General features: G+C 41.7%; 1 protein-coding gene and 1 long non-coding RNA gene across 3 annotated transcripts; one reads left to right on the top strand and one right to left on the bottom strand.

Moving 5' to 3' along the window:
* Positions 1–746: 746 nt before the first annotated feature.
* LOC131203695 (G protein-coupled receptor kinase 5-like) lies at positions 747–88,453 on the top strand. 2 transcript variants are annotated; one of them, XM_058194159.1, is made up of 17 exons: positions 749–1,612; positions 16,344–16,486; positions 47,170–47,265; positions 50,131–50,243; positions 63,641–63,718; positions 64,685–64,785; positions 68,067–68,159; positions 68,273–68,336; positions 71,509–71,649; positions 72,295–72,485; positions 75,611–75,648; positions 75,915–76,004; positions 77,537–77,745; positions 78,712–78,849; positions 79,884–80,021; positions 80,310–80,441; positions 81,306–88,453. In XM_058194159.1, the coding sequence occupies exons 5-17, from the start codon at positions 63,680–63,682 to the stop codon at positions 81,393–81,395; spliced, it is 1,464 nt and encodes a 487-aa protein (XP_058050142.1). In that variant the 5' UTR covers positions 749–1,612; positions 16,344–16,486; positions 47,170–47,265; positions 50,131–50,243; positions 63,641–63,679; the 3' UTR covers positions 81,396–88,453. The 2 variants fall into 2 exon arrangements, with proteins under 2 accessions (XP_058050141.1, XP_058050142.1); XM_058194158.1 differs by lacking the exon at positions 16,344–16,486 and having other exon boundaries at positions 747–1,612.
* LOC131203697 (uncharacterized) lies at positions 25,271–37,617 on the bottom strand. Its single transcript, XR_009156454.1, has 3 exons — positions 36,660–37,617; positions 31,121–31,272; positions 25,271–28,100 (listed from the first exon to the last, which is right to left on the bottom strand). It is a non-coding gene; the product is annotated as an uncharacterized LOC131203697 (long non-coding RNA).
* Positions 88,454–113,352: the final 24,899 nt, after the last annotated feature.

Here is a 113,352-nt window from a genome sequence, read left to right as displayed (position 1 = left end):
ACAGGAACGCTGTTATCCAATTGTGGAGGGGTCCGGAGATGCCATAGGATTTTAGTTTTAGGAGAAGTTTGTCATGTACCACTGAGTCAAAAGCTTGACAGAAGTCTATGTAAATTGCATCTATTGTTTTGCCTTGATCAAGATTTGTAGTCCCTATGTTTTTGCAGTGAAGAAGTTGTAAGTTACATGATAATTTTTTTTCTGAAACCAAATTGTTTATTAGAGAGTAGATTGTTTGTTTCTAGGTGGAGGATAATGGATTGGTTGATGATAGATTCCATAACTTTCTGAGCAGTTTGGCAAACTGGTTGTTGGAAGAAATCATTAGGGCAGAGAACGGGTTGTTAAATTACTTGAATCCCACCAGTGTCTCCAACCTTGGTCACTTTAAGACTGGTGGACTTCAACTCCACCAGCAAAGCTGGCTGAGGAATTCTGGGAGTTGAAGTCCACCAGTCTTAAAGTGACCAAGGTTGGAGTTCCTTGCATTGGAGAGCCAACCTTTGCTTGGCCAAACTTTCAAGCGCTTTCCTGCCAAACTACCTTTCCCAGCATGCACTCGAAGAGAGACACAGAGAGGGGTAGGACCGAGGCGATTACATAACTCTTCCGAACGTTGACACATCGGAGCCCTGCCCCCCCCTCCCCGTGGGTGGCGACGTCACCAACTCGGAGCCCCGCCCTCTTGGAACGTTGTGTAGTCAGTTTGCTCGCTACGGGGCTCTTTCGAGTATCTCTGCTATTTCCTGCTGGGACAGAAAGATTCCAGAGGTCTCGCCTTCGCTTCCCCCCCCCCCCCCGCTCCCCCTCCTCGCCTCGCTCTCCCTCTCTCCGCTCTGCGTCGGCGGGAAGAATTTCCTTTTTAACTCGCTTTCCCCTTTTGGAAGGAGCCCTGATCGGCATTGCTTGGGCGGGTGGGGGGCGAGAAAGAAGGATCGCGCCCCTCCATTCCGCCTGCACATCTCCCGGAGCTGAGCTTCAGATTCCTTTTTTCCCCCTTTGCCCCCATGCTTTGCTGGGCAGGAGGGTAAGGGGGGCTTTCTCTCTCTCTCTCTCTCTCTCTCTCTCAGCGCTGCTGACCCCCTCCGCCCGCCCCAGGCGAAGAGCTTCACCGGCGCCGGAAAGCCGTGGGTACGCTGGCGGAGGGGGGGTGGGGTGGGGGACGACGACGAAGGAACGCGGGTAAGAGGATTTCTGTCTTGTCTGGATTGCATTGCGGCTGTTGTTCCACCAAAGGTGGGGGAGAGGATCCTGCTTCCCCTCCACCCTCCTCTCACACCCTGCCGGATCTTACTTCGAACCTCTTGCGAGCAACCGAGAGCCAGCGCTGGGCTGGAAAGGATGGTGATACCTTGAGGTCTAGGATGCTGGCGGCCTCTTTTTAAAAAAAAAAAAGCCGGAGAGAACACCAACCTTTCCAAGACGACGGCGAGGAAGCAGCCGGTTCTCCCCTCCAGGACCTTGATTTTCGTGCCCGGTTTGCCCCCCGTTCCCTCCTCGCCCTTCTGGTTTTGCCTTCGGGATTGTGCCGCACCGCAGCATCTTCCAAGCTGGAGCACCATGGAGCTGGAGAACATTGTAGCCAATACAGTTTTACTGAAAGCCAGAGAAGGTAAGAGAGTCGGGCAGCCGAGGCGAGGCAGCGGCATAGGAGTTGTTGGGGGTGGGGGGTGGGAGGGAGGGAGGGAGGGAGCCGGGGGTGGTTTCCGAAGAGCATCGCGCAATTTGAGTAGGGGAAAAAGTTGAGCCAGCGCACCGACTTCTGGCCGGCAGAGTCTCTGAATGGAGCTGCGTCCTGCAACTGTGTTAAGGGAAATGAATAATTTATGGAATATTTGCATTTAAAAAAAAGAAAGCTTTGTGTGGCTGCCCTGGAATTTCTCACAACTCTTCAGTCATCTGAGTTTTATTTACACAACGCTCCTGCAGGGTCGGCTGTTCTTAGGGGGTAGAGACTGATGACTTGCATAGACATTTCAACCATTATTCTCACCCTACATCTCTGCAATCGTAAAAGGGCAGCCAAAGGAATAGATCCAGAGATCTATTCCTTTGGCTGGTGGAGGGGTACTGTAGGTTTAGAACTGGGAGCAAAGAGGAATTGATTGACTTCAATGGGTTCTGATCGACCTCATCTTAATCTTAATCATGGATACCTTATAAAGTTACTTTGAGAATTAAATCCAATATGTGAAGTGCATATTTTTGAAAATTCCAAATGGAAGAACAGTATGTTAAAAATCTTAAAGGTAGTTGCTATGTTCTATAGGTGTTCTATAAGTGAGATTTTAACTGACTAACAGGCTCTTAAACATATGCACATCCTCTTTAGATTTTGTCAGAAATGCCCTGGCAAGATAACTACAAAAAAGTCGCTGTGTGTAGAGATGGCAACAATACAATAAAATAAAAAAATGTGACTTTAATGATAGCAGCGATGATGCTGTAGCCTTTTTATGGACCGTAAAATCAAAGAGCAAGACTTCTACTCCTAGAGTCCTTCCTTCGTTATTTTTTTAAAACTGTTTTAAATTAAGAACGTTGGATAAAATGTTGGATTTGCCCCTGGGTCTAAATCCCAGTTCATTCATTTATGCACAAAATGCTTAACCTTTATTTTACCAATGGGAAGGTGAATTGCCTTTTTGGAATGGTGTCAAAAAGATCAGCAAATTAAAGGCTAGAAAATTAATTGTTCCAACAGGAGAGAATATATGTGGCTCAGGGTTGACCTGTGGAGTCCTTGGTATTCTCTGAGCTATTTTCTTGCAGATATTTCATTACACAACTTGCTAAAATCATCAGTACGCTGATGTTACCTAGTCAGATAATGAAGAATCTGCAAGCAAACCACCAGGCTCGCAGAGCACCACAAAATAGTTAGTGTTCTAAAATGTATTTTTTCAGTATAAATATGTATTTTATGCTGTTGTCTCGGTTAAGTAGATAAGAATAAAGAAGCCTACAGTATCTTGTCCAGAGCTGAATTCAGTTCCTGTGTGTGGCCAAGATTGAGATGTCACATGTGTTACATTTCCATGGTGTGTTGAGATATCTCTGCTTTACGCAGATCGGTAGAGTCATGTTCAACTCTTTCTCAGCGAGTCTGAAAATGCCAAATAAACAGCGGCACGCTTCAGTTCAGTATAGACAAAAATACTCTGTGTGTATCTTCAACGGTGGTTGTTAGGGGTGGGAATCTCAGATGCCATTACGTGTCAAGACTGCATTGCCGTTTATGTGAATGAGTAAATCACAGGGTGGCCTTTAGAAGGGAAAGCCCAGGCCTGTATCTTCAAGGCTCCTGCAGTTGTTTTTCAGCAACTTCTTGAAACCAGGGCAAGGAGAGCAGGCCTTTATTGATGGGGGCAGAAAAAGCAGAGAGACCACGGAAAAATATGTGGTATAGGGCAGTTTTTTGGCAACTTTAAGACCTGCGGACTTCAACTCCCAGAATTCCTTATGCTGGCTGGGGAATTCTGGAAGTTGAAGTCCGCAGGTCTTAAAGTTGCCAAATAGGGCTTATCATTTATCATTATCAAGCTGTAATTCAGAGGTGTGCTGGCAAGATGCTACAAAGGCAGATATGCAGGTAGTCCTCAACTTAATGATCACAATTGAGCCCAAAATTTATTTTGCTAAGTGAGACAGTTAAATGAGTTTTGCCGCATTTTACGATCTTTCTTGTCATAGTTGTTAAATGAATCACTGCCGTTAAGTTAGTAACATGGTTGTTAAGTGACCATTGTTAAGTGACCAAAGTCACCATTGACTTTGCTTGTCAGAAGGTCGCAAAAGGTGATCACATGACCCCCAGGACACCGCAACCGTCATAAATATGAACCAGTTGTAAGTATAAAAAACTGTCATAAGTCACTTTTTTCAGTGCCATTTGAAAAGACAGTAAATAAATAGTTGTAAGTTGAGGAGTACCGATATTGGGAGCTGCTCTGCTATAATTTGCTATAAACGTTACCCTACTGGATGAGTGGATGGGGCAGTTAGGCCTTCTCAAGAGAAATTAGGAACTCCTAAGCTCAATTTCTGGTCCTACAAGAGGATAAGAAACTATTTCTTGAGAGGTTTGAGTGAACAGCACAGGAAGACACAATTCAGTGACGAAAAGCTGTTGTCCTTACATGCCCTTTTCTTTTGTTAAAAAAAGTGCACATACACAGTTGCTGAATTCCTAAGCCCTTTGTAATTGTATAAATGTTGTAAGTCAGCCTGGGAATGATGAGTTTTGTTGAGTGGTTGCAGCCCTTCAGAACTAGAGATGTTTTTCCCACTCCTTTCATTAGAAAGTCAAAATGTCATCCATATGTTGATCAGAATCAGAATATAGCTGGAAGGGATCTTGGAGGTCTTCTAGTCTAGCCCCCTCCTCAAGCAGGAGATTGTATACCATTTCAGACAAGTAACTGACCAGTCTTTTCTAAAAAACCCTCCTGTAATGAAGCACCCACAATTTCTGAAGGCAAGCTGTTCCATTGGTTAATTGTCCTCACTGCTAGGAAGTTTCTCCTTAATTCCAGATTGCTTCTCTCCTTGATTAGTTTCCATCCATTGGAATCTTGCCTTCTGGTGCTTTGGAAAATAAATTGACCCCCTCCTCTTTGTGGCAACCTCTCAAATACTGGAATACTTCTATCATATCCCCTCTAGTCCTTCTTTTCTCTAGACTAGCCAAACCCAAATCCTGCAACCATTCTTCATATGTTTTAGTCTCCCGGCCTTTGATAATCTTAGTTGCTCTTCTTTGCACTTTTTCCTAAGTCTCAACATCTTTTTCATAATGTAGTGACCAAAACTGGATGCAGTATTTCAGGTGTGGTCTTACTAAGGCTTTATAAAGTGGCACTAATACTTCAGGTGATTCTGATTCTACACCTCTGTTTAGAAAGATAGAAGAAAGTAACAATTCTAGCCGACCTCAGAATTTAAGGCTCCAGAGGGGAAAAGTTTGCTTTTTTAACCCTCTTGTAACTAGCCTGTATACAGGTAGTCCTATGGCCACAACTGAAACCAGAATTCCTGTTGCTAAGCAAGGCAATTTTTCAGTGAGTCACACCTGACTTTACAATTTTTTTTTCTAATGGTTATTAAGTGAATCACTGCCATTGTGAACTGAATCCAGCTTCCCCCGTTGACTTAGTTTGTCACAAGTCTGAATAGTCTGCAAATGGCGATCATATGAACTTAGGATGCTGCAATTGTTATAAATAGGCTGCCTTTGCCAATCAGCCAAATTTTGATGACTTGAATGTGGGCATGCCACGACGATTGTAAATGGAGAGATCGGGTACACATCACTTTCTTCACAACTTTTGTTAGCGTCACTAAACAAATGGTCGCAAGTCGAGGACTACCTGTCATTCTATTTCCAAAAGATGACTGAAAAGTGAAACTACATCAAAGCAATTTACCAGAAAAAAACAAGGTATTGTTAGAAAAGCACATTTCCTCTGTTTTAGTTCAGTGGTGAACAACTTTGATTCCAGCGTCATGAGCAACATTTGGGACAGACAAGTGATGCTGTGCAGATTTGATTGTTTGTTTAACTCCCACCCCCCTTGGACTTTGTGGCTGTTCTTCTTAAATATGTTAAGCTTCTTTGAGGAATATTTGCGTGATTCTTGCTTCCAAATAGAAGAATCCTTGGAGGCATATTTGATCTTGGGTTTCAGGTTGCTTACCTCTTTTCTTCTTCAGCCCTGGCAGATTTTCAGGTGTAAATTGCCTTCCATTTAGAATTTAAATCTGAAGTTTTCTTCGTATAAGTGATGTAAGTGGTTCTTTTTGAACACGTGTTTCATTTTGTGGCACTAACGTGTGTTCCAGAATCTTGATCCATGTTCCTTAATCAGACAACTGGATTCTGTTGTTTTGTAGATGTTTCAAGGCTTAGTGGGGTTTTTTTTAAGCAGAAATATCTGTGCTTAAAACAGCATTCGCACTACATGTCTGCAGGATGCATGCTCTTTCCAGCATGTCTGTTAGCATTTAAAACAATGAGGCTGTTTGTCTGAATATACATTAGCTGAGAGCACACTGTGTACACTTTAAAATGTCTCAGAATAAAATGGATGAAGAGAACAAAGATTACAAAATGTGCAATTCCATAACTTGAAGTCCTAGCTGGTTACAATCATCCTCAATTTCCCCCAGCAATTTTTAGACAGGCTAAAAAGGAAGACTCTCTATTATACTTACTAGATATACATGGGGAGAAAGTCAGAATTATTTAGTTTGTTGAACAAGCCAAATTAGCAATGTTTTGGGATTATTGTGGATTGGTTTGCCATCTATTTTTAGCCGCTATTATGCACTTCTATAAATTTGCAGGGGCTTCGGCAGAACACAGAAGCAAATTGCAAACCATAATTTCTAATACAGCTGTATGAATAGGCCAGGCTTAATCAAGCCATGATCCATAGGTTTAAATTGTGGCTTGTGGCCTAAAAGTTTCAGTGAACCCTAATTAAACGAAACAAACCCTAGTTTAGTGTTATGTTCATGAAAGACATGATTAGCTTTGTCTGGTTGAAACTAGCCCCCTCAAAGAGACAAGAAAAGTTAGAATAAGTTGGGGAGTCTAAGCTGTTGTTTCTGATAGCCATTGTTGACTAGCGAATTCTACAAGTTGAAGTCAAGATATCTGGAGATATGTTGGTCTAGACCAAAGTTCTCCAGTGTGATGTCTTCTAGATTTTCAGATTAGGATTTCCACTAGCTCCAAACAACATGATCATTAGCAATAAAAGTTATAATAACTCAGGTCATCAGGGAGAGGGGAAAGAAAAGATTTTTGCTGTGTGTAGACTTTTCCTAATGTACTGCCATGTTCTTAAGCCAAGTTTATGTTGCCTCAGGAATGTTAGTTCCATCTGATTTGGTCCTAGCTTTTTTTTTTTTTAATTTGCATTTATATCCCGCCCTTCTCCGAAGACTCAGGGCGGCTTACACTATGTTAGCAATAGTCTTCATCCGTTTGTATATTATATACAAAGTCAACTTATTGCCCCCAACAATCTGGCTCCTCATTTTACCTACCTTATAAAGGATGGAAGGCTGAGTCAACCTTGGGCCTGGTGGGACTTGAACCTGCAGTAATTGCAAGCAGCTGCTGTTACTAACAGTCTGCATTAGTCTGTTGAGCCACCAGAGGCCCTGGTCTTGACTTTTGATTACCCCAATGCAGTGGCCCTCAACCTTTTGGGCACCAGGAACTGGTTCCGTGGAGAGAGGTTTTTCCACGGACCAGAGGGAGTGGGGTTTCGTGTGCTGCCTGTATCCCGTGGATGGGGCTTGGGCCTGGTGGGACTTGAATCTGCAGTAATTGCAAGCAGCTGCTATTAATAACAGACTGTCTTAGCAGTCTGAGCCACTCAAGGACCCTAAGCTTAAGTTCAGATGTGTGTAATTTAAGGAAGCTGTTGTAGTTAGTCGATAATGTTGGACTTTGTCCAGGGAAAATCAAATTCAGATTCCAGAGCAGGCTCCAATCTGGGCCAGTCACCAGGACCAGAGGTATTTTTGTTTTCCAAGCTTTCAGATTCGTGCTGGAGCTCATCCTCAGGGAACGTCTCTCTGTGACACAGAGAGTTCCCTGAGGATGGGCTCCAGCACCAATCCAAAATCTCGGAAGACAAAAAAACCTCTGGTCCCAGTAACCTACCCAGATTGGATGCTGCACTGCATCATTATCCTAGGACACATATATTCGCCTTCATTCATCAGATTACCACTGAATAATGACTATCTCTGGGGGACATTAAGCCAGTGATGGCCATCACATGCCAAAAGCGGGAGAAGCGTGGAGGGTCGTGTGTGTGCGTACCCACACCCATAATTCAATGTACCTCTCTCCCCCATGCATGTGTGCATGACCCCCTCCTTTGTTACCCCCGTTTTTGGCACGTGATGGCACAGTGGGCCCGTTTATCGCTCTCCCCAGGCTCCAGAGGCTTTCTTGGAGCCTGGGGAGGGCGGAAACGACCACCCCCACACCAGAGGTCTTCCGGAGGTTGGAAACGGCCCGTTTCCTGTCTTCTGGTGGGCCTGGAAGGCCCAAAAATCAGCTGGCTGGCGCACTGGAGCTGAGCTAGGGCAACGCTTGTGTGCCCACAGATATGGCTCTGCGTGCCACCCGTGGCATGCGTGCCATAGGTTCACCATCACGTCACTAAACTATCTCTCAAGTTATCTTGCTTCAGAGGCATCTTGCAAGGATAATTGAGGAGGGCAGATATACCAGACCTTGTATAAATTCCTAATCACCTAAGTGGTAGAGGGAAATACGAAAATAAATGCCTATGATTGTAGATGCAGTCAAATACTTTGGGGGGAAAAACCCAAAGACAGCATTTCTTGACATAGTGAAAACTGCCTAAGCAACTGAAAACTAACTTTTTTACAAAAAAAATCAAGAAGGTATAAACATTCCTAATGAGAACCATGCACTGCTGGAACTGAACATGGAATTCTTTGAAAGCTTTTTCTGGATAGGTTTTAAAACTATTGGGGAATTTAGTGAATTGTTTTAGGTTGAAGTTTCTATTATAATTCTAAGCACAAAAGGCATTTCTTTCTTAATCTTTTCAATTTCCAGCAAATTTTCTTCTCTCACAAAAAAAGCTTCGGTTTTTCTACCTCAATCTGAAGAATCTCCTGAAATGTGTCTTCTCTGTGATTCTTTCCAGCCTCTTTGCATTTTCCTCCGTTGCTTCTCTTTTGTCTCTTATGCATACCAAAGATCTTTTGAGCAACTAAAATCCAAAGCAGCCCTACAATCTGGGGCGTTTTAGAGCTTGTTGGCTGTATCCTAAAAAAAATTGCATTTCGTTTGCTTGATTCAAAACAGCGCATAGTACATTTATTAAGTTAGATTATAAGTAATAAATAAATAAAATAAAATAAATAAGTATTATAAGTATTTACAGACCCCTCGCATCCTGGACATAAACTGTTTCAACTCCTACCCTCAAAACGACACTATAGAGCACTGCACACCAGAACAACTAGACACAAGAACAGTTTTTTCCCGAAGGCCATCACTCTGCTAAACAAATAATTCCCCCAACACTGTCAAACTATTTACTAAATCTACACTACTATTAATCTTCTCATCGTTTTCATCAATCTCTTTCCACTTATGACTGTATGACTGTAACCTTGTTGCTGGCAATCCTTATGATTTATATTGATATATTGACCATCAATTGTGTTGTAAATGTTGTACCTTGATGAACGTATCTTTTCTTTTATGTACACTGAGAGCATATGCACCAAGACAAATTCCTTGTGTGTCCAATCACACTTGGCCAATAAAAAATTCTATTCTATTCTATTCTATTCTATTCTATTCTATTCTATTCTATTCTATTCTATTCTATTCTATTCTATTCTATTCTAAAAAGAAACAAAAGTTAGAAAACTGAGAGAAAGAATGAGAAAAGTGTAAAGAAAATGGGGGGGCAAGGACCTCTGGTTTTTTTCAGTGCAGTGAAATACAAAAAAAAATGCAACCTCAACCTTTTGCTTTATGTTTCATAGCATTTTAATCACTTCTATAACAGAATCATTTGAATCATCAAAATCTAAAAACATTTTCATTTTTTTCAGTTTCAAGCAAAAAGTCCAGACGTTTCCAGGTAGAAACAAAACTAGATAAATTATTTAATTGATCTCTGCTAATTCCATCATTTTTATCATCCATTGTAGGAAAGAATGTGTCTTTCCATCTTTGTGTATTTAACAATCTCACCGCTGTCAACATATATAGTAACTAAGATCCAAATTTTCTTTCAAGCTTTTGCCAGTGTGATCCTTTTTTCTAAGGCAGTTTTTCAGATTTGCTATTTGATTGTTGCACCAATGTAGCCTGGATTGTCATCTTGCAATGCTCCAATCAGTTAATTGGTCAGTTAATTGATCAGAGGCCTTTATGCAGAAATAAAAAAACAGTAATAAAATGAATATAGTTTTCCTGACTGGAGGTGATTTTAACGAGTGATGTTTCTTTTAATGAAATGTAAAACGTGCAGCTGGGATGCCCATTTTAAAACTCCAATCTCTCTATTTCCTTATTTGGGGAAAACTGTGCAAGAGGCTAAATATCCAGATTAATAAAAAGTGGGGATAATTTTGCCATGTAACACGAAGGTAAAGATGTCATCAGTTCTTGGTTAACTCTTGGTAACTGCATCCGTCTGAGTTGTAGAAGTGATTTGCCATACTCTTTTTCAAGATTTTTTTTTCAGTCCCTTTACCTAGCTAACATCCCTAAAATTCTTAGTTTATCTCTCAGTATTATCCAACCCTGACTGAACTAATCCTGCTTAGTAGATCAAGATCAGTCAAGATGGGCTAGCTGCTGCTAAAACAACAGAAACATCAAAAGATCTGTCTAAAAACCAAATTATAGATCAGTAAACTAAAGTTCGTTCACTTCGAAAGTGAAGGATTTAGAAATCCATTTACAGAGCCATAGCTACACTACGGTAGAGAAATTGTGTTTTTCACTAAAACCAGGAAGTCCACCAACTAGGCCTGGCAACAAATTTCAGGTAGTCCTTGACTTACAACCATTCGCTTAGTGACCATTCAGAATTACAATGGCACTGAAAAAGGTAACTTACAGCTGGTCTTGGCCCTTCCAACTCTTGCAGTATCTCCACAGACACATGATCAGAACTTAGATGCTTGGCCACTGTGTTTATGATGGTTGCTGTGTCCAAGGATCACGGGACTGCCATATTCAACCTTCCCAGCCAGCTATTGACAAGCAAAGTCAATGGGGATTTCCTTAATGATCACATGGTTCACTTAACAAATGGAGTGATTCGTTTAACAACAATGGCAAAAAGGTGGTAAATGAAGATGTAAGTAACTTAACAACCGGCTTTGCTTAGCAACGGAAATTTTGGTTCTAATTGTGATCATAAACAAAAGACTACCAGCTTGGCAGCTTTAAGACTTGTGGACTTCAACTCCCAGAATTCTCCAGCCAGCTATGCTGGCTATTCTGGCTGGAGAATTCTGGGAGTTGAAGTCCACAAGTCTCAAAGCTGCCAAGTTTGAAGACCTCTCCTATAGTACCTCGAGTAGGCAGATTTAAAATTACTGACCAGTAATTCTGCCCTTGTATGTTCAATATTTTGCTTCTCTTTTTTTTTCTCACAAGCTTTCTTAAAAGAAGCAAAAAATTGTTCTCGAACCACGGAACGTCAGAAACTCTGACCCATCTGCCTTAGAATATTCTGGCTCCTTCCATGAAGATGCTGATTTAGCATCTGTCCATCTGTAATCAGGTCATCTTCAGCTTTTTCTGACCCCAAAACCCTATTTAATTTCAAATTGCGAACTGGTATCAGAGAGATTCCCCATGTACGCTTGCTTTTCGTTCTTTCTAGATTGACCAATGACAAAAGAAAAAAAGTGTGCTTATTTTATTCTTAATGCCAAGGGAAGAATTAGACTTGTCTGCAAAGTATATTTTTGATAGGCAGAAAGGGGACGACCTGGTTTCTCAGAATAACTTCTTCAATAAAATTAATATAAATACATTTGTTGCCAGATTAAGGTTTAAAAAAGTCCCACAGGAAAAGTTCATCATGTGTCTTCTATGGAATTTAACTGATGTCAGGAAAAGTGAACAGAGATAATAGCACATACGCTTCCTCAGTTCACAGACTCCTTACTCTTGGGTGAAATAATAGAATTGTTTTCCTTCCTTCCTTCCTTCCTTCCTTCCTTCCTTCCTTCCTTCCTTCCTTCCTTCCTTCCTTCCTTCCTTCCTTCTTTCCTTCCTTCCTTTTCTTTTCTTTTACCTGCCATCCCTGATGTTTCTTCCCTTAATTTCATGTTCATGGAATCAGTGAAGATAAAATGAATGATCAGCATGAGTAAATCCTAAAGTTTGAATGGGTCTTTCTACTCCTCGGTCTGCATCCAGCCTAGACATAAATCTAGCCTCAATTCAGAATAATTTCTACAAAAAGTTAAGGCAACATTCAAAGGTTTTTCTGCAGTAGTTGGTTGAAACAAGTCTTCTACAAAACATAGTTTATATGGTTGGTTCATTTTAGCTACATGGAATTATGGTGACTCACAGAATAGGGTTCAAACATAAAGATCTATATATCAGCCTTCCCTTCAGATGTGCAGGTATCAAGTTCTAGATTTTGGAGTCAGTCCAGACATTGCTAAGAATTCTGGGAATTGAACTCAATAGAAGTAGCAACACTTAAATTGCAGAAGTTGATATATACAGTATGTCAAGGATCTCAATTGTACATGTGGACATCTCTAGGTATGGGACTAAACAAAGACTCCTCGGAGCCTTCGGGATTTTATTTATGTATTTAATTTCTATGACCACCCATCTCAGTCAAATGACTCTCAGCAGTTTACAGGTCTAAAACGATAAAACAGTTCAAACCAATTTCCTTTCCATTCATCTTTTCTGCACATCAAAGTTTTCTAGTCCAAATGATTTACTGTAATTATACAGTTTGTTAAGTGAGAGAGATTGTGTATCAACTTCCTGCTTGGATCTTTCACAACTCTGATGTTTTGTAAGTCAAGCTTCATGACTTTGAGAGAATAAAGATTTTTATATTTGCCTGAAAAATCTCTTGTCCCTCTCTCCTATTTTTTTAAAGGCTCTAAACTTAATGATGTTAAAATGAGAAGATGGATTAGTCTGTCTAACGGACACAATTTCCTTTTGTGAATCTTCCTATCAGTTATGGACTGGACTACATGTTCTCTTAAAAATATGTCTATGCACTATGGGATTATCAGCATTGTGTGAAAAAGAAGATTTGTGTTTCCTGCTGTGAAGCTGATTAAAAAAAAACAAAACCAAATCATGTCCACAAAGATGCTTTTCCCCCCACAAGAAGGAAGCTTCTGTTGGTGTGAATATCACATGGGAGAGAATTAAACTGAATCTGTCTGTGTAACGTAGCCTGAGCTCTTCAAGGCAGCAATTTTTAAAATAATAACAGACAGAGTTGGAAGTGACCTCAGAGGTCTTCTAGTCCAATGTTCTGCTCAAGTAGGAAACCCTGTAACATTTCAGACAAATGATTGTGCAATCTCTTCTTAAAAACCTCCAGTGTTGGAGCATCCACAACTTCTGGAGGCAAGTTGTTCCATTGATTAATTGCTCTAGCTTCAGGAAATTTCTCTTTAGTTCTAGGTTGGTTCAAATAATAACGATACATTACAAACAAGCAGGGTTTAAGACAGGGGTGTCAAACTCAGGGTGTCACAGTGTCATCACGTGATGTATTGTGACTTTTCCCCCTTAGTTAAAGCGGTCGAGTTTGACACCCCTGGTTTAAGACAAAGCTATTTAAGCTACATCTGGAGTACATGTGTAAATATAAAATGATCATTGCTCATATTTTCTTCCTGACTTGGAGGCCTAAAAAGATATATTAGCCCTTTAGCCCACTCCCAGTCCTTCCAATTCCTATCAGTTATTTGGATATGAGTATCATCAATGCTCATTGATATGATATCATCAATAATACCCTGTGTGGCCCCCACAGGCTTTATATTTTTAAAGCATGCCATTGTCTGCAAACTACTGCTCATTCCTGGTTTAAAAAGTTGACCTTATTCAGACATGATGCTAAACCAGAAGTAAGAATCTAGCATCTCTCAGATATTTGGGGCAACTCCATTGACCAGCATTTCCAGTTACTGTCTATTTGAGTGAATCAGTGGGACTTGTGATCTGAAACATATGGAGGAATGACTGCAATATATGGTCTAGTGTTGTATAAAGCTAATCTGGGCAGGTTAATATTCTTCTCCTCCTTCCTGTCGTTTGGTTGCAAGAACGAAACTGAGAAATTTGGTTTCTGTCAGAATGCGGTGGTTGACTGAAGTTGGCAACGTAGGCTGCAACTTGGGGAAGAGCAAGTTCTCAAGGCCATTGAACAGTTTTATAATCTAGTTCACACTCTGCATAAAGCCATGGCTTGTTGATTAAGCCAGAATTGATTGAGTATGAGTTATATGCACAGCCAGTGTGGAGGAGTTACCTTGAGAACCAAACTTTCTCAGGACAGTCAGGTAAGTTGTGTCAACAAACAACCGTTGAACAGCTTTGAGGCTGAGAAAGTCCAGGGCAAAGAGTCCATTAAACCCTGGAAAGGTGGGAGGAAAAAGTCAATTTATAATGCAGCAAATACAAACAAGGAATTGTTCCTTCATGTTGACAGAAGGCTGTCAATTGTTTGAAGAAAAAAATAAGTGTGTTACCTAGCTATGTACAATATGCAGACAACCTCAAATCACAAAGTCATGCTGGGTATTTAGGAAATTCTGCCAAGCTCTTTTCAGCAAGCCTGATAAGGCCAGGCAACCTGTGGTGCTCAGATGTTGCTGAACAACAATTTCCAGGCTCTCATTAGTAATCCTGATTTCTTGGAAGCTGGAAGTTGCAATTCAGCAACATCTGGAAAAGTACAGGTTGCCTGTCTACTCCATGCTGAACTAAAATACTCCCTACAAACTACAGGAACTAGCTTTGCACAGAATGCTGAGGCTTAATGTAATGACTGCAACACAGGTAGTCCTTGATTTACAACCACAATTGAACCCAAAATTTATGTTGCTAAATGAGGAATTTGTTAACTGAATTTCCCCCATTTTTGGCCTTTCTTGCCACGTTTGTTAAGTCAATCAGTGCAGTTGTTAAATTAGTAACACCGTTGTTAAATGAATCTGGCTTCCTCATTGACTTTGCTTGTCAGAAGGTCGCAAAAGGAGGATCACGTGATCCCCGGAACACTGCAACCGTCATAAATATCAACCAACTGTCAAGCATCCGAATGTAAATCACAATGCTGCAGTGGTTGTAAGTGTGAAAAATGGTCATAAGTCACCTTTTTCAGTGCTGTTGTAAATTTGAACGGTCACTAAATGAACTGTTGTAAATCGAGGACTCCCTGTACTAATCATAAACTATTGAAATGTTTAAATCTATTGAGTCATCAGTTGCTAGAATCCCTAAGCCACTTAATCTAGTTGCCCTTCAGCTCTGATAAAAATCGCACCCCCATTTTAAATATAACATTTTCACTCTTGAGAAGTTACTCGGCTTATTTTAGTTGGTTCATCTCAGAAAATCAATGTTTCCTCCGTTCCCCAAGCAGATGCTGTCTGAAACCACTCTGCCAGTCCTGGAAAGGTCACACCTATTTACTTTTTTTTTAAAAAAAATGGTTTTCCTTCCCCACAACCAAGTTATCTTGAGCTGAGGCTGCTTCCCTGGAATTAAATAGATTAAATTAATCGAACTGGGTCCAAAAATTGAGGTGGAGAGTGGGAACTTTTTGGCGTATTTCTAAGCTATAAAAGAACATGGTAGAAGCAATAGTGTAATCATGGCTTGGAGAACACTTTCTGTATAATCATGAAAATAATTATATCACTCAGCCTTTGTATTATTTCTTGGGTACGGACTTATATTTTTAAATCCTGACTTCCAGAGTAGCTGATGGAGCCCCATCTCTCATTCTCTCTTCTTGGAGTGGGGGGCGGCTTTCAGTGGGAAAGTCTCCACATGTTATGAACCTGGTGCTCCTTACAGCTTAATCAGAATGCTTCCTTCTTCATCCTGTATGTTCTCATTTCCTGAACCTTTGCTAGTCCTCCCCCTTCCTCCATCTAGTCAAACCTGCTGCTTTACCTGCAGGGCAGAGCATAGAGGTAATGAGGATGGCTGAGTGCCAGAGCAGAGCAGGAATGTGGTGCTTAGTACAGGTTGACACAGGAAAATGAGATGAGTTCTGGAGTAGGGAGGAACAGCTGACAAAGCCCACAAGTACTACCGAGTTTCCTGGGAAATGGGGTTCATTCCTAGAACATCCAGAGAATGCACCCATCAACAGATAGGAGGAAACTATGGCTCAAACGTGAAACCTCTGCTTTGGAAGCCAAACTTCGCAGTTCAGTTAGGATGTCAATTGTTTCCCACTTCTATGAATGGGAAGAATTAAGCAATAGCATTTAGACTTATATACCGCTTCACAGTGCTTTTACAGCCCTCTCTAAGTAGTTTACAGAGTCAGCATCTTGCCCCCAATAATCTGGCTCCTCATTTTACTGACCTGGGAAGGATGAAAGGCTGAGTCAACCTTAAGCCAGTGAGACTCGAACTGCAGGCAGCCAGCAGTCGTAGCCTGCACTACTACATTCTAACCCACTGCGCCACCGCAGCTCTTGGGCTTTTTATCTTGTTATTCAAGCACTCTGAATGCTGAGCGCTGGTTGGAGATACTTGGAGTTGTAGCTCAGTAACATGTTCCTTATCTCTATAGATGCATCCTACAGTAGCTGTTAGACAGAACTTTGCCTGAGCTTCTAGAAAGCTGCTTCTGTTTGACTGATCCAGATAAGCAAATAAACAGACCTGCAACAAGGAATCTAACCCCGTAAAATTAATCTGCAAAGATAATTGGAAGTAAGTGTCCTCTGTTCCTAATGTCTTCTTACTACATCTTCTTGAGTGATTATGTGCTGTCAAGTTGTTTTGGATTCCTGCTAACAACTCATAGATTTTCTTCATGAGGCTCCATCCCTAATCTGATTTTTATTCCACATATCCTGCCTTCTCCATTCTCCCACCTGTCATCAACAGTGAGATGCTACTCAAGTCAGCATGAAGAATTTGTATTCTTTCAATTAAAGGGAAAGGATTCTCTCTGATGTTCCAGATTTAATTTTGTTAGTTAATTAGCACTGTCATTTTATTTGTCTTCATAAACGTATTGTGCCTGCAGGAGTATCTTTGGCTACTCTCTTCTGACGGCCTGTGAAAATCTGTGTGATGCATGTAGCTCAATTGAGCGTGTGTGTCTGTTTTCAATGAACAGAGAAGGAACACTGTCCTGGCACAATGCCACCCAAAATTATGTGAGATCAGAACATTTGGAAAGAATTGATCAGGAGATTGTGTGTCAACAGATTGTAAGAACTATATTTCATTGAGTATTTATTGAGTATTTCTGTACATAGACTGTTCTCATGTGACCTACCACCTATAGCTGGGTGTCTGATTGGGAATGTAGAACAACGGTGTTGTGTTCAACATTTGTGACAGCTTGACACTATACAACAATCTTGTTTAAAAGTAATTGTGCATGATAGAATCTGATACAGGTTAGCAGTGCTTCTGCATTTGCTAGCAATCATAGGGGTGATATTGGGTAGCATGGGGTAGAAGAGGGGAAGTCAACATGATATGAGATGAAAAGACGCTATTGTGAAAATGGATTGTAAAACCAGGATGAAACAAGAAAGACGTCAAAAATACAAAATCCAAATCACTTCTGGCTTGGATCTCAACTGGGCCACTAATTTAGGAGTCCATTTTAGAAACGCAGCCCTTACCATCTTTTCACTATCTCCATGTAGGTGCCTAAACCAGGGGTCTCCAACCTTGGTCCCTTTAAGACTTGTGGACTTCAACTCCCAGAGTTCCTCAGCCAGCTTTGCTGGCTGAGGGACTCTGGGAGTTGAAGTCCACAAGTCTTAAAGGGACCAAGGTTGGAGACCCCTAGCCTAGACTATGGCTGGGTTCAAACAAACATTCCAAACCTTAAACCTGAGTCAACCAAGTAACAAAGAACCAAACATTGACAACCCTAACGATGATTATATGTAATTGCATGTTATATATAAATCAACCAAACAAACAGAATTGGTGAATTTTATTTAGAAGTTTTGTTATCAGTCTCAACCCTACAATATGTTGAATCACAATGCTGCCAACTCCATTTTAGCTCGATAATGCATCATACAGGCCTCTGAGAATAATAACGTTTTACATGGTGGTTTTATGTAGATTTCTCCGATCTGGGCTTGCCAAGCATGTAGGATTGTACAGTAATTCAGTGTTCCTCCTCCTTTTGTATGCTTATTTTACACTCATAACTAATCTGAAGGGCTGCTTAAAAAATTAGCTCCCAGTCACTGAGGGTTATGTTGGAATTTGAACTTAGGTTAACCAAATTTCATGTCTCCTCCTCATTAGTGATTTATTTGAATATGATTTATTTCCATAAGTTGGTGATGCTCCATCGCTGGAAATTATTAAAGAGACTGGACAGCCATTTGTCCAGAATGGCAGAGGGTCACTTGCTTGAGCAGAGAGTTGGACTAGAAGACCTCCAAAATCCCTTCCAACTCTGCTATTCTATATTCTGTATGCTATAGTGCCGTAATGGTGAACCTATGGCACGCGTGCCACATATCTGTGGGCATGCGAGCGTTGCCCTAGTTCAGCTCCAGCACACATCCTCATGCTGTCCAGCTGATTTTCGGGCTTTCTGAGCCCACCAGAAGTCGGGAAACAAGCTACTTCCAGCCTCCGGAGGGCCTCCGGGGCGGGGGAGACCTTTTTTGCCCTCACCAGGCTCCTAAAAAGGCTCTGGAGCCTGGGGAGGGCAAAAAATGGGCCCATCATGCCATCACGTGTCAAAAGCGGGAGGAGCGCAGAGGCGCAAGCATGCATGGAGGGGCAGGGCACATTAAATTATGGGTACTGTATGGGAACACATGTGCATGACCCCCTCACGGTCCCCAAGGTTTTGGCACGCGATGGCAGAAAGGTTAGCCATCACTGCTGTAGTGTCTCTCAGTAACTCTTGTGACAATATAAGCCTGCCTGATACCTCAGCCAGCCAAGTACTGTTTATAAATCCTTAATGAGTGAATGGCTCTAGTTTGATTTTCTAGTCATTGTATTACCTCACTTTAAGAGAAGGACAAGTACATCAGACAAAACTATTCTCCATGTTAATGTGACCCAATTGTCTGGAGTTACACAAGATGCTGAACTATAAACTATAATGCAGACTAGGTCAGAAGAACTCAATAATGTATGTAAAATATGGGCAACAACTTTGTGTTTCAATGTGCCGGGCAACATAGCCATGGAAGGTCATTTTATCTTGCTTGGATCTTAGCCCTTGGATTGCATAAATAATAGAATGAGATGGTAGACTTTTGAGATGGTGAAATAGATAGTTTTACTAGGGGCCAAACAATGATGTATCACTTAAAATATATTCCTTTATGTTAAAAAGAAAGAAAGAGACTGGGAGATATCAATCTATCTTAACTCTGGTTTTCTGTCGATCAAAGATTGAACCTAAACACAGACTAGCACGGCCAATATAGCATTCTCTCCATATCTCCCTCTCCCTCTCTTCCTCCGCCCCCCCCCAATTCTCTGTCTCCCAGTTCAAAGTCCAGTTCTGTCTCCTTTCCCATCTGCATTTGGATTATGTACTTCCCCAAGAGGAAGTAACATCCTTTAGCACATAGACAGATATCCTCCTTTCTTTTTCTTTTGAAAACTAAAGTTTACTTACCTGGGAACAGTCTTAGAAACCCTGCTCTGTGGTTGTTTAAGTGATGATGTGCAGTCTGGAATGGCCTCATTGGGTTTTTAACCTGAGTTTTCTGTCAATTCTTGCTTGAAGATTTAGGTTTTGGGGGGTTTTTTGTTTTTGTTTTTAAAAAAGGACAATTCAAACTGTTCATTTATCAGAGTTGTACAAAAACATCCCAGGAAGATTGAAAGCAGCAGGATTTTTTTTAAAAATATATTTTTACTACTTCTCATTCCTCTTATAGCTGATCTGCTTCCAAGCCATTTTAATCAACTTATTTTTTTTAAACGTAAATAGAAGAAAGGAAAACAGAAACTGCTTTGAAGGGATTTTAGGAAAGGGAGCTCATTCATGAGACCAGGATCTGCTCCAAATTATAGATCCTGTTTATTCATTGTTTGAATATGGCTTATTGATTATAGCAAGGTATGTGATTTTATGCATCACCGTTACTTTTTACGATTTTGAAACAAAAAGGGCAGGATAAGGTTGCACTAAATTTAAGTGGGGGATGTTTCCAGATTATTATGAAATGTTTCTTACATTAAACTTGTATCTTACATTAGACTTGCTGTCTTTTCCTATTCCCACACCAACCCTGGGGTTTCTTCCCCTGTCAATGAAATTAATGACGATTCTCAGTCATCCAAGTAGAATTGTCTGGAAGTTTAGTCATGGCAACCGGACTTGAAACAGTTGAAACATTTTGCTGCTTATTATCACCATATTATAAAAAAGATGCATAGACTCTGAAAAGAGTGAAGAAAAGAGCAACAAAGAGGATAAGAGGGATGGAGGCTAAAATATATGAAGAACGGTTGCAGGAATTGGGTTTGCCTAGTCTAGAGAAAAGAAGGACTAGGGGTGACACAATAGCAGTGTTCCAATATTTGAAGGTCTGCTACAAAGAAGATGAGCTCAACCTATTTTCCAAAGCACCAGAAGGCAGGAATAAGAAACAATGGATGGAAACTAAACAAGGAGAGAAACAACCTACATCTAAGGGGAAATAGAAAAATTAATCAGTGGAAGGGCTTGTCTTCAGAAGTTGTGGGTCCTCCAACACTGGAAGATTTTTGAAAGAGACTGGACAACCACTTGTCTGAAATGGTATAGGGTCTCCTGTGTATGTAGGAGGTTAGACTAGAAAACCTCCAAGGTCCCTTCCAACTTTGTTATTCTCTTATGTTTATATTCTTTAGTATTATACCAGACATTTTTTATGTTTCATGCATGCAAATGGTAGGAGACCTTCCCCTTGTATTTATTTATTTATTTTATTTATTTATTTTATTAGATTTATAAACCGCCCTTCTCCCGAAGGACTCAGGGCGGTGTACAGCCAAGGTAAAAAAGAAACAATGTACAGTTAAAAGTAAATTAAAAAACTTATTATACAGTGTGGCCAAAATTAAAATAGTTAGAAATCTAAAAGACCCCAAATTAAAACTAAAAGAAATTTAAAATTTAAAATCTAGACAATTTAAGAAAGCCCCGCACAAACAAACAGATATGTTTTCAGTTCGCGGCGAAAGGTCCGAAGGTCAGGTATTTGACGTAAACCAGGGGGAAGTTCATTCCAAAGAGTAGGGGCCCCCACAGAGAAGGATCTTCCCCTGGGGGTCTTGGTATTTGACCAAGAATAGTCAAGAGAGATTCATGGGTTAGAAAAACAGGGTTCATTGGCTGCATACAACTCCTAGGTTTCGTATGGCCTACCCTGACATTAAACAATCCAGCTTTTAGGGTCAAGCGTCCTTCTTGCAGGCAATCACTCCTTGATTATCCTGAAAGACCAGAGAAATACATGAAAAGACTGATGCTCATTCTCAAGACATAGGACAGCTTCTCTTCAGACAGCATGGAAACCATCACTCAATAATGGGCAATGTTCAAATATTACAGACTGCCATTCTCAGAGGGACTGAACAGGGAAGAGTTCTCAATTTATTAAACTAGGGTTTGTTTTTCCCAATTAGAAGGTTCTAATCTTTAAAGAAAGCATATGGCAGCATGGACCACAACCAGTGCCAAGAGGATGCTCCTTTCTCTTTCCAGCCATCCCCCCATGAATCCAGTTCCTCTAGCCAAAATGGCTTCTACCTATATTTGGGAGAAGGGCTGCCTGTTGTACTCTGAAACATTTGACATATCTTCCAAGAGTTACACCATAGGGATTGAACGCTTGGGGCTTGGGTGGAGGGGTGTGAGAACGGGAAGATGGCAATGCAGGAAGGGTTTGTCTTCCTGTAGCATTTCCTGCTTTCTGGACATTTTCACCCAAGCCAGTCCTGAATATACAGATGTGCTGTGCTCTGCGCAAGCAGATAGTTCTCCTTCTGCTGGTAAGACGTTTTGAAATTGAAACAAATAAAAGAAGGCTTAGGTCTTGCCATTTGGTACATCGGAGTTAGGTTGGTCTTGCTCTACCTTCCTGCAGGGAAGAGTTTTAGTTTGCATTCAGCAGTCTGTCTGCTTTCATGAGTCACCTGTGGTGGAAAGAAATGGATGTAATGCATTCCTCCTCCTCCTCCTCCTTTCAAGAAAGCTGTTTAAATGATGCAGAGACTCGAGCAATGAGCTGGCACACAGAGGGCGGGTCATGACTGAACAGCTCCTGCTGCTTTTTATGATGGCGTAGAAGGTGCAACCAAGCTCCTTGTAGCCTTTCCTTGTCTATGTCATTGACATGATAATTGTTCCTGCCCCAAAACCTTCCTCTATTTTTTTCCTCCAGGAATATCTTAATTGGTTGAAACTAAATGTGGTTAATTTGCAAGATTATTGGAGAACATTCTCTGTACTTGAAGAACAAAAGGCAAAGAGTGAAGCGGGGTCTGATGGATGCAAGAATGGTTAACAAGAAAGGAAAAGTACATAGTGAACAGTGCTGTTGATGAGAAGTAGTTTAAGCTAGGTTTCCTTTTCTTCTTACTATATCGTGCCTTTAATCTTTTTTGCTCACTCTTACCTTACTCTTCCATAACGATGTTAACTCCCCACAATATTTATTCATTGGCTTTATATCTTGTCTTTCCTCTTGGAGATGTGCCAACCAATTTAGTATTGTGATCTGCCACTGACAACAACATTGTGAGATGGGTTGGATTGAGAACAAGCGACTGATCCTAGAACACCCAACAGGTTTTAGGGTACAGATGAACCTGAACCTGGTTCTGCTGGTCCTAGTCTACAGCTCTTTATCCACTACATCAGGGGACTCCAACCTCGGCAACTTTAAGACTTGTGGACTTCAACTCCCAGAATTCCTCAGCCTGGCTGAGGAATTCTGGAAATTGAAGTCCACAAGTCTTAAAGTTGCCAAGGTTGGAGACCCCTGCACTACATCACTCTATTTCATATGATAACATTCTATTTCATATGATAACATTCTCAGGGGTGTCCTGCCTCCCACTGCACCATTCTCTAATGGTCTGTAACAACGCCAGCTTTCCATGCTTCAGTTAAATCTCAAAAGAAAACTTCAGGGGGGCAAAAGGTATATCCCAAAGTGAAACCTTGTAGGGGAATTCTTTCAATGGGGCTTTTTTTGAATCAGGAAGTATGGTCAGCCAGGGAGGCTGTAGATTGTTAGAGAGATGTGTAACAGGAAATAACAGTAATACTGGTGTCCTCCACCCTTTAACAATAAGGAAAGCTGAACAACTCTGAAGTAGTTTGAAAGCACCCTGAGATTGACAAACAGACATCTTTCACAGGTTAAAATCCCTTTCTAGAAACTGAAGGACTAGAGTTTTGACTGTATATAAGTCATAACTCTTAGAAATTAGAGCAACTGAATGACTGGTTTAAAAGAACACTGCTCCAGCAAAGTGACAGATGAAGGAAGATGGTTTCCATCTGCTCCTTTGATGCAAACATGGCCAACTGCCTGCCCGACATTCCTCTTTAATTTACTTTAATTATTGGAGCAACCAGTTGGGTTGTGGGAATTGAAGAAAGGATTGGCTAGTTGAGTCCTCTCTTCCTTTTGAGCTGTCAATTGTATGTTTTGACAAGAGGCTGGCAATCACAGGCCTGGGAGATGTTTGTACCAGGTGAGGGTGGCTTAAAGTTATAGAAAAGATAAAAAGATGTATTATCATGTGATTTATGTTACATGAAGGATGAATAACTTGACCCATAACCCTTTACAACAGCTTTGTCTTTATGCTGAGGTCAAAGGTAAAGCAAAGAATATGTTTGACAGTGTTGTCAATTGGCAACTGGGCTATAGCCTCACTAACCGTTCATAGTTTTATCACATTGTGTGACTTTATATATATTTGCCCCAGATTTAAACTTCAATATTCCTTCAATCCTTAATCCTCAATGAAACAGATATTTTGTATTTAATGAGAGTTATTTACATCTACCCTTTTAATTATTGGGACATCAGCCAGCTTTCTTTGTATGGTATATCCAGCGTAGCACCTTTTTCTCTGTCATTCTTATAGCCTATCATTTTTAAAAAACCAAATTTGAGTCAGTTCCAGTCTTGTCTTGTTAAACTTGTTCTATACCATCTTTTAAGCCCAATCTATCTTTAATAGAAGACACTCTTAAAATTAACTGCTGGGTCCATTGTTCACAAACATCCCTCAATACAACCAATGTTAAAGTATTTTGCTCAATTCTATATTAGTAAACATTATCTTTTAATTGTAATATTTAGTGCCTTATGGTTCTCTCTAGTATCCAACCTTCAAAATCCTATCATTTTCTAAAAATATTCAAAACAAAAGCATTTTCCTATGAGAAAGATTCTTATAATTTTTTTAAAAAATCTTAATTCAAGTCCATCAGGCCCCTTAGTTAAACTTTCATGTAAAGCTTCTTTCACTAAGGATTGAAGGAGCCTTACCCAGTATTCTAAAACTTGCCATTGTGAAGTTTTCAGAAACTAAAAAAAGTTTCTGAAAAAGATTATAAATGAGGTTTGATGAACCTTATGCCCATAAAAACTACATTGCAGCTGTGAGCTTGGTTGGAATCCGTCAACTTCCAGCTGCTCGATTCGTTGACCACAAACACCTTAGTTCCTGCAGATTATTTATGAGAAGCCGCTCTCCGGAATACAAATGGCAATCTCACAATCTCCTTTTTCTAGAGAGGTTTCATTGCCCAGAATTCATTGTGTGGCTGCTCATCTCATCACAATGCTTTTGGAAATATCTAGTTTACCACAAATTGTCACTGATGGTCAGAGCTAGATTTTTAAACCAATTCAAAATATTGATTAATTTGGACTTTTGAATCAATTTGGACCATCAGTTTGATACGGATTTTTTAAAAATTCAATCAATTTGGACTTATGAATCCATTCAACAAAAAATGTGTCTGCATGTGCACAGAACCCATCAGAGCATGGAAGCAAGTCTAGATATTCTAGATAGATTTATGGCTATCATTCAATTCAGCTTATTTATTTGACATGCTATTCTGATGACACATATTGAGGATGTTGGGAAATAGAGGAGCAATGAATGGCCCTAGTCATCATGGCTATTGGTGAAAGATCAAGAGACTTTTTTTCCAATTTTACATGAAGGGCTACATGTCGCGAACCTCTGGGTTAATAGCTGAAATAGAAGTTTGAAAATGGAAGAGGAAACAACTAGATCACACAGCTCTTTGAGACAGTTTACTTAAACCGTGTGCAAAACAACCTGCATACAATATAGACTTAAATTGGCAGGAAACCAAGTTGTGAGATTTTCACCCTCCCTCTTTTAAAGACTTGGCATGGTTGCCCCCCCGTTCTTGATAAGGTTGCTTCTTTATTTTGTCCATTATCTTCACTCAGAATGTGTCCTTGCTGTTGGAGTAGAAACTTGGTCTGGCACAAGAGGGAGAAAGAGCATTCAGATGTGGCCATAGGATCATGCAAACATTCCACTGGTTAGATGGATGGTCATATCTATATCATATTTATTTGTTTAATAAAATAACATATATATAAATGAGTAGTAAAATTCTGCCCATGGCTGGGAAATTTCAGATGTGAGAGCAGAATGAGAAAAGGAGCAAATATCACAAATACCATTCAGTCGTTCCTGACTGTGCGGACCATCCATTTTTAAGAAGGTCCATTTTAAAAGCCCACTGCCTGGCAGGATAGTCTGAACGCCTTTTCTGAAACTTATCAGTTGTGGCAGCTTGGAAGCCTGGCATAGGTGCCAGCTGCACTGCCTTATCATGGTCTCCAGCTGGCAAGGCTTCCGATCTTCACTCTAGAAGAGCATCATACCATTCCCCACTCCTGGGTGGCCCTATATTTTTTCAAGAATGACTAAAGAATTTCCAATAACAATAGAATATGCTACTTAGAAGTAGCCATATGAAGTTATTCCTGATAAACTATTGGTCCATCTACTACAGTGGTAGACAAAGGACACATTCAACATTTAGAAGAGAGGGTCCCATGGATGAGACTCTAAGGCTAAATTGGTAGGACTTGTCACATAATCTGGGAAGGGGCAATGACTAGGAGAACATATTCAACCACAAAGTTAGATTTTCAGTATCATTTTGCTCCCATCTAACGATCATCCAGATTTTTATATCTCAGAAATGCAGGACCTGAATTCCTCTGCCATGGACCAGGAACATAAAAAATATCAACAGGTCAGACTATTTGCTCAGTAAACTGAATATTGGCTGGGCTCCATATAATAAAATATAATGGATTCAGCTTGTTTTCATTTTAGTGTTTTATGTGAATTCAGCCAGTGAAATTTCTAAAGCATGTTTAATCGCTCAGTATGATGCATCAGTCCAACATACTGTATTTATCTAAGAAAGAGAAATTCAACAAAACATTAGTTAGGGCGATACATGGACCCAGATTTAGAAGTTCCACAGACAGGCAAGGCAACACCCCCTTGGTATTTTGGGCTCCAACTACCATTAGCCACAGCCAACATAGACAGAGTCAAGAGCTTGTGGCTGTTTACACTCACAGGAAGGTGTGTCAACAACCTGTATAGGACAATATTTTCCTTTTACACAATTCAGAGAGAATGATAAAGAGGGGGAAAGGATTTTCCTTGACTAAGTGATTGAAGAATATCAATTTCATAGGATGTCTGAGAGAATACATGAAGAAATAACCAAGTGCTTAGAAGGATGTTCCTCCAGAGAAATACTTTTAGGTGGCACCATTTTATGGTTACCTACCTCAGAAGACTTTTGGATCAATGGGGTTTCTGCCTGCTGTCCTTCTACCACCCTATGTGAGATAGTGAAATTGATCTCTGAAAGATTAATAGCTGATTGGCATCTTAGAATGCAAACTAGCTCCCTTCCCCTCTATCTCGCGCTCTCTCTGTGTTCATGCCATATTAGGCAAGTTCCCTATCACTCTATGGCGCAAATCAAGGGTGTCAAACTCAAGGCCCCATAGGGTGCTTAGATCTGGCCCGCAGGGCTGCCCTGGACACAGTGAAGGACCATCCTGTGGTGCCTCTGCCAGCGAAAGCGGAGCTTGGGAGGACTGCCGCAACCCTCCCAAGCTCCATTTTCACTGGCAGAAGGTTGCAGAAGGTAATTGCAGCCGAAAACAGAGTTCGGCAGCTCATTTTCACTGGCAGAGCACTTGGGCCGCCCCGACACAAGTGACATCGAGCTGGTCACATAAACCCTGGGCCCCACCCCCAGGTTAAACATAACCCTGATACAGTCCTCAATAAAATGTTGGATAACCATCTGACTGAGATGGTGTAGGGTTTCCTGCCTGGGCAGGGGGTTGGACTAGAAGGCCTCCAAGGTCCCTTCCAACTCTGATGTTATGTTATGTTATGTTATGTTAAAATCGAGTTTGCCACCCCTGACTCAAATGAAGCAAAAAACTGACAAGCAGATGGGTCTTTCCTGGTAGAAAGTCAAAATGATTGGAGAAATGTGATTATGTGGCAAAGACAGGAAATAGCTTAGGGTCATTTCCTTGGGTGTTCCATATAACTAACAATGCAGCTCTTTCTACAAGGCCAGCACAACAGGTTTGAATTCACTTGAATGCTGCGATGCAATGGTCATTCAAATCCTAGATGTTTAACATACTCCATTCCATTGGGTGTATTTTTAAAAAAAAATTAAATCCACCTGGCTGACTTTTTCAACCACAAGAAAATTCTCAAAATGACTAGTATACTCCAAGAATCATACAGTAGTTTTTGTTTTTTGTTGTTGTTGTTGTTGTTTTATTTATTTGAATTTATATCCCGCCCTTCTCCGCAGACTCAGGACGGCTTACACTATGTTAAGCAATAGTCTTCATCCATTTGTATATTATATACAAAGTCAACTTTTATTGCCCCCAACAATCTGGGTCCTCATTTTACCTACCTTATAAAGGATGGAAGGCTGAGTCAACCTTGGGCCTGGTGGGACTTGAACTTGCAGTAATTGCAAGCAGCTGTGTTAATAACGGACAGACTTAGTCTGCTGAGCCACCAGAGGCCCTTGATAAAATTGTAGTTGTGCTCATACCTTGTGCGAAGACATGGTGAATTCAAGCACGTTTTGTGGAATAAAACCTAGTGCCTTAGGTGTAACATGATAGCAATCTTCCAATATTTGAGGGACTGTCCCAAAGTAGAGAGGGTCAACCCATTCTCCAAAACACCTGAGGACAGGACAAGAAGTAGCGGCTGGAAGATCATTAAAGAGAGAGCCAACCTAGAACGAAGAAGAAAAAACAATTAATTTGTGGAATGGCAAATGGCAGAAGTTGTGGATGTTTTGTCAACTAGAGGTTTTCAAGAAGAGTTTGGACAACTATTTTTCCAAAATGATATAGGTGTCCTGTTCAAACCGGGGGGGGGGGGAGGGTTGAAGTAGAAGAACTCCAAGGTCCTGCCAACTCTGTTATTCTATAGACGATGTTGGGTTTGCACAATATAGAGTTCTTAAGGTAGAAACAGGTTTCCTATTCATTTTCAAATATTATTTGAGCACTTTAAAAGATGTGGTGAAGCCAGATCTACAGTGGGAAGCAGAGAGATAGGGACACATAGACACTTTTTTCTTGTTGTTGTTTTTTTCTTCTAGAGTAACAACTCAAATTCAACATAGGAAAAGCAAGAGAATTGTAAACTGGAGACATGGTTAAATAGTAGCACTAGGTGATTTTTTTAAACATGTTCTATAGGCTTACAGCTCATTATTACTAATACTGAGGCTCATTACTACTAATGTAATGGATTTATTTTATTTGTTCTAATTGTGCAAATAATACACTTGTAAAAAAATCTATGAAGCTGCTATTGAAGTGTCTATTCAGGAAAGATTTAAAGATTAATCCTTAAACCAAAGGGCAGAAATGGAACGTACAGCAGGTACTTCTCTAGAAGAGACCCATTGATCACTGTTGAATCATAGAAAATTCAAGCTGTGTTCTTGAATGTTGAGGATGATTTCTCCTGTGCTTTGAGATGATGGGGTTGGAACAGCATGGAAATAATCATATGAAACTTGGTCACAGAGGTGCAGGCTATACAGGACAAACATATTTAATCTTTCTTCCCTTTCAGTAGTTTATAACTTGCGTTCTTTCCCTTTAATTAATGACCAGTGATAAAGATACATCTATTAACCTTTCTGTTTGAGTATCCTGCTATGTTACAAATACTTAATTCAGTGTGTTCCTGTTTTGAGCTCTGGATAGATGCATTGCGGAAAGATGTAATGTGGGGTTGAACCATCATGATTTGTAAGTACTGTTTTATAGCACAGCATGATAAGAGTACTGAGATAATAGTTCAGCAAGGGAATGCCAAGCAGACTTGAATGCATTGTGGGAACACAGCCATGAATAAATGGTCCAAGAGCCTATTGAAATTTGAATTATTTCTTGGCTTACCCAATAGGTTCTTTTCTTAAGATCTTTTCTCTCTCCACCCCCCCTCCTTCCCTCCCTCCCTCCCTCCCTCCCTCCCTCCCTCTCTCTCAATTGCATTTAACTCTTGATCCTCAGCATGGCACCTGAGGGTGACAGTTTGCCCTTTGACACAATTCTTGGCATCTGCCAAAACCTTTGCCCAATATTTTTATTTAGTCTCGTTCAGTTTAGAAAAATGAATGGTATCCTGAGACAGTTCAACTAGCCAAATGGGCATTATTTGAAAATAAAATGGTGGTGATGAAGCCCATTGCTTCGTTCACTACCACATGAGCCTTTTTTAATTAGCCACATCCTCCATGGCAACCACTTTAGGAGAGTGCCAACCACAGTCTTTTAAAATTCCAAATGAGCTTATAAACCCATAAAGGTAGGTGTGGTTTATTGAACAAGTCTCGTGGCTGAGTTTACATTCAACACAGCATAATAAACATGAATATGCCCAATACATTGACAAATGAATATTCTGGACTAGAGCAATACTGACTACAGAATGGATCAAACTCAATCTGGCCAATTTTGGCAAGCATGACTGGCTGGGGAATTCTGGGAGTTGAAGCCCATACCTCTTAAAGTTGACCAGGTTTTGCAACATTGGTTTAAACTTAAACTCTACATAGGATCCTTTGCAGGTATGAAAATATGACTATATCTCTGTAATGGAGCCTTTTCAAGGAAAATCCAAAGAATTTTTTTTCCCCAAAAGCAACTGTTGCTTTGTTTTTCCTTGAAGACATTTTTCTTCTCATCCAAGAAGCTTCTTCAGTTTCTCCAGAGTTGTCTTTTTTTGGGGGGGGGGGGAAGCACCTTTGAGACAACAATGACTGAGAATCTCCATAGACATTTTCAAGGAAAATTGTTGGGTGTGATGCTGAACTGGTTTCAGAAATAGAACCAAGAAAGCTTAAAAATAGCACACATTTTGCGTATAAGACATTCCCTGTCACCTCATGTTAAATGGAACAGGAACACTAGATGGGCAAAATCGTTTCTTCAACAGTCCAGAAAGCCTCTTCTAATCAAACCAGATTAATCTAACTTAATCTAATCTAATCCAAATCTAGTTTCCTTCAGATATAATATGATATTATTTCAAGATATTTCAAGCAGCTTGGGCCAAGCATATCTTGAGGGCAACAGCTTAGAAAAAAAAATGTTTGATTTGTAAAATGTAACTCTATAGTGATCTGTTTGTGATCTTGACAATGAATTAGCTTGCACAGAATGGTGGACAATGAAGGAGAGCTATGTTTAACTGATATGGATATATATTAATACAATGGTATCAAGTCATCCGGGCCTTTGATCCCAAAGTTTCCTTTGGTAAGTTTGTACTTTTAAAACAGAAGGAAACTTTAAAACCTGACATGCAATGAAATGTTGATTCCACAATTTCCAACCCTCATGTATTGTTGCTCTGGACCAAAACATATGTGCATGCGTACCTTTGGGATGAATCCAAGCAGAAAGCCTGCTGGAAACACCTTCTCAGCCACTGCATTTCTCAGGCTGATGACCCCTTGCCCTTCCCATCCCAAATCTCCTTTTCAGAATTGAGATCTGTAGAGTAATCCTCCCTTCTGCCTTCATTTTTTTTTTCTGTGACCGCTTTTTGTCCTGAAAGGGAAAGCTCATGATCGTGCTAGAAAACAGCTCCCGCTCTTCCTTCCTGAATGGGTTCACATGGAACTACGAAAAAGAAAAAAAGCCACAGAGAGAGAGAGAGAGAGAGAGAGAGAGAGAGAGAGAGAGAGAAAGAAATGGATTATACACTTGGTTGGCTGGAGAGCTGACTCACCCTCAAAGGAGTTTGTCAGGGCAGCTTTGAGAGATGTGCGTGGCGAGCGCAGGCCTTGTTCTTTTGCTGCTGTTCACCTCGGAGCTGCCATCTGTGGAGCCCACTCCTGAACTTCTTGGCATCCCAGAGAGGGAGAGTAATAGCAAGGGGACCTGAGTGGGAGGGAAATGAGTAATGTAGCCTTTGTGGTTCGTTCTCTCTGGGTTTTGACTTTAGCCTCCTCGTAGGCAGGAGATATTGGCGGCACTTGGAAGTAGGAATGTACAATCCCTGTTCTTCCCAATCTGAAAGCTTTCACATCAACAAGGTTGGGAGATAAAGATCTTAAATTTAAGAATTAAAATAAAATAAAAATTAAGCAGGATGTAGCTGGAGGGAGTAAAGCTCACACAGGGAGGAAGTGGGGTGTTTGCTATTCCATTAGTCACCTCCAATGTGCCACATCACCATTGGGCTAGTTAACAAAGCCATGTCTTCAAGGAAGGCCAAAAGGCTGGCAGCAGTCCAGCCTTTTATTTCTTCCAACTTAATGAAATATTAGGAGGAAATTTCTATATAGTAGTTCTGCTTTTCCATTTGTTTGGGCAGCCCTAGCTCAAAAGGTGAGTGGAAATCCTTCTTCTCCTCCCTCCCTCCCTCCCTTGAGTTTGCCAAATTAACTGCAGCATTGATCACTGATAATGCTGCTTTATCACTGGTAAGGGAGCCAAAGAACTTCCTTGTGCCAAGAAGTAAATGTGGGTGTTAGCATTGACGTGCCCAGCAGGCCATAGACACAGACCATTAACCTGCTTTGCTCCAAGGCATGGGGAGAGACGTAAAGAGTCATACACGGATCCCTTTTGCTTGTTATCATTCCATTTTTAACTTCCTTGTCAGAAAGAACAACAGTGCTGTAAAGTTGGCTGTTGAACAGCTTGAAGTTTGTGGCTGTTTACCAAGCATTCTGTTGTTATTACTCTAACCTATGTAACACTGTAGGACATCAATGTCCATGGAGATTCTCAATGGTGTAGGACAGGAGTCTCCAACCTTGGCAACTTTAAGACTTGTGGACTTCAACTCCCAGAGTTGAGGACTCTGGGAGTTGAAGTCCACAAGTCTTAAAGTTGCCAAGTTTGGAGACCTCTGGTGTAGGACATCTGTGGTTGGTGTACCCTGGCATTGCTCATGTTCACCCTTTCTGCAGTTGGTCAAGCAGGAACTTCAAGCTTCGCAGGAAATAATATAGTGGTAAATGAAGAATTGATGTAGAAGAAGAAACGGGAGTTAAAATTATCTGCAGTGGTCTACATGAGCGCCTCTTCATCAATTGGATTTAATTGTTACATTAATCATAACTAATAGAGGCCTTTGCTTCTGTTAGCTGCTTTTGACAGTTTGAGTAGAGATAAGAAAGTTAATCTTCAGTATTAGTTATAGACAACAGTGCGAAACCTAAGGACCACCCTCTCTCAAAAGTGATCTCCCAACTTTAATGGGTTAAAACCCAGATTAGTCTACCATATTTGAATTCTCAATCTGGTAGAGGTAATCTTCCATTTTCAATAGTTCATTTAATGATTGTTTGAAATTACAACAGCACTGAAAAGAGTGACTTATGGTCATTTTTCACTTTTATAACTGTTACAGGATCCCCATGATCAAAATTCATATGCTTGGCAACTGATTCATATTTACGATTGAATAATCAGTTACCAAGCATATGAATTTTGATCATGGGGATCCTATAACAGTTACTTTTGTGACCTTCTGAAAAGCAAATCCAGATTCACTTAACAATCACATTACTAACTTAACTGCAATGTCTCACTTAACAACTGTGGCAAGAAAGGTAATAAAATAGGGCAGAATTCACTTAACAAAATCCGTTTAGCAACAGTTATTTGGTACTCGATTGTGGTCATAAGTCAAGGACTGCCCGTTTTAGGCCCTCTGGTTGATCTCAGTTTCCAGCCTCTCAAACCAAGGAAGTCTTTTTCATCAGTTGCTTCCCAATCCTATTACCCCAAGATAGAAAAAGTCGAATGATATACCAGGCAGCTTGATCATATTTTTGGGGTGCTTAAAGCAAAGCAACAGATTTCCCCACTACCTTTCTTATAATTCTGTATTATAATTATAATTCTGTAGCCAAGGACATTGAAAGTGTGTACAACTACACATCAGGAAGGTGTAAAATGGGGAAAAAATGCAACGCACTATAGGTGAAAAACTGTATTATCATCAAATCATAGTGACAGAAAGAATGCTTCCTACTAGAGCAGGAGTCTGCAAACTTGGCTCTTTTAAGACTTGTGGACTTCAACTCCCAGAGTTCCTCAGCCAGGTGGCCAGGTGGCTGAGGAACTCTGGGAGTTGAAGTCCACAAGTCTTAAAAGAGACTTGTGGACAAAAGAGAGTGCAGAGAAGAGCAACAAAGATGATTAGGGGACTGGAGGCTAAAACATATGAAGAACGGTTGCAGGAACTGGGTATGTCTAGTTTAATAAAAAGAAGGACTAGGGGAGACATGATAGTAGTGTTCCAATATCTCAGGGGCTGCCACAAAGAAGAGGGAGTCGGGCTGTTCTCCAAAGCACCTGAGGGTAGAACAAGAAGCAATGGGTGGAAACTGATCAAGGAAAGAAGCAACTTAGAACTAAGGAGAAATTTCCTGACAATTAGAACAATTAATAAGTGGAACGACTTGCCTGCAGAAGTTGTGAATGCTCCAACACTGGAAATTTTTAAGAAAATGTTGGATAACCATCTGACTGAGATGGTGTAGGGTTTCCTGCCTGGGCAGGGGGTTGGACTAGAAGGCCTCCAAGGTCCCTTCCAACTCTGTTGTTATGTTATGTTATGTAAAAGAGCCAAGTTTGCAGACTCCTGTACTAGAGATATTGGAAAAGATTCAATTTGCAGTAGGCAGGACTGAGTGGATGTACAGATATTCTGACTTGGTACAGTTCACTTACGTGACCAGTCAAAGTTATAACGGCACTGAAAGTCTGGTGGCTCAGACTGCTAAGACAGTCTGTTATTAACACAGCTGCTTGCAATTACTGCAGGTTCAAGTCCCACCAGGCCCAAGGTTGACTCAGCCTTCCATCCTTTATAAAGTAGGTAAAATGAGGACCCAGATTGTTGGGGGCAATAAAAGTTGACTTTGTATATAATATACAAATGGATGAAGACTATTGCTTAACATAGTGTAAGACGCCCTGAGTCTTCAGAGAAGGGCGGGATATAAATTCAAATAAAAAAATGTGATTTATGTCTGTTTTTCACACTTATGACCACTACAGTATCCCCATGATCATATAATCAAAATTCAAATGCTTGACAATTGACTCATATTTAGTCGTTTGCTGTGTTCCGGGATCATATAATTCCCTTTTCTGACCTTCTGACAAGCAAAGACAATGGGGAAGCCAGATTCAGTTAAACAGCTGTGTTAGTAACTTAACAACTGCACTGATTCACTTAACAACTGTGGCAAGAAAGATTGTAAAATGGAGCAAAATTCACTTAACAAATGTCTCACTTAGCGGCAGAAATTTTGGGCTCAATTGTGGTCATAAGTCAAAGACTACGTGCATAGAAAAAATGTTGTTCTTATAGAAATGGCAAGTGTGTAAAAGTAAAAAGTTGAGGCTGTGATGTTATTATCTTATTCTACTATGCTAAAAAGAGTCGGATGTCAATGCTTTTCTCTTTTTCCCCTCTTTTCCTTTTTCCTCCCCTAATTTCCCATCATTTACACTTTCCTTTGTATTTTATATCGTGATAAACTAATAAACATTTGATGAGATATAGAAATGTTTTCTCTGCAATTTGCTTAGCTGTAATTTTTTGAAAATGCACTATAGATTCACTATAGATTCACCCAGCATGCTCAATCAGAAGCTCAGTCTGTATAGTCCAGGGGTCTCCAACCTTGATCCCTTTAAGACTTGTGGACTTCAACTCCCAGAGTCCCTCAGCCAGCAAAGCAGGACTCTGGGGGTTGAAGTCCACAAGTCTTAAAGGGACCAAGGTTGGAGACCCCTGGTATAGTCTGCTAAACCCCATACTGAGGTCTGTTTATTTCATCTTACACAATTGTCAACGCAGCAAACATATTGATCCCTACCGCTAGTACCTGTTGATGAATCAATTTATGGTTGTGTGTCCTCCTCTGCGTTAGCCCTGTGTTACTCCGAAATTGTGTCCCCTCCCCAAAAAACCAATACAAGGAACAGAAAGAAGTGGACCTGGCAGAGATCACCCTGCCCACCCTTCCCACCCAGCCCCCTTTAAAAAAAAACTCAATTTGAAACTTGTAAAAGAATGTCCAGACATCTATGTTCTTATCAAGAATTCTTGCTGACGGCAGACATGAGGTAAGAGTAGCCCTTTAATAAGATTGTTATCAGGCTTCTTATTAAAACGGAGGGGCGGAAGGGATCCTGAGAAGATGGGTGGTGGTGGCAAGACTTTGGGGTGGAGAAGAGCTCTTTAAAAGTTGGCAAGGCTAAGCCCAGCTATTGTTGCGAGCTAGGAAGAGGAAGTCCAAACGTCCATTTAACAATCTCACCCTGCGTAAGTAGAGCTAAGAGAGCCAAAGACTGAAATTTTCCAGCCAAATCTTTTTAGCTCGTGTTACTCCTTTACAGGTTGGAAAAGACAGTGATGGGAGGATTCCAGGTGCTTTTGGCTAGACTTCGCCTTTTATTCTGTTTTTTCATCGCTGCAAAGCTGACGTAGTTGGTTGTTTTCAATTTCATCTGGCAAAGGATGCTTGCTTTAACCCAAACTGCAGCTGGAAATCTTTACCCCATTTACACTGATGACTAATCAGCTTTCTTTCGAGAGGACCAGAATCAAAAGAGAATGAGGTTCCTGGACATGTTTTGCTTCCAAAAAAGCAAAACAATAGCTCCTTTTACCCAATCCAGGCAACCCAGTAAGGAATGCGCAGTATCTGGGTTTATGGGCAGCAGGCTGGAGATAAACCATGATTTATAAGCCCTAATTAGCAGAGTTTGGTGAGTACTCTAAGCCCCCAACCTTTTGGGCACCAGGGACTTCCATAGACTGGAGGGTGCATGCCTGCAACCCGCAGATGGGGCTTCACTAGTTTGTTTCTGACATGCCGTGGCCCAGTGCTGGTCCATGGACCAGGGATTGGGGACCCCTGTACTAACTAGAGTGGGTTCACAAAGTTGCCAGATTTGGAAACTCCTGCCCAAGACTAATGCATTCCTTCTGAATCCAGCATTCCAGCAGATATTTTGCATCAGTGTGAGATGCATTCGCCTTTAGCAAGACAGAAGAGGCAGAGGCGCTGAAACTAGTGGAAGAAACAAAGTGCTCAGGGCTGTCCTGTTATTTACTGACAGGAGCCCATTCCAGCTCTTGACGCTCAGCCTATTCATAGAAGAGGAAGTGAATCGATTCCAACAGGAAGCCTTTGCCCAGCCTATTCCCTGGAGGGCTCTGAATTACAAGGACTCTCCACAAGTTTTGTGAAGGGTCTGTGGCACATGGGGTCGGCATTTCCGGTTTGGCTTACCTTGACATCATAAGGTGTTTTCTCTTGGATGGGAAACATTCAACGGAAGAAGTTCTGCCTGGCCAGCCATCAGCTCTGAGCTATCCAGAGGAGTGCTGATGTCATATCTCCGCAGGGATTACTTCATAAGTGAAGCATTTAGGCTGTGAAGGGAGGGGAGCAGGAGGGGGAGCAAGGGAAGAAAATCAAATCCATACATCTCCCATCCACACACACACACACACACACACACACACACACTCCCCAGCAGTCTCCCTTTTTTCCAAAAAAAGTGGGGGGCAGAAGCACTTGTATAGAGCCATTTCAGGCATAAGTGGTAACTAGAGCCTTTGAGTCTTTTGAATCATTTTAAGTTTAAAAGATCCAGGGATTTCCTTCACTTCTCTCACATTTAATCCTGATTATTATACTTGGTTGGTTGTTTTTTTGCAACATTTTAAAATCCAGAAGATGCTGTTTGGAGTTCTGTTGCTCTACTTTTCTCAAAGGCCAAACCATAGATTATTCTGTTTGTAAAGGCAAGAAAGAATCAAGAAATTCTGCAGTTTATATTCCCATTCAGATGCCCTAAGACAGTTCAGTGTCCCTGTTGAATGGTTAGCTGCCTCCCTGCATATTTTCAGCCTATGGACCAGAAACTTGTATGATTTAACTAACAGAAGATTCCAAGGTTGCCAATCCAAGCCTGTTTGTGGGAAAGAGAGGAGTAAATATATATGCTTCCATATCTAGCCTTGGCAGTTTAAATACATATGCATCTGACTATATCAAGATACTAAGCTAGAAGCCATATGGGCAAAGTAGAAGAAGATGAAAATGATGATGATGATGGAGGAGGAGGAGGAAGAAATGAATCAGCAAGGCGGATGACTAAACAGGATATCAAGTGTAGTGACTTTCTATGAGTCCTGATTGTTGGGCATCACACTGTTGCTAACTGATGCAAATCTGGGTTCCAAAATTCCTGATCAGTCACAGTTTTATGTATTTGTCTGTTTGTTTAGCCACCCAAATAAATTGGTCACCTCTCACGTAGGTGGGTGGCATGGTGGCTCATCAGTTAGATGATGGGCTTGTTGGTTGGAAAGCCAACAGCCCAAGTTTGAGACCCAAGCACCACATAACAGGGTAAGCTCTCGTCCTCGCCCCAGCTCCTGCCAGCCTAGCAGTTTGAAAGCAGGCAAATGCAAGTAGATAAATAGGTACCACTTTGGTGGGAAGATAACAGCGCTTCGTGACGTTAGGCTGGTCACATGACCATAGAAATGTCTTCGAAGAGCGCCAGCACAAGGGCCTTGAAACAGAGATGAGCAGCATGAGCAGGGAATGAATGAACAGATGAGCAGGGAATGAATATGAATAAAAATGGAGAAGTTAGAAAACAAAGGGCGAAAAAAGATGTAATTTAATAAAATAAGCAAAGAAATATTAGGAAAGGAATAAAAAGTTGGGGGAGGAATATTTTGCAAAACTTGTAACTAAGAAAAATATATTTGAATAGTTTGAATGGTATAAGATAAGATCACTACTTCGTTTATGAATGATGTTTGTGTGGAGGGAGGGAAATTAAAAATCAATAAAAACTTGTATTAAAAAAAAACAATATCCAGAGACCGTATTGGACAACGTGACCTGAGCTAATGGGGTGGTGGAATTTGAACTTTATCTATAGGGGTTAGCACAGGAAAGCTCTAGATCTGGTTTTGCCTTCAAATGTGCCAAAATAATGTGCTCAATAAAGTTTTGCATAAAGAGATTGGACTTTCTCGATCATGCTTGCTTTGGTTGGGTTTGTCAGTCGGAACCTTGACAAGCGGAATAAAATCTGCAGGGATTCCTTTTCCTTTTTTTCTTCCAGAGGTGTTTCTGGATGGCATACAATGATTAAACACACACACACAACCACACCCCACAACATATAACCCTGCTCCTAAGCATAGAAATTGCCAAACAGCTGGTACAAAAAATAATAATCCAGTATTTCAGGCATTTCCAGTTTGAGGTGTCCTTCAACAGGGCTACTGAATCCTCTGCATAGAATATCCCTTCTTGGCAAAAAAAACCAGGTGATTCTGGCAGAGATTCCAGACTCAAAATTCCCAACTTTGCTTTGGAAGAGGCAATTAGTAATTTTTAAGTGCAGGCAGATTGCTATGTTCCGTTCCATTCTGGTACTCTAATAAATAGCCCCCCCAAACATAAGGAAGCTGATATCTGGTCTTCCACATCTGCCAACCCAAGTATCAGTTTTTTCCCTCTGCTTGGGGCTGATGGGTGTTGGAGTCCTAATAAAAGCAGAAGGAAGAAATGGGGAAGATCTTATCAACAGGCAGTTGATTCTCTCATGGGAACAGAAATGAATGATTTTCGAGGAAGTCTCACCATATGGATTGGATGGCTACTTTTCTTGCCCTCTTCTCTCTCTTTTTTAATTATCTGAAAATGGAATTTAATTCTAAGGGTTGCTACAAGAGCAGGTGATATTAAACACATAGCAGTAGGCTTTTAAAATATGTTGAGTGTAACTCCTCAAAGATAACAGTTGAAGATACCAACATTGATGCAAAATATTTCTGATGACTAAAAGGAGCAAAGAATCTGTCACTCCCAGATGTTTGCCATGTTGTTGTTAGTTGCGAAGTGGTGTCCGACCCATCGCGACCCCATGGACAACATTCCTCCAGGCCTTCCTGTCCTCTACCATCCTCTGGAGTCCATTTAAACTCATGCCTACTGCTTCAGTGACTCCATCCAGCCACCTCGTTCTCTGTCGTCCCCTTCTTCTTTTGCCCTCAATCTTTCCCAGCATTAGGCTCTTCTCCAGTGAGTCCTTCCTTCTCATTAGGTGGCCAAAGTATTTCAGTTTCATCTTCAGGATCTGGCCTTCTAAAGAGCAGTCAGGGTTGATCTCCTCTAGAACTGGCTTGTTTGTTCGCCTTGCAGTCCAAGGGACTCGCAGGAGTCTTCTCCAGCACCAGAGTTCAAAGGCTTCAATTCTTTGGCGCTCAGCCTTTCTTATGGTCCAACCTTCACAGTCATACATTGCAACTGGAAAAACCATAGCTTTGACTATACGCACTTTTGTTGGCAGGGTGATGTCTCTGCTTTTTAGAAAGCTATCTAGATTTGCCATAGCTTTCCTCCCCAGGAGCAAGCGTCTTTTAATTTCTTGGCTGCAGTCCCCATCTGCGGTGATCTTGGCGCCCAGGAAAATAAAATCTGTCACTACCTCCATTTCTTCACCATCTATCTGCCAGGAATTGAAAGGGACGGATGCCATGATTTTTGTTTTCTTAATGTTGAGTTTCAAGCCAACTTTTGCACTCTCCTCCTTCACCCGCATCAAGAGACTCTTTAGTTCCTCTTCACTTTCTGCCATTAGAGTGGTATCATCTGCATATCTGAGGTTGTTGATATTTCATGATTCAAACATGCTACGTTTGCCATAGCATGAGGAATTTATCCTTCCTTGGATGGATACGAATATCTGTTTAGCAACATCTGGAAGGCTTCAGTTTCCCTAACATTGTTTAAAACCTTTTCCATTCCCAAAACAAAGGTGAATATTATTTTGATTTGATTTTGTCATCTCTCTTCAGTCTCATGTTCTTATTTTTAAGTACTATAAAGTATATTATCCTGTATACAACAAAAGTATCGCAATGGATTCTATAAGCACAAAGTTTCAAGTTGTTTTTCTGCTAAACAAAGAAATCTGACAAGCGTCTGTGCCCAAGAAGATGTAATAATAGTGATGAAATACGTTCCAAACAAATAAAAGGACACATTTAATAGTTTCAATTGACTACCAAGACATGGTCTTGTATTGAATTTGCCATCTAGCAGAGCAGATGGAAGGACATTGTTACAGGGCTTAAAACATGCTGTCCAATGTTGAGGCAGAGCCAAGATTTTAAAATGACTGGATGTACAAAAGGTTTGGTCTCCATGTTTAATAGTCTAAAGGGGCACCTGCTAGATTAATTTGTAGTTTTGAATCTTTGATATATTTTATAAAGAAGTCTCTAATTTTCACAAGTGAAGAGGGAGGGGTCTAACTATAACAACATTATTTATAGAAAAAATTTGGGTATTTTTTCTATTGTATTCTTGCATTGCAGCCAAGCAAATAGAGTGATGAAATTTAGGGGTGCTTGAATTCCACTGGATAAAATTACATAAAGTCAAGCCAATTTCTTTTGCAAATCGAGGAACAACAACAATTAGATTCATAAGTCATGACAATAGTGAGAGTAAATAGCAAGCTGTTGGCTGAACTTTCACACACATTGACAGATCAGATGTATAATCAACTCTAATCCATAAAGGAAAGGTTCCACATGCAGTTGCCAAAAATGTTGGATGTGAAACTATTCCAAAATGTGCTAGCTTAGTGCAAGGTTGATCGTGACAGAAGGCAACGTTACTAAATGCACAAGGAACTATCATATTTGCATTTAAGTAATTTTATATTTGAAATTCGGGTGCTTGATACCTGGCATATATATATATATCACATTTCACTGTCCCAGGGTCATTTAATCACTGTTTGTAACCTTCTCAGCCAGCTTCCAACAAGCAAAATCAATGGGGGAAGCCAGCTTAATGGCTGCAGGATTCATTTAACAACTGTGGCAAAAGTCGTAAGATGAGACACAACTCACAACACCTGCCTCGCTTAGCACAGAAATTTGGGGCTCAACTGTGATCATACATTGGGGACTATCTGTATGATGTAAAGTATGTGAGTCAGTCTGAGAAAGAGCAAGAGATGGCTTCATTCTATGGTTGGATGATCATTCCAGGGAGTTTCCTAAACTTAAGGCGTCTGCATTGTGCATGCAAGGGCATTGTCTTCCTGATGGCAGACAGTGAGATAAGGAAGCTAGTTGGCCATTAACTGGTGAGACCAGAGGACGGATGCATTGTCCATGGCGGAAGTGGGAACCACCTTTGGTCTTCAGCTCCAAGAATCTGCTCTGAAAGTGAAGTTCCTCAAGTCTTGGAATTGGTTCAACGAGGTGACTGAAAGGACAACCTTTATGAAAGGGAAAAGATTAATTACAAGAGGAGGAATGGCACAGCCCCTCCTGGAGCCTAGAAAACCCTGAGAAAAGTTTAGAAGGTAGTTCCTGAAGCAGCTGTAGTTAGAAGAAAGAGCACTTAAGTGCTTTCTGTTTCCTTCCTCTTATTTATTTCATTTGTGTCTTTCCTTTTGTCTATGAGTCTCATGATAGTATATGTGGTTTCCTATTCCCTTTTTCCCATCACAACAGTAACAGAATACAGATAGTCCTCCAATTATGACCAAAATTGAACCCAAAATTTCTATTGCTAAGCAAGACAGTTGCTAAGTGAATTTTGCCCCATTTTAAGATCTTTCTTGCTACAATTGTTAAATGAATCGTTGTGGTTGTTAAGTTAGTAACACGGTTGTTAAGTGAATCTGGCTTCCCCATTGACTTTGCTTGTCAGAAGGTTGCAAAAGGCGATCACATGACCCCCCCCCCCAAGAAACTGCAACCATCACAAATATTGTGCCTACTTTATGAATTTTAATCATGTGACAGTGGCAATGCTGCAATGGTCCTAAAGGTGAAAACAGTCAAAAGTCACTTTTTCAGTAACACTGTAACTTCGAATGAACTGTTGTAAGTTGAGGACTACCTGTATAGGTGATGCTGAGAGCTAAGGATTAGTCCTAGTGCAGGGGTCTCCAACCTTGGCAACTTTAAGACTGGGATTCTGGGAGTTGAAGTCCACAAGTCTTAAAATTGCCAAGGTTGGAGACCCCTGTCCTAGTGCATCTTGTAAGCGTCATTGAGAAGAGGGCTATTTTGTTTTCAACCATGCCATATATCGGCCTCTTATACCCATTGTGCTAAGTCATGATATGAACTGCTTGGTGTGGCTTTTGCAGAACGTTGACAACCAGATCTCATTGAAGTACTCCAATTCTTCCTTCTAAGGCTGTTGGGAATTGTGGTCAACACCTGCAAGGACACAGAAGATGAGTGTGTTGATTATGTTGGGGAAAGCCAGCCACTGTAGTCTGAAAAGAATGGTTTAAGGCGGGGTAGTCAACCTTTTTATACCTACCGCCCACTTTAGTATTTCTGTTAGTAAAATTTTCTAACCGCCCACCGGTTCCACAGTAATGCGCCGTGTATCGTCGTCTGTACATGCCTCTTGCACATCGTGGATTGGGTTGTGGGGGGTGCCAGCTACCAGCTCTGCTTGTCTGTTACAGCTGGATGGTGTGGGGGGAGATGCGCGAGCTATTCTGGGACGAGGCTCTTTTATTTGCGGTCACACTATAGCGCCATTTAGTTTCACTTACGTAACGTGAACTAAACTTATACGCGGGTGATACAAATAGTATATAGTTCAGAAATTTAAATTGTCACGGGGAATTTTATGAAAACCTAATGAAAATATTTTTAAATAATGCTATGAAATTTTTTTAAAATGTCAATTAAATTTAAAAAAAAGGAAAGTGCTTCAGTATTTGACAAAACCCCTACCGCACACCATGAAAGCTGGAACACCCACTAGTGGGTGGTAGGGACCAGGTTGACTACCACTGGTTTAAGGTATAGTGCGATCTGTGGATTCATTCAGGGTGATTTACTCAACAGACCATCATTTATGAACATATGAGTATTTAGCCATGATCTTCTAGTCTCGAACAAAGGCATATTTAGGCAAGGAAAGTCTACCAATATTTTTCTGCCAATTTTTACCTGATCTGATCTTATTGAAGACTAACAGCATATTAGATGCTTAGATGATGAGCTGAACCAAAAAAGTGTTTTATTATTTATTTATTTAGTTAGTTAGTTAGTTATTAGATTTATATACCGCCCTTCTCCCGAAGGACTCAGGGCGGTTTACAGCCAAGTAAAAATAAGGTTACAAAAGTTAAGAAATAATTTAAAATCTAAATTCAATTAGGCCGAAAGATAAAAGAGTAATAAAACCATATTAAAAACCAAACTTTAAAATATGTTAAGCCAGCCCTGCACAATAAAACAAGAAGATTTTCAGCTCGCGTTGAAAGGTCCGGAGGTCGGGGAGTTGACGTATCCCCGGAGGCAGCTCATTCCAGAGGGCAGGAGCCCCCACGGAGAAGGCCCTCCCCCTGGGCATCACCAGTCGACATTGTTTGACTGACGGTACCCTGAGGAGGCCCTCCCTATGGAAGCACACAGGTCGTTGGGAGGCTATTGGTGGCAGCAGGCGGTCCCGTAAATAGCCCGGTCCTATGCCATGGAGCGCTTTAAAGGTGGTAACCAGTACCTTGAATTGCGCCCGGAAGACCACCAGAAGCCAGTGCAGCTTGCACAGGAGAGGTGTTACATGGGAGCTTCGAGTCGCTCCCTCTATTACCCGCGCAGCTGCATTCTGGACCAGTTGGAGCCTCCGGGTGCTCTTCAAGGGGAGCCCCATGTAGAGAGTGTTACAGTAGTCCAAGCGTTTTGGTCCCTGAAGTTGTTTTAAAATATAAGAAGCAGAAACAAAGAAGATCCCACCATAGAATCCAGTGAGAGCAGGGTAATGAGCTTTACAATCTATATTTGTTTTGTTAGATTTATATTAGTATAACAGCATAACAGAGTTGGAAGGGACCTTGGAGGTTTGCTAGTCCTGCTCAGGCAGGAAGGTGATGAAGATTCTTGATTCATCTCATAGTTGTGGGTCAAACGTACTCAGTTTGGCAACCTAAGCCACAGTTTCAGCCATCACTACAAGGAGGAATCTGCCTTGTAAAATATGAGGGTACTTTCCTAACTGTACTAGGAAAAATAAAAGTACCCTTTCTCAATTTATTAAAGTAGCTACATCCTTTACAAACAATATAGAAGTTTCAAAGGATTTCATTGGTTGGCTATCGTTAACAGGAATTGTTGTTTTGGTTTTGCTAGCAGTCCAAAAAGAAGTCATCCGTGCATGGATCTGCACTTATCAGGGAAGCCTTGTTGAGCCTTCCTAAAAATATGGCTACTTGAATATTTTGGGGTAGATTGTTTCACTCATGCCAACACTCACTGCAAGCACCTTTTTCAAATGCCTTGCATAGCCTTAGTTATTATAAGTAGATCAAGATAACATGTATGAAATGCTTGGAATATCTAAACTCCTCCTCTTGCATTCATTATTTGGGGTTTACTTGATTAAGACACTCCTTGAAGGATTATCTCAAGGACCATGCTTGTTTTGACTTCTCTTCCGCATGGATCCATGTCTTTGTGATGGGGAATGTCATCTCATGTAAAATCTGTCAGGACCACCTATAGAGCGAGATACAATCTTCTATTTCTGTATTGTGCAGAGTGTTTCTTAGCTATCCACAATAGCCTGGAAGTCTGCTGATACGGAAGGATAAAAATATAATAGCTTTAACTTGTTACAGAGATGGAGAGGAATGTTGACAAGCAGTGGTTTAAACAAGCAAGAGTAGGTTGTATGAGCAAGCAATAGGTTCAAGATGCTCCCCCCCCCATGACTTTCTTCTTATAAATCATCTAAGGACTATTTGGTGCCTTCTAAGTATGTTGGAACTTTCCACAAGGAGGGTACCAATTGGGGAAGGCTGGTCTAATATTTTCTGATTCCTGGGATTCTGACCAAGAATGCTGGATGATGAAGACCTTGATCTCATCCCGCAAAGCACTTATGTTCTCATTCAAGCACTCAGAATCATAAGTGCACTCCTGTCTCCATGGTGAAGCAGCCTCTGGAAGTAGAACAATGGCTCAACTATAGTTCATCATTTTTGAGATGATGCCAAATCCTAAACCTGACTTGGGCATTATTTTAAACCAAGGAGAAATAATATATTGAAAAGTGGTAGGAATCGGCATGTCACCTCTGCTTGAGATTACCATTTCTCCAATTCCAGTGCCCTTTGTGGGAAGACCTGAAGGGGAAATCTTCCCCTTCAATCAATAAGCTGTATCTGTACTTTGTCTGCATGGTGCTTTCCATGATTCAGATAGTTGCACATACTTGATGTCTGTTGCCCTCCAAATTTCAGTCGCACAAATTTCCATGGCTAGTGGTCAAGTGTGACCTTATTTTAGCTAAGGCCATATTTATGCTATTGCTATTAGCCCAGTGTTTCTCAACCTTGGCAGGTTCTCAACCTTTAAAATGGGTGAATTTCAACTTCCAGAATTGGGTTCACTGGCTGGGGAATTCTGTGAATTGAAGTCAATTCATCTTAAAGCTGCCAAGGTTGAGAACCACTCTATTAATCTATTTAGCTAGATAAAATCTGGGAAGAGGATATAGACCACCGGTTCTCAACCTGTGGGTCGGGACCCCATTGGGGGTCGAATGACGATTTGCCAGGGGTCACCTAAGACCATTGGAAATATGGGAAGTATACTTGCAAGTCAAAGAATCGCGCTCTAATGGTTGACTCCACAAGCCAGCTGCAGGCTCTTCAAATCACTAGCCGAATTCGGCTTCAGGTGCGATGAATTAAAAAAGAGAGAAATCTTTGCTCTGATGTCTCCCTCTCAAGCCAGCTGCAATCACTCCCAATCGCTAGCCTAATCTGGCTTCAGGCACGATAAACTTAATAAGGGAGGAGTCTCTGCTTTAATGCCTCCGTCCTCAAGGCAATCGCAAGCAGTTCAGATCGCTAGCCAATACGGCTTCAGGCGCGATAAATTCAAAATGAAAATAATTTTACGGTTGGGGTCACCACATCGTGGGGAATTGTATTAAAGGGGTCGCAGCACTATAAAGGTTGAGAACCACTGATATAGACTGACTGCCCCTTGCTTGAAAGAAGACCTACAAAGAGCTGTAAATTGCAGAGAGCTGGGTGTTTCTACAAACCAGCCTCATGCCAGGTTGTTTTTTAAAAAAAAAACCTAGCGGATGCCAAGTCCTGTTTAGTCTGTCCAGACTGCCTTGTATGTGTCAGTAAATACTTTAAAAGAGCGTGTGGTTATTGCACCTGACAAACAGATTTGTTGAAATGTGTCAGATAATGTAATTGCTTCTTTGAATTCTCTGGGTTGCTGTTTGACCCTCGTCAGTCTTTGCTTTGCATTTAATCATCAAGTTTCAGTCCTCTGAAATTTTTCTTCCATTGAGAAAGATGTTTTTTGTTTTTTTTTACTTCACCCTTAAGTTATTTTTTGTACAACAATTTTTTGGGGGGTTTAATTGATACATGGGATATAAGGGAGGTTGCAAATTCTAAAAGAGATTATTGCAAAATCCAAAGCACAATGGTAAGAAATAATCTTTGATCAGATTATAACTAGGTTTACTACAAGCACTCTACCTAGTAAAAATTGCATCAGGATGTTCTTCTCAGTTATGATGGATAGGATCGACTGCTATGGTTGGTATTGTGCTGCACTGTATGAATCAAAGGGAACCAACGCCATGCTGGCCATCCTAGAAGGAAGATAAAACAGAGTCAGAAAATAAACCCATTACAAGTCACTGTATGATTCACGTTCATCCTTCTCCTCTCTCTGATTTGTAGGAGGTGGAGGGAAACGGAAAGGAAGGAGCAAGAAGTGGAGAGAGATCCTCAAGTTCCCACACATCAGCCAGTGCGATGAGCTCCGGAAAGGGTTGGGTAAGTGCAACATGAGACAGAGCCCCTCTACTCAAGGAAATGCAGGGGCTGGTAGCCAAAAGCATCACAAAATGACGCCAGCTTACTTCCTTGTGATGAGGAGAGCTACTCTTGCCTAATCAAAGTAGGATTTCATATATCATCAATTCCCAATGGAAAGCCAAATGGGTTGCTGAACATCCAGATATAGGTTGACATACAAATGACCCCACGCAAAAGGTGCCAGGCTTTGAACAACCACCTGACATGGTGTCTGCCAGGACTCTATAAATGGAGCATAGTAACCTCCCCTCAGTGTGACTGTGGGGTCCTATGTCAAATTGTAGATCACATCATGACCAGGTGTAAGCTGAGGGCATATGTTAATATATATTGCAAGACCATGTATGAGTGGAAAAGGTATTAGAGATGATATTTCTCCTCCAATGAACGCACAACCTAAAATTTAACAGAGAAGTGGGGAAAGGATCTGAGAACAAAACTAAGTATGAATAATCAATAGTTCAATTTAGCTTTTGTTTTTAGATTTTTTTCTGCTAGCGTTAAATTTTAGGTTGTGCATTTGTTGGAGGAGAAATAATAATTATCTCTGGAATTTATCATCAGTTGATGTGATAATGGCAATTAATTTACTTAATAAATGAATTGAATCAATGCAGGATTGAACCAATTCAGGATTGAATCAATTAGAGAGGACTGATCTGTTGAAGGTGATTAGTCTTGAACTTCCATACAGTTTGCACATTTTCAAATGCCAGCTGTAGGAAAATTATGATGGGAGAGAAGTGTCTCCATCTCTCTCTTGTGAGCATTTTGGACACATCTGGTTGGCCACTGAAGGAAATAAACTGCTAGATAAAGATTTGCCATAATTTCATCCATCCCATTTTTATCATCATGGGCCCTGTACACCCTTGTCCATTACCCACTTCCAGGAGTGATTCCCAGATTTTCCAGAATTGCACTGCTGAAATTTGATGACAACTATTAAAATATGACTTTGTGATTCCTTAGATTTCTTTAAAGGGCCTTTACAAGGCTTAGTAGATCCATTTTACTTCCTAAAATCCTTACAAGTATTAGGGTAGAGATAGAGATGGAGAGAGAAAAAGGTCTGAGGGAATCCTTGAAATTTGAAGAAAACAGAACAGTAGGCTTATGTCAGGTGTGGAGAATCAGCACCACATGTTAAACTCCAGTTAAGGTGGTTTATTGCTCATGCCTATGCAGAAGAATATAATCTAAGCAGAAGAATGTAGTCAACTAATGGTCAGCACTAAATTGGTGTTAGATAAGAATCAATAGAATTCAAGAAGGATGAACTTGTGGGAACATAAGGACTCTAGACTTATGACTCTCTTGACCCCACCCCTGACTCCGCCTATCCTTCTCCTACAGCTCCTCTTTTAAAGAAATTACCCACCTTTGATGTATGCATGGCAACTACTGTATGTCTTTGAGTTGTGAGGGCCACATTGTATTTTTATTCCCCACAACAGCAAACTTGAAAAATAAGGTGGGATGATAGAGAACTATTGTCACTTAGTGACTGAAGGGGGAGAGGTCCTAATGCAACACGTAACTACTGTATTATACTGATTATCAGAGGGAAGTTGGAAATGACTTCCATCATGCCTACTGTATGATTTTTATGCATTGAATCATCTTCAAGTCATCTCTTTCGAACAACTTTTATGAGCCTTTTTTTTCAAGTGAATCAACACAAAGAGTAACTTAATATCCTTGGTGGTTGTGCGGCCTGGTCTCTGACTTTAAGTAAGCTTACTGTTCTCCCAGGCCCTTGTAGACTATTAGAGATTCTTGCGTCTGCTTCCATCTTCTCATACATCAATTTTTTCTCAGAAGGAACATGCTGAGATGCAAATGAGAACATGTTCCTACTGCTTGAAAGTATGTTTACAAAAGAGTCTAAGGGAAGGTTTATGAAATGGGGAAAGCGAAGGAGTTGGGCAGAGGCTGATGGGCTCCTGAGTGGACTCAGCAGGACATGATCGTGACAACCAGAAGTTGCAGATATGGAAGGCGCCATGAGCACCTAGATGCAAAAAAGAACTGGCCTTCTCAGCATCTGAAAAGCAAGTTGTGAGAATCCAGTTTTTTTCCCCCCAGGACTTTGAATCTGCACCCAAAGGTCATCTTTGTCTGAAGCGATCACATGAAGAATTTGTGTTTCGGGGTCAGCTAAAACATCATCCCAAAGCTGAACAATTTTTGTAGCTAAACAGATGAATTATGATTTAGAATTTTTCTACTTTCATATGCTCAGAATTCAGATGTGTAATGATAATCCCCAGCATCATCCTTATTCACACATTAAACATTAATGTGGCTTGTTTGTTATGCACTTATATAATGAGCCCACCCTTTTGAAATCATAATAAATGGGTTAGAATTATTGCTTATTTTACTAACCAATGTTAAGCACATTGCTTTTAAAACAATGTTTGAATTAGCATACTCCATGGGCTTCAAACTCATAACAAGACTTGGTTTCATTTTTTTGTGCAACCATTCAGATAATTCTGGCTACAGAGCAAAGCAAATGCAAATCCAGATCTCATGAACTATGATCTGATCTGAAATCTAAACATAGCCCTCTTCTTTGGGGAATTGTGTGCATCTTTAGCTATAAATATTTACAGCTATGCTTGCTGGGAAATAATGGGAGATGAAGTCCAGAAGTCTTAAAGTTGCCAAGGGTAGACACCCCGACTTTAAAAAATGCCATTCCAACTTGTTGCATTTGAAGCCCTTCTACTAAGAAGGTCACCCTTGAAAGCCTCATGGTCCAGAACTGTCTACTTACAAGTGCCAATAATTCATTCTCCATATCTTCCTTTGTAGAACGAGATTACAACAGTTTGTGTGACAAGCAACCCATTGGCCGACTGCTATTTCGACAGTTTTGTGAGACTCGGCTGGAACTCCTACGGTGTATCCACTTCCTGGATGCTGTGGTAAGGCGAGCACAGTTTCTGAAGTGTATCTGGCTCTGCTCAGCCAGTCCTTAAGGGACAACTAGATTCCCTTTGGCAACTTCTATTTAAAGTATTCCAAAACTTTGGATGACACGAGATTGATGATGAAGTGTCATAAGTCAGCAGCAAAGTTGATGGAATCCTTGGTACCTCAAGTCTAGAAGAGTGACAGGAAAAAAACCTTTTACAGCATGTGCCATATTGAGCTAGGTGGACCTGTTATCTAATTAAATAAATAATATGTTTGTTTGCTTTCCTCATCCAACCAGGAATGGTTTATCTGGGTGTAAAATACCTGCCTTATATTCAATTAGTCATAGGTTTGGTCCCAGGGATCTCCCACTGAAAACAAGTGGGATCTAGTGGCATGTGTGAGTGGAAAGGTCCTTTGCCAAGCACTCTTGAGAGGTGCTTCAGCTTGATCCTTTATCCTTTGTAACCGGTTGGAATTTGGAGAATCCAACATGGGTGTTTCTCATCATAAAATGGCTGTCACCTAAGAAGCTGTTCATGTCCAGGCCTGCACAAGCCAGTGTGGTTGTTTATCACCAAGCAAAATGATGAAATTAAAAAAAATACCTTAGTAAGAAGGCTGGGATGAAACTGAGGTGCCAAAACATGTATTGGCACTCCCACAAGACTTCAGAATATCTATTTCCCAGAAGCCATGGTAGTGACACTCAGAAAACACGCACATCTACACTACCCTTCAACCAGTACACACACATATCAAGGTAAACCACACAATGCACACTCTGATATACATACAAAAATATTCCCCAACCTTGTTTATTCTTAAACCTTGAACTTATTACCATGTTTATCTTATATCTGAAATGTATGGTCTTATATGTGAGGAACCTCAAAGAAAAAAATATCTTTCATCTCTGCCCATCATAGACAAGAGGTGGTCTCTTATCGGGGGCTTGGAATTTTCCATCCATCTTCTTCCAACTGGCTAGTAAACATTGGATGCAAGTTAGAAACTTTCATGACTTTATTCACACGACTGCTTTAATATCTGTGCTGTGGGAAATCCTTTCTTAGTAAGATTTTAGCTCCAAGTATCTAGTTTTGGAATTTACAGAGGAAGTACAAAATCAGTCACTCTTTTGAGATAGTCTGCTGACCAAAATTTTGTTGGCAACATTTTTATCTTCTCTGTCTTTTACAAACCTTCTTCCTGTCAGTACTGCCTTTTTGTAGAGGGAGGACAACTTTAAAAAAATAAAAGAGGGGAATGGTGGTGGTGGTGGTGGGAAACCCCAAATTCTTGCAGAGTGATCTCTGGGAGAAGATCAGAAAGGCGGGTGTGTTTTTCAACCCACTCTAAAGTCAACGGTGCAAAAATTCCATTGGGATGACGTGTAATTTAAAAGTCAGTGCTTCATCTGAAATACTATCCTAGTGTTTTTGTGGGTTGCAACCCCCACTCATGTCTTTCTTTTGAAAATTTTGCTAAGTCTGAAAGCATCTTAACCTCAAGCAGAACAAATCATAGCTTAGGATTCCTTCAACTCATTTCCCCCTCCAAGTTCCTTCTTCCGCATCTCCTGAACTAAGGCAAATTTACAATCAGAAAATTGATCTGTTTTTGCTCCTGGGCCAGGAGGCCTTTTCAGATGGCCAGGAGGCCTTACATCAACCTCGTAAAACACTCTGTGTTTCTCATTACCAAACTGTTTATGCAATTCAACGTTGTTCTCTCTCTTTTCCTCTCAATGGGAGGGAGTTTGTTGAACCTTGGGCCTTTTTCTTATTTTCATAAGCTTGTTGGATGTGAGTGACAGGAATGCCGATCTGGTCAGCTGGCTGCAAAATGGGAAACACATGCTTGGAAACCAATCCTCTGTAAGGTTTGGACTCTTTCAGCCAGCAAAAGGCTGAGTGATAAAAAGTCGTTGTTTATTTAAATTTGGTTCAGGAACTTGACTGGGCTAGGGGATCTTTTCTCAAGGAAATTAAAACTGGTGAGCATCAAATGCTTTAAGAGGGGTGTTGAAGAATCCGGAAGGATTTAGGCTTTTCATTTTTCAGAGTTCAGCACCCTTTTTTCCCATTCTTGTTTCTGTTAATAGAAATGGATACAGCTACAATCCCAAGAAATCTGTCCCTGGTTTGGTGCTTTTTTAATCAACCTTTGTAGCATGAAAAGCTCCCAGAATAGCTTATATAATAACAAAAGTTGGAAAGCTCTCAGAATTGTGGTCTAAAAACCCTCCACACAGAGCTGGAAAAATAGACAAAAAGGGCAGGAGAAAATAAGAACAGCCCAGGTACCAAATGTTAAAATGCTATAGTTACTATAATAGAATTGGGCTGCTTTTAGAGATTTCATGGCTAAGTGTAGGACTCATAGTTTCTTGGTTTCTAGCCTGGTGCCTTAACCATTACACCAAAGTAACCTTTTCGGTAGTCTAACCAGGACTAAATTTATGGTCTAAGAAATTTTTTTCAGCATGGCATTCTGCAATCAGCTTTACCATTTCCTACCAGCATTTTTACTAGCTATAAGTACAGAATAGGATTGTTCAATTTGCTTTGTTGGGTTTTTTTCAACAAACATACAGAGGATCATCTGCTGTGTATTAGTGTAAGGCCAAATGTCTATGAAGATTCTCAGTTATCCAGGTTATAGTTTTCTCAAAGGTGCTTTTTCCAAAGGGACCATTTTTTGAGGAAGAAGTTGTTTTGCTTCTCATCCAAGAAGCGTCTAGGTGCTGGTTTTCGTGTGTGCATTCTTTAGCCAGGCTTCATCCATCATCAAGATACCTTGTATATACATACAGGTTCCCAATCCTGTGGCAGATTTGGGGGTCTTCTCGCAAATCATTGTCCAATGATTAATTCATTACTCAGCAGCGTAGGGTGTTTAACCACCCAGTCTGTGGCTTTTCTCATTTTTCTCCCTTCCTGAAAGTCTTCCCAGACCCAGGTTTATTCTCCTGCTTCTTCAGCAGCTGTATAGGAGCAATATGGAGGAGCGCTCATCAAGCACCCCTGTAGCTGGTGATCATCCATCTTACTTCCCTGGGGAATTGCTGTACACGCTTTCCCATTCGTTTCTCATGGCCGTGACCCAGCAGCCTTTCCAGCAACAAAAACACAGATGTCACTTGAGCCTTGAGAGTAGCGATGACTTGATTTCCAGGGTGACGTCACATTGGTGCGATACCGGGAAACTGGACTTGGTTCTCCTTGTCTGATTTTCTGCGTTTGGAAGCTGGTAACGGCAAAGCGGGTCCTTGGAAGGGACAGCAATAGTAAGGGGAGCATCCAGGGGTGATGGGGAGAGGAGCGATCTCCCATTACAAATGGTGGGTGCCCTGAAAACCGGTGCAGAAGAGACCAGCTGTCATGGCGAGGTCCGGAGATGTGGCGGCCCGAGTGAATAGGAGAGGAAGTAGAAAGTGAGAAGCAACAGAAATATCGGCGGATAAGAAAAAAAAGCATGAGATACCGAACTATCTTTCCAGTGATTGGAATTTACAAAAAAAAGTACTAAGAAGTGAGTCTCGGAGGAGGAGGTGGAGCGCCTTAGCGGAGGGAGCGAAGAAGGAAGAAGATGGAATTAATGTGGATTGGCAAGGAGGAAAAGTGATTGTGAGTGTGGACTCAAACGGTTGCTGTTTTGGAAAAGTTGGAAAACTGATTTGTGCGTTAAAACATATGGTGGAAAGTGGCCGAAAGGAAGAAAAAAATCTTTTTTGGGACAGTGGAGATAGAGACAGAAGAAAGTAAAGAAAGTGAAGAGAAAGACGATGTAAATTGAAGGTAGCCATCATTTTGAAAGCAGAGAACAAGGAAGTTGCAGAGTGTACAGAAAGACCGAAGACTAAGAACTGTGGTAATCTAAACCAAGGACTCTGAAGGGGACTTACACTTAAACAACTGTATATTGTGATTACTTTAGATACTTTAAACTCTTACTGTAGGAAACCCTACACCACTTCAGACAAATTAAATTATTATTATTATTATTATTATTATTATTATTATTATTATTATTATTATTATTATTATTATTATTATTATTATTATTATTATTATTATTATTATTAACATCTTCTTAAAAATTTCCAGTATTGGAGCATTCACAACTTCTGCAGGCAAGTCGTTCCACTGATTAATTGTTCTAACTGTCAGGAAATTTCTCCTTCGTTCGGAGTTGCTTCTCTCCTTGATTAGTTTCCACCCATTGCTTCTTGTTCTGCCCTCAGGGGCTTTGGAGAATACCTTGACTCCCTCTTCTTTGTGGCAACCCCTGAGATATTGGAACACTGCTATCATGTCTCCCCTAGTCCTTCTTTTCATCAAACTAGACATACCCAGTTCCTGCAACTGATCTTCATATGTTTTAGCCTCCAGTCCCCTAATCATCTTTGTTGCTGTTCTCTGCACTCTTTCTAGAGTCTCAACGTCTTTTTTACATCGTGGCGACCAAAACTGAATGAAGTATTCCAAGTGTAGCCTTACCAAGGCATTATAAAGTGGCACTAACACATCACGTGATCTTGATTCTATCCCTCTGTTTATGCAGCCCAGAACTGTGTTGGTTTTTTTGGCATCTGCTGCACACTGCTGGCTCATATCTAAATGGTTGTCCACTAGGACTCCAAGATCCCTCTCACAGTTACTACTATTGAGCCAGGTACCACATATATGGTACCTGTGCATTTTGGGTTTTTTGCCTAAATGTAGAACCTTACTTTTTTCACTGTTGAATTTCATTTTGTTAAATAGCACCCAATGTTCAAATCTGTCAAGATCCTTCTGTATCTTGAACCTATCTTCTGGAGTGTTGGATATTCCTGCCAGCTTGGTGTCATCTGCAAATTTGATGAGTTCCCCATCTATTCCCTTGTCCAAGTCATTGATGAAGATGTTGAAGAGCACTGGGCCTAAAACAGAGCCTTGGGGTACTCCACTGCATACTTCCCTCCATGTGGATGTAGTTCCATTGAGGACTACACGTTGAGTGCGATTGGTCAGCCAGTTACGAATCCATCTGGTGGTGGTGCTGTCTAACCCACATTTTTCTACTTTATCTAGTAGTAGGGTATGATCTACTTTATCAAATGCTTTACTGAAGTCCAAGTAAATTATATCGACAGCATTCCTCTGGTCTATTAATTTTCTCACTTTGTCAAAGAATGCAATAAGATTAGTCTGGAATGATTTGTTTTTGACAAATGTGGCTTTTGGTTTTTACTTTGTTTGCTTCTAGGTGTTCAGTGATTCGTTGCTTGATTATCTTTTCCAGAATCTTCCCTGGTATTGAAGTTAGTCTGATAGGTCTGTAGTTTCCTGGATCTGTTTTTTTTCTTTTTCCTTTTTTGAAGATGGGAACTACATCAGCTCTTTTCCAGTCCTCTGGCAGTTCCCCTGTGCTCCAGGATCTTTGAAAGATATAGTTCAGTGGTTCTGAGATCTCGTCTGCCAGTTCCTTCAAAACCTTGGGGTGTAATCCATCCAGTCTGATTTGAACTCGTCTAGGATAGACAGGTGTTCACTTACCATTTTCTTCCCTATTTTAACTTGCATTCCTAATCTGTTTTTTGTGGTGCTGTTTTTGATAGGTTGGATTGTTTTTTCCTTTTGTGTAAAGACAGATGCAAAAAAAGTAGTTCTGCTTTCTCCCTGTTGCTTGTCACTTTCTTGCCACTTTCTCCCAGCAATGAGCCAATTGTTTCCTTGACTTTTTTCTTGTTTTAAGTAAAAGAAGACATAAAGAAATTGGACAATAGAATGGGAATAATCCAAGAAACAATAGGGAGAAATGAACAGAAAATAAAAGTGATAGAAGCAAGAACATAACAAACTGAAAAGAAACTAGAAGAAACTGAAAAGAGGTTAACAGCTGCAAACAGAGAGCTGGAAGAGGCAATTACCCACTTAGAATTAGAGAGATCTACCTTTTACCTGAGGTTTCAAAACATTAGAGAGACAAGAGAAGAGGATCTACATAAATTCATGATGGAAATACTAGCTGATTCACTACAAATGGACAAGTGAATTAAGAAATATCATCAATGAATTATACATGGTGCAAACGAACTATGCGTAGATTACCACGAGAGATACATATAAGATTTGTGAAAAGAGCTGCCAAAGATGAAATCTATAGAAGAACGAGGGATGACCAGTTGACCTATAAAGGAAGATAGGTCATAACTCTTAAACCGATACCAAAGAGAATTAGGGAGAAAAGAAGGGACTACCAGTTCTTCACAACACAATTAATAAAAAGTAAAATAATGTTCCGCTGGCTGATACCCAAAGGTATAGTAATAACATGGCAGGATAAGAAAATAAGGATAGATACAATAGATAAAGCCAGGAATTTTATGAACAATATATAGAGGAAGAATTGGATAGTAGAGAAGAGTTGGAAACCAAAAGTCAAGAGGAGCAACAGCTGGAGGAAAAGGAACTGGAACAAGACACGAGAGAGAGAGAGAAGTGACATAGAAGCCCAAGAAAAAGAAGGAGCAAGGACAAGCAACCAAAGGGAAACAAGACAAAGGAGAGGAATAAGGGTGACAAATAAGTAGTGAAAAAGGAAAAAGGAGGAAAAAATGAAACTATTTTCGGTCAACATAAATGGATTAAATTCACTGATAAAAAGAAGACTAGTAATTGCTAAACTCCAAAAATATAATATGGACCTTATATGCTTGCAGGAGGTTCACATGAAAAAAGGGGAAGGTAACCTTCTGGAGGCATATAATGTCCATATTATCTATTAGATAAACTATTTTCTGCCTTAGCGGAAACAAAAAAAATGGGGAATTGCAGTTTATATAAAAGACTGGTTAAAACCCAAACAAATACACATGGATGAAGAGGGAAGAATATTACTGATTGAAATATCAATAAAACAAAAAAGAATATTACTTTCAGTCATATATGCACCAAACATTAAACAAAGAATATTATAGTAAATTACACAAGCAAATTGTATATGTATATGTATTCAAAATGTGATAATTAGTGTAAATATGTATAGAGATAAGGAAGTGTATCAATTATATGACAAAATTCGATGAAAATGTTTAAACCGGAGATGTCACGCTATGTCCACTGTTTTAATTTGTATTATAAATAAAAAACTTAAAAAAAACAAATTGTAGAATTGGAAATGGATAATATATGCTTACTACGGGATTTCAATGCAGTGGTTGACCCAAAAAAAGACTACAAAACAGGAAGTAAAAAAAATTATGAAAGGAGAACACTACCAAAAACTTTTTTTGACAGGACCCGAGAGCTAAGTTTAAAAGACGTTTGGAGAGAAATCAACCCACAACAGAACCAATCCACATAACTCATGGTCCAGGATAGACATGGTCTGGATGGATCCAGAAACTTGAAAAACTGTAGAAGAAATAGAAATAAAACCAAATATTTGGGCAGATCACAATCCGTTAATAGTTAAATGGAAAGGGGAAGAAAAAACAAATGGACCGTGAATCAAAGGATAGTGAAAGAAAAAATTACGTTCAATATATGGAAAAAGAACTAGTGTTTTTCCTAAAGGAAAATTGGAATGAACAGATAACTACTCAAAACCTGTGGGACACAACTAAAGCTTATGTTCGGGGTCTTACAATGGCATATACAATACGAAGAAACAAAAGGAAGCAATATACAGAATTGCAAGAGATATTGGAAAAATTAGAATATAAAATGCAGAAAGAACCTCAAAATCAGGAATTTAGGGATGAAAAAGATATAATTAAACATAGATTAAACCTAATCACACAAGAAGAAATAGCACAAAAAATTAGATCAACCAGACAAAACTACTTTGAAAACGCCAATAAACCGGGGAGATGGTTGGCCTACAAATTAAAAAAAGAAAAAGAAAAGAAACTAATACAACAACTTGAAGACAAAAATGGGATAGCACATCATCAGAAGGAAGAAAAAGAAAATATAGCAGTACAATATTACCAAAATTTATATAGTCGGGAGAACATAGTGAGAGAATTCAAAATTTATACAGTCAGGAGAATTTGGTGCAAAATTCAAAAATGACTGGAAGAAATTACAGAGCAAAAAACAGACTTAAAACCGGAACTATTTTTATTAGGAATACTGGATTCAAAAATGAATAAAAAACTCCAATACATTACACTACACATACTCACAGCAGCAAGAATTACATTCGCACAAAACTGTAAACAAAACAATACACCCTCAGATGAAATAGTAATTAGGAAAATTCTTGAATGCGCAGAAATGGATAAAATGGCTATGGAGCTAAAAGAGAGGGATGATTCGGACTAGTATGAAGTATGGAATAAAACGTACAGTTGGCTCAAAAATAGAAACCAAAACAGGAAAAGTTTAATTTAGTACTGATGAAACTTAAACTGGAGTAATTTAACAACAATGAACAAAGAGATGTAAATATAAATGAATATAAATTGAGAGATAAGAATAATGAATACTACTATGTGTGTTAATATACACTTTGATGTAACGTTACTATATTACTATCGAGAAGTAAATAGATATGAAAGAATAGAGAATTATAAAAGCAAAATACACATGCTGATACAGAAAGCTGTAAAATGATCTTGGTATGTATTGTTTGCTGTGCTTTTTTTTTTCATGCGTGGTTGTTTTTTATGTTGTTTTTTAAAGACAAAACTGTTTAATAAAAATTATTTTTTTAAAAAAAGAGAGTAGCGATGACCTGCAAGTCATCCCAGTGACATGGACCTTCTAATTTGGATCTTCCTGTTTTTAAGAACGCTGGAGGGATGTTAAGGCTATTTATTAAAGGCAGAGGGAGCAAAAATCCACCTGCTTTGATTGGCCACTTGAGGTTCACCGCCCTTCTCCTGCAGTTGACATGTAGCACAAAGCACTTTCATATTTGGCGTTATCGTCATGGTCTGCTGAAATGGGTTCCATCTGCTGCATGCTTGGCCAATTTACCTGCCTCTCCCCCCACCCACCCACCACCACCACTGTTGGGATGAGATGAGGAGTCCATGTCTTGTTTCTCTTTGGTTGCTTAGCAGCAAGCCCTGTTCCAAAACAATGGGGAGGGAATCTGGGGGTCAGATTTTTTAATAGCAGCAATGTGCTCTTCTCCACTGTCAGGCAAACAGCTTGTGGTCCTGTGGAAGTAAGCCAGGAAAGGAAGGGAGGGAGGGACACTAGAGAGACAAAAAGAATGTTGGGGGGGGGTGGAAGGAAGGAGTGGAGGTAAAGGGAATCACAGACAGGGACTTTAAGCTTGAATCCAGAAGCAGAGTTGAATGCAGGGCCACACTTTTGTCTTCAGGTTTCAGTTCCAGGAGTTCCCTGTAGGAGTCCACACTGGGAGATGCAGAAATCCTTGCTTAGTTCTTGGTAGGGCTGAGTACAAAACATTTCTTCATTCATACAGTAGCATCAGTGCACAGATTATAATACTTTACCATTCTAATATGAGAAGCTCAAGTTGCTTATTTTTCCCACAATCCATCCTCACAGAGCCTGCTGTTTTGAGTGGGATGTGAACCTGCTAGGATGTCCCAGTTCCTGGTCACTCTTCAGTCTTGTCCTGGATCAGCTTTGAGCTAGATGAGGAAGTGTATCTTGCAATTCCCAGGCATTTGCAACATGACTCTTTCATACTCAGACTAAGGAAATAGTAAAGGTTAGTTCTTGAAGCCATGCTTGGTCTTGGAGGATATTGGTTGTTAATTCCTTAGCATCTTCGGATGCCTAGAAAGCTAAAGGACCTAGCTCATCTTTACTGAGCTTGAAAAACCAAGCAGGATGAGATTTGGTTAGCATTTGGATGGAAGAATTCAAGAAGTCCTAAGGCCATAGGCTAGTCTTAGTCAGTAGAACATCCTAGAAGAAGCTTGATCCAGCTACTTTATATTTTTGTCTTTTTTGTTTATTTTAGACCAGGCTGCATCATCCCCTGAGAGTCTAGCACAAATAAGTATGGAAAATTGGTGACATTCAAGTCACCAATTTATATTTACTTGTATTTATACAAGTAAACCAACTTAGCAACATCCGCATGTGTTTCATCACAGTTGTCGTTGTGAACCAGTTGACAAAATGTGTTTCATCCATAGTCCCAGGCATCTTGCTGATTAGTGAGCTATAAACATCCCCTTTCCCCCAGGAAAGATCTCTAGTATTTATGCTTTCCCATCTGTTATTTGCTCATACCCTGAACTCAAGCAGAGCTGTGAAAATCTCATCTGACATCTGGTGCATAACATCCACAAGTTTACTTATATCCTTGATATAGGACGACCTGAAGCGCACACAAGTGCCAAAAGAGAGCTGTTTTCTGTCCATTGTATTATCCCCATGTATTGGCACTTAGGTGAATGTATCAAGGAAAAAGATACTGAAACAATGTGATACTAGAAAGCAAATCTCAACCAATCAGAATAGAGTTGGAAGGGTCCTTGGAGATCTTCCAGTCCAACACCCTTCTCAAGCAGGAGACCCTATACTATTTTAGATAGGTCCAGTCTTTTCTTTAAAAAATGTCCAGTGATGAAGCACCTACAACTTCTGAAGGAAAACTGTTCCACTGATTAATTGTCCTCACTGTTAGGAAATTTCTCCTTAATTCCAGTTTGCTTCTCTCCTTGATTATTTCCATAAATTGTTTCTGGTGCTTTATTTATTTATTTATTTATTAGATTTTTATACCGCCCTTCTCCCGAAGGACTCAGGGCGGTGTACAGCCAGAATAAAACAAAATATATACAATTTAAAACAACATTTAAAAAGAGCAAATTTTAAAGGCTGATTATTAAAATTTAGATTTAAAATTTAAAAAATATTAAGAATACCCAATTAAAATTCATCAATAATTATGCCAGTCCCGCTTTAATGAATAAATATGTTTTGAGCTCACGACGGAAGGTCCGAAGATCAGGCACTTGACGCAGGCCAGGGGGAAGTTCGTTCCAGAGCGCCACTGCCCCCACAGAGAAGGCCCTACTCCTGGGGGCCGCCAGCCGACACTGTTTGGCGGACGGCACCCTGAGGAGACCCTCTCTGTGAGAGCGTACGGGTCGGTGGGAGGCAAAGGGTAACAGCAGGCGGTCTCATAAGTACCCGGGTCCTAAGCCATGGAGCGCTTTAAAGATAGTTACCAGAATCTTGAAGCGCACCCGAAAGACCACAGGAAGCCAGTGCAAGCTACGGAGCAGCGATGTCACGTGGGAGCCACGAGCGGCTCCCGTTACTACTCGCGCAGCCGCATTCTGGACTAACTGCAGCCTCCGGGTGCACCTCAAGGGCAGCCCCATGTAGAGAGCATTGGAAAATAAGTTGACCCCCTCCTCTTTGTGGAAGCCTCTCAAATACTGGAATACTGTGATCATATCCCCCCTAGTCCTCTTTTCTCTAGACTAGCTAAACCCAAATCCTGTAACCATTCTTCATATGTTTTAGTCTTCAGGCCCTTAATCATCTTAGTTGCTCTTCTTTGCACTTTTTCCTGAGTCTCAACATCTTTTTTTGTAATGTGGTAACCAAAACTGGATGCAGTATTCCAGGTGTGTCTTTCTAAGGATTTATAAAGCGGTACTAATACTTCACATAATTTTGATTCTATGCCTGTGTTTATACAACCAAGGATTGTATAAGCTTTTTTGGCTGATACCTAAAACTATTTTTTACTATTGAAAAAAAGGCTTGCAATTTAACACATTCCAGATAGTATACAAAACACGTTTGTAAAGATGCAGAAAATTATGCATGCATTTTTCTCCTGTTCCATATATAAATATACTAATCCATTCTTGCATTTGGTAAAATGAGAGTATTGGTAAATTGTTCATCTGACTCTAAAAATCACTGCTAAGAGTACATTGGATGATGGACCACCAGAGGTCTGAGAAATGTTGATTCTCACAACATGCTAAGACTTCAGTTAACCTTGAATAAGCAATGACTCAATTGGCACAATGTGAACTCAGTAAGTATAAAACAGCCTTAAATTCACAACAGTAACTTTAGTCATGTTTTGTTCTTTACTAGTTCTCTAAGCAGTTAGTATTTGATGACTTCTTTTTGATCTCAGAGAAAAAGAGAGATGCTGGTTTCTTCTCCAGTTAATCAAGAAACAGTCCATTTCCTTTGTCTGCAAGAACATTGCAACAAGAGGGCAAGGGGAAGAAATAGAGAAACCCTTTCACATAGCTGATGCAATAATACACATCTGTGGGTGTGGAATTTTTTGATGACTGCAGCTGGTCAACAAGCTGGTTATTAAATACAAAGCAGAAATAACATTTCTCCAGAACTGCACCTGAAATATCACTATTGCAATTCAGGAAATGTGGCAATTCCAGAAACAAGCAAAAAGGAAAGGCAGAGCAGCCATCAATGTTTCATCCATAACTCACAACTTTATATTAGTACAGAGGTCACTCCAGGTTCTTCTTCATGAAGAGCACTCGAGCTTTTAAGAATGAAAGGAAAAAACTGAAAGATCTCAAGGACCGAATCTGGGGTTTGGGCAACAAATAGGATGATCTAGTTTTGAGCTAGAATAGAATAACAGAGTTGGAAGGGACCTTGGATGTATTCTAGTCCAACCCCCTGCTTAGGCAGGAAACCCTACGCCACTTCAGACAAATGGTTATCCGACATCTTAAAAATTTCCAGTGTTGGAGCATTCACAACTTCTGCAGGCAAGTTGTTCCACTGATTAACTGTTTTAACTGTCAGGAAATTTCTCCTTTGTTCTAGGTTGCTTCTCTCCTTGATTATTTTACAGCCATTGCTTCTTGTCCTGCCTTCAGGTGCTTTGGAGCAGGGGTCTTCAACCTTGGTCCCTTTAAGAGTTGTGGACTTCAACTCCCAGAGTCCCTCAGCCAGCAAAGCTTTGCTGGCTGAGGGACTCTGGGAGTTGAAGTCCACAAGTCTTAAAGGGACCAAGGTTGGAGACCCCTGCTTTGGAGAATAGCTTGATTCCCTCTTCTTTGTAGCAGCCTCTGAGGTCTTGGAACACTGCTACCATGTCTCCCCTAGTCCTTCTTTTCATCAGACTAGACATACCCAGTTCCAGCAACTGTCCTTTATATGTTAGCTAGCTCTCCCTGCCGTCTCCAAAATGTTTGTGAGTCAGATAAGAATATAAAGTCTTGGGGAAAAAAACCTTAATGCAGGGGTCTCCAACCTTGGTCCCTTTAAGACTTGTGGGCTTAACAAAGCTGGCTGAGGAACTCTGGGAGTTGAAGTCCACAAGTCTTAAAGGGACCAAGGTTGGAGACCCCTGCCTTAATGAATCAAGAAATGTCCTTCTATATGTGTGGGATAGATATCCTCCAGGATAATGTCCTTTTCAGGTGGAGCTTCTATTCTGATGACCCTCTTTTCTTTTCCCCCAGGCAGAATATGAGCTTTCTCCAGATGAGAAACGCAAGGAAATGGGAGAAGAAGTCATTCGGCAGTTTTTCAACAAGGAGGTCAGTATTGCACCTTCAGAAGATAAAGGTGGAGATTGATAGGGTCCTTGTAAAAAGGTGGTTCAATATGCAGAAGTCCAAAAGTATAATTAAGAATTGCTAGAATTGGCTGTAGGAATTTATGTTTCCTTTCTCTGGGATTGCCCCGGTTTTTTGTGAGATGTTTTAGTTTGGGTAAAAGTGCCGGGATCATTTCAAAGGATGTGATCTTGGATGCTGGCTTTTAGAGTATTCCTGATTTTAGAGTCCAAACACTGAGTAATCCAGAAGAACCTTCCCCAATTATTTGGCTTTCCAGAGGAGCTAGACTCTAGCTGCCCTTCTCCTGGACAGCATGAATGATTGGTTATGAGAACTTTATTCTAGCAAACAGAAGATCACTAACCAGGGAAGGCTGCTGTATGAACTGAGGGCAGAGACTACAGAAGCATATAGCACATTTTTTATTTTACAGTGAGGAGTCAAAGTAGGGAGTGAAGGCAGAGAAGAATAAGAATTGAAATCTACCAATAGGGAATAGTTGTAACTCAACTGTAGAGTCCTTCCTGCTCTCTGAGCTTGGTGGTTTTCTTTATAGTAAATTATTCATTACAAAAGTAAGGAGCACAAAGGCTCACATGGTTAGGACTCTGGTTTCTAGCTTAGCAAGCCTGCATTGAAGACCTGAGTGCTGCCATGGGGTGTATATATGTGTGTGAGAGCTCTCATCCTTCACTCCAGCTCCTGCTGAGAACATGAAAGAAGCCACCAACTGTGCGTCCCCTGGGCAATGGTGATGTCACCGGCTAATCCTTTCCCAGAATGCTTCTGACATGAGTACTAATTACTAAACTTGGTAACATCATCTGTGCACTACCAAGGACCCTACAGAATTGAAATCTAGTGTGTAAGATGGTTCACTGGCTTTAAGAATTATTAAGCATTTATTTATGGCTAGTTTCCTTCTTTTTATGTGTATGAGTTTAGTCCCTGGGCTATATGGAAGAAATTTGTGAACTACTTATGAACCAGTGCATAGAAGACCTACAGAGAAGCCCTTGCAAGGACCTCTTTGGCAGCTGTGTACAGTGAGTACTACATCCTATAGATCTGGAAGCCAGAAGGGCAAGGGGGTGGATTTGGTTTCTTGTGAGGACAAGCTTATGTATATGCATAGAAGTCCCATTTTTTTAATATAATAAACCTACCTTTTCCAATCTAGGAATCCTTCAAGATGTGTAGACCAACCACAGAGTTCCCCAACCCAAGTGACCATTGCTGAGAATTATGGGAGTTGAAATGTATGGGTGGAGGGTGCCCTGTTGTAGAACATTGGAATAAAACATGGTTACCTTATCCATAATTTACTATAAAGAAGATAGCTGCATAAATCTTGGTTGACGTTGGCTTGTTTTAAACTCAAAGGGTAATTAAAATAACCACAATTTGTTGGGTTCGAATAATGTGGCTAGTTGTGGCTAATACATTCATGCGACACACTTACTCATAGTCAACCATATTGAACTCTGTCCAGTTTTCTGGGTTCATACACTACAATAATTCATAACCACACAGGCTGAGTTTGCACAAATGCTATATTGAAATGATTTGGGGCTTAGTGTGTCATATAAAACAGCCAATAACTCCCAAACACTTTTTTTAAATGTGTCCCCAGTGCAGAAAAGCTGTGTATGAGCTGAATGGGTGGCTGAATTCATTCCTTTTACAATGAACTCAATGAAAATTATTTATTTATTTATTTATTTATTTATTTTATTTGATTTGATTTTTATACCGCCCTTCTCCCGAAGGACTCAGGGCGGTGTACAGGCATAATAAAACCAACAATACAATATACAAATTTAAAATACGATTTAAAAAACTTATTTTAAATTAGCCCAATAATTAAAATTTACCATACTAAAAAACCCTGTTTAAAATTAATAAATTTAAACAATAAAATCCCATTTTAAGCCAGCCCCGCGCGGATAAAAAGATGAGTCTTGAGTTCGCGACGAAATGTCCGAAGGTCGGGTATTTGGCGTAAACCCGGGGGAAGCTCGTTGCAGAGTGTGGGAGCCCCCACAGAGAAGGCCCTTCCCCTGGGGGCCGCCAGCCGACATTGTTTGGCGGACGGCACCCTGAGAAGTCCCTCTCTATGGGAGCGTACGGGTCGGTGGGAGGCATGTGGTAACAGCAGGCGGTCCCGTAAGTACCCAGGTCCTAAGCCATGGAGCGATTTAAAGGTCATAACCAACACCTTAAAGTGCACCCGGAAGGCCACAGGCAGCCAGTGCAGTCTGCGCAGGAGCGGTGTTACATGGGAGCTACGCGTAGCTTCCTCTATAACCCGCAGCTGCATTCTGACTAACTGAAGCCTCCGAGCGCACTTCAAGGGGAGCCCCATGTAGAGAGCATTACAGTAATCCAAGCGAGAGGTAACGAGCGCATGAGTGACTGTGCATAAGGCATCCCGATCAAGGAAGGGGCGCAACTGCCGAACCAGGCGAACCTGGTGGAAGGCCCTCCTGGAGACGGCCGTCAAATGGTCTTCAAACGACAGCCGATCATCCAGGAGGACACCCAAGTTGCGCACCCTATCCTTTGGGGCCAGTAACTCGCCTCCAACAGCCAGCGGCTGCAGCTGACTGAATCGGGTGCCGCATCCACAGCCACTCCGTCTTGGAGGGATTAAGCTTGAGCCTGTTTCTCCCCATCCAGACCCGTACAGCTTCCAAACACCGGGACAGCACTTCGACAACTTCATTGGGGTGGTCCGGGGTGGAAAAGTACAGCTGGGTGTCGTCAGCGTACTGCTGGTATCTCACCCCGAAACCACTGATGATCTCACCCAACGGCTTCATGTAGATGTTGAACAGCAGGGGCGAGAGAATCGACCCCTGTGGGACCCCACAAGTGAGGCCCCTCGCGGTCGACCTCTGCCCCCCTGTCAACACCGTCTGCGACCAGTCAGAGAGATAGGAGGAGAACCACCGATATACGGTGCCTCCCACTCCCAATCCCCCCAACCGGCGCAGCAGGATACCATGATCGATGGTATCGAACGCCGCTGAGAGGTCTAATAGGACCAGGGCAGAGGAATATCCCCTGTCCCTGGCCCTCCAGAGATCATCCACCAATGCGACCAAAGCTGTCTCCGTGCTGTATTACTTAGTGTAGTTTTTGCTAACTACCTATTCTTCAGAGAAATGAAGACACAAGACTGAAGAAAGCTGATTTTTTGTGTGTGTTAATCGATTTGTAGCTAATTAATCCAATAATTTTATAAATGGCATTTGCATTACATATTACATTAAACTAAAGTCTATTTAGCCATGCATAAACCATAGCTTATTGAATCCATGTCACACTAAGGAATAAATCATGATTTATAAACCATGATAGTTGAGTCCATAATCCTGCTGTTAGTCTCAAATAAACCTTATTTTTGCTTAGGGTTGAATGAACCCAACTAAGTGATACATCTCGCATTTTAGAAGAAAATCACAACCAATCAAGGCTGAACTGTATTTCTTGCCTATGAATTCCAAAGTAGATCATCATGGGCAGAAGTAGCTTTAAGCCAGTGGTAGTCAACCTGGTCCCTACTGCCCACTAGTGGGCATTCCAGCTTTCATGGTGGGCGGTAAGGGGTTTTGTCCAATACTGAAGCACGTTCCTTTTTTTTTAATTTAATTGACTTTTTTAAAAAAATTCATAGCATTATTTAAAAACATTTTCATTAGGTTTTCATAAAATTCCCTGTGACAATTTAAATTTCTGAAAATATACTATTTGTATCACCCGCGCATAAGTTTAGTTCATGTTACGTAAGTGAAACTAAATGGTGCTATAGTGCAACCGCAAACAAAAGAGCCTCATCCCAGAATAGCTCGCGCATCTCCCCCCACCACCACCCAGTTGTAACAGACAAGCAGAGCTGGTAGCCGGTGCCCCCCCAACAGCGCCAATCCGTGATGCGCGAGAGGCATGCGCAGACAATGATACACAGCGCATTACTGTGGAACCGGTGGGTGGTTAGAAAATTTTACTACTAACAGAGAAAGAAAAGTGGGCGGTAGGTATAAAAAGGTTGACTACCCCTGCTTTAAGCCAAGAAAAAGCACTGGGTTTATATCACTATATAGCAGTGCTTCTCAAACTTGATAACTTTAAAATGAGTGGACTTCAACACCCAGAATTTCTCAGCTGACATGCTGGCTGGAGAATTCTGGGAGTTAAAGTTGCCAAGCTTGAGAAGCACTGCTGTGAAGTGTATCCAATATTAACCCCTTTGGGAGCCACAAAGAACATGCCTTCCTGATTCATAGGGGGAAAAAGCTCACTTTCAATTCCTCTTATCTCCTAGGCGGCTGCATGAATACCTGGGTGGTGCCCCATTCACAAATTACCAGGACAGCATGTATTTTGACAGATTCCTTCAGTGGAAATACTTGGAAAGGTAAGGCAATAATCCTGAGTGGCTTGAATGCAAGAAGCTCCACTCATTTACTGAGCTGATGCTGATAAGAATGGGTGTTCAATGATGCAGTGTGATCTTCTTACTATCTTCAGGCAATCCGTGACCAAAGACACCTTCAGGCAATACCGGATCCTAGGCAAGGGAGGCTTCGGAGAGGTAGGAAATGGTGACAGCTTGAACTTGTTCCCCATTAGGGATCAGGAGTAGTCTTGGATTCCTGTAATCTCAAATTCATCATGACTGTCTCTTTGGTCTCAATTCTAACTAGGGATGGGTGAATTTGCCAAAGTCAGATTTGCTCAGTTTTCAAAAAACAAACCAACCCCAATTTAGCTTTCTTCTGGATCTGTCAACAAACTTCCTCACACATAATTAGTACTTTTCCAAGTATGTCTGATTTTGGGAAGGAGGGGCATTGTTTGAATTATGAACAGATCAAGACATTTGGGAAAGTAGAAATTTTGTCATTTAAGTGGGTTCAGTTTGGGTCTTGGTTTATGAAGTGCAAAGTTTTCGTCCAAATGAATCAAATTAATTTTGCTGCCTCCTTATTTCTATTATTGCCTGTCAAATGGTGAATTGTCATAGCAATTCCTAGTAGTGAGAGCGAGAGGCTCACTGCTGCACGCAGAAGCTGTTTCAGACCAGAATAGAATAGATGTATTTGACCAACCTATGAACATAATATAGCCTTTACTGTCATTGTACTTCATACATACAATGAAATTGGTTTAGCCTTTCTGGTGCAATCCATAAACACTTCCAAATTGTGATCCTAAGCTTTAGAGAGGTAATATTATCCCATCCAAAGCTGGGTGAGCAAAAGAGGATCCTAGTAAAATAGCTGTATCTTCAGAACTTCAGTGGTAATTCCAGACTCTAGATGTTAGATGGTATGACCAAATCTAATCTAGTCTAGTCGGTCATAGTCTAGATCAGGGGCCATCAACCTGGCCAACTTTAAGACTTGTGAACTTCAACTCCCAGAATTTCTCAGCCAGCCATGCTGGCCGGGTAATTCTGAGTTTGATGGGGAAAGTGTTCTGACCTAGGCTTCCTGAGACAGTAAAAAGCACATGATTAGTCTTCAAAAACCCTCTTTTTATTTCAACGGCTGTGAATTATGTTCATTCACAGCCTGTAATGAGTTACAAATAGTTTGTAAAAAGTCTGACAGAAGTCTGCCACAGTCCTTCGGGATAAGGCTGATAAGCACCCACCTTTATCTCCCTTGATACGCAGCCAAAGACTTAATTGGCAATTAGCTTTGCAAAGCTACATGGAGCACAGAGTCAAAACGGAGCTTCAGAAATTAAACCGACCAGAACGAATCAAGTTGCATACTGGAAAGGCTCACGTGTCTTTGCTCCTCCTTTATGTCTCATAGTAGGGGTCAATCATCTCCAATCCCTACTCCAGAGTTGTCCCTTTTGTCTTAACTGTTTTTGCCTTCTGGCAGTTCTGCGCATGCACGCACTGGGAACAGGCTTCCCCTGTTCCTCTGTTTTGCTGATGTCCAACTCTGAAGACTCCGGAGGCAGCACATAACTCCCAGATGGTCCTGGCCCCCTCTCTGCCTCTGATGCAGAGCTCTCGTCCGAGCCTTCCCCAGACTCCAGGACTGGCCCATGTTCCTCCCCAACCTCTTCACTGTCTGACTCTGCTGCCAGCTCCGCAGGCCGCCGGCAGACCACAACAGAAGGTCTGCAGGAAGGTTGTCATTGTGTTCATCTGAATTGGACCACAACTTCCCGTGAGGGCTGAAACCCTGCGCCCAACAAGCTCAGTTCCAGTTCTATGGAGAATTGCAACATATTCCATTAAAATGTTTACGCACAATTTCTACAATTTTTGTCAACACAGGTCAAGCAGGGCAAAGGGGAATTGTTTACTACAATCTGGCTCCATGAAGCTGTTTGCTGAGAGCCAGAAGAGGTTTGTTCTGAAAGTGTGCAACCCCAAGTTAGTATCTTGACACAGAAGCTGCATTTAGATTATATTAAAAAAATAGACGTGACTCATTTCCTGGTTATTCCACCTAAATCCGTGTTATTAGTTGAGCGTGAGGGAGTCGAGGCTTCATTTCATAGCCAAAAGTCAGACTGAAAAATAAAGGTGATGGCTTCATATGCTGAGGCTGGGACAATGGCTGAGGAACTCTGGGAGTTGAAGTCCACAAGTCTTAAAGTTACCAAGATTGGAGACCCCTGCTCTATGATTCTGTTTTTCAATTTTAGCAACTTTAAAGACACATGGATTTCAAGTCCCAGAATTCTGGCTGGCTGGGAAATTTTGGGAGTTGAAGTCCACATGTCTTAAAGTTGCCATGGTTGAGAACCACTGCTCTAAAGGGTTGCTTATTTATGAAGGAAGATACCCAAGCTACATTTAGTCCCTGCAAAGACATGTAACTGCAGCCAGAGATGCTTCTGACATTTTGAAAGCTGCTTTGAGAGGGAACTGTGTAATGTTGCAAGTGAGAGCTGGTGATGTTTCGGTTCTTTCCATCCCTCTTGTTCCTAATCATCTCCCTCTTCATAGCAATTGATACCCAGCAACCCACAACTTCCTGTATTTGCCCTGCTGAAGTTGGGTATCTAAATAATTTAGCAGGACAATCTTAGACCATTTAGGGTTTAGCGTGGGGAAAAAGCACTGTTTGACTTTAGGAGCCCTCCCACTCTTACCTGCCTTCTGCATATCCAGAGAAACAAACAAGCTGAACAGTTTTACCCCTCTACCCCTTCCAGTGGTATCTCTGAAATAAATACAGTTTTGTGTGGCTACTCTTCAGAGGTTCGGGAAGCTAAGTTGCAGTCTTCACTCCTCAGATGTTGCCCACTTGTCAAAGGATGCCTTCAAGATCACTTGAGGAGTTATCTACATCAAAGAGAGATGACTTTTCATGTTCTGCCTTCTTGCTTCTCCAGACCGGTTTTCATAAAGATACATATTTCTTGTGCTTTTACATAAGGCAAATAACCATCATGTTTATGTGTAATAAGTAGTTTGGCTCAACGGGAGTTTTAATAGGGGAGAGTGAGATCTCTGATGATTCTGATATGATGCTTAGAGAACCTCTGGAGTATAAGCCAAATTTAGAATACCTTTAAGGAAGACTTGGAATTTTCACTTAGCAATGAGGAAGAGCTTTATTCTATACTCCATAACTTTGGGCAAAGAAGAAGTGTCAAAATGCAAGAATAGAATGGGGCAACCTTAAATGCTGGATCCTTGCTTTATTAGGGCTTCCGTCAGTAATACTACTGCAATGTCACTAGCAATCATTAAATGTGCCCCTGACAGTCCCACCTTGTCTTGCCTTTAGGTTTGCGCATGCCAAGTACGTGCTACAGGGAAAATGTACGCTTGCAAAAAGCTGGAGAAGAAGCGCATCAAGAAGCGGAAAGGGGAAGCAATGGCTCTGAATGAGAAGCAGATCTTGGAGAAGGTCAATAGCCGATTTGTGGTGAGCAATAGTCCTGACTGTGCTGTTGATGACTGCATTTGGGATTGGCCTTTAGAAGACTGAAATATCCAAAGACTTCCATTTGCTAATTCTATTTGGCTGTGCATTCTGAGGGGAATTTCACAGTATCAGATTCAGCCTGGTTGATTTAGCTATAGTTACTGCCCTTGATAATTAAATGAAGTTTCTTACATTCAAAAGTGATGGTCAAGTGTCTTTTAGTGGCAGCACAGCACAGTTTTAACATCTGTCTTCTCCAGATATAACTGGGCAAATAATGTTGTACCAAAATATGCTTCCAATTCCTAGAAATTACTTGATCTGTGTGACTTTTAAAGTAGCCCTGTCATTTTTCAGGCTTCATTCATCTGAAAAAAATTGTGGCTGCTTTAATTAGAAGAGTAGCTAGACTTGAATTATGGAAGACTTCCACAGATTCATTTTCAAAGCGTGCACAGCTCTATCAAATATGAAAATAAGGCAGCTCCCTGTATTCCTGAACTATTGAATGTCACATGTTTGTGAAAGGAGATAAACAGAAGGAAGATGATTGTTATTTAAGTGCTTCTGGATACTTGGACACTGTAGAAGCAGAATTCTGGAATGTACTTGGAGTCAGCTCCTCCTTTTCATCTGTGCCAACAGGTCAGTTTGGCTTATGCGTATGAAACAAAGGATGCTCTGTGCCTGGTCCTCACAATCATGAATGGAGGTGACCTGAAGTTTCACATCTACAACATGGGCAATCCAGGTTTTGACAATGAGCGGGTCATCTTCTATGCTGCAGAGATTTGCTGTGGCCTTGAACATTTGCACCGTGAGGGCATTGTTTACAGGTGAGAGGGGATGGAGTTGTTTCCTGGTTCCAAGAAGGTAGAGAAAGGGCTAAGGCAAAGTCTCCCTTGTTACACAGTTGGCACGATGGAGAAGTGTTCATCATCCTTCATTTGATTAAGTGTTGAGTAATCTGAATGGCAGAGGGAATCAACTGGTAAGCCAACGTTGCTCTACCTGGCACACTCCATGTGGATTCTTTAGGAGTTGTAACCAACAATTTCAGAGGGAGAGACATGCTAAACCATTATGGATTAGACAAAAAGATCCAGTTGTCTCTACAACCCTTTTGAATGCCAAACCTCAGCGTGGTCCTTTATCCTTCTGAGATTTCCAGTAGCACTCACTGGATAACAATCACCCACCTGTCGTTTGATGTCACTGACCAAATGAATCATGATAGACCTAAGCTTGAAATCAACTGTACATCTGTAGACCTTCCTAATGGTGGTCATCTCTCTTTGAGATTCAAAGCTTTTCCAAATCGCTTTGTAGCACTCAGACTTAGTGCTGGATAACATTCATCAGTGAAAACTGCAACAGACTGCTGTAGAGGATAGTACTCCTGATCACCAAGCTTAGTAGAGTGACATCTTTTTCCCCCAAAAATCATTCTATTTCCACTCCCCCTTCCTCTTCTTCATAATGCCCCCCCTTCGCAAGCAGCCAGCATTCCACACCCATGAGTGTTCTGCATTCTAATTGGTCTGTTTGGAAGGAACACACTCTATTAACCTTTCTCTCTAGTATATTTTCTATTTCTACATAAATTGGGATTCTCCCAAGTTTACTACTAGCTCCCTCTTGTGTGTCTATGGTGCCAAGTCACAGGAGCCATGCCTGTACAGTTAAAATCTGCACTGGGAATGTTCCCTAGCCTTTTCATCTTCCTTGTAAAGTGGAAGTACAAACATACTATCTAGAAATGCTATATTATTATTATTATTATTATTTTGTTTACACAAAATGACAGTATATACAGCAAACGAGATAACTATGCTGGATTTCGTATCACAGATCACTAGTCGAACACTTCCCAAGCGTTTAGGACTGTATTGGCGAATTATGCGAGCAGATCCCAGTAAGGTGGCTTCTGCAGCTGACCAATGGTGATCTTGTCAGCGCCAATTGCTTTTAAGTTCTTGCCTAGGTCTTTAGGCACAGCCCCCAGTGTGCCGAGTACCACTGGAACCACTTGCATTGGTTTATGCCAGAGTCTCTGCAATTTGATTCTCAAATCTTGATATCTGGTGACTTTTTCAAGTTGTTTCTCATCTGCTGTCGCCAGGTATAGCAATGTCGACTATCCACACTTTTTTCTTTTCCACAATCGTGATATCCGGGGTATTGTGTTCCAAAACTTTATCAGTCTGTATTCGGAAATCCCACAGTAGTTATTATTTATTTATTATTTAAATAATAATAATAATAATAATAATTATTATTATTATTATTATCTATATTTGATCTACAGCAAGAGCCTCTCTTGTGAGTCCTTCTTAGGTGGAACTAGAACTCGCAGTTTCCTAATCAATCAATCAGAATAGAGATGGGAAGGACCTTGGCCATCTTCTAGTCCAACCCCCTGCTCAAGCGTGAGACCCTCTACCATTTCAGACAAGAGGCTATCCAGTCTCTTCTTAAAGACATAGTGATTGTTATTGGCAACATAATATGTATACATACATTCAATAAAAGACGTAGTGCATTAGAACACCCCATTTTTAACATCATAAATTGCTTTATTTTAGAGAAGGCAAATAGCACTATAATAAAGTAATGCTATGTTTTGCCTAGAAATTATATTCAATAATATGCACAACACTGCTGGTTCCAAGTGGAATGAAAATAACCAAAAAGTGTTTAGCAAATGGGAAAAATTGCATAGCATTACTTATATTCCCTTATTAAAACATATTCATTTCCTTAAAAATCCTGCAGCACTTTACTGCAATAAAACAATAAAACTAGAAAAGTATTATAGTGCAATGTATACAGTAACATATGTTGCATTATAATACAAATGCAAAACTAAATATAAATTAATACAAATTGGAAACTAAGGAGCCTCAATTACATGTAATGCCTGGCAAAGATTTGGGGGAATTCCTGAGTATTATTAGGCAAGATCATTCTAACTTAAAATACATTCTGTCTTGTTAAATAAACCAGCAAAATCAGTCAGTATATGTGATTATTAGATCCTATCTAATAATTGACAGGAATCTATTTTAAAGAATTATTTCAGATTTGCACATAGTTGTCAACCAGACAAGTGGAGTTGTAAATTATGGGTTTTTTCCTACTCATGTAAAAGAGAGAGAAGGGAAAAGGGTGTGTACGGGTGATTCTTCAGCTACTTGTCTGCACATGTGCAAGTATTCCTTCATGGATTTAGCCATTGTATTATGCCCTGGATATGTCATCTGACTAACCGCGCTGTGGCTTAGGTGAAGTTTGAATCAACATGAACATGCTCGTAGGAAAGTTGAAGGAGTTGTAATCAAACACCTCTCAAGAACACTAGTCTGGGGAAAGCTCTGTTCAAGATAAGTGTAACAACAAAGTGAGCAAACCACCAGAAAATGAGGCAAGGAAGGCTATTAAAACGACTGAAAAAGGAAAAGACTGTCCCAATTAAAAGGTGGTTCTCTGGGCTTAAGATGAGAAAGTGGGATATTTGGAAGTAATTTCACTGTGCCTAGATAAAAATCAAACCATCTGTTATGTATGTAAGTTTCAAGGTTCTGGAAGCCCCCTTGATTTATTTCTTTATTTTATTTGCATCCCACCTTTGTTATTTTTATAAACAGCTCAAGGCTTACTTACATATTTAATGCTTTTTCTTCCTCCTATTTTTCCCACAATAACTCTTTGATGTGAGTTGGGCTGAGAGAGGGTCACTGGTCCAACGTCATCCAACCGGCTTTCATGCCTCAGGTGGGAGTAAAACTCATGATCTCTTAGTGATTGACCTAAAGTTACCAGGCTTGTTTTCATGTCTAAGGCCGGACTTGAACTGACAGTCTTACAGTTTCTAGGCTGGTCCCTTAACTACTAGACCAAAATGACTCTCAAACTGGTTACCTGGTTCTTATTCTGGGTTGTGTCTCTATCTCCCCTGCAGGGACTTAAAGCCAGAGAACATTCTCCTGGATGATGATGGTGAGTGCCACGTGTCACATGTTTGAATTGTTCCTGTTATAGACTTTCAGAATCACTTTTACCTACAAATGTCAGAGATCACAGCCAGATCTTCCTTCATTCAAATCATCTTCCACCGCTGAACAACACAAACGCATTTTTGTGCAGATTAGAATTTTGGCCACTTCTGTCTTAACTCAGAGTTATGTTCATCATGAAAGATCACAGGAGGATCCCCATTGTAATTTCATATCCTCTATAATCACTTTCTCTCTTCTTCTGTCTAGGGCATATACGGATCTCAGATCTGGGGCTGGCCATTAAGATCCCCGAAGGTGACACCATCCGTGGCCGTGTAGGAACTGTGGGCTACATGGGTATGTGTTGGAGAACTGCTCCAGGTCTTGTTAGATTGCTGACTCAAGAGAAAGCTGGCTTTACCCATGGACCTTCTTTTTGGATCTATCTGACCACAGATGGCTGAGAGGGCTTGGTACTTTAAAACAGGGGCAGAGAAGCTATTTTAGACTGAAAATCAAATTTCTACCATTACAGTTAGTCCTTGACTTGCAGCCACACTCAGGAGCAGAATTTCTATTGCTAAATAAGGCAGCTATTAAGCTAGTCATGCCCGATTTTGTAAACTTTTTTGCCATTGTTGTTAAGCGAATCCCTGCAGTTGTTAAGTGAATCTTGTGGTTGTTAAACAAATCCAGCTTCCCCCATTAACTTTGCTTGTCGGAAGCTGGCTGGAAAGGTTACCAAGTGCCCAAATTTTGATCATGTGACTGTGGGGATGCTACAACAATTATAAATGTGAGGACCCGTTGTTTTTTCAGTGCTGTTCTAACTTTCAGCCGTGATGGCGCAATAGTTAGAATGCAGTATTGCAGGCTGCCGACTGCTGACTGCCAGCAGTTCGATTTTCACTGGCTCAGTGTTGACTCAGCCTTCCATCCTTCCAAGGTCAGTAAAATGAGGACCCAGATTGTTGGAGGCAATATGCTGACTCTGTAAATTGCTTAGAGAAAGATTGGAAAGCCCTGTGAAGTGGTATATACGTCTAAGTGTTACTGCTATTTGAGTGATTGCTAAATGAATGGTTGCAAGTCAAGGACTGCCTGTATTGTTATTTCTGATTCTGTTGTTATGCGTGTATAGCCCATTTATAAGTAAAATAAGGAAATCAGAAATGGTTTGTTAGTGCCTTCTTTTTTTCAGTTTTCCAAAGTAGACTACAAACCTAGACATTCTCTCATCCAGGATCTAACCAGGTCCAACCCTTTATTACTTTTTCAAACAGTCATTCAGTTAATGCTGCTACTTGTTAAAAAGGGATGCAGTGGCTCAGGGGCTAGGACGTTGAGGTTGTTGATCAAAAAGTTGGCAGCTCGGCAGTTCGAATCCCTAGTGCTGCCGTGTAATGGGGTGAGCTCCCGTTACTTGTCCCAGCTTCTGCCAACCTAGCAGTTTCAAAAGCATGTAAAAATGCAAGTAGAAAAAATAGGGACCACCTTTGGTGGGAAGGTAACAGCGTTCCGTGCGCCTTTGGCGTCAAGTCATGCCGGCCACATGACCACAGAGACGTCTTCGGACAGGGCTGGCTCTTCGGCTTTGAAACGGAGATGAGCATCGCCCCCTAGAGTCAGGAACAACTAGCATGTATGTGCGAGGGGAACCTTTACCTTTACCTTACTTTTTAAAAAGCAACACATTTAATTCCTTCCCCTTATAAGGAGGAGAAGTCCTTGCCCATTGGATTTTGCATTATCACCTGTGATGGGTAATTGCTCTCTAAGATGCAAAACAAGAGAAGATTCTTTCTCATAATTTTCCACCCAATCGAGTGCTTTACATGAAATTGTTGTCTCTAACTGTGCTCTCTTCACCTTTCTTCTCCTCTCCCCAGCTCCTGAAGTAATTAACAATGAGCGCTACTCCTTCAGCCCAGACTGGTGGGGGCTTGGCTGCCTCATCTATGAGATGATCGAGGGCCAATCACCATTCCGGGCCCGCAAGGAACGGGTGAAGAGGGAAGAGGTAGAAAAGCGGGTTCAGGAGGACCAAGAACAGTATTCAGACAAGTTCTCTGAAGATGCCCAAGCCATCTGCAAGTTGGTGAGTGAAGGGAAAGAGAAGAAAACCAGAAGATAAGTCTGCCATAAGTCTGTAGTATCGGATGCCAACTCCTACATCCCCTGAGTTGAGGTCAACTTGGGGTCAACTACATGAACCTCTTTTGGCACTATCAAGAAGTAGTTCGCCATTGTCTTCTGTTGGGATATTGTTTCAGCTTCTCAATTGGATTTTCCTTTGGTTTGTCAAGTAAGGATCAACTAAGAGTTTTGTGATCAGCCAGGCTAATCTGCTTAGCCAGGCATAGATAAATTGTGCCCGTGTGTGTATATACAAGTTTATGTGTGTGGGCTGGTTTGGATAGAGTGTATTTAGTCAAGCAGCCCCACATGTTATAAAGCTTACAAGATTTCCACTTTGCAGGCCCTTTCAAAAGCAATAATATAAATATTTCTTTTACATTCTTACATTAAGCAGAAAGGGGTGCTTCCGATCACAGCCATGTCATGCTACTGTTGTAATGCATGTTGATCCCTTAATGGACTCCCCGTTATTTCAGTTCCATTGGTTTAATTTTTAAAATCGGTTGATATCGATCATACATTTTTTTATGCCTCTGACGAGGTGAACAAGTCCTTTCTCTTCTGCATGGGACACTTTCTTTCCCATTATAAGAAGGTGTATTTACAGGGCAAACATTGGTGAACTATTCTGGACTCAGGTGGGTTTGAGAACCAACTTGGTTTATGTTCCATGGCAGAAAAAGCCAACTTGGCCTTGGTCGACTTAAAGTCTACTTTAAAAAGTTCTGAGTTCAATGTTGTCTTGAAGGCTTTAGTTACAACCCTGTTTCCCTCAAAATAAGACATCCCCTGATAATAAGCCCAGTCGGGGGTTTTGAGTGCATGGCAATAAGGCCAAGCACTTATTTCAGGGTTCAAAAAAATATAAGACAGGGTCTTATTTTCAGGGAAACATGGAAGATGTTCTCTTTTTCCCCCCTCTCAGCTCCTAACTAAAGACCCTAAGCAGCGGCTCGGAAACAAAAGTGAGGGGGCCGTCCAGGTGAAACAGCACCCGTTCTTCAGGACAATCAATTTCAAGCGACTGGAAGCTGGAATTATGAAGCCCTCATTTGTGCCAGATGTAAGTTCTTACAAGTAAGAGTGATGAACTCAAGGAGAGCGATAAGAAAACAAATTGATGGGCAAATGTTTTATCTGGAGGGGTGAGGTGTTAAGCCAGTATCAAACTTTCCCTCTTTCTCCAGTTGTTGTTGTTGTCATCATCATCATCATCATCATCATCATCATCATTTTGTATTGGAATATTCTTTATCTCTTAAATCTATTTTAGGCATGCAAGATTGTTTCTGAGTTTCCTGCTTCAGTGCAGGGGAATTCCCTGGTTTTTAGCAATTGTGAATGCAGAATTTGGGGCCCAAATGTAGGAAATTCTAGGAACTTCAGAATGAAAAGGAGGCAGGAAGTTTCTTTTAACTTTGGGCCGTGAACTGTCCAATCTGTGATATTTCAGGCTTTTAGGTATCTTCTTTTTCTCCTCAGTAATGGGGATGTCCTCTTTGTTACCATCTTTTTCAGATCTTGAAACAGTGCTATCATATCCCCCTTCCTTCACCCTAATCATGTCTGGTTTCTTCTGCTTTTTGAAATAGTATTAGTGTCCACATATTCTATCCATCATCCTGATCAGTTTTTTTCTCTCCCTCCAATTCCAAATCTGTCCCAAAGAAGCTAAATAAAAGAACTAGAAATTATCTTATGGGGTTCCTCAGTATCCACTTTTTGCCTTTTTAGTTAGATTTAGTATCATAAACTGAGCTAGAAGGGACCTTACAGATCTTCCTAGTTCAACTCACAGTTAATGCCATGAATTTACAAAACCATCCCCAACCATCCAGCCTCCCTCTCTCCCTTCAAAGGAGAAGTCCTCCTCCGCTATTCTGGCTGCCTCACCAGTGCTTAATGATTGTTATCTTCAGGAAACTCTCCCTGATGTTCATTCTGAATCTTCTGCCTTTTAATTTCAACTTCTTAGTCCCAGTCCTTCCTTTGGCTTTCAAAGGGTACAAATCCATTTCTTCTTACACATGACTTGCATATCTGGATACATAAGTCCTGGAGATGACAAACTTACTGGAATCCTTGTCTTTCCCTTAGCCTCGGGCTGTGTACTGTAAGGACGTACTGGACATTGAACAATTCTCCACTGTGAAGGGTGTCAACTTAGACCAAACCGACAATGACTTCTATGCCAAATTTGCCACAGGTTGTGTCTCAATCCCCTGGCAGAACGAGGTAAGGAAGGGACATTTACAAATACGTATTTATCTATCAAATTTAGAAACTGACTATCTCCCTCATAGAGGGACTCTCTAGAAATCAGGGAAGAGACTGGGGTATTGTAGTTGTACGCTACCTCTAAGCTAAGAGAAGATCATTGGCAAAGCCTCTTGATCTAAGGAGGCACATAGAGAAGGTTCTCCCAAATGTCCATTCTGTCCAGCTGTTTTAAGGATTTTATTATATAGCACCCTGTTTCCCCACCATTCTTACCAATTGTATCTTCTTCTTCCTTTTATCTAGATGATCGAGACAGAATGCTTTAAGGATCTCAACATCTTTGGACCAAATGGCACCCGATCCCCGGATCTGGATTGGAAGCAGCTCCCTGACCCACCCAAGCGTAGCCTCTTGCAGAGGCTCTTCCGGCGTAACGTAAGATCCAATCTTGTCCCTTTTTGGCTATGTATCTTTGCAGCTGCCAATCCCATACTTACAATCTTCTTCTTCATACTACTTAGCCTGATTAAGCAATTAGAAGTAATTCTGCCTTCAGCTTCAAGGTATACTTTAGGTACTTCGTATATAAGAAGTTTATTTTTGAACATACTTCCAGAAACATGGGTCTTCTCCAAACTGGCCAAACAGCAGATGTGGAGATCTCAGTTCCTGGAATTTTCATCAATGGCTATGCTGGCTGAAGAATTCTGGGAGATGAAGTCCCACATCTGGAAGTCACCCAGGTTGGAGAAGCCTGGTTTATAGGATCTCTGCCAGAGACTGCAGATTGGAGGAATGTTATGTGACTCAATGATAAAGCACTGCAGAAGTTCCCAAGATAAACCTCTGGGCACCTGTTACATCCTTCCTGAAACTTTGGAAGGCTGCTGCCGGTCAGTATGGGCAATATTAGTCTAGATCACTTTTTCCAACCGTGGCATCTTCCATATGTATGCGATAACTCATTCAGTCTTCAGCAATCACACTTGGCCAATAAAAAAATTCTATTCTATTCTAAAAGTGCATGCTGAATGGGGAATTCCTGGAGTCCATACATTCCAGAAGTTGCTGTGGTGGGGAAATCCTGTTTCTTAGGTTCCTAAGTTTTTGGATTCTTCAGTTTGAAGAACAGCAGTTCAATGGTTGAGCAGCTGCATGACACAAATAAGGTCTTGGGTTTATTGCCGGCATCTCCAAGAACAGAACAATGAGAGATCTTGCCTGTTAGTCATGCTAGATAGCAGACTCTTTTTTTCCTCCTGCACTCACCTTTCTCCCTCTCTTTATTTTTCCCTATAGCCAAGTGACTTCACCATCAGCACCAACGTACATTCCAACCTGTCGGCAGCCCCTTCACCAGCTTGGCCCATGGCACAGGCTCCCTCCTGACCTCTGGAACTAGCACTCATCCTTTGCCTTCTCAGGGTTGCCTTAGGCTGATGTATGGAATCCCTGTCTTGGGCCAGGCTCTGTTACTGCTGGGAGCTGAAGAAACACAGCCTTCCAATCAGCAGGGCAGCAATGGTCCAGAAGACCTTTGCCACCTCCTGGTGCTGATGTGGATTGGGGGCATGGAGACTCTTCTTGTCCAGAACCTTGGCTGCTGATTCTTGACAGGGTCTTCCTTCATCTTTCTGTATTTTGACTGCACAGGGAGCATCCATGGCTGTCCCCCATTTTCTTTGTCTCATCACCTCCTGACCCAACTTTCATGGGAGATCAACTGGGGAGATGTACCTGAGAAGGAAGGGTTTAAAAACAGAAAGAACTACCAATGACACCTGGAGATGGCAGAGATGAGGGCTGGAGTCTTAAACTGGAGAGAAAAAGAGAATGCACAGCTTGGACAAAATTGCAATGGGGATGAGAAAGACTCCCCATTCTTGCATTGGCCTTTCCGGAGACTGGTGGATAAGTGTGCGTTGGTTTGTGCATGGATGTGTATTGAACGGTTATAGCTCCTTGGAGTTCATTCAGGGTTTTTCCAGGGATCTCTCCCACCCACACCATCAATCATACAGCCTGGGGCCATTGCAAAGCCAGAACATGGAAGACAAAGAAAGTTGAAGAGCAATTGGTTGCCTTTCTTTTAGGACATCATTTCTTGGCTGGTCATCCTCTAGCTGTGCTGGATTGTCCAGCACCTCTCATCCTTCAGCAATACAGCCTTTAGACCAGATTGCTGGGCAGGGTCAACTGGAATCCAGGACATGTGGAAATCCCCAGATGCAGAACGCTGCTTTAGAGGCACTCAACAGGAAAAGACAGAGAGGTGAGATGGATGACATCTCAGGCTGCATAAAGGCTTCCGTGTTCCCAAACCCTGACTTTAACCTCAACCTGCAGTGTTGAAGATATATTTTTTTAATCCTACATATTTTAATTTTTATTACAATTGTTTCCATAGGCCTGCTATTCATTTATTTTATTTCCTTTCCTTTCTGTCTCTGTATTTCCCCTGTTCTCACATGAACTTTCCTTTTTCTCTTTATGCCACCCAGCCTAATTGGTTCCTGCTGTATTAAAGCAGATGCAGGGCCTACCTTGATTGTGATTCTATGCTCAAGTACGATAGAACCAGGTAATTTCATCCCATTGGTTCCCAAAAACATGGTTCCATTGGTTCCAACATCCAAATGGGATGATAGTGAAAAGACCGACTGCAGGTGGAGAATTGTCTTTTAAAACCCTCCTCTACATTGGAAAATAAAAACCTCTCTGTAAGTAGAAAAGCAGAATAAGACTGGGTTAAAGTTTTAACCCATAATATTCTGGGTTTCTACTTTCAAAGAGAGTCCACCCTACCCCAAGCACAAGGGTCAAGTGCATTGGGTCTATTTTAATTTTTGCCCTAGGCTGGGGCAGGACTAATACAAAAGTAAATGAAGCCAACCAATTTGAGCCAAAGGCTTAGCAAAATAAAGAACAGGGTGTTTTTAGAAAAAGAATGGAATTTGAGGTTACAGCCTTGTCTTTTTTTTTTTTAATTTGCATTTATATCCCGCCCTTCTCCGAAGACTCAGGGCAGTTTACACTATGTCAAGCAATAGTCTTCATCCATTTGTATATTACATACAAAGTCAACTTATTGCCTCCAACAATCTGGGTCCTCATTTTACCTACCTTATAAAGGATGGAAGGCTGAGTCAACCTTGGGCCTGGTGGGACTTGAACCTGCAGTAATTGCAAGCAGCTGCTGTTAATAACAGTCTGCATTAGTCTGTTGAGCCACCAGAGGCCCTGGTCTTGACTTTTGATTACCCCAATGCAGTGGCCCTCAACCTTTTGGGCACCAGGAACTGGTTCCGTGGAGAGAGGTTTTTCCACGGACCAGAGGGAGTGGGGTTTCGTGTGCTGCCTGTATCCCGTGGATGGGGCTTTGCTTGTTTGCGTGGCCCGGTTTCTGGCATGCCACGGCCCAGTGTTGGTCCATGGACCGGGGGTTGGGGACCCCTGCTCTAATGTGCTTCATTTCAGGAAAAAAAAGGATCATTTTGTTGCTGCTATTGCTAAATAATTGGAAATCCCTGTTGCTTCTTTTCTTTGAAAATGATAGCAATGATGATGCAGAGAGAAATGCACAGGGAGAGGATTTCTCTTTAGGTTTAGAGAAGAAGTAAGAGAAGGGAAAAGGACAAGTGTGGAGGCGGCAGGGAAGACTCACCATAGGAAACTTTGTCCCCAAATTTCTCCAAACCCAAACAGGAAACAGGGCTCTGGAGTTGTGTTGAGGAACAGTGTGGAGGTTACGATACTTATAGCTCTCCAGAGGCTGGTGGAGCACAACTCTCAGCATCTCTTACCTTAGCCCTTCCTAGGTGGCCCTGGTGGAAATGGTCATTTAACAACTTCTGGACAGCTATAGATTTTCTACTTCCAAACAGGGTTTTCTTTAGCTTCTAATACATCTACTCTAGTGCTCCAGTTTGACTCTGTTTCCCACCTCCGCTTCTCTTCCATTTGTTTTTTATGATCATAGGAAGCTCTAAAGCAGAGGTCTCCAACCTTGGCAACTTTAAGACTTGTGGACTTCAACTTTGCTGGCTGAGGAATTCTGGGAGTTGAAGTCCACAAGTCTTAAAGTTGCCAAGGTTGGAGAGCCCTGCTCTAAAGCAGGGCTCTCCAACCTTGGTCCCTTTAAGACTTGTGGACTTCAACTCCCAGAGTCCCTCAGTCAGCAAAGCTGGCTGAGGAACTCTGGGAATTGAAGTCCACAGGTCTTAAAGTTGCCAAGGTTGGAGAGCCCTGCTCTAAAGGATAGGACAATAGATCTATGGACAAAGCTGCATTACTTTCAGGCTGCCAGTATGTGATGCTCTTCCACTGATTTCTGTGGCTCAGGCTGAGACTGAAACAATGCATCCGTTTCTAAGATAATTGTAGGGAACTTCCCAAATTCTGAGGTTCTCCCTCCAACCCCATCAACACATTGCAAAGGTCAGGGGAAGATAGATCTATTTTTACTCAGAATTCCTTCTCTATCTTATCGCTTGGCTGTTGTGTGACCTGCTGAGGGAAGGGCTTGCTCTCAGCCTGGTGCTTTCTTTTTTTTAAATAGGCAGAGAAGTCCTTGGAGTAAGGGAAGACTTTCTGGGTGAAATATCAGGGAAACTCTGTAAGCCGGTTTCTTGGCAGTCAGACTTCAGTGTGGGAATTGCCCTCTGATCCTCCAGCGGCAGGTGTAAAAATTTGGGCTCACCCCTTGACAAGCCAAACCCCAATGAGCAGCTTGACCCAAGCAGTGAAGCTTGTCTGTTCCTCAGATCCCAAGTTTTAGCAAGCCCCGTCTAGAAAGTTTGATTTCCTTAAGGCTCAACTCCTTAAGGAAGACTAAAGACCAGAGGCTGTCTTTGAGAGAGAGAGAAGGGAGAAGTTGGGGCCTTCCTCTTGTGCAAATGACATCATGCTGATATTTTGGATGGATGCCTGATTTTTAATAACTGTATGGTAGGAAAAAGGTCCACTAGTGCAGGGGTCTGCAAACTTGGCTGTTTTAAGACTTGTGGACTTCAACTCTCAGAGTTCCTCTCAGAGACTCTGGGAGTTGAAGTCCACAAGTCTTAAAACAGCCAAGTTTGCAGACCCTTGCACTAGTAGAACCAGGAAGAAATTGCAATCTTTGTCTCTGGGTGTGATTGTTTAAAAACTGGATCATAGTCAAGGAAATAGAGACTTCTTTTAATGCCCAAAGTAAACAACTGAGCTTCCTGAGCTGTTGGCATTTTTCCACCTCGTTACTTTTGCTTCTTTGGAATCTCAGTTCCTTCTCTAACGTCAGTTGCCCCTCACTAAATCTGTAGCATGAAGATTTGTTTTAAAACAAAAAACAATCTCAGTTAGTGGAAAAAGTAAATAGGTATGAAATCTTGGTACAGGGTTCACATACCCACTTTGCATCGTTGCTCTGCCCACTAGGAGCCTTCCAAAAACATAAGTCTACACCTGCCCCCTGAAAGTTGCCTGCTTTTGTCCAGGAGCCTGTCTAATGCCACTTCACTATAAGGTCAAACGAGATGTTTGCAAAGAGAAGGAATCACACAGGCGGTTGCGTGGCTTTGCATAGGGAAAACACACGGCAGCAAACGGGGCCAAGCTTCCTCTCCACCTTCCATTTCTGGTCAAAAGCTGACTCTCCATCTGTGGACTATTCCACAAAGCTGCCTGCATTGCCATTAGAAAACAAATGCAGAGTGAGGATCCCTCTTTTTCTTATATATTTAAAAAGAGAACGATTTCTCTTTCTTAATATACAATTCAACTCCAGAAATTAAGTGATTCCTTCCTCCCCTGACCAATTTTCCATGTGGGCTGATGGATCCTTATTTGCTTCCTGAAAGAGATTGGATTGGCTTCTTAGGAGGATCGTGTAAACCAATCCAAAGAAGTTCCAAGCTGAAGAGGTTGACATACGAAGAAATGGATTTGGATTGGTTTGACTTTCAAGAACAGAGGTTCTAGAAAGAACTCCTCCTCTAATATTAACAGATCAGGCAGAAAATGGTCCAGGTTGCTGTAAAGAGCTATGGGCAGGCTTCATGCCAGATTGGGTATGAATTGATGACAAAATGGAACACCCCAAGGGGAAACTTGGATCGAGCCAATTAACTCCTTTGTTGAGCCTTTATCAGCAGTCTAAAGCAGGAAGGTCTACCATAATGGGAGAGGTTAGACTAGATATCTTCGATCTTTCTTTCTGCTCTGACTAAATAGTGTATCCCCTCTGCCATGTTTTGACAGTATACTTGAGGCAGGGGGCATGGTGCTCATACTAGAAGACATGCATATTTCCACATGAATGAAGACCATTCCAAATCCGGCATCTTTGAGCAGACGTGATGGGCTCCAATAATGACCTAGCCATAGCCTGCTCCCCTCTTAAAGACGCAAAAGATTCCATTGCCCAAATGGCTTTGTACAAGCAGTCCTCAACTTATAACCACAACTAGGACCAGAATTCCTATTGCTAAGCAAGGTGCTTGTTGAATGAGTCATTGCCCAATTGTATAGCCTTCTGTGCCTCAGTTCTTAAGCAAACTTGGCTTCCCCTATTGAATTTAGTCATTGGAAGTTGGCTGGGAAGGTCCAAAGTAGTGATCATGTGACCCAAGGATGCTACAACAGTCATAAATGTAGGCTGGTTTCCGACCACCTGAATTTTGATCAGGTAACCATGGGATGTTGCCACTATTCTAAGTATGAGAACCAGTTGTAAATTACTTTTTTCAGCACTGTTGTAACTTTGAACAGTTGCTAAATGGAGATAAGTAGAGGACTACCTATAGGATTTCCACTGCCTATAGAAGGAAAGGCTATCTCAGGAGTAATAGAATTGGAAGGGACCTTGGAGGTCTTCTAGTCCAACCCCCTGCTTAGGCAGGAAACTTTATACTATTTCAGACAAATGGTTGTCCAATTTCTTCTTAAAATATCCAGTGTTGGAGCATCCACAACTTCTGGAGGCAAGTTGTTCCACTGATTAATCATTCTCACTGCCAGGAAATTTGTCCTTAGTTCTACGTTGATTCTCTCTTTGATTAGTTTCCATTCATTGCTTCTTGTCCTGCCTTCAGGTGCTTTGGAGAACAGCTTGACCCCCTCTTTTTTGTGGCAACCTCATTAATCCCCACCTGACCCATTGTACAAGATTTTGGAGATCCTGTGAATTGAAATAGTAGCCTCTCTTGACATATTGATTCCTACTATTCCTCCAAAAATTTAACTGATAGAAAGGGAATTGATTCTATAGATGGGTCATCCAATGAACAGTGTTTATATCATTTCATGTTAATTCAGTCTATAAAATCAATTACAGGTTGAGTGGGGCTTGGTCCAAAATAGGTAAGCTGCTGCTGGGCTCTAATTGGCCACATATTGCGAGCCCTCTGCTAAACCCCTCTTGGCTCAATCCCCATCACATACTTTATTGCAGACCTCTTTCTCATGTACACATACCTACAGAGAAGGAATGGGTGAAAAAAATACAACTTTCAGCCAAAATCAGGAGGAGAAGGAAAGAGGAAAATATCTGAAATTGTGAACGCACATCTTGCTATGCCATTGGCAACTTCAACTCCCAGAATTCCCAGCTTTGCTGGCTGAGAAATTCTGGGAGTTGAAGTCCACAAGTCTTAAAAGTTGCTGTGCTAAGCCGTAACATGACTGGCTGGCTTAGAGTTTAGTGTAATGTGTGTTTGCAGGCAGGTGTAGCTTATTGAATAAGTTGTGGTTGTACAATGGCCTGGTATGATGGGTGAATCTCATTTAGGTGAGAACCTCCAAATGAACCAAATAGGAAGAAACGTGAATGGACTATGAGCAGAATATGAAGGAATTGTTGCCTTCTCAGTCTGAGAAGAACAAAAGGAGGAATTATTCTGTGGGTCTAGTGATCCTCTTGACTTCAGACCCTTAACACTTCTTTTGTATTTTCCCTTTTCTTTGTACATCCGTGTTGTTGGGGTTGGTCTAATGTTGGCTTTTTATTTCTTTCTCTCTCTTTTTACACCGCTCGTTTCTGATTCTGGAGCATTTGGGCTGACTTCTCGGGTTTTTATTTTGTACATTTGTAAATATTTGTATGTTGAATGTTTGGATGTATATTTTTAAACTTGAAAAAGCTGCAAGCCAAGCCATGTTTGGAAAGGTGCCCCTAATGCATCGGGTTTTTTTTTTTAATTGGGAATACGGAGGGAGGTGGGAGGAGAGAAATGAATCAAAACTTATTATAATATAAAGTCCCTATTCCAGTCAAAGGAAGCCAGAGCAGAGAGGGGGAAAATTATCTCAGTGAGTCAACTGGGATTTCTGTTCCTCCCAATTTTAAAATTTCATATGGTATATATGTACTACAGTTGCTGTTTTTTCTTGTTACTTATTCCCAGGGCTGTGTGTAATCTGCACTGAATAAACATATACACCAAATCTCCACCAAAACGAGTTGCATTCTCTGAATTACCTGAGAAAGCCAGTTTGAACTAGTCGTTAAGGCACCAGGCTAAAAACTAGGAGATTGTGAGTTCTAGTCCTGCTTTAGACATGAAAACCAGCTAGGTAACTTTGGGTCAGAAAGTTAATGGCAAATCTTGCCAAGAAAACTGAAAGAATTGGCGAAGCAGTTACCAGGAATCAAAAATGACTTACACACATACAAAGGGATGGTAATGGAGTGACACCCATATTCATTACTTAGAATATTTAAACTACTAATGTTTTACAAGTTAAACATTTTTTTTTAAACATTGATATAAGCAGCAGCCAATGAAAGTTCTGTATCTGGTTTGAGAAGCATCAGGTTTTTACTTATATGGAACACTAGGAGGCAGCATTAGTTTTAACCTACTTAAAACTTATTAAGTGTACATAGTCTCAGTTCTTTTAATGAACTTGAATTCTTCTAGTAGGGATTGAACTCACAGGCCACTGAACCTGAGAGGACAATATAGTATTGTTCTCAGCAATGTTTCAAGAAAGGATATACACAATCTGTCTTTAGAATGGTGTATAAGACCATCTTCCTTTCCTAAGCTTTCAAACTAGAGAGATATATAGTTGCTATATTATGTCCTTAAGTTACTTGTTTGATGAGACCCAAACAGGAGAAAATCATCTCTTTATGGCTCATGAAAATCCATATGAGTAAAAGCACTACACAGGATATATACATTGTGCAAAAAAAATTGTACATAAGGACATGAAACACAGTAGCATCTAAATATCTCTCTGGTCTGGGAGCTTAAGAAATGGAAGGTGGATTGAATATACCACTCTAAAAATACTGTACATTCAGAATTATGGCAGACTCTACACCAAACAGAAGCCTCTTCTGTGCTCCCCAATTCCATTAGTTCAGGTAGTGACTTCTCCTTTGTGACTGGATTCAAGATCTCAAGAGACAATCAACATGCATGGTACCTCCTTGACCTGTAAGGCAATACTTGGGCATCCAAGGATCTGCAGGCCTTGATAACACAATGTGATTGACCAGACCAAGTCCAGTTTGTAGCAGTAAACATTAACTGCTTGTGTTCTTCAGTTTAGTTGCAGAAGGGAAGGGTGAGGAAATAGCTTGAGATAGAGGTGCCATCAATCAATGAGGTGCCATCAGGCAGGAACCCACTGGTCAAATCGAGAAGGGAAAACTCCAAACCCAGCATGATGGATCTATTACATTTTAAAATAGGCAAACAAGTAAAGTCTGTGCAAGACCATCAAGCCACAAGGAGTTTGCCATAGAACATTTAAGGCTACAGCCTGAAATGACCATTGCCACTGTAATTTAAGGACAAGGTCAGCCTGATAGTAGTGAAAATGATAAATCATAGCTAATTATCTGCAAGTTAGGGCATTCCCTAAATGACCTCAAAAATTTGTTATTTATTTTAAGACTAGGAGCAGAGTCAAGATAGATGAATGAACTTATCCTTGATAAAAGTTTCTAAAATATGCAACATGAAGCATAAAAAGGGTATTGTTTTTGCCTCATGTTGCTTACAATTCAAAAAGTAAGGTCAGGAAATTAGAATAAGGGATCAGAAAAGATAAAGCTTCTTTTTCAGAAACTATAGCAAAGTTGCAACAGCTATCATCCCAGTCTCCTTCTGCCTGTGTTCAATTCTGTTTAAGATATTTGGGTTAATAAGCTAAGGAATAAGTTTACTGAAGTTAGTTGGACATTTGAATGAGTACCCATAATGAGTACCCATTTATCTAAAAATTCTACGGGAACAAATGTTTCCAGAGATCGCCTGATCAGAAGAAAAGAAAGGAGGCACAAAACATGTGCGACTAGTTTATTATTCTATGTATGGGATGAATGGCATTGAATTTAATAAGATTCAGTTCAAGCAGAGATGTCATGGAGCAGCCTTTTAAGATGATGTGTAGATACACATGGGAAAGCTATTATGGCTTAATATGGAAATGCCTTTTGAAGGAACTTCATTCTCTTTACTTTGATCCCATTGACAGGGAAGATGTTCTAGCCCAAGATTAATGCACTGAAGAAAACATTATTTTTTAGATAAAAAGAAATTTTATAGTCATTGACCAATATTAGTACACTCAACAGAATAGAGAAAGCAAAATTAACTCCTAACAACAACAACTATTGGCAACCATTGGTGGGCCAAGCTTTTGCATAACGTAGCAAAATTTTGCTACTTTAGAAAAACAAATTTATCTTGGTTGCTGAACAGATAATGAAAATAAAAATTATCATACAATTAATTATTTCAATGCCTTCTTTGATTGGACCTGTATGAAGACTGGAACAGCAGATGGCAGCATTTGGCTGAGTTTATCTGAGCTTGAAGTCAAACAGGGTCAGGAATAATGAATAATGGGATGAGACACTTCCAAGGAATATCAGTAGTGTAGACTGTACTGGGAACAACAACAAAAAATAATAATCTTGGAAGAAGGCCATGGCAAACCACATTAAGAATTCATTGATTTATCTGTGAAGTCATTGACGGTCAAACTCAGCTAAGGGTGATGGTCTCTTTTAATGAAGTTGATTTCTTTAGGGTTTCAGAGACACAGAGTGAAAGATAATTCACAATGAGACACAAATAGATACGTGTAGATTCACTACAGTCATAGACCTGTGCAGTATAAAGAGCTAGGTAAGACAGATTGAAATAACCACGAAATGTTTAAAGGAAGTCTGAAAATACCTCCTTTAAGACCATGGCCTGATGCAACCTACATTTCTGCACTCTTGAAAGCAATGTGTCTTTTCATCCTTCAGGACATTTTATCTGCAGCAGAATCCCAAGGTTTCCAGCAGGGATTCCTGTGTGCCACAGTGTTATCTCCTGGATGAAGAGAAAGTCCTATCCTTGGATTCCCTTTGCCACAAAACTGAAACACTTTGCATGTTTTGGGTTCCAGGATCAGACTGGATATCTTTATACATCCAAAGACCTTTATCTGAATTCTCTCCCTAAATTCATAGCGTGAGGTGAGAAGGGTGACCAAAGAACCCACAGAGCAGCAGAGCCAGTTGGAAGAATATTCTTCTCAGAAGGTTTTCCTGATGCCCCCTTTAATATTCTCATTGGTACCAGATGGAGACCTTTTTACAATTTTCACTGGACTGTTTTTATTTCATTAATAGATAAGTGTACATGTATGCTTGTATTTAGCATGGATGTGGCTACTCAACATATTTTGGAATGAGAGGTTCAGATTTTATTGATAAACCAGCCTTCCACAACCCAACCCTGTCTGCTCAAGGACCTAAAAGTGAATTATCTTGCTTTTGGATTTCCCAATGTTTTGATCAAGCATTTCTTCTTAATAGTAGGCAGATCTTCAGCAAGGCCAAATTGTCTAGTAGGCCAAGATTTATTGGTTTCTGTTGTCCAATGCTCAAATGAAAAAAACATGGACTTTTGAATCATGGAAAAGACTTTTAAAATAATTGAAGATTTATTAAAATAGGATCCAATTAAACAGAAACTTTTAAAATAAAACATACACATACAAAGAAATGAGGGTGTTGGTATATATCAGTGGTGGGTTTCAAAATTTTTTACTATTGTTCTGTGGGTGTGGCTTGGTGGGTGTGGCATGGCTAGGTGGGGCAGGGGAAGGATACTGTAAAATCTCCATTCCCACCCCACTCCAGGGGAAGGATACTGCAAAATCCCCATTTCCTCCCCATCAGCTGGGACTTGGGAGGCAGAGAATAAATGGGGGCAGGGCCAGTCAGAATTTTTACCAACGGTTCTCCGAACTACTCAAAATTTCCGCTACCGGTTCTCCAGAATTGGTCAGAACTTTCTAAAACCCACCTCTGGTATATACGATGGAAAAAGTGAAATGAAAAATTCTTATCCAATGGTGCTTTCCAAAAGGCAACTGGGCTTTTTACATTCCTTACATGTAGATCTTACTGGAGGACAAACATCTTCATAACTTTGTTAGGAGAGCTTCATTTACGTTTTTGTGACAATTTTTCAATCAATGCACAGAATTTATTTCTCCCTCATTCCTTTCCACCTGTCTGAGGTCAGTTTCATTATTGCCCTTGCACTCAAATAGAAAATGCTTTATGTTCAGCCAAATGTCATAGGCCATCATTAGACCAGAGATTAGTTTTGTAATCAACTCTATTTTTTTCTGTCAGAAGTAAATTGGAGATAAAGAAGTATAAAGATAAAGAAAATAAATAAATAAATAAGAAAAAAAACCCACTGTCCTGGTTCTCTAACCTTCTTGGACAATTTGGATTTTACTCTGCAGAATTTCTAATATGGAGAACTTCTACAATTTCCTGTCTATCCCAAAGCTAGATTGCAGTGATACTCATCAAAATCCATTATAGTCATCAAATACTCAGATTTCAGAGAATATTTGCACATTGCCTTTATATCAGAGTCTCCAAATTTGGCAACTTTGAGACTTAAGGACTTCAGCTCCCAGAATTCCTATGCTATGCTGGCTGAGGAATTCTGTGAATTCCACAAGTCTTAAGTTGCCAAGTTTGGAGACCGCAACTTTATGAGATACAACCAACTCATCAACTCCACTAGCAAATCCTCAGTTCTGGGTAGAAAACAACATGAATAATTCTGAATTCATTAAATCTTTAATAGGATGCAACATCCTCTATGGCAGATGCTAGTCCCATTGGGGTATATTTCCTCCAATAGAAACACTGCAATAAGATATACAAAAATAAAGCTATGCTTTAGCTCTACTTATTGAAACGATATTTATGAAACTATATAGTTCATTAATGGGTTATGATCACAAAAGAGAAGAAGAAATGTGTCTATTTCCCAAGCAAGTACATCCAGAGTTGTGTTGCTTCCCATTCAACTCTTATACAGTTTACTTCTTTGTAAACAAGGAAACTTTATGGATATAGGTGTGGCTGTGAAGCGGAAGAGGCTGTTGTTGCTTGGTCACAGTTTTCTTTGTTGGCTGGTTTATTAAAGTAACACAGCCTTGGACTGTTCAGTCAAGGTGAATGACCCTGCCTCGTCCATTGCGACATGCTAAATTTTCCTTCAGTGCTGCTATGATGGTTTTGAAGGTCATTGGTACAACAAGCGCAATATGCTGAGGCCCTTGCATAGCTTTTGTCAACCTCTAAGTGAGGAGCCACAGCTTCCATAATCCTTAGTCATCACTGATACCCTCCCTCCTCCTTCCCTCCTTCCTCCTTCAACTCTTCCTCATTAGAAAACTGGAAAAGGGAATCCTCTGGAATTCTGTTCTTCATGGGAGAGGAGAAAGGATGATATTAAGAGGCACCTTAATATTCACCTGGGCCTAGATATACAAATACATGTCCAATCACTCACATTTCTTTAAGATGACTAGATAGCTAAGCCAAACAACAATTCCCAAATTTAGAAGAAGCCTAACCTTGGCAAGATTTACTGCCCTCCCAAAAGCTGTTTTTGAGGGTGCCTACTTTGTTTCCATGAAGGATTTCATATTGATTTATTTCCTTCATATAGCTGTCCAACTCAACAAAGCCAAGAGATAGGCTATATTGCACTGGGCAGAAAACCAAGTTTTTCAGGCCTCGTGCAAGGCCAGCAAGGTTGGAGCTAACTTAATCTAAGGTGGAATGTTGTTCCCCAGGGCTGATACCAGGGCAGAAAAAATTCTCCTCTTGGGCCCCACCAGTTAACACTCCTATTGGACCAGGCAGGACAGATAGAAACAATGGGGAGAGAGAGTTCTTGAGACAATAACCCACATTTGTTAAGTTGCGCTTTTCATAAAGATGCCCAGCTGCACTTATTAACTCCCCATTTAGTCAGATTTCACCCAGATCCATTTTATTTACAGTAAAATTTACTTATTTACTATCCAACCAGAGCAATTCAATTCTCTACATCTTAAAGTAGCTATGTTTGGTTTTACCCTTGGGGAAATACATTGTATTTTCACCAAACCAGTTTCATAATTTTGGGGTTTTAATGTTTATTTGCTGTCTCGTAGTTTTCTTTCACTGGTCAATGATTCTAATAAAGTATTACTTTCTCTGGATCTAGGTGAAATCAGGAAAAAAAATCAGCTTTTTAAATGGGATATATCGTAATTGGCCTCAACTCATTTGCCAAGAGTTATTTAGCTGCCATCAATTTGAGCTGGATTCCAGCAGATCGTTGGGAAGGAAAAGAGCTTGCCTTCTCAACTTGCCCCAGTTATAAGTTGTAATTCTTCTAAACTCATTTCAGCAATTTATGTTATTCCAATCTGATCCATTCTGGTCCCTTCTTTCTCTTCTACTTGCCAAGCAGCCCCACATTCTTGAACAAACAGAAGACTCCTCAAGTTCTGTCCTTCCCTCCTTTCTCCAATTGTTCAAGAGAAATCCACAGCATGAACAAACGAGATGAAATGACACTTCCAATTTTACGTGGGAGAAAACCCGAATAACCAAAGACCTACATACAAACACCCGCGAAAACCTCAGAAAACAAATTATATATATGGTCCTCTTAGGAATGGGGTGAGGTCAATAGTAGAAAGTTTTTGGTTAAAGCTTTTGGGATTATAGGAAGAGACCACAGAGTCAGGTAAAGTGTTCCAAGCACTGATGATTCTGTTACAGAAGTCATATTTTCTGCAATCTAGATTAAAGCGTAACCGCTTTAAGTTTAAATCTATTGGTTGCTCTTGTATTGTTGCAATTAAAGCTGAAGTAGTCTTTAACAGGAAGGACATTACAATAGATGATTCTATGAGTTAAACATAGATCTTGTCGAAGGCGACAGAGTTCTAAGTTTTCTAAGCCTAGGATTTCAAGTCTGGTGGGATAAGGTATTTTGTTGTTTTCAGAGGAGTGAACAACTCTTCTTGTAAAATATTTCTGGACATGTTCAATTGTATTGATGTCAGAAATGGTGAGGGTTTCAGACAGGCGAGCTGTATTCTAGAATTGGTCTAGCAAATGTTTTATATGCTCTGGTTAGTAGTGTGGTGTTTTTGGAAAAGAAGCTATGCAAGATTAGGTTTACAACTCTTAGAGCCTTTTTTGCTATGTAGTTGCAGTGGCTTTGGCACTTAGATCATTTGATATGAAAACTCCAAGGTCTTTAACAGGGTGGGGGTCATCTGTAAGGTAATGCTGAGGCAGTAATTGATGCAAAAGGGTCCCAGACCAAGTACTGAGTACATGTGCATGCTTATACTTTTCAGAGGTCCGATATTGTTCTATGTACACTCCTTGTTTTATTGATTTCATGTAATATTCTAATTTTCTGAGATTGTGAATTTGGGGTTTTTATGAGCTGTCAGCCATAATCATCAAAATTATGACAAATCAAGGCGTGAACTATCTCACTTTGCATGTAATGAGTCTATCATATATTAGTTTCATCTTTTAAGTTGCATTACTGAAATAAATGAACTTTTGCACGATATTCTAATTTTTTGAGTTTCACCAGTATTAATCAGTCTCCTAAACTTTCCATGTACCATTAAAGAAGCAGAAGGGAAGCCAAAGAAAAAAATTGCCCAATCAATAGGCAAATATTTACGACCAGGCAAATTCATCTCATGATGCCTTTCAACTTTATTTTTGTAGAAGGCTTTAGAGAAGACCATGGACGGGCAAGAAAACAAACAATAGTATCATTTTTTAAAAAATCAGCTCTGAGTTCGCCTTTGAGGCACACATGACCAGGTTCAAATTGTCCTATTTTAGAAAGGAGAAGGGGAAGGAGAAGGAGGAGGAGGAGGAGGAGGAGGAGGAGAATGGGAGGAGGAGGAGGAGGAGGAGGAGGAGGAGGAGGAGGAGGAGGAGGAGGAGGAGAAGAAGAAGAAGAAGAAGAAGAAGAAGAAGAAGAAGAAGAAGAAGAAGAAGAAGAAGAAGAAGAAGAAGAAGAAGAAGAAGAAGAAGAAACATATTCTCAGCCAAGGAAAAGCAAGAAAGGAAATCTTGGAATGTTCAGTGTTTAGTACATGGAGGAAGACTCTTCTTCAATACATGATCTTTTCTATGGTCCATCTTCCATTCTACAAGGGAAGTTCTTCCTTTATATGTTATTATGAAATAACAAAGAGTAGATTAATCATGTTCGTTCTGGTGCTATCCAGACATTTTGGGCTTCAAAGCCCATAGTCCACGTAAGCATGCTAGCTGGGAATTATGAGAGTTGAAATCCAAAACATCTCAAGGGCTCTAAGATGGAAGAAGGCAACTTTTGAACTATTTCTGCCATTAGCATTACAAATGTTCTGGTCCAAGTTAGTATTTATTCTATTTCCCTCTGCATTTTAAAATTGCTTACTAAGTATGTGTTGTCATCTTCCATCTTTTAGGATTTTGGTAATTATTGTTGCTTTATTTTGGAACTTGTTTAGAACCACACTTGGTAAGAATGAGTGAGTTAAACATTCTGTTGCTTCTTGGGCTCTAAAATTTGATTCATGAAATATATTGAATGAACCTCCTCCAAATCCCATAATGGCTTAGCAACAAGTGGGAACCCTGCCAATGTAGCTTTTTTCAATAAACCATGATTAAATAACCATATTTTCATATGATGTGTGAATCTAATCGTAATGTATAGCTATGGCTTTAAAATTCCTTGTTGCACACAACAGAGAACTCCGTTTTCTTTTGTTATCATTTTGCTTTAGTGCATACAAATATTAAGCCTATCAGTTCCGAGTTAGTAGGGGATCCATTGCAACTTGCAAGCTCTGGTCCTATTATGGCCTTGATCCATTCCTGATTCATGATGGGTCAAGGAATATGCAGGCCTTGAGCAACATTTACATCTTTCCTCATCTGCACAGCTGGTTTTTTACATTCTCTTATTCCTGCCAAAAGCTGGAGCTCAACTTAACAGATCTTGCTATCAAACTGCTATCAACTGAAGCAAGAAGCAGCTGTGATCTGTCCTTGCAATTTGCTTTTAATAGATAATGGGGGAAAATTACTTTTATCAGTCAGCTCCAATGTTTGATCTCCCTCCACCTACCTGAGCAAGTGCTGGTTCTTTTCTTTTTCTGATTCCCTTAAAGGCCTGGCAGGAGGTTATCTTTGGCAAAAGAAAACGAGGCTTGCTTTTAATATGGAGTCCTTGGTGCAGAAGGCTGTAAAAGGCAAGAGAAGTTGGTCAAATGATTTCTGGCGGTGGAGAAGCCAAGATGCTCAAAATTAAAACAGAGAACATCATTCATAAGGAAGATTTGATTTTGAGAAAGGTACAAAGGAAGAATGGCATTGATTGGTCCATGCACTGTATGTAGAAGATGGCAGAATTTTGCAGGGGAAATTTCTCGCATTTCCAGTTTAACAAGGCTCAGAGAAGTGAAGAAAAATACTTTTGTCTGCATCCAACCCTGGGGAAACCTTATTTGGCACTGGAGTCAAACTGAACTATAGAAAGAGTTTTACATATTTTAAGATGGACAAATAAAGTTGGTTGCAAATTTATGGAGCTGTATAAAACTATTCATTTTGCTTTCCCTGCATTATTGTCTGTCAGTTTCTCTTTTTAAAATTTTTTTAAAAACCTTATTAAAGTCCTCTTTTAAAAATCCATTTTAAAACTTACCTCTGATTTTATTCACCATTTTCCCTAGCAGATGGAGCCTTTGTACAAGACAAACCCTTTGTAACCAACTCTGTAATTCCAAGGCATTCTCTTTTTTCAATTATAAAAAATAGATGTACATACCTGAATCAAGAAATTTGAAATTAGTGGCAAATCAGACTCTTTTCCCAATCAACACAATCAAATAAGTAAATCTTGTGTCTGATGCTCATGATTGTTCTAATTATTAAAATTAATTATAAGCTGTCCACACATCAAAAAAGCAGCAAGATGAGAACAGGACAAATGTTTCTTTGTTCCAGTAACATGTTCTACCCAGTCCACTCGTATCAATCCCATCTCAAAACATTTATTACTCAAGTACGGCACATTGCAACAAATGATATCATAACCAGCATAGACATTTAACAGTTGGGCATGGGAAAATTCCATTGGTTGCACATTAAGGACTTGTCTTTTATTAATCATTTTGAAAATGATTAGCTCCTTGAGTCAAAAGGAAGAGCAGGTCAAAAGAAGAAAGCAATAACTGGCACTGAGTAATGTATTAAATGGCCCAGCCTCACACATGTGAATGTAGCATCGTGATTTTTATCCAGGGCTCTTTCCTTCATTCTTTTGATATAAGGTTGGTCCTTCCTTCCTTCCTTCCTTCCTTCCTTCCTTCCTTCCTTCCTTCCTTCCTTCCTTCCTTCCTTCCTTTCCTTCCTTCCTTCAACCCTGTCTCCCCTACATTCCATTACCCCATTCCTTAACCCACCCACCCACCCACCCACCCTTCCTTCCTTCCTTTCCTTCCTTCCCTCATCCCTGTCTCCCCTACCCCATTCCTTAACCCTTCCTTCCTTCCTTCCTTCCTTCCTTCCTTCCATCCTTCCTTCCTTCCTTCCTTCCTTTCCTTCCTTCCCTCATCCCTGTCTCCCCTACCCCATTCCTTAACCCTTCCTTCCTTCCTTCCTTCCCTCATCCCTGTCTCCCCTACCCCATTCCTTAACCCTTCCTTCCTTCCTTCCTTCCTTCCTTCCTTCCTTCCTTCCTTCCTTCCTTCCTTCCTTCCTTCCCTCATCCCTGTCTCCCCTACCCCATTCCTTAACCCTTCCTTCCTTCCTTCCTTTCCTTCCTTCCCTCATCCCTGTCTCCCCTACCCCATTCCTTAACCCTTTCTTCCTTCCGTCCTTCCTTCCTTTTCTTCCTTCCCTCAACCCTGTCTCCCCTACCCCATTCCTTAACCCTTTCTTCCTTCCGTCCTTCCTTCCTTTCCTTCCTTCCCTCATCCCTGTCTCCCCTACCCCATTCCTTAACCCTTTCTTCCTTCCGTCCTTCCTTCCTTCCTTCCCTCATCCCTGTCTCCCCTACCCCATTCCTTAACCCTTCCTTCTTTCCTTCCTTCCCTCATCCCTCTCTCCCCTACCCCATTCCTTAACCCTTCCTTCCTTCCTTCCTTCCTTCCCTCATCCCTGTCTCCCCTACCCCATTCCTTAACCCTTCCTTCCTTCCGTCCTTCCTTCCTTTTCTTGCTTCCCTCAACCCTGTCTCCCCTACATTCCACTACCCCATTCCTTAACCCACCCACCCACCCACCCTTCCTTCCTTCCTCCTGTCTCCCTACCCCATTCCTTAACCCTTCCTTCGTCCTTTCCTTCCTTCCTCAACCCTGTCTCCCTACATTCCATTACCCCATTCCTTAACCCACCCACCCTTCCTTCCTTCCTTCCTTCCTTCCCTCATCCCTGTCTCCCTACCCCATTCCTTAACCCTTCCTTCCTTCCTTCCTTCCTTCCTTCCCTCATCCCTGTCTCCCCTACCCCATTCCTTAACCCTTCCTTCCTTCCTTCCTTCCTTCCCTCATCCCTGTCTCCCCTACCCCATTCCTTAACCCTTTCTTCCTTCCGTCCTTCCTTCCTTTTCTTCCTTCCCTCAACCCTGTCTCCCCTACATTCCACTACCCCATTCCTTAACCCACCCACCCACCCACCCTTCCTTCCTTCCTCCCTGTCTCCCCTACCCCATTCCTTAACCCTTCCTTCCGTCCTTTCCTTCCTTCCCTCAACCCTGTCTCCCCTACATTCCATTACCCCATTCCTTAACCCACCCACCCTTCCTTCCTTCCTTTCCTTCCTTCCCTCATCCCTGTCTCCCCTACCCCATTCCTTAACCCTTCCTTCCTTCCTTCCTTCCTTCCTTCCTTCCCTCATCCCTGTCTCCCCTACCCCATTCCTTAACCCTTCCTTCCTTCCTTCCTTCCTTCCTCATCCCTGTCTCCCCTACCCCATTCCTTAACCCTTTCTTCCTTCCGTCCTTCCTTCCTTTTCTTCCTTCCTCAACCCTGTCTCCCTACATTCCACTACCCCATTCCTTAACCCACCCACCCACCCACCCTTCCTTCCTTCCTCCTGTCTCCCCACCCCATTCCTTAACCCTTCCTTCCTTCCTCTTTCCTTCCTTCCCTCAACCCTGTCTCCCTACATTCCATTACCCCATTCCTTAACCCACCACCCTTCCTTCCTTCCTTCCTTCCTTCCCTCATCCCTGTCTCCCCTACCCCATTCCTTAACCCTTCCTTCCTTCCTTCCTTCCTTCCCTCATCCCTGTCTCCCCTACCCCATTCCTTAACCCTTCCTTCCTTCCTTTCCTTCCTTCCCTCATCCCTGTCTCCCCTACCCCATTCCTTAACCCTTCCTTCCTTCCTTCCTTCCTTCCTTCCTTCCTTCCTTCCTTCCTTCCTTCCTTCCTTCCTTCCTTCCTTTCCTTCCTTCCCTCATCCCTGTCTCCCCTGCTCAATTCCTTAACCCTTCCTTCCTTCCGTCCTTCCTTCCTTTTCTTCCTTCCCTCAACCCTGTCTCCCCTACATTCCACTACCCCATTCCTTAACCCACCCACCCACCCACCCACCCTTCCTTCCTTCCTTCCTCCCTGTCTCCTTACCCCATTCCTTAACCCTTCCTTCCGTCCTTTCCTTCCTTCCCTCAACCCTGTCTCCCCTACATTCCATTACCCCATTCCTTAACCCACTCACCCTTCCTTCCTTCCTCCCTGTCTCCCCTACCCCATTTCTTAACCCTTCCTTCCATCCTTTCCTTCCTTCCCTCAACCCTGTCTCCCCTACATTCCATTACCCCATTCCTTAACCCACCCACCCACCCTTCCTTCCTCCTTCCTTCCTTCCGTCCTTTCCTTCCTTCCCTCATCCCTGTCTCCCCTACCCCATTCCTTAACCCTTCCTTCCTTCCTTCCTTCCTTCCTTCCTTCCTTCCTTCCTTCCTTCCTTCCTTCCTTCCCTTCTCCCTTCCTCTTTCCCTTCCCCTCCACCACTTTCCCTGCTTTGAGACACAATTTAAGAATAAAATATCATTCTGTCCTTGGGGCCTTTGCAGTCCCATTACATTTTATGTTGATTTATTTATTTTCTTTTTCCATTTTTGGCCACACTAAAGTCAAATGACTCAATAACCAGGAATATACAGAGGAGACCCAAAATGCTGACCTAACCATTGAGAATGCTCTTAAACTGATTCATTTTGTTGCCAGAAAAGAGAAGAGAAGAGAAGAGAAGAGAAGAGAAGAAAAGAAAAGAAAAGAAAAGAAAAGAAAATAATTTCTGCTGAATAATAGTTTCTATCTGAGGGGTTTATCCTTTACATCTTTAGTAAAGTTCCTGGCAGTGAGCTAAGTATTTCCTGGGCCCACAAATAAAGGTCTTGAAAGCCAGGATCTCTTTCAGTGAATATGGGACTAGAACTCAATTAGCTTGACCAATGTTCAAGATGATGGGTGTTACAGTCTAAAACATTGAAAGGGCATCTGTCCATTACCTAGAAGAGAAAGAAAATGCCTTAAAGGAGTTTATAATTTTTGTAGACTTTTTAAAATAGATGCTGTAAGGCTATTTACAAAGGAAGGTAAAACAGTGGATTGTATGTATGAACAAGGCATATTAGATTAAATGATCTTTAAGATCTCATTTCTGCTATGAAAATTATTTTCAAATAAATAAAAATTAACTGTAAGTCAAAAATTGACTTGCTCTGCATTCATCTCAGCCTCAGAACTGGACATCAGAAGAGTCCAACCTGAGAGGACCAATGGCCTACTGAATCCAGCACTTGGTTCAGTGATCGGATCAGCCTAGAAACTGATGCCTTCCTGATGCAGATCTGATGGCAACAAGCTCTATAGTGGATCTATATCATACATAAAAGTATCTATGACATAAGAAAGCAATGGAAATGTATCTATATTTCCTTTATTACAGATGTGTATGCATGTAAAATGGAATACATAAAGATGGGAGGAGGAGAAGAATAGAATAGAATAGAATAGAATAGAATAGAATAGAATAGAATAGAATAGAATAGAATAGAATAGAATAGAATAGAATTTTTTATTGGCCAAGTGTGATTGGACACACAAGGAATTTGTCTTGGTGCATATGCTCTTAGTATATATAAGAAAAGAGTATGTTCATCAAGAATCATAAGGTATAACATTTAATAATAGTCATAGGGTACAAATAAGCAAGAGGAGGATACATAGGGTACAAATAAGCAAGAGGAGGAGGAGGAGGAAGAGGAGGAGGGGGGGAGGAGGAGGAGGAGGAGGGGGGGAGGAGGAGGAGGAGGAGGAGGAGAAGAAGAAGAAGAAGAAGAAGAGGAGGAGGAGGAGGAGGAGGAGATTTATATCAGAAAAAAAGTACTCCCATTCATTAATAAGTACATACAACATGGATGGAAACAGTGAGGAAGATGCCTAGGATGGCTCTTTAACCACTGGGCGCAGCTCTGCCTAGTAGAAAAAGCAAAGCTGTCAGCCTTCAATAGACAGCCCCCTTTTCTTGCCTTCTTGCAACAGCAACCTGGAAGGTCAGCATCCCAGCAAATGAGCACGCAAGCTGACGTCAAAGGAAGTAACTGCCGATCGACAGGCTTTTGGGAAAGAGCATCCCTACAGCCGTAACTCACTAGGAAATGTCAGCTTATCCTTGACTGTTATCATCTCCTACACGGCATCTTGCCCCCTCCCCTTGAGAAAGATAATGCAGCTGGTTTCACAGATAGAAGAGAGGGTGGGTTTTAAGAGATGGCTGATGTCCTTCTTTCATTTAGGAAGTCATTCCTCTAAAATTGATTTCTTTAACACCTGCATCCTTCCTTCCTCTTCCACCATTTGTGGACCACATAACATTTTTCATGGAATTTATCACCTGCCTAAACAAGGTTAGGTATTCTGCAGGGCAAGTCACATCATCTGTATTTGAAACACTGTGCCTCTTAGACATAATGTGAGTTTTCATAATTTAACATCACTCTAGATTTCATAATGTCTATTAACTTTATTTTCACTTAAATAAAGTGAAGATTAAGGAGATCCAGACAGGCTCTCCTTTGCCGGGAAGTCCTATTTTATCAGATATCTGCACTTTTGAAAAATGTGATTCTCTCTTCAGTCCCACCAATAGCGTGACAATATGGAATGGATGGCTACCACTGCAGACTCGCTGGCACAAGCAGAACAAGTTGTTATTTTCAGAAAATGAATATGTTCAGAGCTGGAATAGGGATTCTTCCCCATTACCTAACATTTGAGATTTGCATCCATGTTGGATTTATTTATTTATTTATTTATATTTCTATACCGCCCTTCTCCCGAAAGACTCAGGGCGGTTTACAGCCATATTAAAACAATTTTACAAACACTAAAATGATTTAAAATGAAATATTTAAGTTTAGGCTGATTCCTTAAAACCCATTTAAAATTCCCAATTAAAACTATCAGGCCAGTCCTGCACGATGAAACAGCCATGTTTTCAGCTCACGTCGGAAAGTCTGGAGATCAGGGACTTGGCGAATACCTGGTGGTAATTCGTTCCAGAGGGTTGGGGCCCCCACAGAGAAGGCCCTCCCCTTGGGGGTCGCCAGCCAACATTGTCTAACCGACGGCACCCCGAGGAGGCCCACTCTGTGGGAGCGCACTGGTCAATGGGAGGCCGTCGGTTACAGTAGGCGTTCCCGTAAATAGCCAGGTCCCATGCCATGAAGCGTTTTAAAGGTGGTAACCAGTACCATTGAATTGCACCCGGAAAATCACCGGAAGCCAGTGCAGCCTGCGCAGGAGTGATGTTATATGGGAGCCTTGACTTGCTCCCTCTATCACCCGCGCGGCTGCATTCTGGACCAGCTGAAGCCTCCGGGTGCTCTTCAAGGGGAGCCCCATGTAGAGAGCATTACAGTAGTCCAGACGGGAGGTAACAAGGGCATGAGTGACCGTGCATAGGGCATCCCGGTCTAAGAAGGGACACAATTGGCGAATCAGGCGGACCTGATAGAAAGCTCCTCTGGTGACGGCCGTCGTTTGATCTTCCAATGACAGCCGAGCATCCAGAAGAACACCCAGATTGCGGACCTTCGCTGTGGGGGCCAATGACTCGCCTCCCACAGTCAGCGGTGGAATCAGCTGATTATACCGGGATGCCGGCATCCACAGCCACTCGGTCTTGGAAGGGTTGAGCCAGAGCCTGTTTCTCCCCATCCAGAAGGGAAGGGAAGGTTGGAGGACCTTCCCTTCCCTTCTTCCCTTCTCATCAAAGAAGTAGTGTGTTTCCCTGCACTCATCTTACTTCTTGGCCATTTAACCACATATTCTGGGGTTTGTAGGATAGTCTGAATCATAGCTAACAATACAGACCAAGTTATCTAAACAAGCTAGGCTAAAGCATGTTAACTACTTTGTGGTTTGGGAGTGGATATATATATATATTGTAGAGGGAAAAAAGACTTATGGCAATGGCTTTTACATTCTTCACAAGGAAGATGCATATTGACTCAGACATGCATTGTTTTGAAGGACCATTTTTAAATATATAATATAATTCTGACAGAAGTAGTCTATTCCCTAAGACTTGGAGTCCACACCTCCTGGCTTAGTTGCCCTGCATTTCTCTCCATTATCACTGAAAGCCATCATGGCTTACTAGCTGAGTCACCCCTGAAGACCAGTGTGTTAGAGAAGGGATGCAATGCAACTAAAGATAAACATTATAAAAATACAGATTGCACAATTGCCCCAGTTCCATATTTATCTAAACAAAACCAGGAACAGCATAATAAAGTGACACAATGTGCATGACACATTTACCACGCTACCCTCTTTGCATACAGAGGTTTAAGAGGGAACTAAAATAAAGCCATTGCAGAACTGGACATACCAGCCAGAGAAAGTTTGCAATAAACCTGCCCCAAGAGACTTTTTTCCATGTCTGCTTGCAATTCATTTGTATCAGGCACTTGACTAGAATACAGTGGTGATATGGTCAGAGCATTTCCCACAAAGGCCTCGTGAAAGAGTCATAGCCATGGTGTTATTTTTTAAAAACTTTGTCAGTATTTTATCACATGTATGTGCTGTCTTTTCTCTTGAAAACTCAAGGTGGTGTCACTGGAGTTTCTCTCATTTATCTTCCCAAGAATAATCTCTATGAAGTAGTTCAGATGAACCCAGTGACTGGTACCATAAAGTCATAGTCAAGAGACTCTTTTTTTTTGGTTTACATTTATACCCCGCCCTTCTCCGAAGACTCAGGGCGGCTTACAATGTATAAGGCAATAGTCTCATTCTATTTGTATATTTTTGAATTTGACTTCATGGTCTCAGTCCAACCTCTTACCCACTGCTCTATGTCATCTTTGTCAGCCATTCAGTCGTGTCTGACCCTTAACCACTATATGGATCAGCTGTCTCCATGTCTCATGTCCGTCTTGCACCGCCTCCTTCAAGTCTGCCATGGTCATGCTGGTGTCATCCTTTCTAGTGTCCAGCCAGTGGATACTAGGGTGGTTCCTTCTCCATTTTCTGCTGATCAATCCCAGCATGATTGACTTTTGACCAAAGTATAACAGCCACCGTTTGGCAATCTTATTTATTTATTTATTTATTTTATTAGATTTATAAACCGCCCTTCTCCCAAAGGACTCAGGGCGGTGTACAGCCAAAATAAAAAGAAACAATGTACAGTTAAAATAAAATTAAAAAACTTATTATACAGTGTGGCCGAAATTAAAATAGTTAAGAATCTAAAAACCCCAATTAAACCAGAGAGAAGTTTAAAATTTAAAACTAAACAATTTAAGAAAGCCCCGCACGAACAAACAGATATGTTTTCGGTTCGTGGCGGAAGGTCCGAAGGTCAGGTATTTGACGTAAACCAGAGGGAAGTTCATTCCAAAGAGTGGGGGCCCCCACAGAGAAGGATCTTTCCCTGGGGGCCGCCAGCCGACATTGTCTGGCGGACGGCACCCTGAGAAGGCCCTCTCTGTGCGAGCGTACGGGTCGGTGGGAGGCATGCGGTAACAGAAGGCGGTCCCGTAAGTACCCAGGTTCCAAGCCATGGAGCGCTTTAAAGGTGGTAACCAGAACCTTGAAATGCACCCAGAAGGCAACAGGAAGCCAGTGCAGTCTGCGCAGGAGAGGTGTCACATGGGAGCTACGTGAGACTCCCTCTATCACCCGCGCAGCTGCATTCTGGACCAACTGAAGCCTCCGAGTGCATCTCAAGGGGAGCCCCATGTAGAGAGCATTGCAATAATTCAGGCGGGAGGTAACAAGAGCATGATCATTTGACGGCCGTCTCCAGGAGGGCCTTCCACCAGGTTCGCCTGGTTCGGCAGTTGCGCCCCTTCCTTGATCGGGATGCCTTATGCACAGTCACTCATGCGCTCGTTACCTCTCGCTTGGATTACTGTAATGCTCTCTACATGGGGCTCCCCTTGAGGTGCACTCGGAGGCTTCAGTTAGTCCAGAATGCAGCTGCGCGGGTGATAGAGGGAGCTACGCGTAGCTCCCATGTAACACCGCTCCTGCGCAGACTGCACTGGCTGCCTGTGGCCTTTCAAGTGCACTTTAAGGTGTTGGTTACGACCTTTAACCTCCATGGCTTAGGACCTGGGTACTTACGGGACCGCCTGCTGTTACCACATGCCTCCCACCGACCTGTACGCTCCCATAGAGAGGGTCTTCTCAGGGTGCCGTCCGCCAAACAATGTCGGCTGGCGGCCCCCAGGGGAAGGGCCTTCTCTGTGGGGGCTCCCACACTCTGGAACGAGCTTCCCCCAGGTTTACGTCAAATACCTGACCTTCGGACATTCCGTCGTGAACTGAAGACACATCTCTTTATTCGCGCGGGGCTGGCTTAAATTGGATTTTTAATGTGAAATTTTATTAATTTTTAAACGGGGTTTTTAGTTTACGGTAATTTTAATTTCAGGCTAATTTTAAATAAGTTTTTTAAATGGTATTTTAACCTGTATATTTGTATTGTTGGTTTTATCTTGCCTGTACACCGCCCTGAGTCCTTCGGGAGACGGGCGGTATAAAAATCAAATAAATAAATAAATAAATAAATAAATAAATAAATGAGTGACTGTGCATAGGGCATCCCGATCAAGGAAGGGGCACAACTGGCGCACCAGGCGAACCTGGTGAAAGGCCCTCCTGGAGACGGCCGCCAAATGATCTTCTAACGACAGCCGTGCATCCAGGAGAACACCCAAGTTGTGCACTCCCTCCTTTGGGGCCAATAACTCGCCCCCAACAGTCAGCTGCGGCTGCAGCTGACTGTATCGGGGTGCCGGCATCCACAGCCACTCCGTCTTGGAGGGATTGAGCTTTTTTTTTTTTTGTTTACATTTATACCCCGCCCTTCTCCGAAGACTCAGGGCGGCTTACAGTATATAGGGCAATAGTCTCATTCTATTTGTATGTTTTTACAAAGTCAACTTATTGCCCCCCCAACAATCTGGGTCCTCATTTTACCTACCTTATAAAGGATGGAAGGCTGAGTCAACCTTGGGCCGGGCTTGAACCTGCAGTAATTGCAGGCTTTTGTGTTCTTAATAACAGGCCTTACCAGCCTGAGCTATCCGGCCCAAAAGCTTGAGCCTGTTTCTCCCCATCCAGACCCGTACGGCTTCCAAACACCGGGACCACACTTCAACAGCTTCGTTGGGGTGGCCCGGGGTGGAAAAGTACAGCTGAGTATCATCAGCGTACAGTTGATATCTCACCCCAAAGCCACTGATGATCTCACCCAACGGCTTCATATAGATGTTAAACAGGAGGGGCGAGAGAATCGACCCCTGCGGCACCCCACAAGTGAGGTGTCTCGCGGCCGACCTCTGCCCCCCTGTCAACACCGTCTGCGACCGGTCGGAGAGATAGGAGGAGAACCACCGATAAACGGTGCCTCCCACTCCCAACCCCTCCAACCGGCGCAGCAGGATACCATGGTCGATGGTATCGAAAGCCGCTGAGAGGTCTAATAGGACCAGGGCAGAGGAATAACCCCTGTCTCTGGCCCTCCAGAGATCATCCACCAACACGACCAAAGCTGTCTCCGTGCTGTATCCGGGTCGGAAACCGGACTGGAACGGGTCTAGATAGACAGATTCATCCAGGTACTGGGGTAGCTGCCGTGCCACAGCACTCTCTACAACCTTTGCAGTAAAGCGAAGGTTGGAGACCAGATGGTAGTTACCTAAAATAGCTGGGTCCAGGGAAGGCTTCTTGAGGAGGGGTCTCACCACTGCCTCCTTCAAGGCAGCAGGGAAAACTCCCTCCAACAAAGAAGCGTTAGTAATCCCCTGGAGCCAGCCTCATGTCACTTCCCGGGAGGCCAGCACCAACCAGGAAGGGCACGGGTCCAGTAAACATGTCGTAGTATGCAGCCTCCCCAGCAACCTGTCCACGTCCTCGAGAGTCACAGGATCAAACTCATCCCAAATAACCTCCACAAGACGCGACTTCGCCCTCCCACCTGGATCATCCCAATTTCGGTCCAAGCCGTCCTGGAGCTGAACGATTTTGTCGTATAGATAACCACTAAACTCCTCGGCACGGCCCTGCAACGGGTCATCCCGCACCTCCTGATGCAGGAGGGGGCGGGCCACCCGAAACAGGGTGACCGGGCGGTTATCTGCCGACGCAATGAGGGTGGAAGCGTAGGAGCGCCTTGCCTCCCTCATTGCCACTAGGTAGGTCCTAGAATAGGATCTAACTAGTGTTCGGTCAGCTTCTGAACGGCTGGACCTTCAGGCACTCTCTAGGCGTCTTCTCCGGCGTTTCATCTCCCTCAGCCCCTGGGAGAACCAAGGGGCCGGTCGAGACCTACGCCGGGTCAGAGGCCGCAAGGGCACGACATGGTCCAAAGCTCCAGCCGCGGCCCGTTCCCAGGCCACAACTAGCTCTCCAGCCGTGCCGTGGGCCAGATCCTCAGGAAACGGCCCAAGCTCCATCAGGAACCTCTCCAGGTCCATCAGGCGCCTGGGACAGAACCAACGCATTGGCTCCGTCTCCCTGCAGTGGTGGATAGCGGTCCGAAAATCTAGGCGAAGGAGAAAATGATCTGACCATGACACCGGTTCTGTTTCTAACTTATCTAATACCAGATCATTTCGCCACTGACCAGAGATATAAATCAAGTCCAGTGTGCCACCCCCTATGTGCGTGGGGCCATCAATTACCTGAATCAGGTCCAAGGCCGTCATAGAAGCCTGGAACTCCCGAGCCGTTGTTGATGACAAGCCCGTCGATGGCAGGTTAAAGTCCCCCATGACTATCAGTCTGGGGGTCTCAACCGCCACCCTGGCGAGCACCTCCAACAACTTGGGTAGGGCTGTGATCACGCAGCAAGGAGCCAGGTACGTGATCAACAAGCCCAGCTGATCCCGATGGCCCCACTTCACAAAGAGGGATTCACAACTGGCAATCTGAGGTACAGTGGCCTCCCTCGGCTCTAGACTTTCTCTAATGATAACCGCTACCCCCCCACCCCTACCTTGGGTTCTCGGCTGATGAAATGCTCGGAAACCTGGCGGGCATAACTCCACAAGGGGAACCCCCCCTTCCGGACCCAACCAGGTCTCCGTAATGCCCATAAGGTCCGCGGCTTCCCCCTGAATAAGATCACCAATCAGGGGGGCCTTATTGACCATGGACCGGGCATTACATAACATCAACCGGAGACCAAGGCTCTGAGGACCATGGCCACCCGGGGAACGGGTAAAGACTGAGGGGCCGGAGCACATGATCATTTTGAGACAGCGAGCACGTGCTCCCAACACTTGATATGGCCCCCCGCTTCCGCCATATTTGCCTCTCCCACTTACCGTACAGATGGAACGATTCTCCACTCCTGGAACGAACCCATCCCCCTCTGCCTTCGGACCAGATGGTACAATGCCGCGAACAAGCACAGGGGCTAAATCCCTCCCCGACGGGTTATTCCCCCCACCCGTCGTATCCCTCCCTCCCCTTAAAAGACCCCTCTTAAAAAACCTATTTAAAAATCCCCAAAAACTCTTCTTGGCCGCATGCCACCTTTCTGGGTCCCAAGACCCTTCGTTGAGGTAAGCTCTTGATAACCTAGAGGGCCATTCCTGCAAGGCGGGGGAACCTCGCAGTCGTAATAGATTGGTGGATGAGTATCTCATGAAAGAATAACAGTTTACGACAGCTTCTAAACGGCTTCTAGGCCAACTGAGTTGACTGTTCCGCCCAAGTCCAGATGAACCCAAAGCCGGCCAAGTCCAGATGATCCAGGAAACAACCAAGGGGTCCAGGGGTCCGGCCAAATCTAATGGTCTCCCCCCCGACAGCTGGTACAATAATATCCTCCTCGGTTGCCGACCACTAAGATGAAATAGTGGCCCTCGGAAACTCGGCATTTCTCCATCCTGGGAAAGGGGTTCCTGCCGCTCCGTGGTCTGATGGAATACCGCACGCTCTAGTGCCGCCAGTACCGCAATTGCCGCCAAAATCACCGCCGTTCCAGAGGCCGCCATTAATAGCGCTGGATCCATGTTAGATTCATGTTCCAACGTGCCGCAGATAGAAGTCGAGGATGCTCCGCCGATGTGCCGCTGATGAAAAATGCGGCACAAAATCATGCCGCTGAGGAACATTTCAGCGAAGGCCAGACCTGACAGAAAAGTCAACTGGGGGGGGGGGGAGAAACAGCCGATCTTCGGGCCCTCCAAAAGTCCAGCCTGAGCGGCCCACCACCCTGCCGCCAACCTTGTAAGCGGCCAGGGGATCGAACTAAGGCCCGCCCGGGACGACTGCCCCGCCCTGAAATGGTCGCCGCCATCCGCTGTCCCTCTGTTGGTAAAGAATGCGGTTCCAAAATCCTGCCGCTGATGGAAGTCGCGGCCAAGGCTAAACATACCCAAGAAGTCAGCTGGGAGGGGGAGAAACAGCTGATATTCGAGCCCTCCAAGACTCCGGCCCGAACGGCCCACCACACTGCCACCAGCATTTGCTCACGGCCGGGGATCTCAAAAAGCCAGTCTGGGACGGTAACCCCAACCGTAAAATGGCCACCGCTATCCGCTGCTCTCCCAAGGCTCCGGCCCCGAATTCAGCAGCCGAGAGACCACTGAGGTCCAAAGACCTCACTCTCGACTGCCAGCACGATGACCCACCTGGGGCCAAAGTCTATGCAGCCCGGCGAGCGGCCAGCGATCTCAAAAGCCAGTCTGTGGCTATGCAGTCTGTGCAGTCCGTGCAGCCCGGCTCAACGGCCGAAGATCTCAGAAGCCGAGGTCTGCGAAGTCCGCGCAGCCCGGCTCACGGCCGAGGATCTTAAAGCCGGTCCGGGACGGTAGGCCCTACCCCAAAATGGCCGCCGCCATCCGCTGCTCTCCCAAGACTCCGGCCCCGAACTCAGCAACCGAGAGACCACCGAGGTCCAAAGACCTCACTCTCGGCTGCCGGCATGCTGACCCACCTGGGGCCGAAGTCTGTGCAGCCCGGCAAGCGGCCGAACAGCTTCTCGGCCGGGAAACACCAGCCGCCGTCTTCACGAGATCAAAATACCACCGCCATTACGCGCATGCGCAGAAGAGAGAATCTTGGCTTCAAGACAAATGCTATATTAAGAAAACCTTTGTATGTATTTTTAAAGAATCAGATCACCTGCCAGTTGATTATATAATATATATCATATTTTATAATATATGATATATATTAGTTATAATATAATGTAAGTTATAATAGTTATAATATTAAAAGCTGGCTTTGGGGACAAGTTTTGGGTTCAAGTTTCAATTCCACTCTGAAGCTGATTTGGAAGTTGACTTCAAAACAATACAGGTAGTCCTCGACTTACAACCGTTCATTTAGTTGACCATTTGACTTATGATCCTTTTGCACACTTACGACTATTGCAGTATCCCCATGGTCATGTGATCAAAATTCAGACGCTTAGCAACTGATTCAGTCTCGGTGACAGTTGCAGTGACTGAGTGTCATCTGATCACTTTTTACGATCTTCTGACAAAGAAGTCAATGGGGAAGTCAGATTTACTTAACAACTGCGTTCCTGAGTTAACAACTGCAGTGATTCACTTAACAACTGTGTCCCAGAAAGGGGCAAACGGGCAAAACTCAATAACAACTGTTTTGCTTAGCAACAGAACTCGATTGTGGTTGTAACCTGAGGACTACCTGGAATCCTGGCTGTTGCAAGGATAAAAAGTGGATCGAACCACAAATTTCTAAAGGAACAATGGCTGACATCCTGATTTCCATTGAAAAACAGAATTTCATACAATATTATTTTGAATCTGAAGATTATAGGATTAAAATATTTGTGCCTCCGAGTCCATCTTGACTCCTTGAAGACTTGACTCTGTCTTGACATGGACAACGTCCATGCAGTTTTCTTGTCGACATTTGCAGAAATATCCCAAAGGTGCTTTTTTGAAAGGCAACTGGACTTCAGTTTTCCTTTAAGATGTTTTGCTTCTTGCATGAGAAGCAAAATGTCTTCAAGGGGAAAAAAAGTCCAGTTTCCTTTTGAAAAAAGCACCTTTGGGATATTTCTGCAAATGTCAACAAGAAAACTGCATGGACGTTGTTCATGTCAAGACAGAGTCAAGTCTTCAAGGAGTCAAGATGGACTCGGATGACTGAGAATCTCCATAGACATTTGCAGAAATGTCTTTGTCTTCTTCCTAAGACTGAAAGTTGATGAAATCACAAGTTTATTTGATGATTTTAAATAGAATGAAATAAATGCTCCCTTAAATTGAGTTCCGTTCCTGATGATGTCATAAAAATGGGTTAATTTCTCTGACTGACTGACTTCTTCTGGAATATCTTTTTTCGTTTTCTTTTGGTCTGAGATTGTAACCAGGTCTGATCCTCCTTAGCATTTTGTATCTTCTAAGACCTAATAGGAACTGTCCCCTTTTGTGGCAGAGTAACTCATAGAACAGTAATAGAAAAGTGAAGGATTTTAGCTTAATCATTCCTGTTTCTCT

Source organism: Ahaetulla prasina, chromosome 9, assembly GCF_028640845.1.
Source record: "Ahaetulla prasina isolate Xishuangbanna chromosome 9, ASM2864084v1, whole genome shotgun sequence".
Lineage (NCBI taxonomy): Eukaryota > Metazoa > Chordata > Lepidosauria > Squamata > Colubridae > Ahaetulla > Ahaetulla prasina.
The sequence above is the reverse complement of the archived record's forward strand: the minus strand, read 5'-3'. Positions and strand labels throughout refer to the sequence as shown.

Coding starts and splice junctions, on each gene's coding strand:
- LOC131203695 (XM_058194158.1), top strand. CDS start 1,561: ATGGAGCTGGAGAACATTGTAGCCAATACAGTTTTACTGAAAGCCAGA. Junction 71,650..72,294: donor AGGTCAATAGCCGATTTGTG/GTGAGCAATAGT, acceptor CTGTGCCAACAG/GTCAGTTTGGCTTATGCGTA. Junction 80,022..80,309: donor CAATCCCCTGGCAGAACGAG/GTAAGGAAGGGA, acceptor CCTTTTATCTAG/ATGATCGAGACAGAATGCTT.